The following is a 115,130-nucleotide window of genomic DNA, read 5'->3' on the forward strand; positions in this document are numbered from 1 at the left end:
AAGTTAAAACTAAAAAGCCCTAATCCAAACACAAAAGGTAAAAATAAGCTACACCAAGAATAAGCTGAAACTAAAGAAAACTCTACAGCAGAGATTACACCTGAATCTAAGCTAGAACTTACGCCAAAGCCAAAACAAAAACAAAAGTTAATTTAAAACTAAGCTGTCATTAAACAGTTGAAACAGAAACAAAGCTAATACCCAAAAGCTAAGCTAAAACTAAAGCGTGGCTAAAACTAAAGCGCGGCTAAAACTAAAGCTTGAGCTGAAACTCCAACTAAAATATAATCTATGGTAATAAAGTAACTAAAATAAGACTAACACTAAAATAACACTAAAATAACACTAAAATAACACTTTAGATTAAAGATGGAATTCAACCTAAAACTAAAAGGGAAACTAACACCTAAAATACCCGAAACTTAAACAATAATTTAAGTTTAAAATGTTGATCAAGTTCGAGATGAAAACACTTCGAGAAAACTTAGATTGATATAATAAGAGTGATGCATATTAATAAATACATTCGCGACCCGTGGCCGCATCCACCATCCCTAAACCCAATACCACTCAAAATAACGCTTCTCCGATACAATCAAACTTAGATTTCCCCATGCACGGAACTTGAATGAGAAACATGCCCCTCTTCAGAGCTTCGTAAGCCATTGAAGTGAATGCGTCGGACTGGCTGGATGTATTTTTCTTCTTCACTGAAGCTCACATTCTGGCAACTTTGCCTCTGGGAGCGGTATCCTGGAAAGTCGGCGCCTTGTACCGAATACCGCACACATTGGATTTTTTTCTGATTATGTTCAAACTGTGATTTTTATGCATTAAAGATCGGCGCAATGATGTGAATAGAAATTCCTTTTAGAGTAAATGATTGATTCACCGAATCGATAAATCGCTTGCAACGCGCTAGCACATACAACATAGAGGTGCACACATTATAATCTCCTAATATCTAATTTAGGCTAATCTTAAGAAAGTTGGGACGACATATCCAAACCTTAGAATAAGCGTATTTCTTACACCGTTAATTGAATTGGAATTTCTATGATATGAATGTGTGACGTTAACTTGCCTGCCTCAATCACTTGTGAAGCATTTCGATTGGAGGTGCAGTCGTTGTGTAACACATGGGAATTATTTACATGGTGAGATCTTACTGCGTCAAGCAGCCGTGGTCACATAGTAGAACGCCCTGGATACACTGAAATCTCTTTAGTTCGGACCCTGTTAATCCGGAAACTTCACATTCCGGACAGGTACTGTTATTTCGGACGAGAACTGTTAGAACATTTAACGATCAAAGTGACACAACCACATTCACGTGCCGATTATTCGTTAATCGTGACATTTGTTAATCCGGACTTTCGTTAATACGGACGATTTCAATGGAAACGAGAGTTTTGGTTTCGAGAATACTAACGAGATTGGTCTGTAATGGTATCGGTGTTAAGAATATTATCCTTTACGTTGATTTTGTGGAACTATTTACATTCTTTAACATAATATTTAAAAGGAATTGGCTTTTACTGTAAACAGACATGAATGTGTTTGACGTCACAATTATATACAGTAAACTACGGTTATAACAAACTCAAAGGGACCACTAATTTTAATTCGTTATAACCGTAGTTCGTTATAAGCATATGAACAACATCTATACAGAAAATGGACGGTACCAAGTAACAGTTCGTTGTATCCTTCAGTTCGTTATAAGCGTGTTCGTTATAAACGTAGTTTACTGTACCTTCGTAAATGAAATATTTTAACATTATATGTTCTTGGGAGAAAGGGAAATTCCTTTATTCTGGCTATTGTTTGTTTCTCCATCCGATTTTGTAAAATATCATTTGAGGATTGGAAAGACTGATGGAAATACTTTAACGGTTTTTAAGGGAAAATTATCGTCTTTGAAAAGATGCGCATGCTTTTTCAAACTCCTGGAAACGTATCTTCGAGAACACCTGGTATCATTACTTTAATGATTCATAAACACATGCTCATGATCTTGTCGGAATGGTACAATCGACTCTGCTTTAAGAAGAGATTTCTGTTGGATATGAAAAGGGTTTTGTCGCTTTATTTAGTGTTTTATTGTGGGTTTTACTATGAAATACATACATCTCCTAAATTAGCTGACCGTTCACACGTTTACACAGAACTTGTGTTCCATTTAAAACAATGATTAAAAAAACTAATCTGTTTGCATTGAGTACAAAAGAATTGACATTTAAAACAACGTGTAGTGTAACTTAGGAATATTCATAATCACAAAAAAAACACTGACAACACATGCCGCCCAGTTCCAATACCATCCGAAAAAATATGAAACTTTATTTTTTTGCAAGCTCGTTTATTTCCAAGGAATTATGTGACAATTGAACTACTCGCAGGCTATAGGGAACCCTAGAAAGGACATCGTCACGTTGTAGCATTGTCCCCCGTTGGTAAACACCACAAATATTATTTATAGGGTGGCAAAGCGACAGTTGATCAAAATGGTGCCTTCTCGCATTGTCGCGAAGTGGCGCTTTAGTCGATTTTGTTGCTTGACTTGTAAGGGCGTGAACGCGACAATGTCCCACCTAGGTTTCCATATGCCGTGTTGTCTTCTTGGTGATCAATAACTAGTTCCATAAGTGATCTCGTGTATTCCTCGCTATGCTACATACACTGCTTTATTAATTGTTTATATCATTAATCTTTTCAACCACAAACCACGACATCCACACATTCCAAGGTACTTCGAGGATATTTGGGCCGTCTTGTCAAGCATCACGTTATGTTATCTCGACAAAATTGGCATTTTCAAACATCAACGTTATCCCGTCACAATGAGATAAACATTGTGTTTGAAAAGAATAACCTAATTTTCTTTTTATTCTGTTTTTTTTTTACTTGATAATAGCCTGAAATAGACACATTAGGTAGGCTGAAAGAAATTCAGGAATAATAAATAAAGTCAACATGTTATTTCACAAATATTGATTATATATTTCAGATAAATATTTGTCGTCGCTAAATACATGATAAATGTATTTTTCTGGTCAACACGCTTCGTGTCAATTATACTGCTTTTTCGTAAGGAGCAACTATTTTAGAAAGATGATATACTAGTGATATAAGTTAATAATATCGGCCCTTTTTGGGTCACGGGGCATTTTTCGGAAAATTTGAAATATTGTGATGGAATATTCAAATGAATGACATCTGGAGTTCTTTTCCCTCTCTCTCTCTCTCTCTCTCTCTCTCTCTCTCTCTCTCTCTCTCTCTCTCTCTCTCTCTCTCTCTCTCTCTCTCTCTCTCTCTCTCTCTCCCTACACTTGTAGGTATTAGACGGCAAAGGGACGGAGGTGTTTCAGAGGTTTTGGATGCACTGAAGGACTGACAATAATGGCCCTCTGCTTGTCATATTTTTGGATCCCCCTCCCAATGCGCTTATACATGTCATTTTTTTCATGAAATTAATGCGCTCATACATGTCATTTTTTTCATGAAATTAATGTGTGTGTGTTTTTTACCCTCCCCTAGATACTGTCATACTTTTGAGTGACCCTCCCCTGATCCCCTTTGACCCACCTGGCGCTTAACATGACCATTAAAGGAGATAAAAGGGTCATTTTTGTCTAACTTCAAAAGAAAATCGGAATCTGAGCAAGTCCATGACCCAAGATATGTTTACCAAATGTGTTTTTGTATGTAATTAAATCAGCTTGGGGCAAAGACTTGCACACATTCTAGTCCGCCTTTCTACGTCGTAAATACAGTAATGCAAGTTCTGAATTGAACAAAGTCTAGCTCTCATTGACATTAACAACTAAAGGTTTTCCTCATTTTTTAAATTATGGAGAATTTGTGGTCCCGAAAGAGCCCCTATCCTACCCGCCCTTTGTACAAATGGACTCGTGAAGATTCCGGGGTAGAATAGGTCCTCAGCAACCCATACTTGCCGTAAAAGGTGACGATGCTTGTCGTAAGAGGCAACTAACGGGATCGGGTGGTCAGGCTCGCTGACCTGGTTGATACACGTCATCGATCCCAATTGCGTGGATCGATGCTCATGATGTCAATCACTGGATTGTCTGGTCCAGACTCAATTATTTACAGACCGCCGGAATAAAGCTGGAATATTGCTGAGTGCGGCGTTAAACAACAAACAAACAAACAACTTTGTACAAATGGAAATAGACCATGATTTGTTGTGAGGACAAATATGAAATTATCAATCGAGATGTAAACAGCATATGCAGTAATAACTTCTAAACACAGATATGATCATGATGCTAATGTTTATTTGGCCTATATATTTACATGGGTTCAAGAGACCGTAAACACATACATGTGTGTTTTATCAAATTCCCAAAAGAGAAAAGGGATTATTTTCCTTGATATCTGATGACGGGAAATTGCATTTTCTTTCATAACTAACATGGGAGATTTGAATGATGAACTACTGTTAATATCGATAGTGTCGGAAATGTCGTTATAATTTCTATTTAGATATCACTACACACTGTTGTAGCATATGTATATGAAATCCACTGAATCATTCTTATCTTTATTTCATGTATCGTAAATATTCACAAGTACTTCCGGGATAACGTTTTATATACATGATATAACAATAACAGTTTTCTTTAATAATAAAATCATAATATATTTTATATATAAAACGTTATCCCGGAAAGAAAACTCTTATTGTTATATCAAGAATCGAATCGAACCCTGGTCTACCGCATGACGAGCTAACACTTTAACCATTGGGCTACCAACCAGCTCTTTACATTGAGACCATTCCATCATAAAGTATGTCATAAAATCATGTTGAACATTTGTAAATTATAAAACGTCAACGCCAGAGAATAACCAGTCTCGATTATTTGACGAAACAGATTCCATTGGGCGTAAAAGGCAAAATAGTGGTATATAACGTGTAAAAAATATGAAATGTATATAATGTATTTAAAGTATTTAAAGTATATAATGCATATAAAGTGTATAAAGTATATATTGTATATAAAGTGTATAAAGTATATAATGTATATAAAGTTTATATTGTATATAAAGTGTATAAAGTATATATTCTATATAAAGTATATATTCTATATAAAGTATATAAAGTGTATAAGGTATATATATAAAGAATATAAGTTTTTTTTAAAGTATATAAAGTATATAAAGTATAAACAAGTATATTATACCCCGTTAGTCACACGGAAAAATATATTTCATACTGGATTATAGATTTCTTTCCAAAAGTCCTCGTAACATCCTTTGAAGTAATATTTATTTTCTAAATGTTCAGACAAATTCGTTCTATTATACTGCGTTATGAAAAAATCTTTCATGCATTTTTATAATCTATGATTATATACCATCCCGTTAAAGTTTCACATGGCTTCTCCACCTACCCCTTCCCTTAATTCCCCGAAATCCAACGTAAGAAATTCTCATAACCTGAAATATACTCCTTCGGCTATGTCAACAGATTCAGTTAAAATAAAAAAATGAGACTTTGAAGCATAATTACTTCAAAGAAAGCATGTACTTTTTTTTACAAACCTCTCCTTAACAATTGTAAAAACAAGAAAACCAACTCTGTCTAACTACTTAATTAGCACCAGTGCTGAAGTCCAGTGTAAATTCTTGTGACTGCGTTGGTTAGTTCCGGTAGCTGAAACCTCAGAACTGAGGTGTTAAGGGCTTGAGTGGGCATACATTTGACTTACTTCAGCACAACACTGATAGAGACTTCCACAGGCCTGCTTTCCCCTGAGTTGCTGTTGTTACACGCGTGAGAACGATGTCAAGTTAAATGGTGAAATATAACTTCATCGACTGATCCGTATTAGATTATAAGATTTCTTTTTAAAAGAAGGATTAGTATGAATTTTTGTGCAGCTGACACACTCGTTTAAAACATCTCAAAGGACTTCAGTTATAGAGGGTTTTTTTACGCCGGAACGCTGCTTTGACAAGAAAGTTGCAACATAATACGTAAGCTGTTGTTTTTGGTACTACATTGCACATCTATCTATATGTCTGTCTGTCTGTCTGTCTGTCTGTCTGTGTGTCTGTCTGTCTGTCTGTCCGTCCGTCCGTCCGTCCGTCCATCCATCTCTCCATATACTTACCTATCCAGCATTATGTCATTTATTCATTCACGTCATTTATGTCTTTCCATTCACACGTACATCCGTTCATTCATAATATTATCATTCAGTATTGTTTTATTAATTTCTATCATTTGAAGTAATTAATTAATTAATTAATTAATTAATACGGGTTTTTTTCTTCTAGTCATCATTTATCATCTAGCTTTGTTTCTCTAGTCAGCGATTGTTATTTATATGTTTATTCATTTATGCTTTTAATTCCTTTAGTTTCTTTTTTTTGTATTCGTCTATTATCTATTTCCTTCCATCTTCATTTCAGCATTCGTGTGTATATTCTTTGTTCCTCTATTTATATTTATTTTAGAAACCATTTATGTCCCTTTACAGTGACATACCTCGGTACATGTAAAGCACTTCAATGTTACGTCCTACAATTCGACTGTAGTATATATACACGTATTTACACTAACAGGAATCAGGACGGGCACGTTTAAGGACAAGTTTCCGTATATCGGAAATACACTAACAGAAATAAGGACACGTTTCAGGACAGATTTTCGCATATCGGAAATACACTTACAGGGTGTCGCGTTCTTGAATTTACCTACGTCAATGAAGATGCGGGTTTTGAGTTAAACGGCTATAATTACATCGGAAAGGTTTAAGGTCAAAATGTATTTCTACCAATTCGCCTAAACATATTTATGAACAAACAACAGCAGGAGATGGAGTACCAGCCGAAACACTAACTCCCTTTATCATCCAACATATAGCATAACAAATAACAGGGAATAGTATGATATATTGGGTTTTAAAAATTGATGACATTCTTGTTTTCTTTTTTAAACCAATAACGCTGTTTTCATTTTATTTGCACCAAAATTGCTCCTAACGCGCATATTAATAACACACTGATGACAGTCGTACATTTGCATTTTTCGTATACATCCACCGGCTGGGTCCTTCGTTTACTTGCATGACAATTTCTGTAGCCCAGGGTTATAGCTCGGTTCTTGAAACCTATAACCAGTTAGACCCTTCACACAGAATATATTCAAGATGTCCAAATCCCATTCTGTGCAGTACACAAACCTATGTTGACAAAAAGAAAAAAGAAAAGCGACTGAATATTCTTAACGTGTTGCACATCACTGTCACTTCTCCAGATGAAAAGATGCCGTTATTCAAAGGTTATGTTTAAGTACCAATCCAGTTTTCTTCATGGTTAACTAGATGCTTCTCCGTAGGCATAAAGCGAGTCACTGTGGCATCCAGACACAACCACATTACCAGAATACTACATTGTATAAGGTTGTCCAGCTTTACCCAATGGGAATCCCAAGTGTACAGAGCACGAGTGGTAGGGAAATGGGAGGCTGGGTGATGTCGAGGTAGACTGACATGGCTGCTGAAGGCGACTTAAGACGCCAGGGTGTGTTAACTCGCCTCCAGCACGATGAGGGTAGCTTGAATACTCCACAGCGCATTCCTCTACCCTCGCACCATCATGCCTCACAGGGCAGATTCGATTTATTCGCAATCAGAGAAGCAAATGTACATTCTGTCCAGTGTATTCATTACATCAAAGAGTTTTTGTCAAAGCTACGAGATTTGAATGCGCAGTTGTAAGTGTCGGTGGAAACAAGGCATTAATCTGCGCGTGGGGCACCCGGGGGGCATCATCCGGGGCCCTGCACGCGGCCAGCGCGAGGGAAGCAGGTGGCGGGACCGACATGCTGCCCGCCGATGTAAGTTTAATCATTTTTGTTGTCGGCCTAATCTAGTTACTATTGATCAACTATCCCCCGTAATGAGTCGGGAGATTTCCCTGGCGAATTTGGCAAACACTAGTGCCGCGGCTCCTGACACAATGTTTTCAAACCATCGTCGATTTTTAATTATCCGAGTTTCCCCGAGCAAACATATATCTTGAGCGCGTGATATACTACACTCAAGTCAGGGCGTGTCTGGGCTTAGTGATTATTGTATGTAGCTAGAAGAGGAACGGGAACCCCTCCTCTCTTGGATGCTAGACGGGCGGGATGTGGAGTTTATTCCCCCTTGTCATATCGGTCTGTCATGACGTATTCTATCAGAGGGTTAGATGTCGAATGGGATTACCAAAGTACCGTTGCCGGCAAGGTACATCCCTTCCACTCGCGTTTAGGGGTAAGAGAAGGTTCTGGGCTGGGCCTGGGGTAGGGGTGCTCCTCTTTTTTTATTTTACTGTTGTTCTTTATTTAAAAGACAGGGGTTTATAAAAGGAAGTATCCTCATCCCTCCTGCTACCCCTTCTACGACCTAAAGCTCCACTTATTCTCTTATTCTGGGGGTATAGCAAGGATACATACTAATACCCATCCGTTTGAAAGTGTCAAAGGCTAAACATATTAAAATCTAATAGCACCAGTAAGGTGTTATTTGTCTATGGTTTCTTTTATTTTAGGCATGGAGATCTCTTGTTTCACTGCAATCCAAAGTATTCCCCTGTCTTACCACCTTGAACAAGACGGGGACAAGGAATGGTTTACCCTCCGACTATCTACCCATGAACCCCTTTCGGGAGGGACGCTTCTCCCCATTGCTCCCTCCACTGTATCCCTCCCCTTCTCCCCGCCCACCATTGAGTCAGAGAATTCCAGGTCATTGCAAAATGATCGGAGATTATTACCCCGAATCCTGCAATTTAACGCAGATGAATAATTCAAGCGATTTTCCGCTCAGCCAGGCTTAGGTTCCAGCATCAAATGACGGTTGTGTCTCTCAGACGTAGGGAGAGCGATAGCACTTCGCTGGTGTGAGAGCGCTGACAAATTTCATATCGTAAACCAATTTGATCGTTTTGCTTTTCATGGGAAGGTGACAATTCCATTTTAGAACGTTAGCACTCCATTTGTCCGGCGAAAGTGACATAAAAACTTAATGCCGGACGGAGAAGAATTCCCCAACGGTTTCAACAAGCACCCACACCTATAGCTAACACCGTCGGCGTACGCGCAGTGTAGAATTCCGACCACTCTCAACAAACAATAATATCTTTCACTTAGTCCCGACTCTCAAATGCTCACATGAGAAAGTAATTTTGCACTGCGTCTGAAGTAGGTCATTGTTACACTTTCATATGACAAGCAGAGACAAATGCAATAAATTGTGTCACTGCTGTGTCTGAGAAACAGTGCCAGCGAGAAGGTTCTTCTGGCTATTCTTGAAGTTACCATTGTTCCTGGTGTCGTCGTTATATTCCCAAACACGTGATTATCATCAGTGCTACTGTTGTTGACAACCATCATAACCCTCTGTGACGTCATTAACTATCCTATTTTTAAGTCACTGCCAGACCTTGATATCATGACATTATCAAGCATGTCGGTGTGTTTGGATGAATATAACCTTTAAACATGTACAAACCAGTAATTTATGATAGAATTTCTTTTCAAAGACAGAACTGAACAATATATTTCAATTTGGTCCGCCGCTAAGGGTTTTTTTTTCCGCCCAGCGTCAGGCAAATAAACACAAGTAGCTAACTTCTAATATATTGTTAATGGATGGGGGGATTGGGAGGGGGGGGGGGGTGGGGGTGTGGGGTATCAGTACATTCTGTATGTATCTGACCTTGTGTTACATTCTCTGCAACATGTTGTATCTGACCTTGTCTTACAGTGTCTACAACATGTTGTATCTGACCTTGTGTTATACTGACTTCAACATACTGTATGTGACCTTGTGTTACAGTGTCTACAACATGCTGTGTCCGACCTTGTGTTATAATGACTGCAACATGCTGTGTCTGACCTTGTGTTATACTGACTGCAACATGCTGTATCTGACCTTATGTTATACTGACTGCAACATGCTGTGCCTGACCTTGTGTTATACTGGTTGCAACATGTTGTATCTGACCTTGTGTTATACTGACTGCAACATGATGTGTCTGACCTTGTGTTATACTGACTGCAACATGCTGTATTTGACCTTGTGTTACAGTGTCTACAACATGCTGTGTCCGACCTTGTGTTATAATGACTGCAACATGCTGTGTCTGACCTTGTGTTATACTGACTGCAACATGTTGTATCTGACCTTGTGTTACAGTGTCTACAACATGTTGTATCTGACCTTGTGGTATACTGACTGCAACATACTGTATCTGACCTTGTGTTACAGTGACTGCAACATGCTGTACCTGACCTTGTGTTATACTGACTGCAACATGCTGTATCTGACCTTTTGTTATACTGACTGCAACATGCTGTGCCTGACCTTGTGTTATACTGACTGCAACATGCTGTACCTGACCTTGTGTTATACTGACTGCAACATGCTGTGTCTGACCTTGTGTTATACTGACTGCAACATGCTGTGCCTGACCTTGTGTTACAGTGACTGCAACATACTGTACCTGACCTTGTGTTATATTGACTGCAACATGCTGTGTCTGACCTCGGGTTATACTGACTGCAACATGCTGTACCTGACCTTGTGTTACAGTGACTGCAACATACTGTACCTGACCTTGTGTTATATTGACTGCAACATGCTGTGTCTGACCTTGTGTTACAGTGACTGCAACATGTTGTATCTGACCTTGTGGTATACTGACTGCAACATGTTGTATCTGACCTTGTGGTATACTGACTGCAACATGCTGTATCTGACCTTGTGGTATACTGACTGCAACATGTTGTATCTGACCTTGTGGTATACTGACTGCAACATGCTGTGTCTGACCTTGTGTTATACTGACTGCAGCATGCTGTATCTGACCTTGTGGTATACTGACTGCAACATGTTGTATCTGACCTTGTGGTATACTGACTGCAACATGCTGTATCTGACCTTGTGGTATACTGACTGCAACATGCTGTATCTGACCTTTTGTTATACTGACTGCAACATGCTGTGTCTGACCTTGTGTTATACTGACTGCAACATGTTGTATCTGACCTTGTGGTATACTGACTGCAACATGTTGTATCTGACCTTGTGGTATACTGACTGCAACATGCTGTATCTGACCTTGTGTTATACTGACTGCAACATGCTGTATCTGACCTTTTGTTATACTGACTGCAACATGCTGTGTCTGACCTTGTGTTATACTGACTGCAACATGTTGTATCTGACCTTGTGGTATACTGACTGCAACATGTTGTATCTGACCTTGTGGTATACTGACTGCAACATGCTGTGTCTGACCTTGTGTTATACTGACTGCAACATGCTGTATCTGACCTTGTGGTATACTGACTGCAACATGTTGTATCTGACCTTGTGGTATACTGACTGCAACATGCTGTATCTGACCTTGTGTTATACTGACTGCAACATGCTGTATCTGACCTTTTGTTATACTGACTGCAACATGCTGTGTCTGACCTTGTGTTATACTGACTGCAACATGTTGTATCTGACCTTGTGGTATACTGACTGCAACATGTTGTATCTGACCTTGTGGTATACTGACTGCAACATGCTGTATCTGACCTTGTGTTATACTGACTGCAACATGCTGTATCTGACCTTTTGTTATACTGACTGCAACATGCTGTGTCTGACCTTGTGTTATACTGACTGCAACATGCTGTGCCTGACCTTGTGTTACAGTGACTGCAACATACTGTACCTGACCTTGTGTTATATTGACTGCAACATGCTGTGTCTGACCTCGGGTTATACTGACTGCAACATGCTGTGCCTGACCTTGTGTTACAGTGACTGCAACATACTGTACCTGACCTTGTGTTATATTGACTGCAACATGCTGTGTCTGACCTCGGGTTATACTGACTGCAACATGCTGTACCTGACCTTGTGTTACAGTGACTGCAACATACTGTACCTGACCTTGTGTTATATTGACTGCAACATGCTGTGTCTGACCTTGTGTTACAGTGACTGCAACATGTTGTATCTGACCTTGTGGTATACTGACTGCAACATGTTGTATCTGACCTTGTGGTATACTGACTGCAACATGCTGTATCTGACCTTGTGGTATACTGACTGCAACATGTTGTATCTGACCTTGTGGTATACTGACTGCAACATGCTGTGTCTGACCTTGTGTTATACTGACTGCAGCATGCTGTATCTGACCTTGTGGTATACTGACTGCAACATGTTGTATCTGACCTTGTGGTATACTGACTGCAACATGCTGTATCTGACCTTGTGTTATACTGACTGCAACATGCTGTATCTGACCTTTTGTTATACTGACTGCAACATGCTGTGTCTGACCTTGTGTTATACTGACTGCAACATGTTGTATCTGACCTTGTGGTATACTGACTGCAACATGTTGTATCTGACCTTGTGGTATACTGACTGCAACATGCTGTATCTGACCTTGTGTTATACTGACTGCAACATGCTGTATCTGACCTTTTGTTATACTGACTGCAACATGCTGTGTCTGACCTTGTGTTATACTGACTGCAACATGTTGTATCTGACCTTGTGGTATACTGACTGCAACATGTTGTATCTGACCTTGTGGTATACTGACTGCAACATGCTGTGTCTGACCTTGTGTTATACTGACTGCAACATGCTGTATCTGACCTTGTGGTATACTGACTGCAACATGTTGTATCTGACCTTGTGGTATACTGACTGCAACATGCTGTATCTGACCTTGTGTTATACTGACTGCAACATGCTGTATCTGACCTTTTGTTATACTGACTGCAACATGCTGTGTCTGACCTTGTGTTATACTGACTGCAACATGTTGTATCTGACCTTGTGGTATACTGACTGCAACATGTTGTATCTGACCTTGTGGTATACTGACTGCAACATGCTGTATCTGACCTTGTGTTATACTGACTGCAACATGCTGTATCTGACCTTTTGTTATACTGACTGCAACATGCTGTGTCTGACCTTGTGTTATACTGACTGCAACATGCTGTGCCTGACCTTGTGTTACAGTGACTGCAACATACTGTACCTGACCTTGTGTTATATTGACTGCAACATGCTGTGTCTGACCTCGGGTTATACTGACTGCAACATGCTGTACCTGACCTTGTGTTACAGTGACTGCAACATACTGTACCTGACCTTGTGTTATATTGACTGCAACATGCTGTGTCTGACCTTGTGTTACAGTGACTGCAACATGTTGTATCTGACCTTGTGGTATACTGACTGCAACATGTTGTATCTGACCTTGTGGTATACTGACTGCAACATGCTGTATCTGACCTTGTGGTATACTGACTGCAACATGCTGTATCTGACCTTGTGGTATACTGACTGCAACATGTTGTATCTGACCTTGTGGTATACTGACTGCAACATGTTGTATCTGACCTTGTGGTATACTGACTGCAACATGCTGTATCTGACCTTGTGTTATACTGACTGCAACATGCTGTATCTGACCTTTTGTTATACTGACTGCAACATGCTGTGTCTGACCTTGTGTTATACTGACTGCAACATGCTGTGCCTGACCTTGTGTTACAGTGACTGCAACATACTGTACCTGACCTTGTGTTATATTGACTGCAACATGCTGTGTCTGACCTCGGGTTATACTGACTGCAACATGCTGTACCTGACCTTGTGTTACAGTGACTGCAACATACTGTACCTGACCTTGTGTTATATTGACTGCAACATGCTGTGTCTGACCTTGTGTTACAGTGACTGCAACATGTTGTATCTGACCTTGTGGTATACTGACTGCAACATGTTGTATCTGACCTTGTGGTATACTGACTGCAACATGCTGTATCTGACCTTGTGGTATACTGACTGCAACATGCTGTATCTGACCTTGTGGTATACTGACTGCAACATGTTGTATCTGACCTTGTGGTATACTGACTGCAACATGTTGTATCTGACCTTGTGGTATACTGACTGCAACATGTTGTATCTGACCTTGTGGTATACTGACTGCAACATGCTGTATCTGACCTTTTGTTATACTGACTGCAACATGCTGTGTCTGACCTTGTGTTATACTGACTGCAACATGTTGTATCTGACCTTGTGGTATACTGACTGCAACATGCTGTATCTGACCTTGTGGTATACTGACTGCAACATGCTGTATCTGACCTTGTGGTATACTGACTGCAACATGTTGTATCTGACCTTGTGGTATACTGACTGCAACATGTTGTATCTGACCTTGTGGTATACTGACTGCAACATGTTGTATCTGACCTTGTGGTATACTGACTGCAACATGCTGTATCTGACCTTGTGGTATACTGACTGCAACATGCTGTATCTGACCTTGTGGTATACTGATTGAAACATGCTGTATCTGACCTTGTGGTATACTGACAGCAACATGCTGTATCTGACCTTGTGGTATACTGACTGCAACATGCTATATCTGGGACTAGATTAAAACCAGGTATTCTGTTTCAAAGAAACATCAATAAGGTTGATGATAAAAGGCGGAATAACCACAAGCAATGATAACGTCAATACATCATTCAGCTGTTTACGTGTGGTCGCTGTTCTTTCACAAAAAAATGGTTATTGCCAAGAAAAGATTAAAGGTAAGCAAACTATGTTTGTCGTGAGAGGCAACTGATTGGATTTGGCTGGAGAAGCGAGGTGTTGGACGTTACTCACCAGTTAGTCTGTTACAGAGTCGACTATTTACATATTCGTCGTACATTTGCTGGCCAACCGAGGAGTCATGCGTTAAACAACAAACAAACAACGAAACTCCGGAATGCTGTATTTTCTCTCTTAATGTCCATCGGGGGATTAAGGTGACATTTGTTGGGCCTTTATATCTTGGATACTGAAACTGTCAATCTCAGGACTTGGTAACCAGATATTGGCTAAATATATGGCCATTATACATTTACAGCGTATGATTACATCGAAATTAGATTATCCATAATCATGGTCATTTGTAAAAGATAGGGCTTGAAATGGACACGAGATCGTATGTTGTCAATGGAATAGCTTTCTTTAACCATTAGGCCTGTGTTCAAGGTTCTTGTGACCTAAACTGTGCAAGTACATGCAGATGTAGGGCAACAAACTGTAGCCTTTGGGGATTAATTTTATTTAGGAAATAAACTTGAGTTGAAGTTGTTTATCGTTCAATGAAACACTGCAGGGAGAATAAACCAAATGGGCGCAGCTCCAATTGGTTTATTCTCCCTGCAGCGTTTTTTGGTACGATAAACAAAGACCACGAGTCGTTTATTTCTTATATGAGATATCAACACTATCTAATATTCAAGGGTGATGATAAAATGTACAAGCTTTCAAGATATTTTCCCGTATTTTAATAATGATGACGCCCTCAAAAGAATCCGACAGTGTCCATGTTGGACAAGTCCATTTTACGCACAGGTGGGATTTTACTACTACTACTATTACTACCTCGGTGGTCAAGAGGACAGAACTTCGGCCCGGCGAGCGGAAAGTCGGTGGTTCGGTCCCCTGGCCGGATCATACCAAAAGACGTTAAAGGGTGGTACTTAGTGTTACCCTGTCTGGCGCTCGGCATTGCTAGGATAGAGCAAGGACTGGCCGGCTTGGAATAGAATGTGGGGGTAGGGGTGGGTGGGTTGTGGGTCCAAGTTGATCTGTGGACTATCAGTGAACTAGCACGACAAAACCGGAATAGTACAAACAGCAACACACACACACGTGCATGCACTTCGCTATATAAGTGCGGTAATCTTGAACGATACTTTAAACCCGACTTCATCCACATTGGTGAAACCCACAAGCGTGGAGGATATGTTGCTGACAAACCCAGAAACGTTTTGTTCCCATGACAGCATGCTTTGACATGAAATACTGGTAAATATTTACAGCAAGCATTTATATCATATTTGCAGCATGCTTTTACATGATATAATGCCACATATATACAGCATGATTTGACATGACACATTGTATATTGCCACATATTTACAGCATAGATGACGTGATATTTTCCCTGGTATTTACAGCATGCTTTGACATGATATATTGCCTAAGATTTACACCATGATTTCACATCATATCTTGCCACATATGATACGTGATATATTGCCACATATTTACAGCGATGTAAACGATGTACGATGTTCAGCGATATTTACACGATGTTCTGTCAAATATACTACACTATAGTTAAGGACCAAACGGCAGGTATTTACTGCGTGCTGTAGGAATGTATATTGTCCCAACCTTGTGTTTGCGGAGTATACATTGTCATAAGTTATCTGACGGGTAAACTTTATACGTGGTTAGCCAAGAAAGTTTCTTAAAAACATCTGATGAAATTACACTAATTGTCATAAAAAACTTCTTTTATATTTTAACTTGCATTTTTTTCTTTCTCTCTCGACCATTTAAATCGGGTACGGAAAAAATTTTTCTTTATTGGTTATTGACTCTTTTAATTTGCCGTGGTTCGATATTTTTACGAATTAGATGTGATACATTATTTGTCAACAGTCATGTTATCGTGAATTTGCAAATGCATTACACGTTTTCTGTAAAATGTCTTTTTCATTCTCTTGTGAATTGTTATTGTTCGTTATCATTTTTTATGTCGGAACGGGAAATAACATGTGAGTGAGTGAGTGAGTGAGTGAGTGAGTGAGTGAGTGAGTATGGTTTTACGCCGCTTTTAGCAAAATTCCAGCAATATTACGGCGGGGGACACCAGAAATGGGTATAACATGTAGTAAATCTGGGGGATAGTTCCCTAAAAATATCAAGAAACGCCCAAGATGGTCCGTCTGACAAGTTGTCACACGTTTATATGTTAAAATAATATGAGATGCAGTCCAAGTTTATACATGCAAAAAAACCACTTCATTATGATATGGTTTAGTCAGATTGATAAGAATTAATTATTCCCTTTCTCTATGAAGTATAAACTCATTCACGCTATTATTATTCGTGATTGTAAAATAGGTGGAAAACTAACCTGTGATTTGTGAAAGGTGGTCTGAATTACCTGTGAACAGTTATTAGGCATAGGTATTTCCAGCCCTCTTTAAAATACATACATAACTGGCGTAAATATAAGCAAGACAAGTGCTTTTTTTGACAACAATGTTTATCATGAATTAGATAATACACAACGGTTGGCAATAGACAGTAAATGTGTATACAGATAAATGACCTATACCTCAAAGAAGCTGTACTCGATTATTAACGTTAAAATACCAGTTAAGAACCGAAGACAATAATCCCACGCCACACAACTAAACGCGTGCACAATCCACGGGAGATAACTCCAACCTGGCCTGGTTAAACAAGCGTCTCACTGTTTGTTTGTTGTTTAACGCCGCACTCAGAAATATTCCACCTATATGACGGAGGTCTGGACTGGACCAATCAAGACTGGACCAGACAATCCATTGATTGACATCATGAGCATCGATCCACGCAATTGGGATACGATGACATGCATCAACCAAGTCAGCGAGCCTGACCATCCAATCCCGTTAGTCGCCTTTTACGACAAGCATAGTCGCCCTTGACGGCAAGCATGGGTCGCTGAAGACCTATTCTACCCCGGATCTTCACGGGTAAGCGTCTCACTGACGTAGCGGGTGCACATAGCAAGTTTGGGGACAAAGCCCCACCTTTTGCACAGTGATAGAACGAAGACACTAGAATAACTTCTTTATAACAATAGTGAGTGAGTTAGTGAGTATGGTTTTACGCCGCTTTTAGCAATATTCCAGCAATATCACGGCGGGGGACACCAGAAATGGGTTTCACACATTGTACCCATGTCGGGAATCGAACGCGGATCTTCGGCGTGACGATCGAACGCTTTAACCACAAGGCTACCCGACCGCCCCCTTTATAACAAGCGACGTTTCGGTGTAGGTTCCAGCACCGTTATGAAGCAAATGATGTACAGAGTATGGTTGGCGAGCGTATATACAGGTAGGAGACAGTGTTTATGCAGTTGAGTAGATTGGTATGTAGTTACACTGGAGTGGAGAAGCCTGTTATGTACACAAAAGGGTAAACATCTTAACCGCTGAAGCCAGTAGTATAAACAAAAGGATCTTTGATGAGTTTATAGTACGCAGGGCTTTGTAATAGCCTTGATCACGTTGGTTGATGGTTGGAGTCTTTTGATGTTGATGGCTTCTTGTAAATTTTCTTATTTTGAGCCTTTGAGGTTGGTGGTGAGGGCTTTGACTTTGTCCCACTGGATGCCGTGCCTTGGGTTGTCCAGACAATATCCGTGACGACCCAAGCCAACCCATACATCTTATCCGTACCTAATAATCAGTCAGAAAGCGCACGTTAAATCTCCAAAGTAAGTAAGTAAGTAAGTAATAATGCAGTTACTCATGAATAAGCCAGCTCTCATGACGAATCGATTCGAATGAGAGCTAAGGAGTATGTTTGTTGTCTTACAGATTCATGAGTGCTTAATATAAAACAGAAAAATGGGCCCTCAATTAATTCTACCCAAAATACACTTTAGTAACGAAGATCCAGAAATATTTCTCATTCATCATATTGAGTCGCACGAAACTTTTGTTACTGAAGCGGCCTATAAATCTCCTTGAAATGCTTGCTGTATGGAGTTTGTGGGACACGTTATTAATCTGTCGCCTGCGTTTTATCAATAGAATATATAATCATGATCATTTCAGTGCGAAAAAACGTTTTGGTGAGTATTTTGAAACTATGCTCATGTGTATGGCATTTTACACATTCCTAGGAAGGAAGATCTTTCAGGTGCGCGTATCAGGAAAAGTTCACATCACGAGAGTCTAATCGTTGAAATGGTTTAAGTCAGAAGGTTTGAGCCGGTGTGCTCAATCTATTATGCCATGACCATAATTCACACAACCTTCACACCTAACAATTATAAAAAACATTGATTCAACCGTTTCAAACAGGTGTTCATGAACTCGATACCTTGTTTGTTTGTTTGTTTGTTTGTTTGTTTGTTTGTTGTTTAACGCCGCAGGTGCACGTCCCCGTTTGGCGACTCGGAAATGCATGTCTCCGAACGAGCATACAGTAAACTACGGTTATAACGAACTCGAAGGGACCACTAACTTTAGTTTGTTATAACCGTAGTTCGTTATTAGCATATATACAGCATAACTATAGCAAATTGTCGGGACAAAAAAAATAAGTTCGTTATATCCGTCAGTTCGTTATAAGCGTGTTCGTTATAAACGTACTTTACTGTATAAGATCTTTACACTCAGAACCTACAACCTGTAAATGCTTCGGCAGATGCGACTTATCGGCGGAGTCATTTTGGAGCAGACCAGACCAAGTCGTAGATGTTGGTGGGTTAGAATAGTTCATTTACAGAGTTTTATACATGGAATACATGTAATGGACATTCAGAAGCAGCATTACTCATGTGACAGTTAAGCATACACCAGAATCATATCGGATCACGTCCGACCTTGTAACGTGAAGACATAAGCAATCAAGTTTTTACTTCCAGTGTCTCTGGCCAATGAGCGCTCAGATAAGTGAGTGAGTGAGTGAGTATGGTTTTACGCCGCTTTTAGCAATATTCCAGCAATATCACGGCAGGGGATACCAGAAATGGGCTTCACACATTGAACCCATGTCGGGAATCGAATCCGGTCTTCGGCGTGACGATCGAACGCTTATCCACTAGGCTACCCGACCGCCCCTCGATCAGATAACGTCCCACAAACGTCAATGTAAAGATAAGCCAACGAAAGATATAACACGAACTTTATTCTCGGACTGTGGCTCATTTGAGTTTCACGAGTAATACACGGCATCAATTCATTGCTGGACTTCCGACACCCGTAACCACTACACCACATTCGGCCCTATGTGTTCACGAGCGTTGAGAAGCGTAGTGTATTCAAACACTTGAATTTTGTTTGTTGTTTAACGCCACACTTATTGATATCATGAGCATCGATCCACGCAATTGGGTAACGATGACAGTCTGACCTACTGATCCCGTTAGTCGCCTCCAACGACAAGCATAGTCACCTTTTACATCAAGAATGGGTAGCTGAAGACCTATTCTAACCAGGATTTTCAGGGGTTTAACACTTGAAGTGAGTGAGCGAGTGAGGTGAAATGGGGTGTAACGTCGCATTCAAGATTATTCCATGTATATATCGACGTGTCTGAACGTCAGTGTGGCTGCTTGTACCAGTCCAGACTAATGCCGATTTTATAGTGCTGGCCCACTGGGATACTGTGCTACAGTTTAACATGAATATTCCACTCAGACACAGTATACTGTCTCCAAACCGATCAGCACTTGTTTTAGCCCCTTAATGCCGAGCGCAAGCAAGGTAACAAGAAGTACCATTATCTAACGTGAACCCTGGACCTTCCTCCCTCTGGGCAGACTCTCTGCCACTAGATCACAGATGCAATTGAGTGACAGTGAAAAATAACAGGCTATTCTAGCATTGGTTGTACTCCACAATCTGCAATATTTCAGCTGTATCATGACCGCTGGTACAGTAATAAAGTTTGGGCCATACAAACCAGTGGATGATAGTGTGAGCAACACTTCATTGACCGGAGTACGACACAAGTTTACCGTTCCCGACCATCTGATCCACTTAATTGCCTCGTATGGCAAGCGTAGGGGACTATTTCTAACCTGGTACAGGAGTAAGAGTGGGTTCATGAAGGATTGTGTTTCCCAGAGTATTCCAGTTACATCTCGACATGTCAGTTTGATGTGGGAGGAAGGCCCCAAGTGATGCCGGTTGTTGACCTAATAATCATTAGGGCAACTCTGGTATTGGGACTCACGATAATTGGACCATGTCACTTCAGAGTGGAGTTGAAATGGGGATTAACGCTGTGTTCAAGACTATTGCACTTATATAGCCACCCTGAGACACAGTATACTGTCCTAGCCGAACCAGTCCTTGATTTATCATATTTATCCCCTTAGTGCCAAGTGCCAGCCAAGGTAACAACAAGTTCCATCTTTTAACGTATGGCACAGCCAGGTATCGAACCCTCGACCTTCCCTGTCCAGGAAGACCCTCCATTTACAAGCCCACTCAGGTGGTCATGTACTTTAGAAGCACAATAAAGGGGTACTAGGCTGAAAGTGTCCACAGGAATAATGCAAGCATAACTGAATAGTTTAAGGTGTTTAATATCATTGATGAAAATAAAAACATCATAACAATTTCATTTCATTGGCATATTTACAAATACATAATATGTGATCAAATAACATTCATATCACAGATTCAATCATTGTTCCCCGATCCCTTTAAACTGGATAAAACATATTGTATTGCCCAAACAACTTCTTAATAATCAATAATAGTGAGCATTGATTTACTATTCAAAACACACGTAACCATGGTTATCAACTTTGGATAGATGAGTGGGGAACGATGGTCTATATCATACTTTTCAACAGTGAAGAAGCATACCTGAAAATATCAACTAGGTTTTTTGGAACATTTTGATTGGGCAGAACTTTACCTGTGCTACATTTTGATTGGTGGTAGTCAGATTTTGGTCATGAAGAACTAGATGATAATTCTCTAGATACATATCCTGTTGAAAATACCACAAAGAACACCATTGTGGACAATGCTCATACCATACCATCCAAGTTATGTGCCAGTAGGTATACCACAAAGCTTGTTTTGTTTGTTGTTTGGACACAATCTCATTAAAATCAGATCTTTGTTCTCGCTATCACCAAACAAAGATCTGAGGACATCCCATTACGGGTCATGTCAGAACGACCTTTCATCCGACCAATCAAAGCGTCGCTTACCAGATCATGAAAGTGACAGTCGGAATGTCTTTTCTAATCATGCAACCCCGGAAACGTTAACATGGGGTATTCCGAATGACAGTTACGACCCGTACGACTGATTCCGCAAAATTATCGTCTAACTCTCGCTTTCTTTGAATAAACATTCGAACAGAGGAGGCTTTGCACAGTTCGTGGGAAGCACTGCCATACAATCTCAACCATACATTAGACATTCCGGAATGTTCGACTGTTCAGTTTTCAAAATTTTAATCGAGAACTGTGTCAACATATTGTTCAAGCGTAGTCTAAAATGGAAATCGCCAGGTTGAAACGAGTGCCGTAAAGCTCGAGAAAGCTGCTTTTTAATTGGCTGATGACGACTTCTTGTTTGCCGTTTCAGTGGTCGGTCAAAGTTCGTGAAAGGTCGTTCTGACGTGACCCGTAATGGGATGTCCTCAGATCTTTGTTTAGCAGCAGCGAGAAATTAGATTTGATGTTAATGAGATTGGTTTGGACAAGATATACCAGTGATTGGTACTCTGGGCAATATCACACACCACCGGGTACGATGACACACAATCAACAAAGTCACTGAGCATGACCACAGACCTTTAGCAGAGTCATCTCTTACAAGCATAGGGGTGGTCAGGTAGCCCAGTGGATAAAGCGTTCGCTAGGCAAACTGAAGACCCGGGTTCGATTCCCGACATGGGTACAATGTGTGAAGCCCATTTCTGGTGTTCCCCGCCGTGATATTGCTTGAATATGGCTAACTCACTCACTCTTACAAAGCATAGGTTGCTGGACTCACTTGAACCGAAAACAGGACATGGGTTGTTTCAAGGACTGAACAAGTCTGGTGTAAGCCCCTGGCCCAACTCCTCAGTGCTACAGTGCCCGATAGGGGTGCTGGATACCTGACATGGTGTCTGGTCTGCCTGGGAGAACAGCAGTGGAGACCCATCATAGAGCACCTGACTGGTGTCCTCATCCTTCGCAGTGTTACTGCAGGACTCATTGGCCCCATGGAACACACACGGGGCAGTTTCATTATCACAGTCGGACATATTCTTATGATTATATTTATTATCCTTCCCATTAAAGTAATCCCTGCTGGTCGGGGGCAAGTGTCTTCCTCCGCTTCTTCCATCACAAACAAACACACCCAGATGACATTTACCTGATTTCCCATCCACATGGATAACTCTTTGAGGTTGACATGAATCAGAGTGCCTGACAGTGTTATGGCTTTGGGATGGATAAATATTGATGCTTCCATCTTTTTCTGGAGGTTGATGACATCCACTGCCTGCTGTAGGTGATGTGTCAGAGTCGGAGGAGCTACTCCAGTCTACATAATCTGTTGGCTGACTGTTTGCAAACAGATCTTGTGACTGCTGAAAGCAATAATCATCCATGTTGTCACCATCACTGCCCCCGTGTACTGGCCCTAAATCTGTATTTGTATCATTTTGTGTTGACACTGATGTGTCAGGATGTGACAGTGTTGGTTGTTTCTGGACAAATTTCACTGCCGAGATGACCTTGAGTGGTGACTGGTTTTCTTTCGCTTTCAGGCACTTTCTTTCATGTTTAGTTACCTCAGGTGTTGGGACGCTCCTCAAACAGGACCTCACCGGAGTCAGCTGACTGTCCATTGGAAGCGCAAAGTTCAGTTTCATCCGGATATCAATCAACTGAATGGAACTCATGTGGCTCAAACGTTTAGCAAATTTTACCTGTTTCTGAAATCTTGGTGAAGCTTCAGGGTTGTCCTGAAGAAGAACACCTTGCTTTGTCTGCACCATTGAATCCCAAACTGCAGACACATCCTTCACAATTGGAACCACACCTTCAGACAAAGCATTCTGACATAGGATGTCCTTTGTCTCCACCATTGAATCCCAAACTGCAGACACATCCTTTAAATCAGTTCCTGGATCTTCTTCCATCAAACATTTTTCCTCTTCATCACTCAAACATTCAAATAGATCCACACCACTGACATCAAACAGTTCAGTGGAACCATTCAGAGAGGCATCATGTCCTTTGGACACACTTGAGCATGTCCCTGTTTGATCTGTCTTTTCTGTTACCATTGAACCCATGCTAAACTGATCATTAACACTGTCACAATTTGAATGCTGTGATTGCAGATTACTAGAAAGGGCCTGGCTTGCCTCTCCTGACATTGCTTTGGTGTCTTTTGAACTGTTTCCTTGATGTTGAGGGGTCACTGAAGCAAGAGGTCCTAACACACACGTATCTGAACTGACATGATGGCTGGTTCTGAATGAGTTTATCCTGTTACTATTCACATCATTATTAATTGTTCTCTTACCCAAAGGTGACGGTATACCTGTGAAGAAAACAGAGTCATCACCGGAATAAGATTCTTCAAAGAACTTTTCCAAACAGACTTTTGGCTCCACAGGATCTTCACGTCTAGTTGAAACGGCTATTGTCTGTGACCTACAATGATCATCAGCTATGGTCTGTGGTCTGCAGTGATGGTCTGCTATGGTCTGTGACCTACAATGATCATTAGCTATGGTCTGTGGACTGCAGTGATGGTCTGCTATGGTCTGTGACCTACAATGATCATTAGCTATGGTCTGTGGTCTGCAGTGATGGTCTGCTATGGTCTGTGACCTACAATGATCATTAGCTATGGTCTGTGGTCTGCAGTGATGGTCTGCTATGGTCTGTGACCTACAATGATCATTAGCTATGGTCTGTGGTCTACAGTGATGGTCTGCTATGGTCTGTGGTCTGCAGTGATGGTCTGCTATGGTCTGTGACCTACAATGATCATTAGCTATGGTCTGTGGTCTACAGTGATGGTCTGCTATGGTCTGTGGTCTGCAGTGATGGTCTGCTATAGTCTGTGCTGTAGAGTGTTGGACTGTGACAGGACCATGTGGCCCTCCTGCTTCCAACAGAAACTTCTCAAGGTCCTCTGACTCTGGCATATCCTCCCAGCATACTGTGTCCACATTCCCACACATGGTATTATCTGCTACCCTCCTTCCATCAACAGGCATTGAAACGTTATTACAAGATTTCATATATTCCCCAGCTGCCAATTTCTCAACCACACCTTTGGATACAAGAAGCCTGTCGTTATCTACAGACCGTGGCACATCTTTATCAATGGTTGAGATCCCATGTTCATTTCTTTCATTCAGAGTAGTCGTATGATCAGTTCCACAAGGATGTGAAACTGTTACTGTGTCCCTCTGTGACATGCTTCCCTGGTGTTGGCCACACCCATCTCCTACTATCTCTAGCACATGGCTGACTTGAGATCGGGAATCCTCAAAACAAGGAATTTGATCACTGTCACCTACAACCTCATCACACTTCCAGACACCACATAAAGCTGGTTCTAGTTCCCTGTCATCGTCATGCCTGAAACTCTCTCCAGTGTTGAAAGTAAAGTCTGAATGTCCTGATAGGCTCTTGCGATGCCTGGCAGAAGATTTCTGTAACCAGCCGTGTCCATGTTTCTCTGTCGCTGCTTTGTGAAGAAACTCATCCAGGTCTTCTGAATACGGCATTTCTTCCCACTCATCAGCAGGTGCTTCTCCATCTTTACTTTCAGCTGAGCGGTCCTGTCTACAGCCAAACACAGTTCTATCAACGCTACTCACAAGAGACTGTTTTATATCTGTATTCTCATATTTGATGTTTACAGGGACCTGTTCAGGGGAATTGCATGAAGATGGCTCCTCAACAGCAAGCAGGAGACTGCTGTCATTCATCGTCTCATCAGCATCCATGTAATATTTACCCAAAGTATTGTCCATAGCTGGATCAGAATTGACGTCATCCTCACAAGGCATAATATGTGAGACTCTACTTCCCTCATTCATCGTCTCATCAGCATCTGTGTAATATTTACCCAAAGTATTGTCCATAGCTGGATCAGAATTGATGTCATCCTCACAAGGCATAATATGTGAGACTCTGCTTCCCTCGTCCATCGTCTCATCAGCATCTGTGAACTCATTACCTAGCTGGACTACTGTCTTGCCAGTGATAGGATCAGTAACGACGTCATCTTGACAAGACATACTAACAGGTCCAATCCTACTTCCCTTGTTCATCATAGTTCTATCCTCTGTCAAATCAGCGCTGTTCAAAAAAGCTGAAGACACTGAAACAGTGTTGGACAAAGAGTTTTCGCAGCTTAGCAGAACTGAAAGCAGGCTGTTCACATTACTGTTATCTGAAACTTCTAAGAATGAATTGAAAAGGTTTTCCCTGGTTTCATTAGAGCTCCCTTTTCCGACAAACACTGACAGCGGACTTTTGTTATTATATTTTGTCACCTCTGATGGCGTCCTATGGAATGAGTCTGCAGTGTGCCTGTTCAAAAGTTGACTCATCTGTTGAGACACAGTACCCATCTGGCTTAAATTAGTTGATATCATCTGGACAGCAATTAGGTCAGGGTTACTTCCCTTTCCACCAGCAACATGGGACAAACTGGAGACTGATATATCAGATTTAGGTTGATTGGCTGATGCAAACCCAAACAGGAATGGTTGCCCTACGAACACATGGTAGATGGCTTGTTTCAGAGTTGTGTCAGCTACCTCGCACTTGGTCCTCTGGAGGTACGACAAGAATCTGAAACCGTGAACATGTACAGCTTGATAGTACCACAAATTGTATGTTTCAACCTTGGACAATGACGTGAATATCCAGCTCCACCCAATGATTTCTCAAGAAACAAAAAATTATAATAGTACAATACAATGTTGTGAAATATTTATGAAAATATGAAACTTTATCAACTTTATCATTTGTTTATAGATGAGGTTTTCATATTGTTGTCCTGACAATTCATATACGTAAAGAAAGATATTCATTACAACATTGATACATATGCAATCAAATCTGGTCATGACATTTTCCATAGGTTCATTCTGTTCTATATCTGATTTTTTAATATCTAATTATCGTATTCAATGTAATAAGCGCCCTGCTCTAAGAAGCGCCCACAGGGTTATTTGCTAACATATTGGCAAGTGAACAATCCCAAGTAGCATCCCTTCCGATTGATCAATGTACACAAGACTTAGTTATGCACCCTTAATTATGGACAATTATATTCTGGAAAAATACATCGGTCGAATATAAACATTTCAGGCTGTCAGCATAAACCACGAAATTTATCTTTCAACTTTTTTTTCACCAAAATAATATTCTAATAAGAACACCCTATTTCTAATTTTGAGAGCACCCTGGGTGCTTATTACGTCGAATACGGTACATCTGTATGTTGATACTATAAAAGTAGGATACGACATGTACGAACAAATTAAAAAATCCCAGACCCCTCCATCACTGAAAATATCAAATATTGTCAGTTCCTTACTTGTGAAATGCATTGGCGCTTGTGCCAAAAAATGGCTGCAGTGTCCGACCAAACACAGCCACCTGCCTGTACTCATTTGTGTCAGCTACTGTCATACGGAGACGGTACCGCCACTCAAGTTCCTCCACACCGCAAGATAAACCACACTTCAAACAGCGCCACCTAGTTTGCAATAATTATGAATCATAAGAGACTGAGTAAATCAATAATACAAAGTCAAAATTTTTAAAAATATCAAGCTCGCATTCAATAATCTTAGTCATGCCCAAATAAAATAATGGCATGGTTCACATTTCATAACATTTCATTTCACATGTTTAGCATGTTTTGGAATAGAGCTGACATGGTAGAAAGGTAAATTCTGTTATTATTGAAAGATGATAAAACCATGAATTATTTGAGGAACTACTGTATGCTATAATGCTGTGTTTGGTATACATATTCATGTGTGCTTTTTCCTGGTCACAATGAGCATGATCAGTGAAATCAAATTATGATTGGCAACTAAAATTAGGATGATTACGGTGTTTAATCAGAATCACATCACCTTTTTCATATTTTTTGGAAAGATCAATGGCTACATTAAAAATAGCACAAAGAGGAAAATTGTGTCAATTAATTTGGCTAAAACAGAACGGATACAGGTCAAAGAGTAGCTTAAAAATTGTATGTACTGCACCACTTGTACTGTATAATGTCTAGGTTGTTCATCCAGCTAAGAATGCCCCTTCAGTTACATTCTTATATACCAAGTTTCCGTGATGGAATCTGATGCTGATTTTGACCTGACCTTTGGTTGCTTTACAAACTCTTAGTTCACAGTGGAATATTGTTGACATTTCTATATCCCCTAGATCCTGAAACATTTACCATATTTACCTTTTATATCTTGAAGTTCATCAAATATTTGGATTGGTAGAGTATTTTGTAAAATGTTATTAAGTGGAAAACATCAACCAGTGATAGAAACTTACATTATTAGTCCACTAGTCCTTATAATGACAACATATAGATGATAGAGTACAAACCCACAAAAATGGCAAATTTTAATTAGTCATTATGATACCTAAGTACCTTAACTATCATGACTATTGCACACTTTGGCAAGCTAGGATTGTGCCAATTTCTATCGCTGTCAACAAGGCAACATGGTCAAGTTCCTTGTATTGTCATGATAGGATAAAATCTAAACCTAATCATGAACATATGCCACCTTTATATAACAAAAACAACATATCAGTTCCAGATATTGCACTAACATGACTATTTAGCTCTTGGTTACAACTTGAAAAGAGATCGCCTATGTCATGTATCACAGTGTTAACACACAGTTCAATTTGCTAAGAAACCAATTTTTTACAAGTTCCACGTGAACATGGTGAAGAATTGGTCTTTAACAACCTATGCTTGTCATAAGAGACAACAATTGGGATCGAGTGGTCATGCTCGCTGACTTGGTTGGTGCAAGGAATACAAATGTTTAGACAAGATGGGTAGGTGTATCCCACTATAGTCACTGGTACACATGGTACAGGTAGTGAGGACAAAATAAAATAAGATTTTGATTTCCCTACCGACCCAAATCTGGAGCCCTTGATCCTAAAATCTTTTTCTCATTTTTTTCAAAATTGTATCCTTGCTTTTATCACCCTCCTGATATTGCCTGGATTTATTGTCCCTAGGCCCAAGTGTAAGCATAATTAGTTGTGCTTCACTATCATGCATTAGATAAACAGGTTTTTTATGATTTTTATTTAAAAGAAGCTCATACTGACAGTGACTTATTGCATTTTTCAAAGTAAAGCCACGAAAGAAACCCGACATATCGACATGAGCTACCCTATTTTGTGATGAAATACGAAACACAATCATCAGTGACAATTTTATATTCCTTTATTTTTGCCTGACCAATTAGTGACCTTTTGACTCTGCATTACCTGTTATGCTTGTAGTGAATGTCCTGCAGCATCTTGCTGTAGCACTGGACACAGCAGGGGTAGAGTATGTGGTCATCACTGATAGATGTCACAGTCGCCTGAACCAAGATGCGGCCCTCTCCCATCCTATAGACTCGCGACTGGTTTCAAGTTTCTTCCACTTCCATGTCAGAAATTTCACTTCATCATTTGCAGGGATACGCTGATTGAATGACCCGAGTTCAAAGTACGATTGAGGCCCATGATTATTCTTTTAAACATGTGGCCGCTGGAAGACGTTTAGGCAAACCTTTGAGTGATGAAGTTAACAACACAAAATTTGTAAATACCGCGACTCAATCCCGGAAGTACATATCTACCGAAACTTGTTACTGGTTGATATTTACGACAATGATGTACATCAAAATTATGTGCTTTATGTTTAGATAACCTATTCATATAATCACGAACATCACGATGGCGGTACTAACTCATACCATATATTCGAATTTATTTCTATCTGACTGTCTAAGATACGACAACCGTAAAGTAGTCGTTAAATGGCGCGAATATTTGAAGAGAAGTGTAGCTGATGTTTCGATCAGTGTGCACGGTGAAAGCACTCGATGTAAAACTACTAAAGCCACACAAAAAGAACAGAAATTGTAAATACTAAATTCTCAACTAAAACCCTCGTGTTGACAGTACCAGGCGGAAATACTAGCTTCCGTTTCGTTTGGCCTGTTTGTTTGGACAAACATATGATCGTCAGCTGACAGATCTACAGTGCTGGAACATGGATGAGTTCGATGATGAGGGTGATGAACTGTTGTCAGGATTCGAGCTTGGACTTGATGGGGAGAGCTGTGATAATACTTACACCACAACAGCTGATGGTATGAGATTCAATATGGTTGATGGATCCTATGCATCCATTGAGTGCACTATTGATTTAAACAATATTTATTTCCCCCAAAAGGGTAGTTGGTTGGTTGGTTGGTTGTTTAACGCCGCACTCAGCAATATTCCAGCTATATGACGGCGGTCTGTAAATAATCGAGTCTGGACCAGACAATCCAGTGATCAATATCATGAGCATTGATCCATGCAATTGGGATCGATGACATGCATCAACCAAGTCAGCGAGCCTGACCACCCGATCCTGTTAGTCGCCTTTTACAACAAGCATAGTCGCCTTTTACGGCAAGCATGGGTTGCTGAAGATCTATTCTACCCCAGAATCTTCACGGGTCCCAAAAGGGTAGTACAGGTAGTAGACTCATAAATATGTCTATTATACAAGTGTGCTTTTAACTGCATCCTAACCTGAAGCGGGAATGGATGATTTGACAGAAATGGGAACAATACGCCAGAGACCATATAATAACCATAATATCGATTATAATGGTCTCTGCATAGTCTAAGTTAAAGCCAAATATTTTGGGATTTGCTGTTGTGGTGATACATTTAGTGAAGTCATATACAGTAGTTTTTGACAACATTATCCGGTAATTCATTCCACATTCCCACTCTATCCAGTAAAAATGATTTGTAGTAGTTAACTGTTCTAGCATTTACAGTCTGTAGCTGTGAAGAAGTTCTTAAATGAGTGCACTATTGAGTATTGTACACTGCTGGATGATTCCAAACCCCAGATTCACCCTAATGTTGTTTCTAGGCTTGTCAGCACCATCCTGTCAGGTTTCACTAAAGTCTAAGATGTGCATTTTTTCGGGCTTTCCTACCACATCAAGATGACATGCCATTATATAATTAAAATACTTCTGAAGGCAGGGTTAAAGGGGCACTGATCTAACGCAATTCCCCGGACTGGTTGTTGCCTTTGTTATTGTTTTTTCCCCGTAAGTACCCGGATGATACGCAACGCAACTGAGCGTGACCAGAGACTGGGCTACCGTCTGCAAGGACAGCTAAATACACTTGGAGGCCGGAGGCAATATTTGTTTTACGAATTTTTGCATTAACACTGATTGGTTAACTGTGATTTCGACAAAGGGCGCATGTAAATTAATTTCTTCAGCCTAAACAAACAGACAAAAAGAAAGGCGGAGCTCATCGGATTTGGAAATACCCCAGATGGTTATAGTTTAATACTAAAAAAAAGTATCTATGCAGTGAAAGCATTTTCGGATTTCGGATTGCGTCGATAATACGACTACTACTCTCTTGTTGTCATCCACGTTTTCTGGTATAACCCTACATTTGTCGTCATTCACTTGATGCTCAGTTAATGAATTTATTACAGGTACAATTAGTGGTAGCACCACTTAGATTACCTAACAAAGGTTCCCATTTGGCATTTATTGTGTCTGGGGTAATTATTCAATCTAAATCCAGGTTTGAAGTGAGGTGAAATGTGTGTTATGTAATATGCACGTGGCAGACCAGCAAGAGGTGAATGATCAATTGATTTACTTTTTTTTGTAAATCAACGGATCGTTCCAAGTCATCAAAGGATTAAGAAAATACGTTGATTGATTAATTACTGTTATCTTGCACAGTGGATATGTCAAAAGTGAGTGTTTACATGTCTAGGTTTACTAAAACAAAGGGAATACACTCATATCAAGGCGGGAAGTGCCGATGTAAAAACAACATACTTTGTTCAAAGGGTTAACTGATAATACGTTGATTGATTGATCATTGTTATCTATCACTCAATGGATTTTTTAGGAACCGTGGACGTTATGAAAATAGTTGTCACGTGGGCTTGCTCAGCCGACCATTGAGACTTGGCACCTATGTAAAACACCTGAAACAATCCAAGTGATCAGTTGAGAAACGAACACGGGTTCTAATATCCCGAAACGATATATATGTTTTAAAATATTTGATTGTTACTTAGACACGTGACTTCGAATAAGTTTCTTTGTACAGCTGCAAACGAGTGGGATATTGTTCCTTTGTGTGGATATTCACGGATACATTCCTCGAACAAGGAAGCTCCTAAAATTTATACACATAAATTTGGTAGGTTGCAATTATGGTATTTGCATTTTGTTTTCCTTCATTTGAACCGATTCGTTCTTGTTTCTCAAAGTCTTGTTTGGGAAATTCTACAATGCACGATAGACGTTGTTTTCACAGGTCTTTTCCTTTTTAAGCGTGTATATATTACCGTCAATTTGTAAAATGTGATTCTCTCAGGCAATTTATAAAATGTGTAAATATTTCAGTCATTTGGACTAAAACATCTGTCCAGATTGATTAAGATGATCAAAAGGGCCTACAAACATCACAACAGACTATTATGTAGGATTAGAAGCCAAACAACATAGAAATGTACTTTTCAACGTAACATTTTCAGTCTCTTGTGGTGACATTAAACATCAAAATGTTGCAATTCGTTAACATAATAATACAAATGGAAATCTATTTTAGTCACTTTTAATAAATTTGAAAATGTTACACATTTTGACAGTAAAAATTATACACACTATAAAAAAGCAATGCTCAGGTGAAATATTTACTTTGTGTTGCTAGTCAAAATAGTGTAAACGAAAATCGCAAAATTACAAAGCAAGTGACTTATCAAAACTTCGTCGCCATTACCGATGCTACCAACAAATATACCTACATTTCCTTATTATCTCGAAAACTGTATTTCATTTTGTTGATCAATGTGACCATACGCCCTTATTACTACCCATAAAAGTGACTGATGCGCTTACGAATTGCGCAGCAGAGGTCGCGAACTAGTCTAGATTTCTGCTATACATCCGGGTACTCACTGGGAAAAAACAATAACAAAGGCAACAACCAGTCCCGGGGAATTGCGTTAGATCAGTGCCCCTTTAAGCCAAACTCACTCATTTACTGGGGACAGATTTTCGGTTGTCAAAGGCTCCACACACTAACTCTGCTGGAGCCAAACTCACTGTAACTATTTTCATACAAATGATGCGCCCAATTGACAGTTTATGTATTACTATATTCGATGTAATAAGCGCCCCGCTCTAATAAGCGCCCATGGCGATATTTGTTATTATATTGGCTAGTGAACAATCCCAATTAGCACCCCTTCCGATTGATTCATGTACATAAGACTTATTTATTCGTGTATAATACGCACTTGTGTGTTATATGCACCCTTAATTATGGGCAATTACATTCTGGAGAAATATATCTGTTGTATATAAACATTTCAGGCTGTCACCAAAATACTATTCTAATAAGAGGCCCCTATTTCTAATCTTGAGAGTGCCCTGGGCGCTTATTACGTCGAATACGGTATGTATTTAATTATGTCAATATCATTGTTCATAATGATTTGATAACCCTGAAAAAAAAGAAAGATTAAGTGTCTGTAGTTTAGAATAGTGTAGCAGTGCACTGCAGTATTGAGCCAAATATAAAATTATTTTCATATTTAAAACTCTAAATTTTTCCTCGTTTATTAAAGTCTTTTTGGACATACTGAATGGAGATTTCTTGAAATGAACAAAAAGTATATTTCCAAATACACAGGTACATGTACACAACATTTGGTAAATTAATTATGATAAAACACTTTTGCTCAGAATAAACAGTAAGTGATTCTTATTTAGGCTTTTACTTCAGATAAACATGTTAAGATCTGTGATTTGAAACAGTGCCATATTAATATGATAATACTTAACTTTCTCAGAATGATCACAGATTTATCAAGACCTGCCCATAGGCCAATACTCTACCCAAAGTCTGCATTTGGCATTTAACACAGTGAAAATTCTCAAATTGGAATTAAGAATGTCTCAATTATTGTTGTTATAGTCATGATAGTAATAACTACTGTTAATGTTATGACTTTGTCAAGATGACTTGTTTAGTTTACTTGTATATCAGACCTGTGAAGATCCGGGGTAGAATAGGTCTTCAGCAACCCATGCTTGTCGTAAGAGGCGACTTATGGGATCGGATGGTCAGGCTTGCTGACTTTGTTGATGCATGTCATAGTATCCCAATTGCATAGATCGATGCGCATGATGTCAATCCCTGGATTGTCTGGTCCAGACTTGATTATTTACAGACCGCCGTCATATTGCTTAGTGGGGTGTTAGACAACAAACAAACTTGTATATCAGGTCCAGTGAAGAAGAAGCTTTATTTTATAATGTTACATTATTGCATAGAATGCATTATTAATATACAATGTTAAAATATTTTAGGTAAAAATTAACTTTTTCAAATTCACTTATAGCAAGACCAATTAATAGAAACATGTTTTAATGCTTCTTTTTATATTATCACATTAAATACAGTCTCAATATTCTCTGAGTTTAAGAAAAAATTGAACTTTAAAAAAATCCCAATTTTGAACAAAATAACCACTTTTCCCAATGTGCCAGGGCACGTAGTTTAGAATCGTAGATAAATCCCTGCAATTAGTTTTGATTCCTAAATAGTTCCCTGGTGATATGATTAAGTACATGTTTTCTTTTTTTTTGCAGAGACACAATGTACAGTCCCAGAATCCTTTCCATTTCCCTTTGAGCCATATGACATACAGACAGGCTTCATGCAACAGCTGTATCGTTGTCTTGAACTTGGCAAAGTTGGAATATTTGAGAGTCCAACTGGGACTGTAAGTAGAAATTGCAATTGTTAGGAATGTGTCATCTTCCCGAGGCAAGAGAGTTAACTGACTTTAAAAACTAGGCTGGAATTCTTGGGCTCTATCGTAGCGCCACCAGTGGCTATTACGAGTTATGTCCCTTCTAAGCCTCTCCTTTAGACCAATCAGATTCCACCTCTCGTATCACTTGCATTTGCTTCAAACAAAACAGTGGCGCCAAGTCAAGACGATCTGATTGATAATCAAGGTCTATGTTGTGATAAAACGGGTCTTACATCACGCAATGTGTGAGCACTTTGATTAAAAACATGAAAAGATTTGGAAAATATCTGTTGACAACGAGTTGGCGGTGCACATGCTTAGCAAATCCTGCAATCGACCGAAATCTGCAGGACAGTTTACGAACCAGATTTCGATTCCGTCGCACGATTTTGATTGGACTGTGCATAGACTCATTAGTCCAGCCAAAATGTAACTCCATAATTCCAGCCTAGTTCCGCAAGGGTGGAAACTGGATTTTTAAAGTCAGTTAACTCTCTTGCATTGGGAAGATGGGAATGTGTATGTATGTTTGTTGGACAAGGAACTCTGATCTCATCAGTCTATATGAACAAATATTGCAACCAACCCTAGTGAAATGTGACAGTCCTTAGTATTTGTTTTAGCAATGAGATAATGTGGATATTTTATTCCAAATTTTTTACTGTTCTCAGTTCTCTAACATGTAATTGTCATGAAGCATACATCATCTCTGGTCAAGGGAGTTAACTGACTGTAAAACTCCAGTTCCCTCCCTTGCCAAACTAGGCTATTACGAGTTCCCTTGCCAGTGGCTATTACGAGTTCCCTTTTATATCCCTCCTAGTGACCAAGCAGGTTCCACTTGTCAAAGCAATTACATTTGTTTCAAACAAAATGGCGGTGCTCAATCAAGAAGAGTGAGTGAGTGGGTATGGTTTTACGCCGCTTTTAGCAATATTCCAGCAATATCACGGCGGGGGACACCAGAAATGGGCTTCACACGCTGTACCCATGTCGGGAATCGAACCCGGGTCTTCGGCGTGATGAGCAAACGCTTTAACCACTAGGCAACCCGACCACCCCTCAATCAAGAAGATTGGATCGATAATAAAGATCTTTGTCATAATAAAACGTGTCTTATCTCGCGAAGTGCATCAAATCACTTGAGAACCTTGATGCATAACATGAAAATATTTGAAAAAATATTTGTCGATGACGAGTCACGGCACACATGCTCTGGAATCCTGCAGTCGACTGAAATCTGCATGGCAGTCACTATGATGTTTAAGAACCGCGATTTTGATTGGAATATGCATAGACTCGTTAGTCCAGCCAAAATGTAACTCCATAATTCCTGCCTAGTGCGGCAAGGGTGGAAACTGGACTTTTATAGTCAGTTAACTCCCTTGCCTCAAGAAGATGTGAAGCATATTCACAGGATTAAATTCATGCTGTCATCCTAAGTAATAATTATACTGCCGATGTTCAAGGACATGCTGCAGTAGTTCAAAGCAGTTGACTATTTTGTTTTTTGCATGTCAGACATGTTACACGGATGAAAAACTATTTTCAGCATATTAAGGGCTCTTGTCAAAATCCTACAGATGGTTTACTTTTGTCTCTACCTTAGGTCAAGATGGCAATGTAAACTGTTAAATATTCCATGCCTGTTACCGTGGTTACAATGAGTTTACTACATGTGCGATAGAGTTTCAGATGGCTTTCGGTCATTGGTCATAGACCAATAGAGTTTCAATTTGACAGATTGACAAGTTTCATAATTTCATAATTAAAAACTAAATAGTAAGCATAAGTCCTATTTACAGCATTGATTAATAAAACAATGCACAGCCATCTCAAATCATAATTGAAATCCTGAGCAGTTTGGTCTTGATATCGTACTTTCAGTATCATAGGGAAACGTCAGGAGCTATCGTGACTTAGTCAACGCTTTTCTTGTGGCAATTAAAGGTTATCCAAACAGAATTTTGCTGCTTGTTTATTTGACTTATTGAGTTTTACCAGTGATTTATTACATTTCCTGGTTCAAGACATTGACCTATATACAGCTTTGTGTCGAAATCACTGCAGGGCAAGTCGCTGAGTGTTATATGCGGGGCTCTGAAGTGGCTGCGAGACTATCAGCAGAAACAGCAGGAGGAGCTTGAGAAGCTGATGGCAGAGGATACAACCACCAGGTACTGCGTGGGAGCCACATGATGTCATTGATGTACAGGGTGTCGTTGATGTACAGGTGTCATTGATGTACAGGGTGTCATTGATGTACAGGTGTCGTTGATGTACAGGGTGTCATTGATGTACAGGGTGTCATTGATGTACAGGGTGTCATTGATGTACAGGGTGTCATTGATGTACAGGATGTCATTGATGTACAGGCTGTCATTGATGTACAGGTGTCATTGATGTATAGGATGTCATTGATGTACTGTGTGAGGGACAAGGTTCACACACTGAGGGTAGGAGTGTGTGGTTGGGTTGGGGGATCAGACACACATTGTCACTGACAGTGTGGACACTATGTACTGTGTGTTGGGGTTCGGTATTTTTTAAAAAGATTTTAACTTTTTTACAGGGATGGGGCAATCTTAGTTCTCGCTGCCGCTTAACAAAGATCTGAGGACATCCCATTAAGGGTCACGTCAGACCGACCTTTCGCAAACTCTGACCGACCAATGGAATTACTGACAAGAAGTCAACATTAGCCAATCAGAAGGCAGCTTTCTCGTGCTTTACGGAACTAATTTCAAATTGACGACTACGCTTCAAAACAAATTTTGACAAATTCTCGCTTAAAAATTTGAAAGCTGAACAAAAGAACATTCTCAAATGGCTAATATATGATCTTGATTGTATAGATTCAGTTGTTAAGCCCGTATCTATCGTTCGGAATACTTCGTTATAAAGTTTTCGAGGCTGCATGATGAGAAATCACATTCCGACTGTCACTTTCATGATTTGGTAAGTGACGCTCTGGTTGGTCGGATGAAAGGTCGTTCTGACGTGACCCCAAATGGGATGTCCTCAGATCTTTGTTTAGCGGTAGCGAGAACTAAGGTCTGATTTTAATGAGATTGGGGATGGGGGGAATGTTGGTGTTCCCTGTTATACTGTGGGGGTGGTGTGGACAGGGTATCTCTGACATTGCAGACGCTAGTCTATCTCTATCTCTACCTCTTGGTACTGAGGGCAGGCTGTCACTGATGAATCATGACAGTATGTTGAATGTCATTTACATATAATAAGGTAATTGATAAATTTGTTAATGTAATGTGTATTACATCTATCAAAACCATATTGATGGTTGGGTTTGATTATTGACAATTGCAAATCATTGACACTGGCAGTTCGCTAAATCATTTCACTTCTTTTTAGAGGTTGATGCTTGAGCTCTTCCTTTCCAGCACCTCACAGGAGAAATCTGCATCAAAAGCAGCACCAGGTAAGTCAGTTTGAAAATATACCTGTAGATTGTAACTCACCTGTCATCTTGATTTAGACTCACTTGTCATCTTGATTTCACTCCACTTATCTTGATTTCACCTCACTTGTCATCTTGATTTCACCTCACTTGTCATCTTGATTTCACCTCACTTGTCATCTTGATTTCACCTCACTTGTCCTCTTAATTTCACCTCACTTGTCATCTTGATTTCACCTCACTTGTCATCTTGATTTCACCTCACCTGTCATCTTGATTTCACCTCACTTGTCATCTTAATTTCACCTCACTTGTCATCTTGATTTCATCTCACTTGTCATCTTGATTTCACCTCACTTGTCATCTTGATTTCACCTCACTTGTCATCTTGATTTCACCTCACTTGTCATCTTGATTTCACCTCACTTGTCATCTTGATTTCACCTCACTTGTCATCTTAATTTCACCTCACTTGTCATCTTGATTTCACCTCACTTGTCATCTTGATTTCACCTCACTTATCATCTTGATTTCACCTCACTTGTCATCTTGATTTCACCTCACTTGTCATCTTGATTTCACCTCACTTGTCATCTTGATTTCACCACACTTGTCATCTTGATTTCATCTCACTTGTCATCTTGATTTCACCTCACTTGTCATCTTGATTTCATCTCACTTGTCATCTTGATTTCACCTCACTTGTCATCTTGATTTCACCTCACTTGTCATTTTGATTTCACCTCACCTGTCATCTTGATTTCGCCTCACCTGTCATTTTGATTTCACCTCACTTGTCATCTTGTTTCACCTCACTACTGATGCTGATTTGACCTCACTTGTCATTTTGATTTGACCTCACTTGTCATCTTGATTTCACCTCACTTGTCATCGTGATTTCACCTCACTTGTCATCTTGATTTCACCTCACATGTCATCTTGATTTCACCTCACTTGTCATTTTGATTTCACCTCACTTGTCATCTTGATTTCACCTCACTTGTCATCTTGATTTCATCTCATTTGTCATCTTGATTTCACCTCACTTGTCATCTTGATTTCATCTCATTTGTCATCTTGATTTCACCTCACTTGTCATCTTGATTTCATCTCATTTGTCATCTTGATTTCACCTCACCTGTCATCTTGTTTCACCTCACTTGTCATCTTGATTTCACCTCACATGTCATCTTGATTTCACCTCACTTGTCATCTTGATTTCATCTCATTTGTCATCTTGATTTCACCTCACCTGTCATCTTGTTTCACCTCACTTGTCATCTTAATTTCACCTCACTTGTCATCTTGATTTCACCTCACTTGTCATTTTGATTTCACCTCACTTGTCATCTTGTTTCACCTCACTTGTCATCTTGTTTCACCTCACTACTGATGCTGATTTCACCTCACCTGTCATTTTGATTTCACCTCACTTGTCATCTTGATTTCACCTCACCTGTCATTTTGATTTCACCTCACTTGTCATCTTGTTTCACCTCACTACTGATGCTGATTTCACCTCACCTGTCATCGTGATTTCACCTCACTTTTCATCTTGATTTCACCTCACCTGTCATTTTGATTTCACCTTACCTGTCATTTTGATTTCACCTCACTTGTCATCTTAATTTCACCTCACTTGTCATCTTGATTTCACCTCACCTGTCATTTTGATTTCACCTTACCTGTCATCTTGATTTCGGGGGCACGGGTGGCCCAGTCGTCTAAGGCGCCGCATCGCTGTGTAGAGTTGCGTCCCTTGGGCACGCCAGAAACCTATGATTGTGGGTTCGAATCCCGATTCGCCCCGATTATGTTTCTAGGTTTGTCAGCACCATACCCGTGCTCGTGGGTTTCACCGAAGTGGTAAACGTCTCAGACCTGCATCACTTCGGGCTTTCCTCCCACATTAAGCTGACACGCCGCGATATAACTGGAATACTGTTAAAAGCGGCATTACACCCAACTCACTCACTCACTCATCTTGATTTCACCTTACCTGTCATCTTGATTTCACCTCACTTGTCATCTTGGCAAATAAATGTCAAATTAACCCCTACAGCGCTGGCACATGACGGTGCCTTGTGGTTCAAACATAACCTGCACATTATTTAAACCTGATGATATCTCAGCTAAATATATGCCTTAATCAAGTTCAAACTTCATACATCAACACGGTAAAAAAAGTGTATACATTGGCCAAAATTTGGCATAATTAACCCTTTATATTATAAATAAAGGTGGACACAAAATCAGCCTTATATAGGAATTTAAAAGATAACTGTCAAAATTTGATTCGAAGCAGCTGTTAAATTTTAAATGTTTCAGAACATTTATCACCCGGGATAAGGTATGTTGAAATGTTGCCAAACCCAAACTACAAATTTAGCCCAAATTTCCCCGAATAAAGTATGTTTAACTACATTCACAGTCATCTAAACAGAGAACAATTCAGGATCTTCTTTAGACAATCAGTGTTTCAGGCATGCACACTACAAAAGCCTCAACAATAAAAAGACTTGCCATGTCTACTTTCAGTTGGTATAAAACTACGATGTTTGGCTTCGTCATTACTTTTGTTATGAATAAAAGAAAGACCCCCCTCCACCCCTCATTTCTGCAGGGGGGCGGTTGGGTAGCCTAGTGGTTTAAGCGTTCGCTCGTCGCGCCGAAGACCCGGGTTCGATTCCCGACATGTGAAGCCCATTTCTGGTTTCCCCCGCCGAATATTGCTGGAATATTGCTAAAAGCGACATAAAATCAAACTCACTCACTCACTCACTCACTCACTGGAGTACGAACCTCCATACAGTGAGGGTCAAACTGTTTGAACGTGGGAGCCTACCATGACATTCATATAATGTTTGGCCCTCACTCTTTTAACCTCAAAGGATGTAGGCCTAGATCTATACACAATTTTATTTAGTGTGTGTGACTTCATGTTTACACTGACAGCCATACAACAACCAGCTGTATCGCAGAAGAAAATAGTTCCTCAAAAGAGAGGTGACGTGAGCGTATGTATGCACAACTTGGTCTTCAGAAACATCTGACACAGCACATGTATTCAAATAATATCATCATTAGATGAGAAAGTTGTGTTAATATGTACAGTAAAATATGTTTATAACAAACATCTTATAACAAACTGACGGATACTATGAACTTAATTTTTGGTCCCGGACGTTTGCTGTATAGATGTTGTATATATGCTTATAACGAACTACTGTTATACCGAAGTAAAATTAGTGGTCCATTTGAGTTCATTATGACCGAAGCTTACTGTACCTCAGTAAGTCAGTCACAATGAAAGTGTGTCGTAATACATCAAATAAAAGATGTCTAAATGGAAGACAAAATAAACATGACGGGAGATGTTTCAGAAGTTGTTAATGAGCCTGTTGCGGTTACATGTTTTAGTCATGGGCCATAGTGAGGATATTCATGAACAATCATTCAGTGACATTTCTCAATGAATCGTGTATCATCATCGTGTGAATATTTTGAATGCATCGATAATTTGGGGAAACGTGACACCTGTATGTTTTCCAGAACTTGACTGGGTGGCCGAGTTTGCTGCCAAAAAGGAGAAGGAAGAGTCGCTGAAACATGTCAAGGTAAAAACTGTTTCTTGTTTGTTAGTTTGTTTGTTTCTATACACCACACTCTGCAATATTCAAACTATATGGCAGCGGCTTGTATGTAGTCATCCCTCGCAATAACGCCCTTTGCGATAACATCATTCGGCTATAAGGACGGGTAATCAATGGCTCCCATAAATTTAATTATTTTCCACACAAACATACACCTTCACGTCATCAGAAATAGCATATTTACAAAATTTTCTGTACTGAATTACATAAGTTAATCCTTACAGCAGAATTAACTTGTGTAAATTCAGTACGGATAGTATAATAAATGTTCATGTATGCATCTGGACTTGGGACTTAGGTTTGTAATCTATTTGATTAATATTCGTCACATTTCCATTCAGTAATGATTGTTTGCATTGATCTTGGCGAAATTGTGTGTGAAACGGCATGCTTACTGCACCTGATTCCCTCCCCTTATAACTTCCGTTTACCCTGTTCCATAGGGCCCACTTTACCACATACCGTGAGAGCACCAACTTACATATTTACTGCAGTCATGATCAGATTACCGCTATTGACGCCTTGAAACAAATTTTATTTGCCAGAGTATGGATACAGATATCATAACTGCCATACTTTGACTCCTTAAAAGTCATATTGTTTGTAGTTTTATATGTTAACATTTTTTTTCGTGATGAAAATAGTAATACCGCTGGAGACTTAATGGTGACTTGTCAAACTGTTCCACACGTAAAATATATGCTGCAGTATATGCTTATAATTATTATTTTTATTATAAATATAATGAATTTTGCTCTAAAATTCCTGGTAAAATAATAGTTTCAGATACTTTATCTTCAGATCATTGCATACAATTTCTTTGAAGTTATGATACTTGCTATTTTTAACTGAATCACTGGTAGATTGGGACAAAATGTGTACACAACTGATTGCTATCATGGCTATTCCAGCTTAGTTTACGATACAACTGCACACAGTGGTCTTAACCTTAAACCAGCTTTGCTTATAAAACATTGAATAGGATAACAGGAAGTACAATTGAAATGGTAAATCATCATATCTAGTGATGTGTAGTCGCAAATTTCTCATTTTCATTGACAAATATTGTTATCTCTCTTTCATTTGTCTTTTAACATAGTTTTTGACTAGGCACAATACACAAAATAGCAATTACACTCAAGTGCACACTATGCACAAGAAAATACGATATTACCTGGCCTTCATTCCATATTAGGAATAACACAGGTGTCTGATGACGCGGGGTTCGTCAATGGATCCTGAGACCTGCATCATGGTGAGGGATGACTATTCGAATCTGGACCAAACAATCCAGTGATTGATATTTTGAGCGACAGTCCACATCGTTGGAGCACGTTGACATGCCAAGTCACCGAGTCTGACGGATCCATTCAGTTGCCTCTTACGACCAGCATTCTAACGCAGAATCTCAACGTGGCTATGACATTAAGAAAATCTTTACATTTTAACAACTAACAAGGTGATCCTTGGAGAATTCTAAGCAAGTCCAGGTTCTGACTTCAGATGGAGCAAGAGCAGGCCCAGAAGAGAGAAGCTCGCCTAAAGAAGCTGCACACCAACCTGCCTCATCTTGCTGGCAAACGCAAGGTACGCTGTCCCTTTACATATTCTCAGCTCTTGCCTGAACGAAGAGAATATTATCTAATTGTTGAAAATAGGAATTTTCTACTGGTAAACCTGAAAGTTTAACGTATGGGAGATTGCTGTTTCCCTGAAATAATAGAGATTACTTTGCCCCTACCTAAAATTTGATTGTCTTTAGTGAATTAATTTTTTAACAAATTTGCCTCTTTATCATGAACATAATTCGATTGTCTTTGGCAAAAAAATAAACAATTATCTAAAATTTTGTTGGGTGAAAATGATATAATGGAAATTCCCAGTTCCCCAAAACTGCTTGACATGATAAACATGTGTCAGGTTTCCAGAAACACAACTATTTAGATATTAACCAACACGATATATAATACTAATGGATATGTATCACAATACATTAGGAAAATACCGGCATATTGCATTTTTCAAAATCATGTATATTTTTATCTTGTCAAAATGTAGGTAAGTGACAACAATCGACAAGTCAAATTTAAATCATGAAGTTAGCAACTTTTTCCTTGTGATCGAAAAACCGCACCTTCTTGCGATCAGTTTCCTGTGTAAAGTCTGTCAATTACCAGCCACTGTGACCATAGCAACATCCAACAAAATACGATGATGTCAAAAATGTTTGGGGAAGGTTTTTTATTAAGGTTTGTAACCAATTACCGATGAAAAAACCTCCACTCAATGAATTGTGGTACAAAACTCAGACCAATACCCTATAACCAACAAGATTATCTTTTCAAAGGGATTAAACTTTTTAGGTCCACAATATTTCACTGATAAACCGTAATTTCAAGTTGCAAGTTGGTTACTCTGTTTATTACCACATGTCATTTTTGAGAAGATTAAGAACAAAGTGGACTTCCCTATCGAAAGTAGGACATCATCCCAGTTATCTTTTGTTAGAAGGTCGCATAATCTGTACATGATGTAGAGAACAATTGAAAATGTCATCTTTAGTTATTTGCAACAATGCATGGATATGATATGTCGATATGGGCTGCTTCACAAACAATGAAAACAATGGAATAATTTGCATGAATTAGCCAATCAGAATGAAGCAGAAATTATATGATGTATGAGAAATTGAAATTGCGCAGATATCCATGCTCCTATGGGTAATATTGGCCAGTTATTATAAAAATTAAGACCAGCTCTGGCACAAAACTTGCAGTTTTTATCAGATTTTTTTGCTTTGATGGGTTGCTTTAATTGGGTATAGTAATGTTTCATCTGAAAAGCGTGACAAGCTGGAGGATGAGTTTACTGAGCTGATGCGAGATGCAAGCCAGGAGCTGAAGGAATCATTCAACGCAGAGATGTCACAGGTTGAAAATGACAGTTGTCATGGTGATGAGGAGCTGGTGTTGGCGGATTACCATAGCGATGATGAAGACAAGGAGAAAGAGGCTGATCGAGATGAGGAAGAGGAACACGTTACCAAGGTAACAGGTCATGTGATGAGATATGTCATTCAAGACTATGAATGTCAGCAAATACAAGACATACAATTCATTTGTTAAATTCGTGGGCTGAAAATTCATTTATTTTACATTAACAAACACATATATATTTAATATATGTGTGCTTTTAGAAAGGATTGTTTCTCTAAATAAAAATAAGTGACAAATAGTTGCTGAAGCTGTTTCAGGAGTTTGGTTTGTGTTATTTAGATCTACTTCTGCAGCAGAACTCATTCTCAACTGTCGCAGTTTGTCCGGGAAATCATCAAGAGCCCATATGGAGAGAACACACGGGTAACATCCCTCGGATCTCGACAGGTCAGATACCAGGTTTTTTCGTCAAATTCGTTTTAGAGAATTATTGTTTATCTCTGTGGCTTGGAGCTTGCCATGGGACATCTTCCCAAGGCAAGGGAGTTAACTGACTTTAAAAGTCCAGTTTCCACCCTTGCCGAACTAGGCTGGTATTATGGAGTTACATTTTGGCTGGACTAACGAGTCTATGCATAGTCCAATCAAAATCGTGCATTGAAATCGAAATCCGGTTCGTAAACTGTCCTGCAGATTTCGGTCGATTGCAGGATTTGCAAAGCATGTGCACCGCCAACTCGTTGTCAACAGATATTTTCCAGATCTTTTCATGTTTTTAATCAAGGGGCTCACGCATTGCGCGATGTAAGACCCGTTTTATCACAACATAGACCTTGATTATCAATCAGATCGTCTTGACTTGGCGCCACTGTTTTGTTTGAAGCAAATGCAAGTGATACGAGAGGTTGAATCTGATTGGTCTAAAGGAGAGGCTCAGAAGGGACATAACTCGTAATAGCCGCTAGTGGTGCTACAATAGAGCCCAGGAATTCCAGTCTAGTTCGGCAAGGTCGGAAAGTGGACTTTTAAAGTCAGTTAGCTCTCTTGCCTCGGGAAGATGGCCATGGGGTGGAGGAGCCTGGTGGTAATCATTCATCACACAGAAGCCCTTGAATCTTTTCCCCATGGGTAAAATGTGAAGCTCTTTCCATGGTTGCCTTTGTGATGTTGCTCAAAGCCGCGTAAAACCATTTTCCTTGCGAAGATCCGGGGTAGAATAGGTCGTCATATAGCATGAATATTGCTGAGTGTGCCGTTAAACAACAAACCAACAAACTAACCAACCAACAAACCTTTGCACTTACTAACTCCCGTTCATCCTATCCCACCATAAACCAACCTGTCCACACAACCAGATGATTTATTCAATGTAGCATGTAAAATATGAATTTACTGAAATAGTTATTGGTCCTTCTGAAGAGTTCCACGTCACATCAACCCCGGGTATGACTTGATTGTTGAAGGACTGCCATGATATAGCTGTAATACAGTCAAGTCTCGTTTATCCGACACTCGTTAATCCGACAATCGGCTTTATCCAACACAAATGATGGGAACCGATTAAATCAGTGCTGTTTAGACCCGTTAATCCGACAGTCTCGCACTCCGACTCCGACACACCTAAATTGCAACGATTTGCTGAAATCACTCATTAATCAGTCTTGTTAATCCGACACGGTGATCAGCGTACTCCATGGTCATCTGCCCGCGAGTACACAGCCCCGTGTTTTGATGCGAGACCAGTCGGCGAGTAGCTGCATATTTAAACGGCTGCAGAGATAAACTTTGTGTTTTGTGTTAAACTTTAGAGGTTGCATGATTAGAAAACATATTCCGCGAACAATGTAACACAACAATATGAATATTTCCTTTTTCCCTTTTTTATTACAACATGTTTGAATCGTTATCTATCGTGTAGTTGTCCAATTTTCGATTACGAACGTTGATAATACCTAATTTCGTTTATCCGACATACTCGTTAATCCGACATAATCATATGCAACCAACAGTGTCGGATTAACGGGACTTGACTGTATATAGCCTGTTTTGCATGAATGCCTTGAATCACTGAAATACAAAAAGTGTCCGTCTGTTTCACAGACTCTGTGTATCAACGAGAGTGTCCGCAAGTTGAAGTCTCTCAGTCTCATGAATGATCGTTGTTTGGAACTTCAGAAGAACAAAGGTGAGTGTGCCCAACTGGAGCCGGTATTAGATGGTTGTGTTACTTCTAGGGGTGTCACGTTACAGGTACCTCACGATACGAAAAGGTTACGAATAGAAAAGGTTGATTCTGTTTATTCAAACAAGTGTCAGAAACTAACAAGTTTTCGTATAGGTCAAATTCAGAAAATATGATGACATTTCAATTTGAATAGAAAAATCAATTGTTACTCGAACAAATGGATACCGATTTCAATAAAATTTTGTATCGATATGAATTTACATGTACCTTGTTTCGTATCGTGACAATTATCTAACGATGCATCGATACAATCGGTGAGTCTTCTTTCCCAGATTTGCTTCACCAATGTGCCAAAATGCAAGATACTCAATACATGAGGCTATTTTTTAACTTATTCTGCATTTCTCCCTTGTGTAAATTTCTGACAATAAATCAAATATAAATAAGATTTTATGCGACAACAATTTTTTTTCAAAATGAGCATCTTTTTCAAAACTTTGGGAATTCTTTGAATACATAATGCCATTTAGAAATGTAACAAATGTTATATTTGGGATTACACTTTCTAAGCCAAGTACAGATTTGAGTACTTTTTTGGGTTGACATCATGGATCTGAACCAACATTCTCCTAGGGGGAGACATCTAATCGCCAGCACTTGTCCTTTGTATTGAATTGTTGCTGGAAGGTATTTAAGATTATCAGACAAAGCAAAGAAGTTTTGTTTGGAAGAAAGTGTCTGCAATTCTTTAATCAATATTCAGGCAAATCGAAGGAATCTGGTGCCAAGAAGAGCAAGAAGACAGACAGTGCTGGGTGTCCCTTCTATAAGCAGTCCTTGATCCAGGACTACACAGACAGAGCGCTGGTGAGTCGGCTGTTCACTTCATGGTCACACATGGCAGCATGGAAAAAAATTACCTTTTTGTCTTTTCACAAAACTTGGAGGATTGCAGCACAAAATCAGCTATAAACAATGAGAGCTGCCATCATGTCGAATCGAACACAGGGATAGACATGGCCATAAGTCCGAGACTAGTAAAAAATTTGAGGGACTAGTTGCTTTCACCAAAAATCAAGTTTTGAGTTTTATATAAACCGATTTTCTGAAATGAGCTGTGGACTATAGTCCGGAAGGTAATTTAAGGTACCGACGTTTACTACAATATCTGAAAAACTATCGGACCTACTCCAGTCAAAGTTGGTATGAGATTATTAAACAGTCATACATAACTGGATATTACATTTGAAGACAATCAGTGCATGAATAAAAAATCTGTCTCTTGTTGCAGCTGAATATTGGTGACATTGAGCAGCTGGTGAAGCTGGGGCGGGATGTGAAAGCTTGTCCGTACTTTGGGACGAGGTTCGCTGTCCCTTCAGCAGAGGTATGTAGAGCTTCATCAAGCCTTCACGGTCAGACACAGGAACACCTTAGAATATAAAGCTTGTCCATACTTTGGGACGAGGTTCGCTGTCCCTTCAGCAGAGGTATGTAGAGCTTCATCAAGCTTTCACGATCAGATACGTTAGATATAAAGCTTGTCCGTACTTTTGGACGAGGTTCGCTGTCCCTTCAGCAGAGGTATGTAGAGCTTCATCAAGCCTTCACGATCAGATACAGGAACACCTTAGATATAAAGCTAGTCTATACTTTGGCACTAGGTTCGCTGTCCCTTCAGCAGAGGTATGTAGAGCTTCATCAAGCCTTCACGATCAGATACAGGAACACCGTAGATATAAAGCTAGTCTATACTTTGGCACTAGGTTCGCTGTCCCTTCAGCAGAGGTATGTAGAGCTTCATCAAGCCTTCACGATCAGATACGTTAGATATAAAGCTTGTCTATACTTTGGCACTAGGTTCGCTGTCCCTTCAGCAGAGGTATGTAGAGCTTCATCAAGCCTTCACGGTCAGACACAGGAACACCTTAGATATAGAGCTTGTCCATACTTTGGGACGGGGTTTGCTGTCCCTTCAGCAGAGGTATGTAGAGTTTCATCAAGCCTTCACGGTCAGACACAGGAACACCTTAGATATAGAGCTTGTCCGTACTTTGGGACGAGGTTCACTGTCCCTTTCGCAGAGGTATGTAGAGTTTCATTGAAACACTTATGGACATGCCAAAGTTTGAGTTGATGATGTGTGACTGCTTCTGTTGTGCAGGTTGTTGCTCTCCCTTACAACACATTGCTCCATCACTCTACACGAGAAGCATGCGGCATCAAGCTCACCGGGAACATCGTCGTCATTGACGAGGCACACAACTTGCTGGAGACCATCAACAACATCTACAGCACTGAGGTCACTGGAGCCCAGGTAGGTCAACACTCAAAATGCTGCCCAAATTATTACTTGTTTAAAGCTATATTTGTCTGCTTAAGAAAGGCTATTCATATGGTCATACGTCAGCAAGCTGTCTGAATTTCGAATGTCTGTAACAGTAAGTACAATGGATAACTCAGTACATCTTCCCGAGGCAAGAGCTTCCCTTAACCTAATCATTAAAGTCTAGTTTCCACCCTTGCCACATCAGGCCTACTTTCCTGTATTAAATATGATTGGACTGTCACACATATCGATAGTCCACTTGATAGTCCAAAATCAACATCCTGGTTCTGAAACATGGCCGCTGCTGTAGTTTGTCGAAAATTGCTCTGAAGTTCTTTTAAAAATTAAAAGTCTTTCCAAGCTTCAAATCAACTCGCCCAAGAACTGTGCTTGTAAGCGTTATGATGATGAGAACAGTCATTCCTTAAACAAGACTGGTACACATTCGTATAAATTGATTTATGCTGCCTGTCTTTGTTGACAAATCTTTTCCATCTTAAAGTCCATCGACGTTTGCCTTTGTCTGTCAGGATGAAATTGCAAATGTTTTTGTTATCTGATCGACCATGTCGTCTTCTATGGTAGCTGCCATCTTTGTGAAACCATCTGATTGGATATTGCGTTTTCAATACATAGGGCACAACTCGAGGTCTACGCGAGGGGGCACCACGATTGAGCCTAGAAAAGTGGTCTTGATGTGGTAGGGCAAGTGGCAAGGGTAGAAACTAGGCTTTGATTTAGGCTAGTGGACATGCTTGCATCAGAAAGATGGGAAAAGAAAGGCCAGGTTTTTGTGTTGTATTGCCCTATGCAGTGACCGTATTGTGAAACATACGGTTGCATGAACAAAATTATGTTTCTAGCAAGATTGAGCATGTTGAGAAGAGAGACTTTATTTATATATCCTCCGTCTTGAACAGTTGGGGGACGTAGCGATCAGCATGTCCTTCTGTCTGTCCTCTGTTTCCAGAGCTGAACTCCTAAACCATTTAGTATTTCTTGTTGAAACTTGCAATACTGATCTGTCTTGTGGTAAACTGGTGCACAGCATTATATTTTTCTTCACTGAAATGAAGGTATGCAATAGCAATGAACCATAATGGGATATAATTAGCCAAACTCTGTTTCTTGACTGCACCAGATCGGAGGGATATGTCATCTCCTGATTACTCTTGTTTATTGAAACCAAAAGTGCAAGAGGAATGAGTGAGAGTGAGTGAGTTGGGTTTAATGCCGCTTTTAACAGTATTCCAGTTATATCATGGCATCTCAGCTTAACGTGGGAGGAAAGTCCAAAGTGATGCAGGTCTGAGACGTTTACCACTTCAGTGAAACCCACAAGCATGGGTATGGTGCTGACAAACCTAGAAACATAATCAGGGCGAACAGGGATTCGAACCCACAATCATAGGTTTCTGGCGTGCCCAAGGGATGAACTCGGCACAGTGAAATGCAGTGCCTTACTCGACCAGGCCACCCGTGCCCCCCGAAGCAAGAGGAACACTTTTAGCTCACCTGACTCATAGTCAAGTGAGCTCATGTTGTGGCCTGTTTGTCTGTTCTCAAGTACATACATCTCTCAGGGACTTTTCCAAGTTGTGTTGGTTAATTGTGCATGATGGCACCCCAAGGGGCTGGATCGTTGCCCACAATATCAATCACTGGATTATTTCACCCAGACACCATCATTTACAGGCCACAATAATGTAACAATAACGGTGCTGAGTGCAGCATTAAACAACAAACATGTTTGTCTGTATGGAGGATTTTAGTCTGAAATCCATCGACAGGTGCTTCGTGCCCACTCTCAGCTCAGCCAGTATGAGGCCAAGTTCCGCTCACGTCTCAAAGCCAAGAATCTGATGTATGTGAAACAACTCCTGTACGTCCTTGCCAGCCTTGTCAAGTTCCTGGGTGGTAGGTTGTCAGTCTTCACCCCCTTGATGGATTAGGCCAGGCTTAGTTTACGAATCTGCCAATTTCCAAAATTTAAATGGAAAAAACAAAAAGCAGTGGGTTTTTTATTCCACTGCCCAGAAATAAATTAAAAATGTTTAAGAACCAATTCACCATCAATATGAATTAATTATATAAAATACTGTATTCGATGTAATAAGCGCCCTGGTCGCTCTCAAAATTTGAAATAAGGGGCTCTTATTAGAATATTTTTTTGGTGAAAAAAACAGTTGAAAGATAAATTTCGTGGTTTATGCTGACAGCATGAAATGTTTATACACAACAGATATATTATTCCAGAATTTAATTGCCCATTATTAAGGGTGAATATTACACACAAGTGCGTATTATACGCGAATAAATAAGTCTTGTGTACAATGATCAATCGGAAGGGGTGCTAATTGGGATTGTTCAGTCGCCAATATATTAGCAAATATCGCTGTGGGCTTATTAGAGCGGGGCGCGTATTATGTCGAATACAGTACCATAATTAAAACCTGTTGAAAATAAATCTTTAAAACTACTACTTTTTCTTCTACCAACCTGAATTTTCGGGTCAAACATCTGCAAATCGAATTAAAAAAATGATTGTTTAAATAAGTGTGGCCTTATCACAGTTACCCTTCATGATCTGGTTTGTGTCACCAAGACAGCATAACAGGGAAGTCACTGCTCATGCTATCAACCACTGGTTTGTCTACTCCGGACTTGATCACTTGCAGGTTATGTTTTTTGTAGTATATCTAGCCATATCTGTTAAATATCATTTGCTCAACCACTCCCATGATTGCAATACCGACATGAAAGTTGTACTTGCCTACACAGGGAAACTGGACACAGCAGCAGACAAACAGGTACTCGGGGCAAAAGGTAAGACACAGATATCGTTATTGTCCTAATGCGTACACACACATTTTATCACTCTTACAGAGGAAGCTGAATTGCTATCTTTCTACATCCTGATAGATTGTCAAAGAACATTGGTTTGGGTATTGGCTGACCTCCATGTGATTGATGTATTTCCTGTAGTTCTTGTATCGAACTATCTCAATATCTTGTTTGTTTGTTTGTTGTTTAACGCTGTACTCAGCAATGTTACAGCTATATGGCGGCGGTCTGTAAATAATCCAGTGATTGACATCATGAGCATCGATCGAAGCAATTTAGATATGATGACATGCATCGACCATGTCAGTGAGCCTGACCATCCAATCCAGTTAGTTGCTTCTTTTACGGCAAGCATGGGTTGTTGAAGACCTATTCTACCCTGGAACTCCACGGGTCTCTCCATATCTTTAACACGAAGACTGGAGATACGATCCTTGTTTTTTTCTTCTAATATGGCAACAGTCCACCAATTGGCGCTGACATCATCAGGTACGTCATACCGAAAGCTAGCTGGTACTATTTACTAGGGCACAAATGAACTTGTTAAAGGAGACACCACCTCAACAGGTCCTTCAGTGTGGGGCAGGACCGAACCTGTAGAAGTTCTCAGGAGTAAAGTCACCTATCCATCTACTCAACGCGACCAATTTTGCCTACCTTCGCCTCATTTGTGACCAGTAAGGGTTGGATATCGGGGTCTGAGCAGGCCTAGATAAACTCTTGGGTCCACATAGTCAGTTAAATACTTCTGCCATCTTTGACTGTTTCGTGATGCTTCTCCTGCTGTTTACTTCCAGAGACCCGTCTGTTGACCATCAATGACTTCCTGTTTCAAGCCAGTCTGGACAACATGAATCTGTTTAAAGTGCTACGTTACTGTCGGCGTAGCATGATAAGCCGGAAGGTAAAGTCGACTTGATACATAGAGTATACTTTTCTCATTTGCAACCTATATGGGGTTTCGTGGGCAGAGGAAGTCCCAACATTCCAGTACCTTATGTTTTTAGCTGAAATCAAGTTTGTTTTGTTTGTTGTTTAAAGCTGCACTCAGCAATATTCCAGCTATATGCAGGCGGTCTGTAAATAATCGAGTCTGGACCAGACAATCCAGTGATTGAGTTCATGAGCATCGATCTATGCGATCAGCGAGCCTGACCAACCAATCCTGTCAGTCGCCTCTTATGACAAGCATAGTCACCTTTTACATCAAGCATGGGTTGCTGAATACCTATTCTACCATGGATCTTCACGTGAGAAAGTCAAGTGAGCTAATTTAATAGCCTGCTTGTTTGTCGTCTGTAAATTTCTCCTCAGAAACCACAGGATCAATAAGGCCGAAAATTCATCTGTTTGTTCTCAGCAATGATGGTCATGGTGGCCATATTGAAAATGATATTAATTGTGATGACTCCCCAGATATTTTTAACTCATCTGACTGAAAGTTAAGTGAGCTTTTGTAATGGCCTGCTTGTCCAGCGTCCTCAGTAACCACTGGGCCAATGAGATTCGTGACCAACTCGTGTTATTCCGGGACAAGCTGAATGGCGACTCGTGCCCCTCTCATTGCCATTTTTGCGACCGGGTTCCGTCTTAGCGCAAACGGGCATACCTAAAACAATTGTCAACTCGTTGCGTAATGGTTCACATATATTTCCCCATATATTATATATCTTTCAGATGCAATTTAAAGCACATCTGGACATGCGGAATTATACAGTATGACTGAACACATTTAACTGTGTCTTGGGTATATTTATAAATGCAAGACATGTGTAAAGTCAAAAATTATTTCTAAAGGATTCTTTGACGAAGAACTTAAAATCATACGCGCTTTCTGATTGGTTTGTCGTATTTTCTGGGAAGTTCTGGGGTTCGATCCATGGCTGTGTCATACCAAAAGACGTTGAAGATGTTACTTGTTGTTACCCTGTCTGGGGCTTGGCATTAAGGGGCTAAAACTAGGAGTCAGTATACTGTGTCTGAGTGGGGTATTCATGTTAAACCATGGCATGGTATCTCAATGGGCTAGCACATAAATCGGCATCTGTCCTGACTAGCCACACACTCACACAAGTGCATACACATTGCCACATCAGTGCAATAATCTTGGAGGCGAAGTTCAACCCCATTTCACCTCATCTCACATCGCAAAATTATGATACACTAGAACATCCATTCTTTGAAATTTGGTTCCTTGTTTTGTGCTTATGTTTGGATACTGTCTGCTGACGTTTTATGCTGTTGACAACCTATCCAGGTGAGCTACAGTACCATAACACTATGTTTCATAATTCAGAAGAAAAATGAACACTATAAAGAATTTGATAAAATACAAAGGGAAATATAAGATTTGCATAACATTGCTGACATAAAACTTCATTGTGTTTCAGCTGAATGGGTTTGTGGAGAAGTACCAGATACAGGAGGTTGCCCCCAGTGAGTGAGAGTAGTCAGTCGGTCTGGACATTGAAACACATTATTGATTACCAAAATTCAGAACCACATTGATTCGTTTTCGGCTTAGTTCTCACAATTTAGAAATTGGACGTGGACGACATTATAATATTCCTCGTGAATTTAGAAAATGTAAAGTTTGTAACTTAAACCATATCGAAATTGAATTAGTTGATTAATTTGTCCAGCTTACAGCCAATTTAGGCAAAGTTATATAGAATCTTTATTTTACATCTTTCCAAATATTCTGAAGTTTAATACACTACTGTCATCGCAAGACCCTATTATCAATATGAATACAGCATAGTACTTGTTTTATGCCAATGCTGTAAGAATATAAAAAAAAATACAAATACTCCAACATTTATAGTATGCAGTTATGTTAAAACTGCTTTTGTTAATAAAGCAAAGAAATGTATTATATCTTATACTGTTTGCACCTAAATTGCATTTCGTCTGTACAAGAAGGCCCGTGGTCAGTACTAAATAAAAGTGCAGATCTGATTACCAAAATGTCAAATCTAGAAAGCAACTGCATGTATTATGTGTGCACGTTTGCCTTTTTTCTCGATTTGTGAAAACAGCTAGCCATGGATCACTCTATCAAGCCACAATTAGCATCTCATAAAGTTATTTTTTTTCATTGTTATCAACTATCAATTTTCACGTAACACAATGATAAGTAATGAATAATAAGTTTTATTCAAGCTAAATGTTTATGAAATTGTCCTTGGCTGGGTCTCCCTGTTGACCAGCGTGCCCTGGTGACCACCTCAGACAGAAACAATAAGACTTAAATAAAAAATCTATATGTTACACTAAATGCACTAAGATTCCATCACTTTTTAGTGTTTATTTGTTTACCCTATTTATGGTATTTTCTCACTGCAGCTCCAAGTAACACAGAGAAAAAGACAGAGTCTGGGTTGTCGGTGTTTCTGAAGGAAATCAACAGGAAGTCAGAGCCTGTGGTGGAGGCAGTAGTGACAGGTAGACTGTGATAAGCATGGATCCACATCTTGTTCATGTCATAGACATGGATCCACATCTTGTTCATGTCATAAGCATGGATCCACATCTTGTTCATGTCATAAGCATGGATCCACATCTTGTTCATGTCATAAGCATGGATCCACATCTTGTTCATGTCATAAGCATGGATCCACATCTTCATGTCATAAGCATGGATCCACATCTTGTTCATGTCATAGGCATGGATACACATCTTGTTCATGTCATAAGCATGGATCCACATCTTGTTCATGTCATAGGCATGGATCCACATCTTGTTCATGTCATAAGCATGGATCCACATCTTGTTCATGTCATAGGCACGGATCCACATCTTGTTCATGTCATAAGCATGGATCCACATCTTGTTCATGTCATAGGCATGGATCCACATCTTGTTCATGTCATAGGCATGGATCCACATCTTGTTCATGTCATAAGCATGGATCCACATCTTGTTCATGTCATAGGCATGGATCCACATCTTGTTCATGTCATAAGCATGGATCCACATCTTGTTCATGTCATAGGCATTGATCCACATATTGTTCATGTCATAGACATGGATCCACATCTTGTTCATATCATAAGCATGGATCCACATCTTGTTCATGTCATAAGCATGGATGCACATCTTGTTCATGTCATAGGCATGGATCCACATCTTGTTCATGTCATAGACATGGATCCACATCTTGTTCATGTCATAGGCATGGATCCACATCTTGTTCATATCATAAGCATGGATCCACATCTTGTTCATGTCATAGACATGGATCCACATCTTGTTCATATCATAAGCATGGATCCACATCTTGTTCATGTCATAAGCATGGATGCACATCTTGTTCATGTCATAGGCATGGATCCACATCTTGTTCATGTCATAAGCATGGATCCACATCTTGTTCATGTCATAGGCATGGATGCACATCTTGTTCATGTCATAGGCATGGATCCACATCTTGTTCATGTCATAAGCATGGATCCACATCTTGTTCATGTCATAGGCATGGATCCACATCTTGTTCATGTCATAGGCATGGATGCACATCTTGTTCATGTCATAGGCATGGATCCACATCTTGTTCATGTCATAGACATGGATCCACATCTTGTTCATGTCATAGGCATGGATCCACATCTTGTTCATGTCATAGCCATGGATCCACATCTTGTTCATGTCATAAGCATGGATCCACATCTTGTTCATGTCATAGGCATGGATCCACATCTTGTTCATGTCATAGACATGGATCCACATCTTGTTCATGTCATAAGCATGGATCCACATCTTGTTCATGTCATAGACATGGATCCACATCTTGTTCATGTCATAAGCATGGATCCACATCTTGTTCATGTCATAGACATGGATCCACATCTTGTTCATGTCATAGACATGGATCCACATCTTGTTCATGTCATAAGCATGGATCCACATCTTGTTCATGTCATAAGCATGGATCCACATCTTGTTCATGTCATAGGCATGGATCGACATCTTGTTCATGTCATAGACATGGATCCACATCTTGTTCATGTCATAAGCATGGATCCACATCTTGTTCATGTCATAGACATGGATCCACATCTTGTTCATGTCATAAGCATGGATCCACATCTTGTTCATGTCATAAGCATGGATCCACATCTTGTTCATGTCATAGACATGGATCCACATCTTGTTCATGTCATAGACATGGATCCACATCTTGTTCATGTCATAGACATGGATCCACATCTTGTTCATGTCATAGACATGGATCCACATCTTGTTCATGTCATAGCCATGGATTCACATCTTGGTCATGTCATAAGCATGGATCCACATCTTGTTCATGTCATAAGCATGGATCCACATCTTGGTCATGTCATAAGCATGGATCCACATCTTGTTCATGTCATAGACATGGATCCACATCTTGTTCATGTCATAGGCATGGATCCACATCTTGTTCATGTCATAGCCATGGATCCACATCTTGGTCATGTCATAAGCATGGATCCACATCTTGTTCATGTCATAGACATGGATCCACATCTTGTTCATGTCATAGCCATGGATCCACATCTTGTTCATGTCATAAGCATGGATCCACATCTTGTTCATGTCATAGACATGGATCCACATCTTGTTCATGTCATAAGCATGGATCCACATCTTGTTCATGTCATAGACATGGATCCACATCTTGTTCATGTCATAGCCATGGATCCACATCTTGTTCATGTCATAAGCATGGATCCACATCTTGTTCATGTCATAGCCATGGATCCACATCTTGTTCATGTCATAAGCATGGATCCACATCTTGTTCATGTCATAAGCATGGATCCACACCTTGTTCATGTCATAAGCATGGATCCACATCTTGTTCATGTCATAAGCATGGATCCACATCTTGTTCATGTCATAGGCATGGATCCACATCTTGTTCATGTCATAGACATGGATCCACATCTTGTTCATGTCATAGGCATGGATCCACATCTTGTTCATGTCATAGACATGGATCCACATCTTGTTCATGTCATAGCCATGGATCCACATCTTGTTCATGTTTCCTTTGATACTTTTTAAGTATGGTTTCAGTCTTTGTTCCGAACTCTTTAATGGGGTTAAACACTATTGCCCAGGCACAGTTCTTAAAGTAATGTCTTGTGTTTTGGGGTATGAGTTTCAATTTGCCCTAAAATCTTAAATTAATTTCTTTTGTCAGGTCTTCTCATAGACATGCTCAGATTTACCTGGATCTATCCATGTTTGAGTCCAGATGACACTCATGGCAAATAGCATAATGGAGTAGAATAGTTCTTCAGCAACCCATGCTTGTTGTAAATGGCAACTATGCTTGTCGTAAAAGACGACTAATGGGATCGGGTGGCCAGGCTCGTTGACTTGGTTGATGCATGTCATCATACCCGATTGTGTGGCTCATGATGTCAATCACTGGATTGTCTGGTCCTGACTTGATAATTTACAGACCGCCGTCATATAGCTGGAATATTGCAGTGTTAAACAACAAACAACCAATCCTTTGTCTGAGTGTAGATGCATGTGTGGCCTTCCAGACGCGGCGTCGCGGTGTGGGGACCAGCCTGTATTGAAGTCCCCCCTGATGCACATCGAAGGCTTCCTGGAGGCTCTCACTAATGCTGATAAAGATGGGAGGATGGTCACCAGCGTGCAAAGTAAACACAACACCAAGCCATTACAAAGATATCATAAGCCTCACTTTTATGGTTGTCTCGGATCAGGAAAGATTCAGTGAAACAACCTGACTAGCAACATCTTACTTTTGCTCTCGCATTTTTTACAAAAATAGAAAATACACAAAAATAAGTTTTCTGGGAAAGTTTCAGCTGTTCATAAAATGTAAGATTTATTTTATTTCATTCCTGCCACTGAAGCTATGTTTGTGTTTAGACAGAAATTATATTAGGTAAGGACTGGTTGAATCTTCTAGCAATGTTTTGACCGTGTTGACCTACAATAAGTCTGTAGTACTTCTGACACATTAGTAGAATGTTTGGATGATCAATGTTTCATTTATTGGAAGGGTACATAGACTAAAACAGACCATGAAGATCCAAATTAGAATTGGTCTTCAGCAACCCATGTTTGACGTAAAAGGCGACTAATGGGATCGGGTAGTCAGACTGTAAAAGAACAATTTTAACTTTTACAAATTGTGTGAATGGCGCTTTTAATGAACCATAAAGTTTAGCTACCTTGCATGTTTTCAGATCTAGCCTGCAACCATTTCAACTTGTGTGTATGATTTCAGCTCGTCTCAGTCAGAGTTACCTCAAGTTCTTACTGTTAAACCCTGCCGTCCATTTTGAAAGTGTTGTGAAGGAGGCGAGAGCTATAGTAGTGGCCGGAGGAACCATGCAGCCGGTAAGTGTATCTTTCTCTATTCTAAAATGTGCTTAATAACACACACAAGACAGTCGGCCAGGTGACCCATAAGTGTTGCCAGCCCATCTTCAAATTTACCTGCCCGAATTCAGACATACATATTGAAACATCGCGACAATACGAGACAAACGGTGTCTTGATTCAGTTGAAATAAAGCAAACAATTATGGGAGAATCTACAAGGAGTATTACTAAAACTGAATACCTAAGTATTCTTAAGATTATATTTTATAGGATATCCCAGGCATATTTGCTATATAATATGTTATGATATCCCGGGGATTTTATTTATACAACTTCCATTTATCGGTAGATTGTAATGTTTCTCACTAGAAATGTATTTTCCATTTGAACACAATGTAATGAAATGGAAAATCAAATGCCTTATTTTTTCTATATATTCCCTAGGATCGAACACGCAACCTTTGTATCTGTAGCCCAGTGAGTGATCCACTAGGCTACACAGCGATAAATCCCAATGCTTTTAAGAATGTCTTTTTCAAGTACCAAATGCCAACAACAGATATTTTACGACCCTCGCTTTTATCCCGGAGATGCAGGTTTTATATATAAAAAGTCATGTCACATTCTATACCATGGAATTTTATGTAGATTACTTTTTATAGTTCAAGGCAAGGCTACTAGCATTAATGTCATGACACATTTTAGGTCAGGGGTCGACACTCACATTAATTTGGTAGCACATTAATTTCAGGATTTACGGTAACTGAAATACTGTTTACTCACCCCGAGGGACAACTTACGTCCATTATCAAACTGAACCACTGTACATGCATTCTTTGATTTGTTCTGCAGATTTCGGAGTTCAAGCAGCAGCTATTCACAGCAGCAGGGGTCCGCCCCGACAGAATACTGGAATACTCTTGTGGTAAGTTGCCTGCATTCAAGTATGGAAGCATTGAAACTTGAAAATATTGAAATGTTTGAATACTAACATGTTTATGCAAATAACACACAATTTAATAATGGGATATTTTGTTCAAAATTGTTGACAAATGAAAATGCTCTGTGTAATCTGATCACCCAGCAGTGAATGGGTACCCGGTAGGATGAGGTGTTATTGTAATGTGACTTATGTTATTTAAATGTTGATATAATTTTTGTTGTTATTCTTATTCTTGTTGTTATTATTATTATCAATGTTTTTATTTTGTGGTACTTTAGGTAAGTGAGGTAATCTGGTTCAAGCATTCGTAGATCAAGTCAAATATCTAGTTTCTTATTCAAGCTGGTGTGTCACCCACCATGGTAATTATGGAATATTTTAACACCAGAATATTACCATCAGTTTTGTTGAAAAAAATAATGTTAGACTTAAGGGAGAGTGAGTTGTTGCCTATACTTGTAGGCATTGGGTGAACACTCAGTTTTATTTACAGGCTGTCAAAGGGGATTGCCTAAATGTCAGGCCGGGCCAGCGGGTAGTACTAAAAATGGATTGCAGAATAATAAAACGAAACATGCATATGTAGGCAGATCTCAAATGCCCACAAACGTACAGTTTTGCTCGATTAGTTCAGTTTGAATCGAAATGTATATTCATTAATTTAATAAAGGGATATTTATGACTACATACCGAGAGTCCTCGTAGAAAGCCAGTGTCTTGACTGTGTGTTTTCTTTGATGAGAAGGTTTTCTCACTGACTTCAGCAGGTAGGGGTGTGATTTCCTGGGCAGAAAGTGACAGAGTTTTGACTACTTTTATTTCATTATTAACGTGTTGGGCAAGTAACCTTAACTCATTCAAATTAAACCAACACAGGATGTTTTCTGGGAGTGGATATTTGCGAATGTCAAAGGGCTGACACGACACGTTTAAAAAACTGTTAAAGCTCTTCTAAAGTTACTAAACATACTTTACATCTATAGACTAGTATTATATATACTATTATACCACTTTAAAGTGTCTCATGTCGCGGTAGTTAAAGAAAACATGCTGCTTAAAGTGAAGCCCTTTTCCCTCCACATTCTCAACATAGTCTCTATCAGAAGTGTTTGGCTTGTGTTCGGTGCGACTATGTCTGGGCTGTCAAAATCAACTTACACCTCACAGATGTATAATCAAATGTGTTTACATCTATGGACTAGTATTATATCTACCTATGTACCACTCCTACCCATGTTTTATGTTAAAAATTTGTATTTAACTCAATGAGACATGTAGACTGAATGTATAACAAGTCCAGTTTGGCCCTTCGATCAGCCGCCCGTTATCGCAGCTGCCTTTTGGTTATATCATCTGACGTATCTAATGAATGTCTTAAGTATACAAGAACCTAATCAGAGAGGTTCCTTTATCCTCCTTATTCGACTGCTTGTAAATATCTATCTCAACTCAAAGCTGGTTAATATACTCACACGCAAAAGAAACGGAAGTGGTTTTAAGCAAATAGGTAACAAACACAGAACGATAAATTGATACTAGTTTTAGCATGTACCGAAGCCTAATGGTGTTATCAATATTTTTGGTTGCATTTTGGAAGCCCCGAGTAAAAACGCAACATGAAAAACGAATCGCCAAAACGCACCATTTCAATGAACATGTTGGTATCATGCACCCATTTCTTGCGAAATTGAAAATGCACGAACTGTCATGAACTGTAGTGGGTTTAAAACTGTGGCCGATTCTTGGACCTACCAGTACTTGGTCAACAATGCCACGCCTAACTCAAATTCAGAGAAACCAGGCTATCGGACGTTTAGAAGCTGGAGAGTCTGTCCAAGATGTTGCCCGTCATTTCAACGTTAACATAACCACAATTTACCGTCTCCTGCATCGATACAATGCTACACAGACCACAGATGACTTTTCTCGGAGCGGTCGTCCGAGGGTCACCACACCTCGACAAGATAGGCAGATTACAAGTCAACGCCAGCGACATCGGTTCCTATAACTGCAAGTGAAAATGCTCGACAGACCATAGGAACACATAATGGACACATTAGCCGGGACACTGTGACATCTCCGTTACAACAACCTCAGATGTCGCCGACCAGCGCCTCGACCTGTTCTCCAGCCACGGCTTCGACAAGCACGACTTCAGTGGGCACAGGGTCATCACAATTGGTGTCATCGTGAGTGGAGGCGTGTCATCTTCTGTGATGAAAGTCGCTTTTGTGTCTCCCATGCAGACGGAAGAGTCAGAATTTGGCGGCGTCGAGGTGAACATTTCGCTGACAGAAACGTTGTGGAAAGGGATCCATGGGGTGGACCTATGGTATGGGCAGGGATTGGACTTAATGCGAGACTTGGACCCATGTGCTTTCTGAATGTTGGTCAAGGTCTGGGACATGGCGTCACTGCTCAGCGGTATATCGACCAAGTGATCAGACCCCACGTTGTTCCATTTTTTGCATAACATCAACAACACATTTTCCAGCAGGACAACGCTCGTCCCCATGTTGCCAGAGCTACCATGGCCTTTCTGCAACAACACAACATCCGTGTTCTACCGTGGCCAGCCCTCAGCCCTGATCTGAACCCCATCGAACAGTTTCAAAGGCGTCTGCACAATGTGCGCACAGTCTCTACAACTGCCGATGAACTACGCACAGCTGCTCTGGATGTGTGCATGAGGATCCCTAGGGCCTTCACAAATCGTCTGATCCACTCAATGTACAGGAGATGTGTGGCAGCGATCAACGCTAATGGTGGTAACACCAGGTATTGACTGCCATTTTGGGTATTGACCCGAAACTGTGTAAGCCCTTAACATTTGAAAAAAACCAATTATGTCATCTGCCTTTTAATCCATTAAACTGTCTTCAGTCAAATTTTTGTCAATCTTGCCCTATTAGTATTTCTTGTCTATACTGTTGAATATAAATAACATGTATACTGCATACTCGACTTGCGTTTCTTTTGCATGTGAGTATATATATTTTCTGCTGAATGTTTGAAACAGAGTGCACTTTCTTACTTAGTTTGGGTTTTAACGTGCTCTTTCCGACATATATATATTCGCACATGGGCCTGCTAGGCCGTATAGTGATGTGGTCGACAAGGGTATGTCCAAATGGTAAGGCAACCTGGAGGGCCCATATGGTCGCTTAATCATAATGTTGGCAGAAATTTTGAATTTTGAAATATGCTATGCTAATAAGGTAGGGGAACTAAAAGGAGGTTGTGTGGTTGTGTGTTTTTATAGATTTATGTTTTATTGGTAGCTTGTTTGTCATGTTTTTTTTGTGTGTTTTTTTCTGTTTCTAAATGCAGCTGAGTAGGCCTGTTTTGATTATATAAATGCCTAGTGCTTTAAAGTTTTGAAAGTTATTTATGGGGTTTAGCAGAGTTTCTAGTGTCATCTGGTTGTTGTAGTTTAGTGTGGATTGGAGTGTTGTTCTGTGTTGTTGGTAATGCGTGACATGTAGTATTACGTGTTCAGGAATTTAATTTGGTGTAGGTGTGAGTTTAGTTTAGTGTGGCCTATTTGTAATTTGGTTATTGCCCTGTTGATTTTTTAGGTTTGATGATGGATTTGGGTTTTTGGTAGGAGGTGTTTTTGTTTGCAGTTTGATTTCTGATAGTTCTGATAGTTGTTTTGCCACTTTTGGAAGATTTTTTCCTTAGTAATGTTTTTTATTTTGTTTTTAGATATTGGAAGGTTGATGCTAACTTCTTCTAAGTTTAGTGCTGATTTAGCTGCTTTGCTTTGTTACTAAACACTCGGACGTGGGCAGGGATCCAAACTATTTCTATGTCTTTGCCTAGTTTGCGGAGATTGTCGGAGCTTTGAAGTATCTGAAGTATTAGTTTTGGATGTTTTTTTGCGTTTTTGTTTTTTGTAGCCTGAAGCCCACTAATGAGTCTGTTGGATTAGGGTTTTTTTGTGTGTTTTTTATTTGGGCGCTGTGTAGGGCTGTACAATCCCTATTAGTTCAGCTGCTGGGTTATTGGGGAGCCTTTAGGATTTTGTTCCTTTTGTAGGTTTGTTGATGTGGATGCCGAATCCTGTGTGTTTTGAGTCCGGGTCAGAGGACCCGTCTGTGTATGTGTGACACCAATTTGGCCATTTTTAGTGGATGTATGCTATGTATCGCTGACTCTTAGTAAGGAACAACATATCGCAGTGCAGAGTTTTCAGACTGATCATTCAGTACAGTCTTGGAGAAAGGCTAGCTACAGGGGGTGGGGAGAGGCTTCCGATTGGGAGAGTCACAGACGGTCAGCAGGAGCAAGCTCACACTTGACGTGTAATTAAAGAAAGAGTATCATTTATTTTTACATTATTTTACAAAAACTGGCACTTGATATAATACCAGTCTGTAGATGTAAATACATTTGATGATATATCTGTGAGGTTTAAGTTAATTTTGACAGCCCAAGCCAAGTCAACCAAACACAAACCAAACATTTCTGATAGAGACAATGTTGAGAATGTAGAGGGAAAAGGGCTTCACTTTCTATAAATCGCATGATCTGAGACACTATGAAGTAGACCAACGAGGAGTGGTAAGTATATAGGTAGATATACTACTACTCTATAGATGTAAACACATTTGATGATACATCTGTGAGTTTAAAGTTGATTTTTTCAGGCCGGGCCAAGTCGGACCAAACACATGTGACAGAGATTTTCTTAAGAAAATACAGTAAAAGTGCTTGACTTTAACAGACCAGTTTACTTTAAATGCAATGTGCTGTGACATTATTAAGTGGTAAATAGGTAGATATAATATTAGTTTATGGATGTAAACACATTTGAAGATACATCTGTGAGGTTAAAGTTGATTTTGACAGCCTGGGCCAAGTCGGACCAAACACAAGCCAAACACTTCTGATAGAGACTATGTTGAGAATGTAGAGGGAAAAGGGCTTCACTTTGAGCACTGTGTATGCTTTAAATCACGCTATCTGAGACACTATGAAGTGGTATGTAGGTACATATAAAACCAGTGTATAGATGTAAACACATTTGATGCTACATCTGTGAGTTTTAAGTTGATTTTGACAGCCTGGGCCAAGTCGGACCGAATACTTGTGAGGCAGTTGAGAGTATGGGGAGAAGAGCTCTACTTTAACCAACATTTCTGCTTTAAAAAGGATAAACAGTACAATCATTTAAATGTAAACGCCATGCCGACAGATGGAAATTTGATATGTTTCGAATCCTCTTTCGTTTAACGATTGCTCTTTTATATGTTAGCTAGCTCGGCAATGCTTACACACAGCTCGACTTTCTGATTTTCAAGCTATTTACTTGCAATCACTTAATTATGGTGCACGGTTTTGGTTTGTGATTGTTCATTAATGTCATGTGTGTCTGTTGCATCAGTAATATGCAGGTATGGTTGTCGATAATGGAGTAATTAACCAATAAAACTTTGGCCCGGGGCGGCCCGACTTTTAGGCAATTCCCTGTCATTGCTTGAATTTCACTGACTGCAGTGAAAGTGACACTCAAGGACCCGCTTGATGTGTAGTGGTTGTGAAGGTGGTGAGTGACACCAGGTGGCGTGACTATTGCAGGTCATGTGATCGCGGGCAGCAACATCCTGCCGATGGTGGTGCCGAGTGGACCATCAGACCACACCCTGGAGTTCACCTATCAGAACAGAGACAAACCTGCACTGGTAGGTCACAGGTGATGCCAGTGCTTGGCTGGCCCTCATCTCTATACACTGTAGGGTAGTGTGTGTATATGTATATTTATTACCCATAGGGTTAGAAATATTGAGTGAGTGAGTATGGTTTTACGCCGCTTTTAGCAATATTCCAGCATCACACGGCCGGGGACACCAGAAATGGGCTTCACATATTGTACCCATGTTGGGAATCGAACCCTGGTCTTCGGCGTGACGAGCGAACGCTTTAACCACTAGGCTACCTGACCACCCTCAGAAATATAGAGAAAATCGTTTGTGCACTCATGCAAATAAGCTTCTCGCGAACCAGTGTATTGCTTACATCATCCAGACAGCACTGTTGAAGTCATTCAGATCTTGTCATGACGTAAGGTCAGAATGATGTCATACGAGAAATGACGCCAAAGATTGTTGACGTCATTCGACACATTGTGGTTAAGTAGAACAGTGGTGGTGACCACTGCATTTTTCTGAGGGGAAGCTCAAAAGGATTAAGAAATAATGGGTAATACAAAAATTATTACTCACACAAAAGTTGTCTAAGAATTCATATATTACCCTTGCTCTTGCTTGGGAAATACAAGAATTCTGACACTTGTTTCGTAAAACGGTATGACACACATGTTCGTATAATAATCTCTATGTGTTGAAATTAATATATAGAGAATCTCGCCCATCTGATTTAAAATATACCAACACAAATTTATAAAACCAATGATGTCACAATGGTCTGCAAAGCATTGACATTGCAGCAAGATTGCTTATCTAACCCAAGTGATAGGGCTTGTTTTTGATGATAAACAGGTAGCATGTAGCAATTGATAAACCATAAGTATTATGACAGGGATGTTTACAGAATATTTCTTTATTTTGCCATATTGACATGTCAGATATATTAATAATATTATCAAAGTTGTTCATATGTTGTATCAGATGTTCATAGGTTCTGCATCTTCCCGAGGCAAGTGTGTCCACCAGCCTATATCAAAGCCTAGTTTCTGCCCTTGCCACATCAAGGCCACTTTTCTTGGCTCTACCCTGGTGCCACCTCGCGTAGATCATGAGTTGTGCCCCTTGTCATGAAAACGCGATATCTAATCAGATCGCTGTTCTTATCTCGTATAGCTTCACAAAGATGGCGACTACCATAGGCGACATCCTCATCAATCAGATAACATGTGCGATTTCATCCCTGACACAAAAACATAGGCAGTCGTTGGGGGGTTTAAAAGATGAAAAAAGACATTCGTGTCAACAAAGACGGGCACTGGTAAATCACTTGCATACTTAGGTGTACCAGCCGTGAATGTTGATTTTGTGAAATATTCTCTGCTCGGACTATTGATATGTGCGATAGTCCAATCATATTTAGCACAGGAAAGTGGGCTTGATGTGGCAGGGGTGGAAACAAGACTTTGATAAAAATTCTCGCGGACACTCGGGAAGATGAAGTTGCTGACACTGTAAAGGATGATGGGTAGAACTCACATCCATTCGTGTCATAAAGACGATTCAGATTGATAAGGTGGTCAACTGACTTGGCTGATTACAGGGCAATGTTGTCATCGTTCCCTTGCTTTTTTAGTCTTTGGTTGGCACCAGCAGATGTGTCCTTATGTAGCAGAATGTTGCGGACTTGGGCGTTAAACAACATTCACTGACTCGCTGCTGTGTTTGTACCAGCTGGATGAACTGGGCAGACTGGTGATGAACGTGGGTCAGGTTGTACCAGGGGGCGTGGTCATCTTCTTCCCATCTTACGACTACGAGAAGAAAGTCTACAATCACTGGGACAACTCGGGCATGCTGAAGAAGATAGCAGCTAGGAAAAGGGTAAGTTGGCAGGGAGTTTACCAGTTGATATACTTCTCAAAAGAAGTTTAAGAACACCCAATTCATTCACATTACTACAGTTGACCTGAAAGAATCAGGTGTTCTTTAACTTCTTTTTAGTAATAACTTTCTATGTCTGTGAAAATATGAATTGTGCTTCGAAAAACTTGATTTATGTCATACAATGCGCTGGATGCAAGGCCGAATACATTGGACAGACAGGGGACACCCTAAGAGTGAGAGTGAGGGTCCACCGACAACAAATAAGGGACCCCTCTTGTCGGTGTATCCCACTCAGTCAACACATTGATCAGTGTGCGGGGAATAAAACACCAAATTTTGTGATATTCCCGTTTTACAAATGTGACAATGATGCACTGAGAAAGATAGAAGAAAGTTATGTTATTAATACTTTCAAACCAAAATTAAATGGCCTGAAATAATTGAATAATTATATACAATTACATGTATTGTACATTTACTGCCACTACAATACTTATTTCTGTAAGCGACGTACGCCTGCCCTATCGTCTTATGCCCGTCTTATTGTGACGTCACAAAGTTAGATTGCACTATGACATCATACTATGTTAGAGTGCACTGTGACGTCAAAACAGCGTAACGGTATAACTGTACTCTTGAAAATCACATGGATGAAACCGGTTGAGTAAATTATACAGCTCATCGTTGGACTTTTGAATTCTCTCTCTCTCTCTCTCTCTCTCTCTCTCTCTCTCTCTCTCTCTCTCTCTCCCTCTCTCCATATATATATATATATATATATATATATATATATATATATATATATATATATATATATATATATATATATATATATACACACATACATATACACACACATATACACACTCTTGTCTATATAAATGCCAAAACATTTACAACAAGGCTTCTATTTTTAATCATTTGGTCTTTCTTTATAAAACCATAGGGCCTGTCATCAAAACAACAATAGAAAGGAACTGCTAACTAGTTTTTCCTTCTACCATTAGTAGAATGTTTCAAAATTTCCATTGAAGAAATCATTGAGTTTTAGCTCACCTGACTCAAAGTCAAGTGAACTTATGTCATGGCCTGCTAGTCTGGCATCCTGGACTTATTTCCTACACCATATTAATTGATAAACAGAGCAAATTCCTGGTAGGGGCTTTTCCAACTGGAGTCACTTGATGCTTGAAAAACTTAGTTTTGAAACTGAAGCTATTTCAAAAGCGACATGTAAATAATTTTGGTTTGTGAAAACATGAACCGTAAGTGAAATAACATTCCTCATTAGTCTGTCATTTTGTAAGAACAAACCCTACATTTTAATTTGGCTGTGAATGTATATTCACCGTTATTTCAGATATTCCGGGAGCCGAAACTGGCCTCTTTGGTTGACTCCACTCTTGCGGAGTTTGCTAAATGTATCAAGGTGAGGCAAGTCTGTTTCTGTGGTGATGTCTTTAGTCTCATTGCACTGCACAGATGCACTACGATGCATCACTAGCCACTGTAGTGTGCATGCAATTAAGGTTTATTGTATGCGTATGTATGGATCAGAGGTCAGAGTCTCGTTTTGAAATTGACCTGTGCGAGCCGGTATCAATGGCGGTTCCCTGTATATTCTTTTCGTTGAAGATCAATAAAGTCTTTGTCTCGCTCCATCAAGCATCATATCATTTGTCAACAGTCAATAGAGCAAGGATCATCTTGAACATTCTAGCCACTATGGTTGAATTTCTACAGCTGACACATTTGCAATTAGTGTTATTTTTATGTTTCAAGTTTTTGATTATTCAACTTGAAATGTCATGAAACAGGTGCCATTGGTATTTGTAATTATTGTGTCTTGTTATTTCAGAATAATACAGACAGAATTGATTGTATATGGTATCTCCCATTTGAACGTTTCTGACATATTGCAAAGGTTCTATCTTCTCATCCCTGTCTACACATATGTGTTCTGTTACAGGGGGCGGTAGGGTAGCCTAGTAGTTAAAGCGTTAGCTCGTCACGCTGAAGACCGGGTTCAATTCCCAACATGGGTACAATGTGTGAAGCCCATTTCTGGTATCCCCCACCGTGATATTGCTGGAATAGTGCTAAAAGCGGCGTAAAACAATAGTCACTCACTCTTCTGTTACAGTTCAGTGTTACACATGTTTTCTCTGTTACAGTTCAGTGTAACGGGCTCGACCGGGGTCACTGGGGGCCTCCTGCTCTGTGTTGTAGGCGGCAAGATGAGCGAAGGCATAAACTTCTCCGATGACATGGGCAGGTGAGACTAGCAATATTTTCCTCAAGACATGCCACTCTACCATGCTTTAACATGGTGGTTACTTAAGTAAATGAATGTTGTTTTATGCCGTTCTATGAAGATTCCGGGGTAGAGCAACCCATACTTGCTGTAAAAGGCGACCATGCTTGTCGTAAAGGGCGACCATGCTTGTCATAAAAGGCGACTAACGGAATCAGGTGTTCAGGCTTGCTGACTTGGTTGATGCATGTTATCGATCCCAATTGCATGGATCGATGTTCATGATATCAATCACTGGATTGTCTGGTCCAGACTAGATTATTTTACAGACCGCCGTCATATAGCTGGAATATATCTGAGTGCGGGGTTAAACAACAAACCAAACCAAACCCAAAATTTTCACCTATATCCAAAGGAGAGAGTGTATCAAGGCCACGCTAAATTCTTATTAGATTTTCATGGGAATGTTTCAAAACTGAGGCAGGAGGTTTATTTTGTGTATTGTTTAGCTCACCTGACTGCCAGGGCAGCCATTCTATAAAACCTATTTATGGCTATTACACAGCCATTACTCAAAATTTGGTGTTGAGTTGTTAGTAGAGGGGCTCCATATATATGTTCCATTTTTTAACATATTTTGATTGTTATTTGATCTTTGTATTTTAAAAAAAAATTATTTTGTAGGTTTAAAGTGCGTTGGCACTTTTTAGTGAGAAAATGAAAAAAATATTTGTATATCAATCCTGACAGCATTCTGTCTGTCTTTGATGACAATTGACTACATACCCAGGTGAGCTACAACTTTTTAGGGTATTTCCTGTCACTGTGATCCACACGAAGCAAGGATGTTTTGTAGGAATGCATATGGTGTGTTTCACAGAAAGAAGGAAACTTGATAATCACATGTTCTTGATCTGTAGGTACTTGAGACTATGACTATGTTTTTGATTTTATGTTTCATGGATTTATTCTAGTTTTTCCAAAAGGTTGGTCGAAATAAAAATGTAAATACAAAGCGATGTCGAAGGAAGCCTTTTAGGGCCATTTTTTTTTTTATTTGTTTCGATACTATCAAGATACTAAGTTGAAATTTCATGATACTTAGTTGAAATTTCAAGATACTAAGTTCAAATTTCAAGTTATCTTGAAATTTCAACTTAGTATGTATCTTGAAATTTCAACTTATTACATAATATCTTGAAATTTCAAGTTAGTATTTTGAAATTTCAAGAAAAAAAGAAAAAAACAAATTTGCCCTAAAAGGCTTCTGTAGATGTCAATCATTTATTTATTTATATGAAAGTAATTCTGCCGTGGAGTTTAAACAAAAGCTTGGTTCTTGAATCACTGATAGTGATGTAGACCTGGAATTTATATATATAACATATTATGTTATATAAGAGATTATATATTAATAGCAGGAGGAAATATCTATTTAATTTATTTCTTTTCCAGCTGCTTTTCAATAGGGGCGGCGGGCCAGTGAAACAAAAAATAAAAAATGTGTAGCTAAACTGATGTCAGGGGTGAATGGAGGCTGGCATTGATGAAAATCAAATAATTCATTCTGGCCTTATGATAAAACCAATGCTTCATTCCTGTACAATAAATCTACAAGGGTGTGTCCAGATGGCTATAACCGCTTGTGTATAGTCTGACCAATATAAAGTTCTCACACATCTCAAGCTTCAGTGATCAATGCGCCCTGTGTTTGACCCTCTTAATGATGTGTTTCCAGTTTCCCACAGAAGCTCCTGAGCATTAACCAGGTGCTTTCGTGTCCTAATTTCCTCGTGTTCATTCAACTGTTTGTGAATGTATTCATAGTCAGTGTCTGTACGCTCGGATACAGGCCAGTAACAATGTTGACATTGCAGCCTGTCGAGCCTGCTGGAGTATTGTAACTATCCTTCCTCACGCTCCAGTTCCAGCCATTTAAAACAGTTGCCAGGTCTTTTTAACCAGGACTGAACCCCATTTCCTCTTTCACAAATTATTAATGGTTCTTTCTTTTTACCGTATTGGACGTAATTCGGCAACATTTGCTAATATATTGGCTAGTGAACAATCCCAATTAGCACCCCTTCTGATTGATCAATGTACACAAGACTTATTTATTCATGTATAATACGCACTCGTGTGTTATATGCACCCTTAATTATTGGCAGTTAAATTCTGGAAAAATATATCTTTCGTACTTAAACATTTCAGGCTGTCACCATAAACCACAAAATTTGTCTTTCAACTCTGTTGTTTTTTCAATAAAATAATATTCTAATAAGAGCACCCCCCCCCGCCCCTATTTTTAATTTTGAGTGTGCCCTGGTTGCTTATTACGTCAAATAGGGTATTTGTCTGGGTTTGTTTTGGCTTGATCTTGGCTATGATCCACAAAAGAAAGTTTTTGTTGTCATGGTTGTGTAGACATGTTGAACATATGTTCAGGCACTAAGTGAAAGTTTAGTATTTTGTGTAACTTGAATCAGAGCATCATTCATCTTCATTCCTCGTCCAAATGCAATTTGTGTAACATTTCGGACACTGCTCGGTGAATAGGGCAGAGTTTTCAAATTCAAACATTTTTTGAGATTTCAATAGTTTAGCCAAACCAACTTAGTTGCTAATATTTTACAGATTTTTATCCCAAAATTAAATGTAGGTTGGAGGGAAATAGAATAGTCATTTATGAAATAACTGTTTGTTACTTAACACAAGATATACAACATTTTTTTACATTTGTGCCTGTTGTCATATTTCACCTGCCTTTTATATTTTATTTTCTGGGTAAAAAACTGCCATCCTTCCCTTCAGATAAAATCTTTACTGTAGAGAACAAGCCTGATCCAAACGACATTGTACTTTTGAGATCATAGGTTTATTTCCCCTTTCACTTTTTATTTTTCTCCAAAGTGAAAGATGGATGGGTGAAACAAATAATTAAACTGGTTTATCTTGGAATAAAGTAAATATATGTAAAGAAGTGCTTGATGATTTTTGTGAGTGAATTTTATTGTGGTTTGCCTTGTATGTTGTCTGCTCATAGCATGTAATGTGTGACCCGTGAAGATCCGGGGTAGAATAGGTCTTCAGCAACCCATTCATACCGTAAAAAGGTGACTATGCTTGTCGTAAGAGGCGACTAACGGGATCGGCTTGTCAGGCTCGCTGACTTGGTTGATGCATGGCATCGTATCCCAATTGTGTGGATCGATGCTGGTGATGTCAATCACTGGATTGTCTGGTACAGACTTGATTATTTACAGACCGCCGTCATATAGCTGGAACATTGCTGAGTGCGGCCTTAAACAACAAACAAACCTGTAATGTGTATGCTGTCTGTACAGGTGTGTCATCATGGTGGGAATGCCGTACCCAAACATGTACTCACCCGAACTCCGGGAGAAGATGGACTACCTCAACAAGAACTATGTGGGTTCACCTGGCTTCTCTTCTGAATAATGAAAATTTCATCACTTTAAATCACATCCTCGATTTTCAAGTGTATTTATTCATGTATTTATACAAATCACAAGACTGTTATAAATGATTTTAGGAAAAGATGTTTCTTGTGTACTCCGAGGTGAGGTAAAATGGGGTTTAACGTCGCGTCCAAGATTATTGCACTTAAGTAAAGACGTGTATGCATATGTGTGTGTCTCAATACAATCACATTTTTACTCTCATACACGACCTCTTTTTGCAAAAAAAAATTTAAATTTAAATAGTCCATATGTTGACATTGAAAGGAAGAACAAATTTACTTGGAGCTAGGAGATGCAATAGTGTCTGGTACATACTGCTCCCATACTCCCATACTTCAATAAAGACTTGGGACTTTCATAACAGTATAATATATATATACCACAGGGTGTTACAACAGCTCTAAAATTAGATCAAACTTTCTTATCCCAAAGGAAATTTTGGTTACATCAGCACCAGGTCTCAGCCTATTGTTAAACACCCATACAAATACCTAAGAACATCACAAACGTAATTAACATTAAATGTCAGAACGGGTAACACTGATATTGTCTTACCATACCAACCATTTCGTTGATGATTGCTACAACCATTCACTCACCATTCAGCATCCATTCACTCCACAGCCTAAATCTGAGGATGGTCGATTACCTGGACAGCTGCACTACGAGAATATTTGTATGAAGGCCGTCAACCAGTCTATCGGTGAGACAGTTTCCTGGTGGTACTTTTCCTATCAGCTCCAGAGGTTTTAACTGCATCTTAATTCCTGGCACCAACACACATTTAACAATGTGGAATATATTTCAAATTGTAGGACAGACTGTTTTCCTGTGATCTGTTGGGGCACTGGTGGCCCAGCCGTCTAAGGTGCTGAGATTCACTGTGCAGAGTTACGTCCCTTGGGCACGCCAGAAACCTATGATTGTGGGTTCGAATCCCGGTTCGCCCCGATCATGTTTCTAGGTTTGTCAGCACCATACCCGTGCTCGTGGTTTTAACCGAAGTGGTGAACGTCTAAGACCTGCATCATTTCGGGCTTTCCTCCAACATTAAGCTGACACGCCATGATATAACTGGAATACTGTTAAAGGCGGCATTAAACCCAACTCACTCCATCACTCACTCCTGTGATTTGTATCCTATCGTAAGTTAAGAATCATGACATGTTTCATCTCACACCTTTATTGTAGCCTGAACCTGTGAAGATCCAGGTTAGAATAGGTCTTCAGCAAACCATGCTTCTCGTAAAAGACAACTATGCTTGCCGTAAGGGTGACTTATGGGATTGGATGGTCAGGCTCGCTGACTTGTTTAACAATGTCATCAATTGCCCAGATTGATGCGCATGATGTCAATCAGTGTATTGTCTGGTCCAGACAGCCGTCATATAACTGGAATATTGCTGAACAGCAAACAAATCATTGCACCCTGGGTTTTATTTTGTAGCCTTGTGTCAATGCGTTCGTCACCCCAAAGGCCTGGGTTGAGTGCCTTGCAATATGTGTGAAGCTATTATTGGATGCCTTAGACTGGTGCAACATATGTGAAGCCCATTTCTAGTGTACCCCAAATGGAATATTGCTAACAATCACATAAAACCTACCACACTCGCCATTTTATCTCTTGATCCGCATTTGCTAGTAGACATACTTGTCGTTATCCCTACTTGTTTACTTGTTAGAGTGATCGTCTGCCTTCATCACACTATGGTGATATGGCATATTCCATCTACTCAGCAGTATTTGTTTTTTTGAACATTTCCTATTTTAGAATCATATTCTGCAACGCTTGTTTCAGGTCGAGCTATCCGTCACCGTGGTGATTATGCCTCCATCCTGCTGTGTGACCGTCGATATGCCGGCCCCCATGTAGCAAGCAAGCTGCCATCTTGGATTGGTCAACATCTCAACAAAATGGCCAGATTTGGCCCAGTCATGGCCGCACTGTCCAAGGTGAGTGTGACTTCATATGAAGTAAGGATACGATGTCTCTCTCCCTTAATCGTAAGAGTCGACTAATGGAGATCGACTGCTAACAGTATGGAGGCGGTTCCACAATTTTGGTCTGGTGAGGGTCCCATTTGTGAATTTCACCTGCAGTGGGTGGAAGGGGGCATATATTTATTCTTTCTTTCTTTATTTGTTTGTTTGTATGTCATTGATGTCCACATGTAATTTTTTTAAACATTTTTATTATGATCCCTACCCACAATCCCACACTGCAAAATGTGTTTTTATTGTGTGTCGCTATTCAGAAACCCATGGCTGTGGGTTCAAATCCTGGTTTGCCCAGATTGGGTATGATGCTGACTAAGAAACTCATACTCGTGGGTTTCATCGAATTTGTAAACATCTCAGACCTGCATCACATCTGGCATTCCTACCACATTGGGTGAGGTGAAGTGGGGTTTAATGTTTGGGGCAAGATCATTGCACTCATAAAGCAATCTGAATGCACATGCATGTGTGGATATTTGTACTAGTCCGGTTTTATGGTACAAGCCAACTGAGATACCATTCCACAGTTTAACATGGATACTCCACTCAGACTCAGTATACTGACCAGTTCTAGTTTTATCCCCTTAATGATGAGCGCCAGGCAGGGTCAGAACAAGTACGATCTTCTAACATCTTTGGTAGGGGAACAAACTACCGACCTTAGACTGGGCAGACGACCTATTCACTACACCACGGAGGCAGTCTTCTTACCACATTAAGTGGACAGGCAGTGGTTTAAATGAGTGAGTTGGGTTTAACGCCGCTTTAAACAGTATTCCAGTTATATCATGGCGTGTCAGCTTAATGTGGGAGGAAAGCCCGAAGTGATGCAGGTCTCAGACGTTTACCACTTCGGTGAAACCCAAGAGCACGGGTATGGTGCTGACAAACCTAGAAACATAATCGGGGAGAACCGGGATTCGAATCTACAATCATAGGTTTCTGACGTGCCCAAGGGCATACCTCTGCACAGCTAATCGCGGCGCCTTAGACGACTCGGCCAACCGTGCCCCCTGAAATACTAATGAATGTAAAAAAAGGGTCTCACTGTACCTTACAGCTTGGATCGATGCTCATGCCGTCAACCACTAGTACAGCTGGTAATATACAGACGTTAACTAGTACTGCTCCTTGCTGTGTTAAACACTGTTTGTGCCATTGTTTTATTATTCTCTCAAAAATTTATTTTCAGTTTTTCGCTGAAAAGAAAAAACTCAACCTTTGATGGAAGAAGTGCCAGTGAACAACATATGAAGCATCTACACAGGGCAAGGCAATCAGTTGAAAGTTAATATTTATTGTGTAAATAAAAGATTGGCAAAGTCATAATTGTATGTTATGACAAGTGATTGTTTCGCCCTGGCTGGAACAGTTAGCCTACACATGGCTGCATTGTGCTTCATGCTGGGCAGGGGTAGCTGGTCACACCCAAGACCCAGGTCCGCTTCATCACATGGATACAATGGGGGAAGTCTGATTCTACTTTGTCCTGCCTTATAAAACTGAAGGGGCAGCCAGGTAGCCTAGTGGTTAAAGCATTCGCTCATCACGCCGAAGATGGAGCCCATTTCTGGTGTCCCCACCGTGATGTTGCTAAAAGCTGCGTAAAACACTACTCACTCACTAATACAGCTGAAATATTGTTAGAAGCAGCATTATATTTAAAAATACCCCGCAGCTTCGCAGTTATAATTACAGCATTCGTGCCAATCTCATCTACTCAGGAGCTAGTGAACATATTGTATTAAAATTTTCGATATATTTCTTCATGTATATTTTATATATGTATGCACACACATACTCTCTCTCTCTCTCGATCTCGATATTAACCACTGGCCACATTTTACACTGTTGAAACAAATGTAATACAGAGGGAATTGCATGCAATGTCCAGATTTGCATGTTTCCCGATATGAACTAACTTTGGGAGTTTATTTCAAATGAAGCTACACCTATGAATCATATGACAATATGTATTGCAATACACAAGCACCATTGTCATGAATGCTATGACCACAATTGCAGACATTTCCAAGCATGAAATCCAAAATTGATATCCCAGGAAATACTTGATCATAGAGTGTTTCCAATGCTGTTCTATGCTGGCATATAATGCGGGGGGATATAGCAATCAGCCAGTCTGTCCGTCTGACCGTCTGTCCGTCCGGGGCATTTCCTTATCCGGGGCAGGATTCGAAAACCATTCAGTGTATTTGATCGAAACTTGGCAAAGCTATCAGGCACATACTGAAGTGGTGCCTTTTGATATTTTGGGATTTTTCTAAAAAAAATTTTTTAAATTTTTATGGAATGAAGCTGGACATAGACACAATTGGGGATGGGGTTCGTTTCCGGGGCAGAATTCGAAAACCATTCAGTGTATTTGATCGAAACTTGGTAAAGCTATCAGGCACATACTGAAGTGGTGCTTTTTGATATTTTGGGATTTTTCTAATTGTTATTTTTTTAAAAATTTTATGGAATGAAGTTGGACATAGACTCAATTGGGGATGGGGTTCGTTTCCGGGGCAGAATTCGAAAACCATTCAGTGTATTTGATCGAAACTTGGCAAAGCTATCAGGCACATACTGAAGTGGTGCCTTTTGATATTTTGGGATTTTTCTAATTTTTATTTTTTTAAAATTTTTATGGAATGAAGTTGGACATAGACTCAATTGGGGATGGGGTTCGTTTACGGGGCAGAATTCGAAAACTATTAAGTGTATTTGATCGAAACTTGGCAAAGCTATCAGGCACATACTTAAGTGATGCCTTTTGATATTTATTTTTTGTACGAATTTTTATTTTTTACGATTTTTATGTAAAGAAGTTTGACCTAGACTCCATTGGGGAACGGGTTCGTTTCCGGGCCAGAATTCGAAAACCATTCAGTAGGTTAAACAATGTATGCTTCTAAAAGAACATTCAACTGTTGACTCATTACATACAGAATTGCACATTTACTAGTGATTACTTTACAGACATCTGCGGGGGGGGGGGGGGGGAGAGAGATATGTCATTTTTCTGATGACTCTTGTTTGTAAAAGGTGCCTCTTTTCTAGGTTTACAAGGGTTTGAATTTCCTTAGGTGGGGAACATTTATAAGTTTTCATGCCTCAGAAGATGGGTTATGGTGATTTATAAATGTAGGTTAAGCAAATAAGCAGCTCATCAGTAGGTCTGGCCGGAGGTATGAAGACTTTATAATATCTTGTGCAGACCCCTTACGACTGATCACCTCCATGTGACACTGGACCAGATCCGGGGTAGAATAGGTCTTCTGCAAACCCATGCTTGCCGTAAAAGGCGACTCTGCTTGTCGTGTTAGAGGCAACTAACAGGATCGGGTGGTCAGGCTCCCTGACTTTGTTGATGCATGTCATCGATCCCAATTGCATGGATCGATGCTCAGGATATTAATCACTGGATTGTGGGCTCAGACTCGATTATTTACAGACCGCCGTCATAAAGCTGGAATATTGCTGAGTGCGGCATTAAACAACAACAAACCAACCAACCGTGTGACATTGACATGGTTGCTGCACGTAAAAAAGCCAATGCTGGCAATATTATGAAGTTATATTACCGAACCATTTAAATAAATAGTGTTGGTTTTTTTTGTCAGTATGGTAATCTTCCATTTACCAATGACCGAACATTTTGCGAGAGTACGAAACAGGATATTTCTAACCTTGTCATTCACGATTTCAAGGGAAATGAAATCTGTGTGATCTATGAAACGAAAAGGTAGTAAAATCGTAATATCTGTATGAAGACATTTTCCAATGATCGCTTAATGCTGGATCATTGAACAGCTTCACAGCAAAGTTGAGATGTTTTTGTTATGATGCATTGGTCAAACCACAAACCAATAACCAATGATGTATTACTGATTTCAAACACAAAACACAATGTTGGACTAGTGTGGAAATTTTGTTTCTAATGGAGTTGGTCTGTAGTCTTGGAGAGGATCACCTGTGATTCTTTTCAGCAGTAGGAAGCTCTTCAAACGTGTGAAAATATCACGCCGTCATTAGTCCTTCGTATCTCCCCCTGGTGTGAGGATCTGGGGTAGAATAGTTCTTTAGCAACCCATGCTTGCCGTAAAAGGCGACTATGCTTGTAAGAGGCGACTAACGGGATCGGGTGGTCAGGCTCGCTGACATGGTTGATGCATGCCATCGCACACCAATTGCGTGGATCAGTGCTCATGATGTCAATCACTGGATTGTCTGGTCCAGACTCGATTATTTATAGACCGCCCTCATACAACTGGAATATTGCTGAGTGCGGCGTTAAACAACAAACAAACAAAGGTAACGATGATGAAACTGACTTCAACTGTTTCCACTTCATCATCGTTTTCATACCTGGAAAGGGGGCGATACGAAGGACTGATGACGGCGTGATATTTTTACACGTTTTAAGAGCTTCCTACTTACAATGCGAGAAAAATGAGTATCGTTCAAAACTCTAATACTAAATAATTCTAAAATTGTATTTTGTTTTTATAAAAGAAAAAAAACCAGTGTTTTTTGTCCCTTCAATGTAAAACTGTACAACTAAACAAAGCTAAGTAAATGCTGGCTATGGAAATTGACAATTGTGACGACATTAACGTCTTTCAGTTACACTTCTATATCACCATTAAACTTTTAAGAAAAACTCACGGAAAGCGCCCCATTTGTAAATTACCACAACGAATTGAAGGGGGTGTACGGTTTTCCCACATTTAGAACCTAAACACCATTAGCTGTTAAACAAAATCCCAAACATGTTTAGACCTAAACATGTCGAAATTGTTGGACAAGGAACGTGTTTCGGTTTGTGTGCAGAATCTAAACATATTAGATCTACATATATTATTATGGACCTATGCCAGTGGTTTTATTGTGCCAGCCCACTGCGACACCATGCCACAGTTTAACATGGACACTTCGACACGTTGTACTGACTCCGAGCGAACCAGTCCTTGTTTTATCCCCTTATTGCCGAGCACCAGGCAGGGTATGACGCAGTCAGAGGATCCGACCACCGATTGCTGTGTAAAACATTACTTACACGACTGATTGTCATGCTTGCCGAAAAAAGTGACTATGATTGTCGTAAAGGACGACTAATGGGATCGGGTGGCCAGGCTCCCTGACTTGGTTGATGTATGTCATCGTATCCCAATTGCGTAGATCGATGCTCATGATGTCAATCACTGGATATTATCAACAGACCGCCGTTATATAGCTGAAATATTACTGAGTGTGGCGTTAAACAACAAATATATCCATGGACTTTCATTCTGTGGAGACTTGGAGCAAGGCTAGGGCGCCACCTATCGACGTTCTGCAGCGAATGCTTCGGAAACGGTAATTATCAAGTCTTTCTCAAATAGGTCTTTTTCTTGGTTGTAGTTATACGATGTTTTAACCTTAAACGAAGTCTGGTCAAGACTCGATTATTTACAGACCGCCGCCATATAGCTGGAATATTGTCGAGTGCAGCGTTAAACAACAAACAAAATACAATGTCTGAAGCATATTCTACGAGTCCTGCGCGGTGATATTGTGTGTACTTGCACAAAACGTTGTGTGTGGTTGCCACCAATGGTGTGATATTGAAAAAAGGTATCCTTGGTATTCTAGTCGTAGCTGTAAAGGAATTCTGTGACTATGATGTCAGGAGAGATATAAGCAAGAGGTTCGATTCGTAAAATCAATAATTTATTGTAAATATGGTTTAAAATGCCCATGGATTATCACATGGAGGCCACACATACCCACCCTCAGCTGGTCTGTCTTGCCACAGTCATGCTCTACCCCTGATGATACAGGGGCTGAATAAGTCCCCGATACCTTGTTCTTGTCAGAACAACAACAAAAAGTAGAATTTGGAGGTGTTTGTTGTTTAACGTCGCACTCAGCAATGTTCCAGCTATATGACGGCAGTCTGTAAATAATCGAGGCTGGACCGGACAGTCCAGTGATTGACATCATCAGCATCAATCCACGCAATTGGGATACGATAACATGCATCAACCAAGTCAGCGAGCCTGACCAGCCGATCCCGTTAGTCGCCTCTTACGACAAGCATAGTCGCCTTTTATGGCAAGCATGGGTCGCTGAAGACCTATTCTACCCCGGAATCTTCACGGGTCCGGAATTTGGAATTCTGTGAACTGGTTGATATGATGCTATCATACCCAGTTGCTCATACTCTACACCAATGGTTTGCAAACCAAACCCAATTATTTACAGGTAGCCGTGTAAACAAACCTTGTCTATTGCTCAATGCCACTAAACGCAACGTTCTTCATCAAGACCAAGGCTTTAACCGAGTTTCCAAAGTGGGTAAACATTTTTTGTCGTGTTTCATTGCAATAACATATGAGATGTCATGTGACATTTGCGGTTTTAACGTAAAACATATCGTTATATGTTTCTATATTTTTCATCCGCATTTTGTTGTTATGCCGAAAGTTCTGAACATACGCCCCCCATTGTTCTTGCGTTCCGTCCCTCCTCAGCCGTTCCCTGGCCCTGTCCATCAGCTCCTGAACCTGCATCAGTTCCGACACCAGCATCCCTCTACAATCGAACGCTGTCAGCCTGAAATCTTCGTTCCATTTCGACGACGGAATATCAAGAACTCTCTGATGTTTTTCATCACTACTACAAAAGTCAAAAACTTGCTTTTGCACAAGTTTAAAGTTAGCAACTTCATCAAATATGTCACGTCCTTCAGCTAGAATTTCATCCCAGAATTTGCGATAGAAATGCTTGTATATCCTGTGATCAAGTTTCTGTGATTCGTACAGTTTCTGTCTATCTTCCTCTGCGAGAGGAAGAACAGGATGTCGATTGGAGTTATGTTTGATATAGAGGATGTCACGGAGACCCCAACACAGACGTCGCCTTAGCAACACGAGAGACTCGTCAAAATATTCCATGATCATCACAAAGTCAAACTCCTTATCGATCTTCTGAAGGTAGCTCTGGGCATATTCCTCATTGTCACTGTACGTTGGAAACCCAAAATCATACGCAATACTGTTTATTATAGACTCCTTGTATATACCGTGAACCTTTTGATTGGTGAAGAAGTGGGACAGTATGTCCTCTCGTTTAAACGCACCAGTCATTTTCATTTTGTCTTCGATATAATATACCTGACCAAAATAGTTCATCGCGGAAATGAACCTTTCTTCAAGACTCCTCACGATGGCGACATAGAACGTGCCAGGGGGCATGAGCTTGTCCAACACTACCCTGTTGTACACAACATGGTTGCACAGTACATTGAAGGTCTGTCCTTCGGGAACGGGGATGACCATGTTCGCCGAGAAGAAAGGTCCGTAACCAAGAATGTTGAAACCGCTTTCTCCAACTAGTTTGTCGGGGAGGACCACGTTGAGGTCGTTCCTGACGGCAAACCTCTGCAGGATGTTTGCCACGGTACTGCTGCCGGCTTTGTGAACCTTCAAGAAGGCGACATTGTGTTTGGGGGAACATGTATTTCTGGAATGCTGAGAATGATATTTTTCCGATGGAATATTTGGCTGCTCCCATGTATTTCTGGAATGCTGAGAATGATATTTTTCCGATGAAATATTTGGCTCTTCGGTATCTTCTCCATGCTGCTCCCTATGCGGCCGTTGATCCAGTTTAACTTCATGACTGAAACCCCTGTGAGTCCGGTGCTTGTATTCACGGTAGAGGGTGTTTGCTGGTGGAATTCCGGCCTCCTTGAGCTGATGACCAGAGATGGGATTTTCTTTCAGCATGTGTTTCTCAAGCATTGTCCCGTCCTGCGTTGTCACTAAACCTGGATTGTGGGCACGGTTGTAGAGGATATTTCTTTTTGCATAAAGTCTGATTCTGCTACTTCTGTGACTGGGCACCCCCAGCAAAACAAGTATGTACAACACCGAAGCCACGGAAACCAGGAGACTGTGAACAGAGGTTTCAAAAAATATTTAAAAATAAATGAAATAAACCTTCGACTTATAGTTTAACATATAATCTTGAGTGATCTAACATGATGTGCAGAGTTGTGTCCCTTTGGTGGGCCAGGAATCTATGATCGTGGGTTCGAATCCCAGATTCACCGTAATAGCCTTGCTTGCGGGTTTTACCAACTTGGTAAATGTGTAAGACCTGTATTACTTCGGGCTTTCCTTGAAGGAAACGGTTCTAGGCTTAAATATATTATGAAGTTTGATGATTGGGTTAATAGGCAATGAAATTCGATAAAATATCGAGTAATCTTTTCAGCAAACGATGTAAAAGAACCTTACCATCGCAAGCCTTTGCGTTGAGGTTAATGCACCTAGTTAAGATAGAGATACGGGTTGCTTCCTGAAACGGTTGAACTGTAGAATGGTGTAATCTTATTTCTAATCATACATATGATAATATAGACTATAGTTACGGTTAATTTCAGTAAAGGTTGTTTTGTGAAAGTGTGCCTGGTTACGAATATCCTAACTTCTACACTATACTTTAACATAGGACCAGTGAAGATCCGGGTTAGAATAAGTCTTCAGCACGCTTGTCGTAAAAGGTGACTATGCTTGTCCTGTAAGAGGCGACTAACGGAATCGGGTGGCCTGGCTCGCTGACTTGGTTGATGCATGACATCGTATCCCAATTGTGTGGATCGATGCTCATGATGGTAATCACACACACACCCCGCCACACGCACGCACGCACGCACGCACGCACGCACGCACGCGCACACACACAACCCCGTCAAAAAAGTTAACTACGGCCTTGGAGCCTGATCAATCGAATGTAATAAGTCGCCTCTCAGGCAAGCATAAGCATGGAGTTGTGGGGACCTATTCTGCCCTAGACTCCCTGGTTGAGGCCAAGGGTGAGTGGGTGATGCTAACAATTGATATACTTACTAGAAGAAACATCTTGTTCTGAGCACAGTGAATGCCATGGGGGCGGTGTCTGCTAGCAGGCGTCGCTCGGGCAACAACAGGATGTGGTCATGGATGGCTAAAAACAAACAAACACTGATTGTTTAGATTATGACAATACCGTATTCGAAGTTTAATTTATCTGGGCATATAATGTGTTTGTTACAGAATACACATCTACTTCGTTCATAAATGTACAGGACCGCCTCTGTGGTCTAGTGGTAGAGCGTCCGCCCGAAGAGCGGAAGGCCCGGGGCTCGATCCCCGACCACGTCACACCGAAAGACGTTAAAAGATGGTACGTGTTGTTATCCTGTCTGGCGCCCGGCATTAAGGGGCTTAACAAGGGCTGGTCGGCTGGTATACTGTGTCTGAGTGGGATATTCATGTTAAACTCCGGCAATGTATCTCAGTGTGCTAGCACTATTAATTGGCATCAGTCCGGACTAGTACAAGCACACACACACACACACACACACACAATAAGCAGATATGTCCGAGTAGATATGTCCGAGTTATCTTCAAGGACAACTGAAATGTTTAAAAACGTGCGGGCGCTTATTGGAACAGGTCCCATATCCGGCGCAATTAAGCAACGTTGCGGAGAGAAGCTGGATGGGTGAGCAAATGAGCATGTTCGGCAAGCTTGACTCCTGCGAATTTCTAGGGCTTAGGTCATTCCCCACACTGAAACACGTTACACAAGTCTGTTTAGGCAAGTTTGTTTGTTTGTTGTTTAACGCCGCATTGAACACTATTCCAGCTATATGACGGCGGTCTGAAAATAATCGAGTCTGAACGAGACAACCCAGTGACTGACATCATGAGCATCGATCCACGCAACTGGGATACGTTGACATGCATCAACCAAGTCAGCGAGCCTTACCACCCGATCCGGTTAGTCGCCTCTTATGACAAGCATGGGTTGCTGAAGACCTATTCTACCCCGGATATTCACGGGTCCCATTCAGCCTGGAAAATCCCGTACACCCCGCTTCTACCACATGTATTAAACTACTACCTTGCAGTACACTACTTACAGGATAAAGGGTGGTGTGTATGTCAAGAAAGGGTGCAAGATTACCGTATTTCCGATAACAGATGCTGAGTAAACCCTCTAATTGGTAGTAAAACCTTGGTCTGTCGACAAGCCAGGTTTAGTGAACCAGTAAATGTGTGCATCCCATTTAGAAACCTTATCATGAATATCCCCTAACATACCATGAAGAAATACAGACCTGGCCGTCCTAAAATATACCCCTATTAGATTAAATATGGTAAATGTGAACGATACCGTTACGCATCGTATAGCCGGGTAAACGCGATTCAGCTGGCCGTCCCATATTTTGGACAATGAGTACTGAACACAAATTCATCACTTACCCCGCCATACTTTCTTGTCTGATCACTGACCTGATATAATTACCTCATTGAAATAAAGAATTCAAAATGTGACACCCACCCACCCAAAGTCAACATGTAAGTATGAAAGAAACGTCAAGCTCCGACGTTGTTACGAAGGTTCATACTCCAATAAACTCACACACTGACAAAGTCACTTGAAATTTTACATTATGGGTTATGCACCTACCTTGTCTAACACCCGTATGTCTGGACGGTAGGTGTGATATTGGACACACGCACTGTCACCATCAGTTGTTGCCTCTCTTCATCACAACAGCCGCGTCGCTGACTGCGCCTCACCATGACCCATGTACATGTACCCAGCGCTCTACACAGTAGGCCCAGGTGGGCGAGGGTATTGAATCGTATCCAATCGTCATAGTGAATGTTATTCACAGGACAAAAAACTTGGTTTTACAACTTTGAAACAAACTCAAAATAGTAGGAAATGCGTGCAATGACCGTATTTGCGTATGATTCACTATATAATCCAAATTTGGGCGGTTGTTTCATGGGAAACTACCCCTTTGGAACTTACGACCATCGTTTTTTGCCGTATTCACAAGCAGCATTGTCATATATGCTATGACCGGATTTTCAGCAATGGCCAAGCGTGAATTCAGAAGTGGATACCCCAGTAAATACTTATTTCATAGTAAAACGCGTGTTTCGATATATATAATCATAGTATAGTGTGTTCTAATGTACTTCTTTTGATAGGCCTAGTGTCGAAAATTACTGACTAGTTTCAAAATCTACAAAAAATGAAATGAGTATTACTTTGGGCAGGAAACATTTGTAAATTTTCAAATGATCGCATGCCTTTGGAAGTTTTGTATCGTTTCGGATACCAAGGGTATGTCTTTGAATAAGTTTTATATGCTCATATTACTGGAGGACAAGAGGACCATGTATGTTTCCACCATGTGAACTTGTAGGTCCACATTGCTGCACATTCACATTTGCTGATACCTTTGTCATCACTGCTCACATAACCTCATTACCACTATAGTGAAGGGAATCTGACTAAGCAAACAGACCCGGGGTAGAATAGGCGGGTTGTTCTCACTTTGCCAGCAGCTATTGTTCTAGTTTAAAAATCAGTAGCCCGTGATAATCCCTACACCAATGGGGATTAACACTATAGACTGTTTCACTTTCACTGACTGACTATAGCCTGTCTAGGTAGATATAACACAAAAAATGTATGTAGTAGTATAGGTTTTTATTAATTATTAATTAAAAATTACATTTATGTACGGATGTACAAATTTTCAAGACAATATAATATAGTAGTATTCATTATTAATTAAAAATTCCATTTATATTCAGATGTACAAATTTTCAAGACAATCTAGTACAATATAGCTTGCCTGGCTACAGCAAAATCACTTAAGAGTACGATAAGGTGAGATACAGCATCACCATACTCGATGAGAGATTTAACACCAGCTGCAGAGCAGTCTCTTCTCTCTGTCTAGTTTGTCTTGCAGCTGGTGCCACCGTTATGTTACTGCGTGATGGTCACTTCTGTAAAGTTTTGTTCAATATTGATCATGTTGATGATCTTCTATATGTTCGGGTGGCAGGCAGGTAGCTTCGACATCTTGGAAAGCCATCCCTCGACAGGGTTAGTTGTTCTCGGGCCGATGGTATCATGGTGGTTCCACATGTGTCTTTCACCACCTCTATCCATAATTGATTTAATGGAAGCTACAAACAAAAAACAAACATATCACCAGATGGTTACAGTAGAAACTGAAAATTACTGAAATTATTACATTGTATGTATATTAAGTGAACCGTTTAGCAGAACAACTAGACGATAACGACTTCGTTCAACGCATCGGTGACAGAGATAACAAATATACAGAATATACCAAATGAATTGATTTTTCATTTCATTGTACGAAATGGTAAGGGCAGATTTAGTGTTTATGAAGTGTGTTACGCGAATGTCACATATGAAACAATGAACGTAGCAGAACATAAACAGCATGTGTGCATAACTTGACCATTGATACATGTTAAAGCCCAAACAAGACTTAAATAGCCCGCAAGGTGGCGGTGTTTCGGTTTCAAACAGTGACTGACAATGTGAACACAACCGAGCGTCGAGAGAAGCTTTTTGAAAACCTCACGTAAACAAATTCACCATTGACCGTCAAACATTGTATCAACTTGAAAAACCTTGGATACCACAAAAGGCTCCATATCTAGATATAAGTTAATAAATTTTCTGTAGTTTTATCATAAAAAATTCAATCGGTCGTGTTTGGTGTCTGCATCAATCACAGTGTTTTAGTCATGATACCCTCTTTCTATGTGCAGGGATTTGTGATTGAGACAGAATATGTTTTTCAGTATATATTAGGGGATTACAACAATAGGGGTGTCTTTTTGGAGATATTCCAACACCGCGCTCTTGCAAGTTTAGAGAATGTAAGATGTATTGACTGGTTCTTGGTGTAAAAACTATTTACTATTCTCAATAACAGACATGTTGAGGTTTGTGAATACAATCAAAGGGAAGGGGTGCGATATTAGGAAACATGAGAGACTTTGCAGAGCTGGTTTTCTTGTGTCAAACCGAGGAAGGTATTGCATATGTTCATTTATACCATGGCCTTTACTGAATATCAAGCGAGCATCATTAGCACGGAACAGATTGTTTTATTTTCGATTTTTTTTTAATTATATGGCATATGAGTGCACTTGCTCGTCTATTACAAAACCAACAAACGGCGCAAAGCACTTATCAATTCCAATGGAAACTTCAGATGTTGGAATCGAAATCTGTAATATCATTGTATTAAAACTAACATTACACGTTGTCAGTGTAAGCAGTTGTGAATGTACTCTAGAACCGAAAAAACCATCATGGGAACACATGTACCCGAGATAGTCACGCGTTGTCCCGTTGCAGCGTATTATGTAACATCACGGATGCTCCTCTCGGCAGGGATGCCAACTCCCAGTTTGCACATTTTTAAAAATATTTGTTACACAATTGCAAGTAGCAAAATCTGCGGTTCGAACCTCCCAAAAGACGAATTATTACATACTTGCGTGTAAAAGACTGGTTTGTTTTCTGAAGTTGAGAAAAGTGATATTTCACTGAAGTGAACATTCCAGTTGATATTTCAATTGCAGTGAACATATCACTTTGACGGAACCATTGTCATACAGGGGTTACCTCCCCTTACATTGTCTCCCTTTATCGTAAGTGTCTAGCCACACAACACAAACTGTTGACGTCCTTTTTACGTTTGTTCAACATTGACAAGGCAAAATAATGACAGATGGTGATTTATGGAATTAATATCTCTTCTTGTCGATTGTTATTCTCTCGAAAAATGTCTCCATAATAAATAGGATAATCCATGTTTATGCCATGTTTACGTTGGTGGTTGGTTGGTTTGTTGTTTAACGCCGCACTCAGCAATATTCCAGCTATATGACGGCGATCTGTAAATAATCGAGTCTGGACCAGACAATCCAGTGATTGATATCATGAGCATCGATCCATCCATGTTTACGTGAAAATGTCTCATGTTCCCCCGTCACGAGATGAGCGAAACATGATATTTCTCTCGACACATGGAATATCCTCTATTTATTTTACTCCTTCAATATATACAAATAACGTGCTTTTTATGTGAAGAGTGTTGCAAGCAAGGTATAAAGAGTACGGGGTTTGTGTTAAATATTAGATATAACACACAAAATGTTATACACGTCCACAGGCTTTACTTTTAACTCACTATTTAAAATCATTGTTATTGAGAATGGTCTATAACGACAACGTCTCGGATTACGGTTGAAGGATATGCCACATTGTTTTGTCTATCGCCGAAATTGTTAAATATTTCGTCAAAGTCAGTGGCTGGTGTTTAGCGCCCTCGCTAGAGACGTAGGGAACTTGGAACATACTAACTCAAGTTTATTACCCGATATCCAACGCTTGGGGGGAAATATAAATTAATCTTGACCAACAATGGAGATAACTGAATCACACCATCGCAGAATGTTATTTATCATATTTTTCATCATTATGAATGTTTTGCTCTGAAAATATATGTTTTGCTCTGATATAAATACAAAATAATATATATAATATAAAACGTTATTCCACAACGTTAATCGTACGTAGCCCTTTATGATGCGTGTTAGAATGGGTCTTCATCAACCCATGCTTGTCGTTAGAAGGCGACTAACGGGATCGGGTGGCCAGTCTTGCTAACCTGGTTGATGCATGTCATCGTATCCTCGTATGGATTACGCGTTCATTTACTAGCATGAATACATTTGGGAAATGATGTTCTTTCGTGTCGTGTTTGAGACTGTTGAAGTTTGTGTGACACACGCTACACATACAATAGCAACTGAGAATGTCGACCCCTCTCAGGTCAACGGCAATATGCTGTTGTAGAGGGGTAGCCATGGGGCATTGAAAACTGTTGGAGCATACCCTGTGACATAAACAGTCTCTTCAATGACTTTATTGTACCATTTATGCCCCGTTTAATCCTATACACAATGTACAGACGTGCCGGTGCAGTGGCAATCCTGGTCACCTTGAATTTGCGTTTAGCCTTGTCAAAACCTACCCTCGGCACACGAAGGCTTGATTTCGACCCGGCTTATTCTTAAGTATTAGCCGTCATTTTGCTGTAATAATGCCGAGTTAAACGTTAAACAACAAAAAAACTTTATAAGCCTAACTCTACTATTGTATTTGCACACTAGACTGTAAAATATCTGTGCTTAGAGTGTTAATGTTTTATACATTTCGCGCTTACATTTTAAACACTACACTGCATAATAACTATACGAATTGCGTATAGTTAGATCGCACGTGCACATAGCCGTTAATACCTCACCGTTTAAGTTTTAAACACTGCTCACTTGTATTGTATATAAAAGACTATTGAACTATATCATGTATAGCGTTTGCAAGATAATATAACATGAGTTTGGACGCAATATTTTAACTTTTTAATGACACACCATGTTATTAAACTGATTTTTCTGTTCAGTGTCGTAGTTTTGCTGTTCAGTGTAATAAACACATTTCAAAAAGTTGTTCGCGGAGTTTTACTATCACCTCTAACTTAATAAAGGTGTCTAAAGACTTATTCCTTCATGACTGATATGATTTTAAAAGTTAACTTATGACATGAAACTGGCCAGTGTTAAACACAGGTGTTTAGACCAACCACTGGCAGTCTAACCATATTGAAAATACAATCCACATTTGAATCAAAACACACCGGGTCGGAATTTTTCGATGTCATGTGAATGTATACGACCAACCTCCGTGCATTACCCACAATGAACTTTGTGTAGGAACGTGGCATAAGGCGTCATCAATCATGAGTGCGAAATCCGTAAGGGAAGCATTTTTTTTTAGCAAAAAGGACCTCTATTGGGGTCGAGAGTTTTATGAGAGAAACTTAAGTCGCATTTTCGTGGTGTCGACTTCGTGTTGTTTATGGGCGGGACATAGTTGACGTAATACGTCACGTGTCTGATCATATGACTTTCCTTGTATGGACTCGTTACTACGAAAGCAACTTCCCTCATAACTTAATCAATAAACTGGGGCTCATATTGAAGGTCATATTAATGAGAAGCATTACTCTAGTAGTATTAAATATATTTTTAAAAATTATAACATTGCAACAGTTGTTGTTCATTGTTTATTTGACTTTTCAGGATTTTTCTCATGACGAAAAAGACAAGGCTGTACAGACGGTGTCCAACATTCGTGAATAAGGACCCATTGTTAAAGGTGAAAATGTAAACCTCCCTTCTCGCCCAACATTCAGAAAGTCAGTGCATGGCATTTGCTAGCAGTGTACTGTATTGCTTGGATATCCTACCCAAGACAGTATTCTCAGATTCTTGGCCTCTTACAGCAATTGTTTTGGGTGAAGTGTTCACTGAAGAGAAATCCAAAATGTATGTGCAGTTTGCTAACATGTTGACTAATTTGTGGCCTGTGGAATGGAGGTTGTAAAGTCCATTGCATTCTGTGTCATGGGAAATCAGACTTTGATTTACTGACAGCGGTTAGTGTTCTATTGACTGTTCATTATTGTGTGTTTTAATAGTTCTGCTATACAGGGCGTAAAGTATGACTATGCAATACACGATTCCAAATAGAGGAATAGAATAGAGGAGTTTGTGTCATCCAGGTATGTCATCATCATGTTAGTAATAGTCATTTATTGCATAAGATGATATAATTATGTTGTTAAGGATATCTCTCTTTTCTTACTTTACATTCACTTTGTGTTGTCAGCCTTTAGTCTTATCATATTATTCCTAGTTTCACTTTTGCAAACTTTTGCTTTACACGTGACCGGTTTTCCAATATTTCTTGTCACTATTTAATAGGCATTGTTTTGTTTACAGCAACATGGATAGATACAAGCCTGAATAGTGACAATTTAGAGATCGACTGGAATATTGACATTGCGTTAAAGAAACAAATTGAAAAGTACCCACATTGGTGAGGTGAAATTGGGTTGAACGTCGCGTCCAAGATTATTGCACTTATATAGCGTGTGTCTGTTTGTACTAGTCCGGACTGATGCCGATTTATAGTGCTAGCCCACTCAGATACCATGCCGCAGTTTAACACGAATGACTCCGAGGCGACCAGTCCTTGTTTTGGCCCCCCTAATGCCAAGCGCTAGACAGTGTAACAACAAGTACCATCTTTAAACGTCTTTTGGTATGACGCGGCCGGGGATCGAACCCCCGACCTTCCTCTCTCCGGGCGGACGCTCTACAACTAGCTTAGATAACAATTACAATAGGAATGCGCTGATGCCATGTATTCTCCTACAACCTCGTCACCCACCAGTACTTACGGGAGAAGCCGCCGGACTGCCACCAAGGCTAAAATCAGATCCTAGGTTTCTGGCACGCCTAAGGGACGCAACTCTGCAATATGAATTGTGGCGCCTAAGACGACTGGGCCAACTGAGCGTGTCTATATGGTAGAGTATTCAAATATATAAATTATGGTGAAATCATACATAATAAAATGTAAAACGGTACTCAACATACTACCACTATTGGGATCAAGTTTGTCAGTGGGAGCGTGGGGTAGCCTTGTGGGTTCGCTCATCTATCCGAAGACCTGGGTTCAATTCCCCACACGGGTACAATGTGTTAACCCCCTGGATGCCGAGTTATTTTTCTGACGTGTATTTTCATACATCTCAAAAAGTGAATCATTGTGCAAGACTTGCCCTCGCGCGACACTGGATCATTCTCCGACTATGCATAGATGTATTAATTTTTCTTATCTGATGTAACGTTGTAAATAAAACTGAAAATTTTTAATTTTCATTGAAAAAAAACACTGATAAGTGTTGTCCGAAATTGTGTTATTGGTTAAAAAACAGCTTATTTCTCCTCTTTTTATCTACACCGATCAAAGTACTGTGCGACGATTTATATTATTTAACAGCTTTACGGAAAGCATGATCGAACAAAATACTGCCTATATCTGAACGACATAATTATATGTAAAAAAACATTCATTACTGAAAATAGCCTGCTACAAATTACGAAAATTGATTTTCCTCTATGAGGTCAAAGACGAAAGAGAGGTTACACATATACTAGAATAGGGGCATAACTCCGCTATGCTTAGGATTAGCACATTGTAATGCGAGATACTTGATGAGAATTAGCTGTGGATAAAGAAGATCCGGGGTAGAATAGGTCTTCAGCAACCCATGCTTGCCGCAAAATGCGACTATGCTCGTCGTAAGAGGCGACTAACGGGATCGGGTGGTCAGGCTCGCTGACTTGGTTGATGCATGTCATCGTATCCCGTGAAGAATCCGGGGTAGAATAGGTCTTCAGCAACCCATGCTTGCCGTAAAAGGCGACTATGCTTGTCGTAAAAGGCGACTAACGGGATCGGGTGGTCAGGCTCGCTGACTTGGCTGATGCATGTCATCGTATCCCGTGAAGAATCCGGGGTAGAATAGGTCTTCAGCAACCAACCAACCAACCAACCCAATACGATGCTCATGATGTCAATCACTGGATTGTCTGGTCCAGACTCGATTATTTACAGACCGCTGTCATAAAGCTGTAATATGGCGTTAAACAAGAAACAAAGAAATCACATGGCCATACGATAGAACTTATTGGCACATAAATTGCTTGACTGTCCTCGCAAACGATCACCGTAAATACTTTTGGGATATTCTTCGCCTGGATCGTTGTGATCACATGGCAATCAGACGACGACAAAACGACAAAATCGTGTTGGCGCTTCTTGCTACAGTGCGCCCTCACATTGGTCTACGTGACGAATGGCAGCAATGGCATTGAATGTGTACGGCAGAAGCTCGCATCTTTCTGTAACGTCCAATGCCCACTCGGCTTGACCCGGAACGACATAGGTTTTTCACTAAGCAAGCATACTCGCCTTTTACGGCAAGCATGGGTTGCTGAAGACCTATTCTGCCTTCACTGACCTTCATGGGTCTGTCAATCACTGGTCAAGTCTATACTGACACTGAATAAAATATATGTTTAAACTAATCAGTTCAGTCGGTCACGTTTTTTTTTAGTTCGTGAGATTGTCATATGGTATCTGCCATACTTCGAATCGTTATATATAAAACTCTTATCTGATAGTTCATAGTACTTTCTTTCTGTGTGATAGTATTTCTGTGTCCTAGTCTGCCCAGTAATACTGCTGGTAACGTGGATATGCGTCGCCGCTGTTGGAAATCCATATGCATGTACGTTAATAGTTACTCATTTTTTACACACATGATCCGTGAAGATTCCGGGGTAGAATAGGTCTTCAGCAACCCATGCTTGCCGTAAAAAGTGAATATGCTTGTCGTAAAATGCGACTAATGGGATCGGGTGGTCAGGCTTGCTAACTTGGTTGATGTATGTCATCGATCCCAATTGCGTGGATCGATGCTCATTATATTAATCACTGGATTGTCTGGTCCAGACTCTATTATTTACAGACCGCCGTCATATAGCTGGAATATTGCGGAGTGCAACAACAAAAACACATTGCCTAACTAATACATGTACATGTAGTTTGTTTGTTGTTTACCGCCGCACTCAACAATATTCCAGCTGAATGACTATGCTTGTCGTAAAAGTCGACTAACAGGATCTGGTGGTCATCAACAAAGTCAGCGAGCCTGACCACCTGATCTGTTAGTCGCCATTTACGACAAGCATAGTCGCCTTTTACGGCAAGCATGGGTTGCTGAAGACCTATTCTAACCCAGAACTTCAAGTGTTCTTACATAATCGGGTGAAGATCTGATTTACTGGCAGTTCCGATATGGGACATGAGTATAGCTAACAGTTGCTGTAAACAATATTCACGTCTGCACACATGACCTATGACGAATAGTTTTAAAGAATTCAACCTTATCTTACAGTACTTGTATACATTCCAGAGTAAATACCCATGCGCTATTTCTACCACTACTGCTTGTGTGGAGGAGATAACGCGACAGGTGGCGACAGTTGCGCCTAGCCCTTACAATACCGACCAGCTAGATACATTCACTTGTGCTTAGTCAAACACTAAGATTCTTTTCACTGTTGATGCACTGGTGGCCCAGTCGTCTAAGGCGCCGTAATGTTGTAGTCTTTCTGGCAGGACATATGCCTAGTGTGACATTGTATAAATATTGATGTTGTAGTCTGTCTGGTTTGTTGGTTTGTTGTTTAACGCCGCACTCAGCAATATTCTAGCTATATGACGGCGGTCTTACATAATCGAGTCTGGACCAGACAATCCAGTGATTGATATCATGAGCATCGATCCAAGCAATTGGGATCGATGACATGCATCAACCAAGTCAGCGAGCCTGACCACCCGATCCAAAGCGCAGAGTTGCGTCCCTTATGAGTGCCGGAATATGATTCCTAGTTCCCCTTCATCATGATGGTTACTCAAAAGTGGTTGGTTGGTTTGTTGTTTTTCGCCCCACTCAGCAATATTCCAGCTATATGACGGCGGTCTGTAAATAATCGAGACAATCAAGTGATTGATATCATGAGCATCGTTCCACCTAATTGGGATCGATGGCATGCAGCAACCAAGTCAGCGAGCCTGACCACCCGATCCCGTTAATCGCCTCTTACGACAAGCATAGTCGCATTTTACGGCAAGCATGGGTTGCTGGAGACCTATTCTAACCCGGATCTTCACGAGTCACACAAAAGTGGTAAACCTGTATTACTTCAGTGATATTTCTCCCCCATCCAGTTGCATCTTTCCGAGTCAAGGGCGTCAACTGACTATAAAAGTCCAGTATCCATCCTTGCCGAACTAGGCTGGAATTTCTGGGCTCGATCGTAGCGTCACAAGTGGCTATTACGAGTTACGTCCCTTCTATGCCCCTCCTATTCACCAATCAGATTCCATCTCTCATATCACTTGCAATTGCTTCAAACAAAATGGCGGCGCCCAGTCAAAACGATCTGATCGTTTGATCTATATTGTAATAAAACGGGTCTTACCCCTGCGAGGTGCATCAAATCACTTGAGCACCTGGATTAAAAATATGCCAAGATTTGCAAAATATCTGTCGACGCCCAGCTGACAGTACGCATGCTTTGCAAATCCTGCAGTCGACCAAAACCTGCACGTTGAAATCCATGTTGTTTACGAACCGGATGTCTAGTTCGTTACGCGATTTTGATTGGACTATGCATAGACTCGTTAGTCCAGCCAGTATGTAACTGCGGAATCCCAGCCTAGTTCGGCAAGGGTGGAAACTTGACTTTTATAGTCAGTTAACGCCATTGCCTCGGCAAGATGAACAAGTTGATATAACTGAAATAATATTCAAAGCAGCATTGAACCAAACTTACTCAAATAACCATTTTACCAATTCATTCTCAGGTTGCTTATTGCTGGCGGTCTCGGCATCCTTTTCGTCAGCCTTGTGACGTCACCCCGCTCGTTGCCAGGCAACCACTTGATTCGAGATTCATCAAGCGCATGGGGGAAGGATTCTTTCATGCCAAGAAACCACAACCAATCATCACCATATACCGATGTGTCGAAACAATGTTCCAAAATGAACAACATTGCATTTTTGAAGGTACACAAGTCCGGTAGCACAACAGTAGCCAACATCTTACAACGCTACGCTATCAGGAACCAACTCAACATGGTTCTCCCAAACAAGAAGAGGGGGTCATATGGCTTCAATTACCTTGGATACAATGGGAATTTTACCATGGAGTCAGTTATTCCGATTCCTCGCAACGAGACTTATAACATACTATGCAACCATGTAATATATAACAGAACAATGTTCAAGAAACTACTACCGAAAGATTCCTTCTATTTAGCCATCGTTCGAGAACCGGAAGAAAGGTTTGTCTCCGCCGCCTTCTACTATGGACTTGTGGGTAAATTAAAGAAAACGGTTCCCGATATCAACTCTACCAAATACATATTTTCAGAATGGTTAAAAAACCCTTGGAAGTATGGGGTCAGTATGGAAGTATATAACCACGTGGCGTATGACTTCGGGTTGCCCCGACAGAGCTTCCATAACCGTAGTGTGGTAGACGCTTATGTCCGCTCGTTGGATTCAGATTTCGACTTCGTTTTACTAATGGACTATTTTGACGAATCTCTGATGCTTCTGCGTCGCAGGTTGTGTTGGAGCATGAAGGACATGATTTACCTGAGAAGTAACCCCGGAACAAATAAAGTGGATTTCGCTTTCAGCGAGGACGACCGGAAGCGGTTGAAAAAGTGGCAAATGGCGGACGTCGCCATCTTTGAACATTTCCATGCCCGGTTCTGGCGTCAGGTGGAGGCGGAGGGGCGGGGGTTGTTCCTGGAGACGGCGTTCTTTAAACAGGCCCTGAGGAGGGTCAATGATTTCTGCAAGTACGGGAAGTGGCGATGGCCGTCGGTGGACATTGCGTCCTCGCCCTGGAGTGAATCCTTCACGGTGACTTTGTATGACTGTCATGAGATGGAAGCCAGGGAACTGATAGTTGTTCAAAGACTTCAGCGATCCGCCTGGGCTAGATATAATGCCTCTTTGACAATAACACCAGAACCTAAAATACACAACTAATGCTAGATGCATGTTAGAAATGCTATCCATGTAAACTTATGACCATTTACCTTGATGGATGAGTAAGAATCATTCCGACCCGTGAAGATTCCGGAGTAGAATAGGTCTTCAGCAACCCATACTTGCCGTAAAAGGCGACTATGCTTGTCGTAAGAGGCGACTAACGGGATAGGGTGGTCAGGTTCGCTGACATAGTTGATACATGTCATCAATCCCAATTGCGTGGATCAATGTTCATGATGTCAATCACCGGATTGTCTGGTCCAGACTCGATTATGTTACAGACCGTCGTCATATAGCTGGAACATTGCTGAGTGCGACGTTAAAAAACAAACAAACAAACAAGAATCGTTCCACTGAAATGTCGCTACCGTCAGATGGACGAATAATTATCGCTTGTTTGACACATGGAAGAAAAGTGTAAATTGATTGGGCATCTATTTTTAGCATCAGGTCATTTGAACCAGATTCAAAACGAACTATATTATCACACCAGAATGGAGATATAATACCCTGGATTATCGAGGATGAGCCGCTTTAGAACTTGAAATCCTTCACCAGAATCAACAAAATGTGCCAAAGGAAGCGAATTCTAAAGGTTGAATTTATCAATGTTCTGTAATAGATGCCTAGTGAATGTTCATCAATGTCATGCTATCTGGAAGAGAGCTGGAACTAGAGAATCCGCTTTTCGTCCATCTGACGGTTAAGGTAATCGTGTCATTGTTTTGCACGCCGGAACCCGCTATTGATGGATTATTGGTTGGTTGGTTGGTTTGTTGTTTAACGCCGCACTCAGCCTCTAGTTAGCCGCCTCTAACTAACTAACGGGATCGGGTGGTCAGGCTCGCTGACTTGGTTGATGTATGTCATCGATCCCAATTGCGTAGATCGATGCTCATGATGTCAATCACTGGATTGTCTGATCCAGACAAACCAACCAACCAACTCTTACGACAAGGATAGTCGCCTTTTACGGCAAGCATGGCTTGCTGAAGACCTATTCTACCCCGGATCTTCACGGGTCCGGAGAGAAAGAAAGGAGACATCTTCGTTGAAAGTGTCTAGAAAGCTTCGCAATTTTAACATCGCCATCATCTATCACCCGCGCGGACGTCTCTATTCCATCATCGTGGGCATGGTGGAAGCCATCACATTTTATGAATATATTCCTTGGCCTCATCATCCGTACGTACAAAGTCAGGAGAAAAAGTTAGGCGAACGTACGCATCCACATTCTCGCGAAAATCAACTCAACAAACAACCCTGATATAAATCCAAGTCATCTGTGACAGAGTTTAGCACCATGGCTCAGCTAAAGCACAAAAATATAAAGAGTCTATGACCTGTTTTCTCATCATGAACTTCATGTGATGACAAATGGAGTATTTCGATGGCTATTATCTGGCCGACTTCATTGCCTGAAACATCACGTCCCAGACACAACGAGCTGTGAAAAAGATCGTCAGGCAACTTCTCAAACCCCTCAAATACTTTCATCACATCATTGTTCATCGAGATCCTCAAACTGGCCCTTATACTCATCGGAAAAGATTGGAAAGTAAATGTAGTCTAAGCTGAAAACGGAACATAATCTACCGGAAACCGACCATAAACACTCAAGATGACATCCACCAGAGGTACAAGCATGAAAACAACATTCAGCAAGCAACATCTGCACGAATACCTTCGATATATGGTTTGGTAAGTAGTCCAGGCAAAATAAGGTTTCACTTGGAACAAATTGCAACAGAATTTATTTTACCACAATGCATTTCTACAAGGTCCCGAAAACAAAATACTAAAAGTCCAAACCAATCTCAGTTTGGGAAATATGTCTAATTTGCATAATCCAATATGGCCACCAATTATCAATATATCTTGCATATGTCAGATAAGGGTTAATGTTTTGATGAAAAAACGCATGTGTTGTCTTGTGAAATATCCATGTTATGTTTCTAACAAGATATTCACAACAACTGAACGTTTTCACATCTGCAAATATTCAAGATGGCCGCCAATTTCAAGATGGCCGCCAAGTTTCCTAAATGCGTGTTTACACTGTTGAATCGTTTATCTCTATAACAGTGTGCTAGGACTTATATGCATATAACTTGGCACACTAACTCACTGAAGTATAGTTAACACTTTTAGATAAGAAATTCCGACACCAGAGCCCCCTGGTGGCCCAAAATTCCAAGATGGCCGCCAAGAGTTTGATGGCTGGACATAGAATATCAAGACACTGTTGGTCTCTGATGACATATTTGAGTGATTTGAACTTCTACATTGGGGTAAACAGACCCAAGGATACATGTAGAATACTCAATCATTTAAATAAATCCAATATAACCACCAAATATCATTATTTATCTCTTCAATGACATGTTTTGGCGAGTTTAGATATCAAATGTTGATTGTTATTGTCTGAATCTACTTATTAACATGACAATAAGAGTGGGTCCTTGGGGCATAATGGCAAAACCTTTTTACTCAGTCAAAGAAGAGGAGCGATGACAATTAGTCAGTCTTATTGACAAGTTGAGACCCGTGAAGATTCCGGGATAGAATAGGTCTTCAGCAACCCATGCTTGCCGTAAAAGGTGACTATGCTTGTCGTAAAAGGCGACTAACGGGATCGGGTGGTCAGGCTCGCTGACTTGGTTGATGCATGTCATCAATCCCAATTGCGTGGATCGATGCTCATGATATTCATCACTGGATTGTCTGGTCCAGACTCTATTATTTACAGACCGCCGTCATATAGCTGGAATTTTGCTGAGTGCGGCGTTAACAAACCAACCAACCAACCACTTTCCGGCATAATAAATTCGTTATGGTGTCTTAGTTGACGTATATGTTGTTATTTTTGGTTTACAGGAGGATAATAATTCTGCTAACCTAATATGACACGGTATACGGCAACTAAAGACACCATAACTAATATTATTATGCCTCAAACTGAGATTGACAAATCAGAGAGCAGAACTACTGACCCCACATGAGTCCGAACGTCAGTAAAAATCCAAAATGATTGATACTGACCTATACCGTCAGTAACAGCCATCTTGGATTTTCCAACACCCACCTAACATATTTCACATGAAAATTCTGGTACAGAAAAACGTTATTTAACAGTGTTTTGTGTATGTTTTACTATCATTAATTGTGATGTGCAAGGACATTAATCTGTTTTTTAGATCATGTTCGTGACTTTATTGACAAAGATTATAGTTAAAATTGTCAACAAGGTTTGGCCTCTAAGGTTTGAAGAGTAGTCTCCCTTTGACCCTTGGGGTACGGTCGTAAGTGTCAAGTTTTCATTTTGACATCACAAATGCGATAAGGGTACCAGAGAGTGTAAACTTTACAGCATATAAATTTGTTATGGTGTCTTAAGTTGCCGTATACGGTGTCATGTTAGGTTAGCCTCACCCAATATATTTCTGCTAACGTAACATTACACCGTATACGGCAACTAAAGGCGCTATAACTAATAATTTACATTGAGTGAACGGGACACTACACAAAATCAGCCAGGTCACGAAATTTGACCAGCCTTTTTCGATTATTTACAGACCATCGTCATATAGCTGGAATATTACTGAGTGCCGCGTTAAACAACAAAACAAATAGTGCCGCGAGACTGGTGAGGGCACTGCAGAAATTTCCAGAAGCCAGTTGGACTGTTTATATAGTGGAACAATAGCGTGCATGTATCATGTCACGCATTTCATCACATCAAGACCAGCTTTCGTGTGAGGATCACTCGTCCCTGAATCCCTCCCTAACCCATCACTGACTTTTGCTATCGCCACAGTATTTCTGTATTTGATACTGACCACTGCCATCATATTACATATTGCCATTGAATTAACCCGTGAAGATTCCTGGATAGAATAGGTCTTCAGCAACCCAGGCTTGCCGTAAAAGGCGACTATGCTTTTCGTAAAAGGCGACTAAAGGGATCGGGTGGTCAGGCTCGCTGACTTGGTTGATGCATGTCATCGATTCCAATTTCATGTATCGATGTTCATGATGTAAATCACTGGATTGTCTGGTCCAGACTCGATTATTTATACAGATCGCCGTCATGTATCTGGAATATTGCTGAGTGCAGCGTAAAACAACAATTAACCGAAGCTATTGAATAGTGTACTACCACTCTATTGTTTATTGTAATTGCTGTGCAGTAGTTTGTGTTGATTTGTAATACATACCATCTGTTGGTTGTTTGTTGGTTTGCACTAACTCCCTTTAGGTACAGGGGCGGTCGGGTAGCCTAGTGGTTAAAGCGTTCGCTCGTCACGCCGAAGACCCGGGTTCGATTCCCGACATGGGTACAATGTGTGAAGCCCATTTCTGGTGACCCCCGCCGTGATATTGCTGGAATATTGCTAAAAACGGCGTAAAACCATACTCACTCACTCACTCACTCTCCTTTAGGTACAGATTTCTGGGTTAACGTTTCAATTTTGGAATCGACACGTAACACAATCAATATGATTTTTGTTTGTTTGTTGTTTAATGCCGCGCTCAGTAATATTCCAGCTATACGACAGCGGTCTGTAAATAATTGAGTCTGGACCAGACAATCCAGTGACCGACATCATGAGCATCGACCCCCGCAATTTGGATGAAAGTGTTTTGGATGAGCACCTTGTACATAGTCATACAGGGTTAATTGTCAGGTCACAATTCAACTTGCCAGTAGTTCTGTCGTTGCGCTGAAAATATCCCCTATTTTATATGGTAAACACATCACAACGGCCACAGATATGACCAATTCGTTCTATAACGTAAGGCGACTATCTGCCATCAGCGGACTCTTCGTCACCACATTATTCTAACTCACCCATTTCCGTAACCTGTTGTAATGTGTACAGAGGATCCGGGTAGAATAGGTCTTCAGCAACCTATGCTTGCCGTAAAAGGCAACTATGCTTGTCGATGGGATCGGGTGGTCAGGCTCGCTGCCTTGGTTGATACATGTCATTGTATTCCAGTTGTGTAGATTGATGCTCATGATATCATTCACTGGATTGTCTGGTCCAGACTCGATTATTTACATACGGCCGTCATACAGCTGGAACATTGCTGAGTGCGGTGTTAAACAACAAACAAATTGACATGAATGGTAGAGAACGATAGCTCTTATAATTCGTCACCACTGACAACATTCCGTAAGAAAGGTAGGCGTCTAAGTCCACGTTGCCAGGACACCAGTTAGAATAATGGAACAAACACCACATATACTATCTGAGCATAATTTGCTATTTTACATACCTAGATTACCCACACGGATCTTTAACCGGGCTAGGTAACTTATTGAAGGTCGACTGTTGTTATGGACCGACCATTTGATATTCATTAAAGGTGAGATAACTTTGATTTCTGTTTGAAATTTCTCAATATATTCACTTTATATGACGGCGGGTTGTAAATAATAGTCTGGGTCAGACAATTCAATGATTGACATCCTGGGCATTGACAAACGGTTTTCAGCAACCCATGCTTGTCTAATGAGGTTTGCTGACTTAGTTGATGCATGTCATCGTGCCCCAATTGCTTGGATCATGCTCAATCACTGGATTGTCTGGTCAAGACCGCTGTCATGTAGCTAGAATACTAGTATTGCTGAGTGCGGCGTCAAACAACAAACAGACAAACAAACAACAAACACAGTCGCAATTTACGGAAAGAATGGGTTGCTGAAGACCTATTCTACCCCGGATCTTCACAGGGCGGAAAGACCTTATATGCAGATCAGAGTGAGTGCTTGGATGAAACTCCAGACCCGTGAAGATCCGGGGTAAAATAGGTCTTCAGCAACCCATGCTTGCCGTAATAGGCGACTATGCTTGTCGTAAGAGGCGACTAACGGGATCGGATGGTCAGCCTCGCTGACTCGCATGTCATCGATCCCAATTGCGTTAAACAACAAACAAATAAACAAAACCGGTAATACCGCTCTTAGCAAAATTCCAGCCACATCTTTGTGCGCATATGAAACGGCTTAAACATGTTGTCCAACAGCAACCAAGCAACGTTATAGAACAGTCTTCCACTATGTTCTAAACACATTCTGCTTGATATCTTTTATCTGTTAAATATTCATGGAATACATTATTCTTTTAAATAATAAAACTAATCATCATGCATTCAGATGCAGTTTATTTTACAGAAAATACTTGTAAATGACATAATTGGATATTGAACCTTGTCTTTCTGTCTCATGCTGCAGTCAGCTATATATACACATGCACAAAAGTTAAGCGCCACAATATTCATAGTCTCATGATTTCACGTGTGGGAATCAGAAATATGATGATGTATGACTGAATTAGGCTTCCATAGTTTCATGAACCCAAATTTGTCCAGATACCACAAGGAAAGCGTGCTTTACGTGTTGCTGCAGTTCTCCTACCCTATAAATAGTGAAATTCAAGTTTCAGACACTTGGTTGCATTTTGCTCCTATGTGAGATTCCCCTTCCAATAGAGGTTCAGCCATGGTGAGGAGAAAGTTAACGAACGCTGAAAGATGGCAAGTGATAGGCATGAAAAATGCCGGCATGTCATGCAGGGCCATTGCAAGACAAATGGGTCGTCATCACAGTGTTATCACTCGTTTGATTGTCAAACATGGTCAAACCAATGATGTCAATGACAGGCATAGGTCGGGTAAGCCAAGAAAGACCTCTAACAGAGAGGATAGATGTCTTTTCTGGATAGTCAGACGAAATCCATTTGCCACTTTAATTTAAGACTGCAGTGGATTACCCATCAGAGACTCTCGACGATGACCGTAAGGCGTCGCCTCAGAGCGGCTAGTTATAACACCAGAAGACCAGTAAAACGTCCTCAACTGACTGAGAGGCACATGCGGAATCGTCTGATATGGTGTCGTGCCTGTAGTCGATGGAACTTGGCCAACTGGGGGTGTCTGTCATGATATGGGGTTGTGTTTCCTTCGGCTGCAAACTTCCGCTGGTGACAATTCGTGGAAACCTGAATGGCCAACAATACCGAGATGCCATTCTTCGTCCAGTGGTAGTCCCTCATTTTGACAACCATCCTCTTCAGACAAGACCTGTTTCCATGGACGACAAAGCTACACCACACAGATCTCGGGCAGTTTTGGCTTATTTGCGTCAAGACGCTATTGCCACTCTTTCTTGGCCGGCCTTCCATCCGGATCTTAATCCGATTAAGCATCTCTGGGACATTCTTTGCCGTAAAATCAGACATCGTGATCCCCAAGTTCAAAATCTCGCTGGACTTTAAGCCGCACTGCATGGAGAATGGATCTGTTTGCCTCAGAGAAGCATTCAACGACTTATATGAGGCGTAGGGTTGAAACTGTGGTCAATGTCCGTGGATCATACACACGTTACTGACGTTTCTGTCTTGCAATAGACTCTGCACTCCCTAGGGTGTCTATGTGACGCCTGATATGGTCTGCTGATATAATGACAGTTACATGACAAAACAAGTTTTTCAATGTTTCTAATCCTTCAATTTCGGGTCTTCAGTAAAATTCCTTTCTGCTCATATTCTTTTGGAACACAAGATAAACTTGCTTTGGGACAACTTTTGCATCACTTGAAGGTTTACATATACGGCTTTTAATAAGCGTCCATCTCGTTATGATAGTCACTATCAAGTGCCAAAAGTTACAGCTCACAAATATGGTGGGTGGCGCTTAACTTTTGTGCATGTGTATATCATAGAGTGAGTGAATGAGTTAAGATTTAACGTCACTGCGACAGTATTTCAGCCATATCATGACTAGAAGTACATTAATAATACATGTAATTAAACTAAATAAAATCCTGTCAACGATGGACAATAAAATGACAAGCCTCCTGCATGGTACCACAGCAGGATTTACACCATCCCTCTGGCTACTGGTGATTGTTAGACATTTGAAGCCAAAGTATTTATAAACAACAAATATTCTACGATTAAAATCCAGGAAAATGAAACATACTTTGAAGGAAGTGGGACTTTCGCATCCTCTCAGGGGGACAATTATTTTACGATACTTCAACCCCCACTGAAGGTACAACCACAAACAATCAGTTATTGAATCATTCTACCAAATTAAAATCACTTACTTTTAACAATACATATAATCAAAAATTATCTATTAACTCAATTTCTTTGAAAAATCCAAGAATTAAATGTGAACTAACATTGAAAAGACCCTTTATGGATATTATACTGCTGTATACACCACTACAATACTATACTGCTGTATACACCACTACAATGCTATAATGCTGTATACACCACTACATAGCTATACTGCTGTATACACCACTACAATGTTATACTGCTGTATACGGCACTACAATGCTATACTGCTGTATACGGCACTACAATGCTATACTGCTGTATACACTGCTACAATGCTATACTGCTGTATACACCACTACAATGCTAGACTGCTGTATACACTACAAATAGTACAATGCTATACTGCTGTGTACACCTCTACAATGCTATACTGCTGTATACACCACTACAATGCTAGACTGATGTATACACTACAAATGGTACAATGCTAATACTGCTGTATACACCACTACCATGCAATATGCACCACATGATTCATAGCTATACAATGCTAAGTTACACAAATTGCAACACAGCTTGCCCAATGCATGCAATGGACAGTGTCGTGTAAACCTTTCTCTTTTCTCCCTCACGCCCCACAAAATATTACATCATTTACGTCATGCTAAAATTGACATTTATATTGCCATCTATACAGCTTCAACAATATCTATATCAAGCAACATATATGGTACACCTGAATCCACACTACATCATCAATATGTTCATACTATTAAGACAAAATACTCTTTGTTGACAATAAAACCAACACTTAGATCATGACACAAAATACGAGGCAGCGTTAGGAACTAACTGTTTTAGTCAACAAGTCCTAATAATTGATAACATATAGCAAAACCCTTAATATGGCAAATTCCTACTGGTCCTTATGATACCTTAACTAATGTGAAATATTGTGATGAAGACACGAGTACAACGCTAGCAAAGGATGCTTCTTCCTGTGCCAACCCGTGAAGATCCGGGGTAGAATATGTCTTCAGCAACTTATACTTGCCGTAATAGGCAACTATGCTTGTCGTAAAAGGCGACTTACGGGATCGGGTGATCAGGCTCGCTGACTTGGTTGACACGTGTCATCGATCCCAATTGCGTAGATCGATGTTCATGCTGTCAATCACTGGATTGTCTGGTCCAGACTCGATTATTTACAGACCGCCATCATATAGTTGGAATATTGCTGAGTGCGGCATTAAACAAAAAACAAACAAACAAACGTTAGTCGCCTCTTACAACAAGCGTGCGTTGCTGAAGATCTATTCTAACCCCGATGTTCACGGGACAATTAGCTTACTGACTTACTGAAAATTGGTCAGTTGACCGTGGATAAACCCCTATGACATTATGTAATGTCCACAACAAGAGACATCACAATAACACAGTTCCTCCTACGTGAACGTATCTTCTTCAAGTGGCATTTAGATGTTGGTATGATGAACAACGGAGATGTTCTATGGATATACAACTTTTTTTTATCACAATGAACAAAATATCTTTAGATTGAGGAACAAAACGTGTCTGAGTTTGTGTGGGCCATAAATTAAAAAATTCGGGTGTCAACATTATTGAGGAAACAAAACTTTTTTAACATGTGAGGTTTCATTGGTCCAGTTTCCGAAGATAAAAAATTTTCAGAGACAGATACAATGTCACATTAGGCAGATGTCTTGCCAGATAGACTACAACATCAATGTTTATACAATGTCAAACAAGGAATATGTCCTGCCAGATAGGCTACAACATCAATATTGGCACAATGTCACACTTGGCAGATGTCTTGCCAGATAGACGACAACATCAATATTTACACAATGTCAGACTGGGCAAATGTCTTGCCAGGTAGACTACAACATCAATATTTAAACAATGTCACACTGGGCAAATGTCCTGCCAGATAGACTACAACATCAATGTTTACACAATGTCACACTGGGCATATGTTCTGCCAGTTAGATTACAACATTAATATTTACACAATGTCACACTGGAAATATGTCCTGACAGATAGACTACAACATCAATGTTTACACAATGTCACACTAGCCAGATGTCTTGCCAGATAGACTACAACATCAATGTTTATACAATGTCACACTCAGCATATGTTCTGCCAGATAGGGTACAATATCTATTTGTACACAATGTCACACTAGGCAGATATCTTGTCGGAAATACTAAAACATCAATATTTACACAATGTCACACTAGGCATATGTCCTGCCAGGTAGACGACAACATCAATATTTACACAATGTTACACGAGGCATATGTCCTTCCAGATAGACTACAACAATAATATTTACACAATGTCACACTGGGCATATGTCCTGCCAGGTAGACTACAACATCAATGTTTATACAATGTCACACTAGGCAGATGTTCTGCCAGATAGGCTACAATATCAATTTGTACACAATGTCACACAAGGCAGATGTCTTGTCGGAAATACTACAACATCAATATTTACACAATGTCACACTGGGCATATGTCCTGCCAGGTAGACGACAACATCAATATTTATACAATGTTACACGAGGCATATGTCCTTCCAGATAGACGACAACATCAATGTTTACACAATGTCACACTAGGCAGATGTCTTGCCAGATATACTACAACATCAATATTTACACAATGTCACACTGGGCATATGTCCTGCCAGATAGACAACAACATCAATATTTAAACAATGTCACACTGGGCAAATGTCCCGCCAGATAGACTACAACATCAATATTTACACAATGTCACATTTGGCATATGTCCTGCCAGATAGACTACAACATCAATGTTTACACAATGTCACACTGGGCATATGTTCTGCCAGTTAGATTACAACATCAATATTTACACAATGTCACACTGGAAATATGTCCTGACAGATAGACGACAACATCAATATTTACACAATGTCACACTTGGCATATGTTCTGCCAGATAGACTACAACATCAATGTTTCCACAATGTCACACTAGCCAGATGTCTTGCCAGATAGGCTTCAACATCAATGTTTATACAATGTCACACTAAGCATATGTTCTGCCAGATAGGCTACAATATCTATTTGTACACAATGTCACACTAGGCAGATGTCTTGTCGGAAATACTAAAACATCAATATTTACACAATGTCCCACTGGGCATATGTCCTGCCAGGTAGACGACAACATCAATATTTACACAATGTCACACTGGAAATATGTCCTGACAGATAGACGACAACATCAATATTTACACAATGTCACACTTGGCATATGTTCTGCCAAATAGACTACAACATCAATGTTTACACAATGTCACACTAGCCAGATGTCTTGCCAGATAGACTACAACATCAATGTTTATACAATGTCACACTAAGCATATGTTCTGCCAGATAGGCTACAATATCCATTTGTACACAATGTCACACTAGGCAGATGTCTTGTCGGAAATACTAAAACATCAATATTTACACAATGTCACACTGGGCATATGTCCTGCCAGGTAGACGACAACATCAATATTTACACAATGTCACACTGGAAATATGTCCTGACAGATAGACGACAACATCAATATTTACACAATGTCACACTGGAAATATGTCCTGACAGATAGACGACAACATCAATATTTACACAATGTCACACTTGGCATATGTTCTGCCAGATAGACTACAACATCAATGTTTACACAATGTCACACTAGCCAGATATCTTGCCAGATAGGCTTCAACATCAATGTTTATACAATGTCACACTAAGCATATGTTCTGCCAGATAGGCTACAATATCTATTTGTACACAATGTCACACTAGGCAGATGTCTTGTCGGAAATACTAAAACATCAATATTTACACAATGTCACACTAGGCATATGTCCTGCCAGGTAGACGACAACATCAATATTTACACAATGTTACACGAGGCATATGTCCTTCCAGATAGACTACAACAATAATATTTACACAATGTCACACTGGGCATATGTCCTGCCAGGTAGACTACAACATCAATGTTTATACAATGTCACACTAGGCAGATGTTCTGCCAGATAGGCTACAATATCAATTTGTACACAATGTCACACAAGGCAGATGTCTTGTCGGAAATACTACAACATCAATATTTACACAATGTCACACTGGGCATATGTCCTGCCAGGTAGACGACAACATCAATATTTATACAATGTTACACGAGGCATATGTCCTTCCAGATAGACGACAACATCAATGTTTACACAATGTCACACTAGGCAGATGTCTTGCCAGATATACTACAACATCAATATTTACACAATGTCACACTGGGCATATGTCCTGCCAGATAGACAACAACATCAATATTTAAACAATGTCACACTGGGCAAATGTCCCGCCAGATAGACTACAACATCAATATTTACACAATGTCACATTTGGCATATGTCCTGCCAGATAGACTACAACATCAATGTTTACACAATGTCACACTGGGCATATGTTCTGCCAGTTAGATTACAACATCAATATTTACACAATGTCACACTGGAAATATGTCCTGACAGATAGACGACAACATCAATATTTACACAATGTCACACTTGGCATATGTTCTGCCAGATAGACTACAACATCAATGTTTCCACAATGTCACACTAGCCAGATGTCTTGCCAGATAGGCTTCAACATCAATGTTTATACAATGTCACACTAAGCATATGTTCTGCCAGATAGGCTACAATATCTATTTGTACACAATGTCACACTAGGCAGATGTCTTGTCGGAAATACTAAAACATCAATATTTACACAATGTCCCACTGGGCATATGTCCTGCCAGGTAGACGACAACATCAATATTTACACAATGTCACACTGGAAATATGTCCTGACAGATAGACGACAACATCAATATTTACACAATGTCACACTTGGCATATGTTCTGCCAAATAGACTACAACATCAATGTTTACACAATGTCACACTAGCCAGATGTCTTGCCAGATAGACTACAACATCAATGTTTATACAATGTCACACTAAGCATATGTTCTGCCAGATAGGCTACAATATCCATTTGTACACAATGTCACACTAGGCAGATGTCTTGTCGGAAATACTAAAACATCAATATTTACACAATGTCACACTGGGCATATGTCCTGCCAGGTAGACGACAACATCAATATTTACACAATGTCACACTGGAAATATGTCCTGACAGATAGACGACAACATCAATATTTACACAATGTCACACTGGAAATATGTCCTGACAGATAGACGACAACATCAATATTTACACAATGTCACACTTGGCATATGTTCTGCCAGATAGACTACAACATCAATGTTTACACAATGTCACACTAGCCAGATATCTTGCCAGATAGGCTTCAACATCAATGTTTATACAATGTCACACTAAGCATATGTTCTGCCAGATAGGCTACAATATCTATTTGTACACAATGTCACACTAGGCAGATGTCTTGTCGGAAATACTAAAACATCAATATTTACACAATGTCACACTGGGCATATGTCCTGCCAGGTAGACGACAACATCAATATTTACACAATGTCACACTTGGCATATGTTCTGCCAGATAGACTACAACATCAATGTTTACACAATGTCACACTAGCCAGATGTCTTGCCAGATAGACTACAACATCAATGTTTATACAATGTCACACTAAGCATATGTTCTGCCAGATAGGTTACAATATCTATTTGTACACAATGTCACACTAGGCAGATGTCTTGTCGGAAATACTAAAACATCAATATTTACACAATGTCACACTGGGCATATGTCCTGCCAGGTAGACGACAACATCAATATTTACACAATGTCACACTGGAAATATGTCCTGACAGATAGACTACAACATCAATATTTACACAATGTCACACTTGGCATATGTTCTGCCAGATAGACGACAACATCAATATTTACACAATGTCACACTGGAAATATGTCCTGACAGATAGACTACAACATCAATATTTACACAATGTCACACTAGGCAGATGTTCTGCCAGATAGGCTACAATATCAATTTGTACACAATGTCACACAAGGCAGATGTCTTGTCGGAAATACTACAACATCAATATATATACAATGTTACACGAGGCATATGTCCTTCCAGATAGACGACAACATCAATGTTTACACAATGTCACACTAGGCAGATGTCTTGCCAAATATACTACAACATCAATATTTATACAATGTTACACGAGGCATATGTCCATCCAGATAGACTACAACATCAATGTTTACACAATGTCACACTGGGCATATGTCCTGCCAGATAGACGACAACATCAATGTTTACACAATGCCACACTGGGCATATGTCCCGCCAGATAGACTACAACAATAATATTTACACAATGTCACACTGGGCAAATGTCCTGCCAGATAGAGGACAACATCAATATTTACACAATGTCACACTGGGCATATGTCCTGCCAGATAGACTACAACATCAATATTTACACAATGTCACACTGGGCATATGTCCTGCCAGATAGACTACAACATCAATATTTACACAATGTCAATCTGGGCAAATGTCCTGCCAGGTAGACGACAACATCAATGTTGATACAATGTCACACTAGGCATTTGTCCTGCCAGGTAGACGACAACATCAATATTGATACAATGTTACACGAGGCATATGTCCTTCCAGATAGACTACAACATCAATATTTACACAATGTCACACTGGGCATATGTCCCGCCAGATAGACTACAACATCAATATTTTAAAATGTTACACTAAGAATATGTCCTGCCAGATAGACGACAACATCAATATTTACACAATGTCACACTGGGCAAATGTCCTGCCAGGTAGACGACAACATCAATGTTGATACAATGTCACACTAGGCATTTGTCCTGCCAGGTAGACGACAACATCAATAATGATACAATGTTACACGAGGCATATGTCCTTCCAGATAGACTACAACATCAATATTTACACAATGTCACGCTGGGCATATGTCCCGCCAGATAGACTACAACATCAATATTTTAAAATGTTACACTAAGAATATGTCCTGCCAGATAGACGACAACATCAATATTTACACAATGTCACACTGGGCATATGTTCTTACAGGCTTCAGACTCAGTATACATACAATGTTACATTTAGCATATGTTCTGCCAGATATACTACCCATTAATACTATGTATATACGTTATTTCATTTTTCCTGGGTTTGGCCCATTTGTGGGATCCCATATAGGACCCACAAATAGGTTTCGGTAAGAGGGCTGGTCAAAAAGTTCTAAGCCTGACTATCTTTCCACTATGGGCCATAACAAAGTGAACAAGCTAGTCAATGTAGTACATTGTTTGTGCAGTTCATTGCACATGTATTTGGTCTGTTGAGGCCGTTTGCAGATAGAAATAGAGATATAAAAACTTATACTGTCCGAAAGACGTATTACCAGTGCTGAACTTGAGGAAGACACAGGTCTAAGCCATGATCCATTGAAACTATTATTCATGAACATTTACATAATGTATGAGACTTCTGCTCGCTAGGTGCCAAAGTTTCTTAATTCTGATCTTAAGAAAAAAGCACTGACATTTCCAGAGAAAATTTAGAGCTCATTGAGGAGGAATTCATCAAATTCAAAAAGAGATTACTAACATGGGTCCACCGCTATGATCCTGAGACAAAACATCAATCCATAGAATGGCACCATTCCACTTCTCCAGCACCAAGAAATTCAAGTCTTCAAGATCAGTGAAGAAAGTTATAGCCACTGTATCCTGGGATACTAAGGGTGTGATCCTTGTTGATTACTTTGAAAGTCAAAAGACGATTACCGGTGCCTACTATGCTGATTTGCTTCATCGCCCTTAGCGATTCTATCAAAGAAAAGCGACAAGAAATGAGTTCTACCACTTCATGACAATGCCTCTTCTCTCACATCTCGACTGTGCGACAATGTGGGTTCCAAGAGCTTCCTCACCCTCCTGTTTCCTTAACTGAAAGAACACCTTCATGGAAACGGCTATGACGACAACGATGGTCTCAAAGCTGCCGTGAAAGGGTTTTTCAGGGTGGCTTCAGAAAACTTCTTCCTGACCGGAATTGAAAAGCTTCACTATCGAAATGAGAAGTATATTGAAAAGCAGGGAGATAATGTTGAAAAATAAACATAAAAACACTTTCATAATTGTTGGTTTATTTGTTAGGCTTAGAACGTTTTGACCAGCGCTCGCATGTGTGTCATATGAGCTGTGGATCGGTGATCGTCCTCATGAACTTAGCTATGTGCGTGTCAATATGCCTGATGTTGATCAAACTTTTATACACTCAGGTTGGTCTTGTCCTGACAGCAGTGATATTGTGACGTTAGCATTAAACAACATTTACCCACAACTAACTACAACAAAACAAGTACGTTATATGTAAGTATAAATTGAATAGACGTATGTCATGTATGTTATTCACACGACAACACTATTCTGCCACATACACCACTACACAATGCTATATACAAAACTACAACACTAGATTCTGCTATATGCACCAGTAGAACACTATTTAGAGAATAACCAACGGGCTGCAATGAATTATGGATTATCTATACTGAGTACATGAATGGTGTTGGGCTTGAAGCTGAGTTCACTCATTCTGACATTTGTTTCATGCAACAACTTGTCAATCACGACCTAGAGTCCTGATAACAGACTCTTCTTTGTGGATGGAACATGCTACCTAGTGAAACATTCACAAAACATGTGACACCCCCATACAACCCTCAACCACCTTGTTCATGTTACCTACATAGGTTCCAAATCTAAACAAAATTTCAGTTTGGTGAGAATGTTTAA

At 40.1% G+C, this 115,130-nt stretch overlaps 4 protein-coding genes across 4 annotated transcripts; 2 read left to right on the forward strand and 2 right to left on the reverse strand.

The window, feature by feature from the left end:
* Positions 1–22,688: 22,688 nt before the first annotated feature.
* Positions 22,689–29,297, reverse strand: LOC139449461 (serine-rich adhesin for platelets-like). Its single transcript, XM_071230870.1, has 4 exons — positions 29,173–29,297; positions 27,236–27,397; positions 24,652–26,484; positions 22,689–24,321 (listed from the first exon to the last, which is right to left on the reverse strand). Exons 1-4 carry the CDS (start codon positions 29,295–29,297, stop codon positions 22,689–22,691), a joined length of 3,753 nt encoding a protein of 1,250 aa, XP_071086971.1.
* Positions 29,298–29,947: 650 nt separating this feature from the next.
* LOC139449935 (ATP-dependent DNA helicase DDX11-like) lies at positions 29,948–76,968 on the forward strand. The gene is made up of 28 exons (XM_071231548.1): positions 29,948–30,047; positions 34,602–34,735; positions 36,839–36,945; positions 38,170–38,207; positions 41,739–41,803; positions 43,343–43,426; positions 44,683–44,886; positions 45,115–45,222; positions 46,876–46,960; positions 47,724–47,827; positions 48,252–48,347; positions 49,125–49,277; positions 51,080–51,206; positions 52,071–52,115; positions 52,931–53,037; positions 54,524–54,569; positions 55,479–55,577; positions 58,674–58,793; positions 59,390–59,502; positions 60,339–60,411; positions 66,013–66,116; positions 67,812–67,961; positions 69,325–69,393; positions 70,139–70,239; positions 73,563–73,647; positions 74,325–74,403; positions 75,499–75,653; positions 76,891–76,968. The coding sequence occupies exons 1-28, from the start codon at positions 29,948–29,950 to the stop codon at positions 76,921–76,923; spliced, it is 2,784 nt and encodes a 927-aa protein (XP_071087649.1). The 3' UTR covers positions 76,924–76,968.
* A 4,506-nt stretch (positions 76,969–81,474) lies between these two features.
* Positions 81,475–83,582, reverse strand: LOC139450150 (galactose-3-O-sulfotransferase 2-like). The gene has a single exon (XM_071231818.1). It carries the CDS (start codon positions 83,486–83,488, stop codon positions 82,085–82,087), a length of 1,404 nt encoding a protein of 467 aa, XP_071087919.1. The 5' UTR covers positions 83,489–83,582; the 3' UTR covers positions 81,475–82,084.
* Positions 83,583–94,726: 11,144 nt separating this feature from the next.
* LOC139450606 (galactose-3-O-sulfotransferase 2-like) lies at positions 94,727–98,142 on the forward strand. The gene is made up of 2 exons (XM_071232373.1): positions 94,727–94,800; positions 96,945–98,142. The coding sequence occupies exons 1-2, from the start codon at positions 94,769–94,771 to the stop codon at positions 98,140–98,142; spliced, it is 1,230 nt and encodes a 409-aa protein (XP_071088474.1). The 5' UTR covers positions 94,727–94,768.
* Positions 98,143–115,130: the final 16,988 nt, after the last annotated feature.

This window comes from Haliotis cracherodii, unplaced genomic scaffold (assembly GCF_022045235.1).
Source record: "Haliotis cracherodii isolate W230 unplaced genomic scaffold, xgHalCrac1.p SCAF_8, whole genome shotgun sequence".
NCBI lineage: Eukaryota > Metazoa > Mollusca > Gastropoda > Lepetellida > Haliotidae > Haliotis > Haliotis cracherodii.

Excerpts from the sequence above, each read along its gene's own strand:
- LOC139449461 (XM_071230870.1), bottom strand. The coding sequence starts at position 29,297 with ATGGGAGAGGGCCGCATCTTGGTTCAGGCGACTGTGACATCTATCAGT. Across the intron at positions 26,485-27,235 it reads AGCGCCAATGCATTTCACAA|ATTCTTGTCGTACCTCCAGA; the intron begins GTAAGGAACTGA and ends TCACGGTTTCAG. Across the intron at positions 24,322-24,651 it reads ATAGCTAATGATCATTGTAG|GTCACAGACAATAGCCGTTT; the intron begins GTCACAGACCAT and ends TGATCATTGTAG.
- LOC139449935 (XM_071231548.1), top strand. The coding sequence starts at position 29,948 with ATGGATGAGTTCGATGATGAGGGTGATGAACTGTTGTCAGGATTCGAG. Across the intron at positions 38,208-41,738 it reads TGCATCAAAAGCAGCACCAG|AACTTGACTGGGTGGCCGAG; the intron begins GTAAGTCAGTTT and ends TATGTTTTCCAG. Across the intron at positions 75,654-76,890 it reads TCATGGCCGCACTGTCCAAG|TTTTTCGCTGAAAAGAAAAA; the intron begins GTGAGTGTGACT and ends ATTTATTTTCAG.
- LOC139450150 (XM_071231818.1), bottom strand. The coding sequence starts at position 83,488 with ATGCTTGAGAAACACATGCTGAAAGAAAATCCCATCTCTGGTCATCAG.
- LOC139450606 (XM_071232373.1), top strand. The coding sequence starts at position 94,769 with ATGCGTCGCCGCTGTTGGAAATCCATATGCAT. Across the intron at positions 94,801-96,944 it reads TGTTGGAAATCCATATGCAT|GTTGCTTATTGCTGGCGGTC; the intron begins GTACGTTAATAG and ends ATTCATTCTCAG.